Below are 144,179 nucleotides of genomic sequence, written 5' to 3'. Positions count from 1 at the left end.
GGCACTACGGGGAGAGGAGTGAGCCGCCTTTTCATCATCAGGTGCCTGTAAGCACGTCCTACGGTGCCTTATGGTAAATGCGGCCCTGGAAAGGGTTATTCCTTCTGTCAGTTTTTTCTTTTGCTCTATATTGTCTGTATAGAAAAATAAGTTTAATGAATCCTTTTCTCTCACATGCATCACAAAAGTACCAGAAGCATCACCTTTTCAAAGGGTATAAAAGCAGCAATTCAGATTTTTTTTTTTTTTTTTAAAGTAGAGAAAGAATATTTGAAGTCACATGCGTGCTTTAGACATTTCTCATCAGAAACAATGTCTTGGGCGCTTTGGGTGACAGGGGGGGAGAGGGGGGACAAGCTGCAGGTGTTTAAATGCAATTCACCACCTGATAGCAATATGCTGAGGGTTTTCCAATCAGCTCACGGAGGACCAGACGACATCATAGGTGATACGCAATCAATAGGCTGTGGAGTAACGGGATTGCAAATGCTGATTTTAATCTGCAGAAAGCTACTGTCTCTACAGCTGGAATCTCAGGCAGGTTTTATTGCTATAAAGAAGCCTTTGGAAAACATCTCCCAGGGCACCGGGACAAACACTTGAAAGGATTGTTTTTGTCTTATTGGTAGAGGATATTGTAGTCACAAGATTATTTAGACATCTGGGGGCTGATTCTGATATACAGTATTCAGCAGCTGTAGGAATAGAAAGGTACTGAAGCTCAGAGGATAACATTGGGCTAATGTGGTGTAATCGGGTCTAATTATTAAGGTTTCTGTATGCATTTATAAAGGGTAGACATGACAAGACCACATTAATACTGCGCTTTGGACTCAAAGCTTTATTACACTTCCAGCACAATCTGATAATGCTGGCAGGCAATGACAAGATTATCAATTAGCAGCAGCAGAGGTAAAAAGCTTGAGTTTTAACCCTTCCAGTGCCTTGAATAATAGTCAGATGGTTTTAGTTGTTATTTTTATGCTGTGTTTAATGCTTTAGAGTAGATCATGGATTAAATTTGAGAATACCACTTTAACTGTTAGACACAAAAGAAGACTATGGGAATCCAGGAAAGATCTATTAATGAATAGCACTATATATACAATTATTTAGGTGCCATGGCTTGTACTGACATGTCCTCCAGTACTGCTTGTAGCGGTACTTCTGCCTCCTGAACATATTTCTTATGGTCAGTTGGTGGAAAGGACAGATACAATAGTAGGGCATCACTTGTTGCTGTATAGACCGCCAGCCAACCATGAGCGAGTCTCCACAGCTAGAGGTCTGTAATAGTTTACAGACCTCTAGCTGTGGAGATTTACTCATGGTCGGCTGGCTGTTCCTAATTTAAGCACACACTTGTGGACGGAAACATCATGCTGTTGGCTGCTATAGACACTTGTAAGACTTAGGGGACAGGAAAAAAAGAACTATAAACTAATGAAGATATTCACAAACATTTAGTAGCTGTAAATTACAATATGCTCAACGCCCCTGAGTGTCTCAACAGGTGAATGGGTCAATAATTAAAATTCTCATGGAAAAATGCACATTAAAAATTGTCTAGGTGTATCATATCATTTGTGCAATGTAATGATTCAGGAGACAGTTGCAAGCTGTCAGCAGTCACCAGGACCACTGTATAAACACCTGGACCCCAGCAGTTGACAGTTTGGTGAGACCAGATGCAGATGCGAAAACCTGCAAGTTTTCTGCCAAAAATGTATTTTTGTGACATGATTTTGTGTTTGAAACTTTTATTATACTCAAAATGTATACTAGACCCTTGCCTGAGACATTTTGGTAAGTTACAGACAAAAATTTTATGAAAATTACTTGAACGACTTTTTGCACAGAAATCCATCAGAAATTGAACACCAAGGGATAAATTAACCAACAACAAAGAACTACTGCTCAAAACCCTACTCTCACGAATCACAAGTGGGAGGGCAAAAAATGGAAATGGTAAACAATCAATCAGTAAAAAAGTGACCATGCACAGGAGGCTGAATCAAACACAGAGGGAGTGCAACCAGCCAAACAAAGTTTTAAGTCCAGTATGCAGAAAAAGAGGCCTTGCACATCCCTAAATAAAACTTTACATTTATTTGAAAAAAGTTAAAAGGCATACATTACTCATCCCAATACATGGCAGAGAGAGGTACAGGCAGGTGGGGAGGTCGACAGCCGTTTCGCGCCGTCACATACTGTGGCGCATTGTCAGGACAACCACCCCAATGTAAAATCCCCCTTAAAGAGATAAATGCTTACCACTTAGTTAGAGAGCAGCTGTAATCATGGCAACCGGAACGCGCCGATCTGGGTGAACCGCACGCTGAACAGAATGGAGGAGAAGAGGCGGCGGCATCCGTTCAGTGGAACGCAACCCGGAAGCCAAAACGCATCATATCCGGAGTGCGTCCCAACCCGTACGTCAGACAGATGCAGCCAAAAGGCTGCATCAGTCAGTATCAAGTACGCATGACTTGCCACTACTGTCCACACAGGGGCAGCGTGACATCAAGTAATACGCGCTCAACAGGTCCATGAAAAACAACCTCCATTGCTGCCATCTAGTGGCCAAAAACAATATTGCCACAATTAAATATTATTTATGGAAGCAATTGGAATTATATAAACAGCCGCTCACCAACTTACTGTTAAATCAAATTCAATTAACTATAAAGATATAAATGACCTCCATCCATAGTTGGCCTCAGTATCGTCCCGGTGGGGGGGAGGAGATTAATAAAATTTCTGAAAATTACACAAATTACAAAAATAGACATTATTACAGCTACATCACAGCCGTTTTGGGCAATGTTTTGTGTGCTATCCACAATATTTGATGTGATATGTAACTGATAATTTACATTTTTGCTTTTCTAATGTAAATTGTAAAATTATTTGTTTTCTCAATAAACATTTTAGAAACAAGAAAAAATGGAGATGGTTGAAAGGAACCGATGGTGGCAATGATTGGTTCTGCTTTGCGTAAGCCTGGTCTCTTGTCTGTTTCCTTTGTGCTTTGGATTTTGAGTAGTGTGGAACAAGTGGTTGCCTGAAAAGTTTTGACTGTGTTCAACTGAAGTGGTTTCTGATTTATATTGAGACTGTTATTATTATTTAGTCTTTATACAGCGCCAACATCTTCCGCAGCACTGTACAGAGTATATAGTCTTGTTACTTAATTGTCCCTCAGAGGAGCTCACAATCTAATCCCTACCTTAGTCATATGTCTATGTATGTATGATGTAGTGTATGTATTTTAGTCTAGAGATGAATTAGGGGGAAGCCCATCAACCAATCTGCATGTTTTTGGAATATGGGAGGAAACTGGAGTACCCCGAGGAAACCCACACAGACTGTTATTGGCATGCCTTTATCGGGACTCTATAGAGGGTGGTAATATTGTCCCGCATCTTGGTGACAGATATAAAGTACTATTGAATTTAGTAGCCTTCCTCTACAAATATAGGCATCTTATGATGGAAAATATAGACATTATGTATCAGTGATTTTTTTCAAGGGATCAGAACTCTTTTCAAGGGACACCTATTTTTCTATGTTTTTGATATCTCTCAGCCTGTTTTTTTTCTGTCCACGCCAATGTCACGCTAGTGGTGTTATGTTTTTGATCATTTTTTTCTTCATATAGTACTAACGGTACCCTTTGGTCAATTTATATGCTTATGGGAATTTTTTTTATTTTTTTATTTTAAACATGGTATTTAATGGTACATTTTATGTGAACAGAGTGTGCCTGATCCTTTCATAGCTTTAGGGGTTATCATCATATAGCTTTTTGTTGTTCGATTTTGAAGAGGTCTGCACGGCAAACTTGTATATGGATTGGATAGAATGAGATCAGGTGAGCCGAGCAATTTTAGAATTACATTTTTATGAAATACAGTTATAAAAATGAAGGCAAATTAAAGGACCACTATTGTGAAAAATGTAAAATGCACGTGTATGCATATGTATAAGATGTACATTTGTTGCACTATACATTTATTTTTTCCTACGTCGCTGTCACTTGCAGTAGGTTGCAAAAATCTCATAGATCTGAAAGGTTTAGGAAAAGTCCATCTCCTCATGGGGATTCTTTATTTAAATAACACTTACTGAATGGCATTTGTTCAGCCCAATTGCCAGAATAGTGAGCAAATGAGTAGGCAGGTTGGCTGCCATCTTTGTATAGATCCACCCTTTAAGGCACTTATACATGTCCAACAATTTTGCCCAATTGTCATCTGAATTTGGTCTGTTGGATGACAGTCGGGTGTGTGTACAGGTGGCAAACGACTAGACAAGCTACTGATAATAGGCGGTTTGCTCGATCCATCTGGCGCATCGCCTCACATGACTGTTGGGCTGATATCATGCAGTTGGCCACGTGAGTACAAATCATTTTAACAACGTGTTTTGAATGCAGCTATATCTTGCTGTCAGGGCCAGTCCTAGAGAGGGGCCCTGGGGCAAAAGTAACTTGGAGGGCCCCCTAGCACAGCCCTACCTCCACAGCAAATTCTCCATCCTTGGCCCCTGAGCTTGATGGCTGGCCCCATGCCAGCACCCCAGTCACACAATATCATTAGGTGTCCATCATATGTCCCCAAAAGCATTGGTGGGGTCTCCAAGAAGGAGTCTTAACTAATCCAGGCAGGACACAGGAGGCAACATTATACTCTATGCTCTAGACTTCTTCTCTTCCTCATTCCCTGTAGACATGAATAGCTAGAGAGGGGGGGGGGGGGGGCACCTGGTGCAATTGCCCCCTTTGCCTCTATGGAAGCACTGGCCCTGCATGCAGTCCATCATCCCCCTTTTGCACGCAGTATGCAAGTGGGATGCAAGTGAGTTGGTTGTTCAGTTGGTTGGTGAGCAGAAAATACAAGTTGTGTAATCGATTTGGTCATGTGGTCGGTCATGTCATGGAATTGGCCGTGCACCTTGTTGGACGTGTGTACGAGCCTTTAGAGTGTTTTTGTAGAGAATAAGGAAATACTGAGACCCTCCATGAAAAGATGGACTAGTCCATTAAAGCAATGTATACTGCATTTTGTTCTTATAAATATGTGTAAACATATGCTTTACATTTTTTGCGATGGAGGTCCTTTAAATGTTTTTTTTTTGTTCGTTAGAGGTGTTAATGTAAACACAGAGGTGCCTTGTTTGAGGTTCTTGTTGAGTTCTGTATCCCTGTTGGGGGGATTTCAGAACTAGAGCAAGCGGTTGCATGTAAAGTTTTGCTGCGGCGCTCTTGCGCATCTCGGCTGATTCTCTGCCGGATTACTGTCAGTCAGAGAACATACAGTAAATCTCTCCCGTGAGACACCAATCTCCCAGATTGAATACATTCTCCACAAGCGATGTATACGGAATTTATGATAAGCCCTAATGACTTATTAAACAGGTTTGCATCTGCCGCGGTGTCCTGTTTGAATACATTGCACTATTTGTTTTGGTGCTGGAGGTATGTCATGCCTCTTCCATTATTTATGACGAGAGAGTCGGCACTGCTGAAGTGATTATGGTGTATTTCAAGCTCTGCTCTGGCGAGATATCTGCTAAATTCAAGCACAAACGTCTCCTGTATATAAAAAGCATGATCAAGCCCCCTTTAGCAGATCACATATCTATTACAGAATGCTCTCTAGCGTGGTTACATAATAATAAAAATGGGAGCGATACAGGAAAGCCAGCCAGTCAGGCCGCTAATTGGACAGCTGCTTAGGAAGCTGTTAAATCTTCTTTGGCGCAGGTATCTCTGGAATGATTCTCAGGCTGATTAATAAGGAATTAATTTGTCTCAGTGGCGGCTTTGCCCTGACGGATGATTTATGGGGAGGAAAATATGGAGGGAAGATTTGTTTCTGCTGATTCTGAAGGTGATTCTGTGTGGACTGAACGCCGGGAAGGCATGGGAAGAGGAAGCCGGAGATAAATCTCCATAAAACAAGTTTTCAGGCGCTGGCGGTGTGTCCGTCACTAAATAAATCAGAGAGCGGAACTGACTGACAAGCCAGATTAAACTGTAAACTCCGAACTTTATCACAGTGTCTGAGGCCAGCACTGATTCAGGAATAGGGACCTGAATTCTAGGGTCATTCTTTTACTACAGATAGGAATCTGACCGACTACTGTAAAGGTGGCCATACCCAATTCAACCAAAATATTAAATTCTCTTTTTTTTTATTAAATAAAATGATTGATTGTACTGAAAAAGAATGTATTTTTTTTCAATCCCTAAAAAAATCAATTGAATTTCCCAATCGTTTGATTCACTTAACATGGTGGAAAATTCTGATTGATTTTTTGGAAAAGAATAGTGTATGGTGGATTGGTTTGATTTTGTTTATACAATATTGTTTATACTAACTCATTGCATTTAAAGCAAACCTCTACTGGCAGAGGAACAAAAAGTTAGATACACAAGTGAAAGCACCTCGGTGGAGGCACCCAAAAGTATATAATAGCAGTATATAATTGGTAAAGGAGGTCTCTTACCTCCAAAAGAAGACTCTCATGGATGGAACAAAGGAGTCCTGTGAAACGCGTTGTCTACAGTATAACCGTTTTTTAATAAAGACTCCTTTTTGGCGGTAAGAGACCTCCTCCACCAATTATATACTGCTATTATATACTTTTGGGCGCCTCCGACGACGACGTGCTTTCAATTGTGTATCCAACACCTCTCTGAGGTGCCATCCCTACCACTGGACGACACAGTCGACCAGGGTACAGGACCATAGGAGGAGAGCGACCACCCAGACCCAGAGGGTCCGGTCTACCGAGCGGAAATGGTCCTTTTCCGCATGCAATTACGGTGGTTGCAGGATTGCAACCCACCTTTGTGAGTATATATTATTCACATTTCTGTTTTCCCATTTCCTAACGATACTACACATAAGGGCTCTCGGTCTCACCTTCTCTACAGGTCGAGGACAACTCCCCTCGTGTAAGGGGCACCCAAGACCGACACAGATAAAAAAGTTTGATACTTACTTAGGTAGAGGAAAGCCTTTGGATGGTCCAGAGGTTTCCCATGTTGTCCTTGCCCACAATGTTGCCAGGCACGGATCCTCTGAGGACTCTTTCACAGTAGGACGTTGCGTTTTGATGCAACGTTAAAGTCGCAATGCAAATTACAACGCAATGCACCAAAAAAGTCGCAACGGAACTTAATGCCTCATTATGGTCGCATAAAGTAGAGCATACAGGCAATGAAAAGTATGTTTCTAAGTCATTACTGAGCATGTGCAAACAGTCTAACGCAGCTAATAACGTGTATAACGCACAGCATGCAGTACTTTCACTTAACGTGCAGCATTAGACACCAACGCAACGTGTGCACTGTGAACAGGGCATTGATTTTTCATTGCAGTGAGTTATTCTGCGTGAAAAGTTTTTTTTAGCGTGAGACTTTAACGTCGTGTAAAAGAGGCCTGACAGTCCACAGCCATGCTTCCCTTCATGAACTAACACAGGCGCAGTATACCTGCGTGAGTATCCTGATTCAAAACCAAGCTCTAGTCTCCAGCAATGCTTAGCTACTAAGATAATGTATAATACGCACATTATTTCTCTCCCTCCTGCCTCTTACCCCTCCACTTGCTTGTAGAGTTGTGAGACACAGGCTGGGGGCTGAAATGATTTGTCTGTGATCTGTCCACACAGGAGCAGCTTGCTAGCAAGTAAGGATTAAATCATACCAGCAAACTAGCCAAATACATCTGTAGGAAACTTTTCTTCAATAATAGCACCATCGTTTGGACAATCTGCTTTGCTCAAAAGCCCCTGAGTTCTGTTTGGGATATTTACATTTGGTTTCTATCATCGCTGAACTTGGTTAGCCTTTGTTTTATTAACCGAGTTAGGAAAAAAATATCTAAAGCTCTCCATACAAACATCGATTTTTATCAACCAAATGGGCCCAGTAGCCAATGCCCCCCCCCCCACCCCAAAATAAAAATAGGGGAATGATAGCTGAGAGAGTTGTGTGCCCCCTCCTACACTGCACTGTGAGGCTGGAGCCTCTCTTGCCTCTGCCTCGGCCCGACCCTAGATGTTCTGCTAGCATACTTTGTTACTAGGTCAAACACAGGTCTTGTACAAGGAAAAGGGAGTACCAGTTTCTGGCAAAAACCATTTCAGAATTGGAAGCTATATGCTGGATGAACCTGTGAGTGGGGTATTTTGCTTTTTCGGGTTTGTCACCCAGGAAGATAAAAGGGTCAAGTGGAAAGCTGAACTATATGACTGAGCAGATTCTAGACCATATATTGCATAAAGTCGGCACGGGCTTTAGGACATGCCCACCAAGTATGCCATAAAGTACCTCCATATCCTCTAAAGCATGTAGAAGATTTTGTGTTATCTCAGGTGCTATACATGAACGGTGGAGTAATTTAATAGAGGATAATCTGTAATAGTGTGGTCTACGTCCAGCTAGGACATGTACAATTTAAGGTTGATCTGCGTATTTGTTTCGGGTCTGTGACTCTGAAAAAAGTATGATCAAGTGGGCAGAATTATTTTTAAATGGGAATAAAGGTGGCAGTATCCAAATCTTTTTCCAGGGGCCTACCTAAGGGGGAGCGCCCCTGCGACTGCAGAGGGGCCCAGAGGTGAACACCCTCCTAACCTTCCCCTGATACTCCAGATCAGGGTATTTGTGTCTACGCTTGTTATGGGTGTGAAGATCCTGATGGCCACACTTGTTTTATGACTCTTGTAAGATGAAGCTGTGAGGGTTACCAAGAACAGGCAAAGGGAGGGTTATGAACACTAAGTGGCCCCATCAAAGTTTTGCTGGGGGCTCCCATGATATTAAGCCTGTGTCTCTTTCCCTGAAAGTTTCCTTAAAGGACTTACGAGGCCAGATTTGTAAAAAAATACATAAAAAAAGTTAGATACCGGTGTGTGTTTGCAAGGCACGGAGGACGCCGTCCGCGCCCTCCGTGACGTTCCGCCTGGTCCCCGCTGCTTAATATGCCCCCGAACGACCCCCGACCGCACGGCCTGGGTCGGGCTCTCCAGCCTTCACAAAGATGGCCGCCGGAGCTGGCCGCGGCTGCGCAGTCCGCATAGCCGCGAGTGCGGCTGCGCAGCTCTAAGGCCAACTCCCCGATCCACGCTACTGTTACGTGGATCGGGGGGTTGGCCCTAGAGCTGCGCAGCCGCACTCGCGGCTATGCGGACTGCGCAGCCGCGGCCAGCTCCGGTGGCCATCTTGGTACAGGCTGGGGAGCACGACCCGGGCCGCGCGGTCGGGGAACGTTCGGGGGCATATTAAGCAGCGGGGACCAGGCGGAACGGCATGGAGGGCGCGGACGGCGTCCTCCGTGCCTTGCAAACACACACAGGTATCTAACTTTTTTAATGTATTTTTTACAAATCTGGCCTCGTAAGTCCTTTAAACAAGGAAATAGAAGGAGGAATGTCGATTTGTAGCATGAAGCCACCCAGGGAGCAAAAAATGCAGATAGAATTTTGCAGATACATGGCAAGCTCAGCTCTGATGTAAGGCCTTGTTCACATTAGGAATTGTCAGCGCAAGCGCTGGCCGCTTATGAAAGTGCTTTTCCCTGCACTTTCTGAGCAATTAGCGATTTTTAGAAGCACTTTTCTAAGCACTTTTGTTAGGCGATTAGCGGTTTTTTTTTAAAGAAACAATTAGGAAGTGAACTCTTTGACCTGGAACTAAATAACTTTAATGTACTATGTGAGGAAATGTGCTCACGAAATCGCTCATGTGAGAACAATCACATGGGAAATCATTGCATAAGCGCTTTTAAACATCTCCAGTGCTTAAAAATAAACTAAAGCGCTCATAGTGTGAACATGCCATTACTGTGCCCTGTGGCAAACCCAGGATTTTCAAGGGGGGGGGGATCCATGAAAGGTAGGCTCTTGTAGGAAACAAAAAAGGCACACGGAGACTGGGAGCCCGATACTCACAAAGTTAGGTTGCTATCCGTAAGCAACCACTTTACTCGCATGTGAGCAAGTACCGTCCTCACTCGGCCTTGCTTCTGATAATGGGATTGGTCGCAGCTCCAAGAGAAAAATATGCCACTGGACGGACTTCCGAGTGTGCACTCCCCTGTACAGTCCCCTGTATGGCGCTCAGGATAGAGACGTGTACACCCCAGGCACACCCATAGACCTGAGGAAGCGGCTTGGCCGCGAAACGCGTTGTCATTTGTGCCCTAATAAAGTTTGAGAAACTTCAACCACTACTTTACGTGTGAGTTGCACTACTATAAGGTAGGAATATATGTACCTTGTGTGAACTATTACACTCAATTTAAGAGCCACAGATACACGTCCACGGGCGCCTCCTACCTTTTCCCAATCCCTGAAAGGTCTCCTTCAGCCACGAACAATACAGTATAATAATATGGTAGGACATCATGCTAGATACACATAATGCAATTTCCCATCCGACTGACAGGATCTGACACAATTATTTCCTAAAAATGTCCGATCTGCTCCCAATCGACAACGGGATCGATCAGGAGCAGTTTGGATACAGATAATAATGAGGACAGCCGACATTGCTAATGAAGGGGAAAGTAAAGTATTCACCCAGCAGAGCAGTGTTCATATGTGGCTCTGTAAGTTCCCCAGAGCTGATCCATGATCTGTACACACCCTGCTGCTCCATGCTCTGTACACACACTGCTGCTCCATGCTCTGTACACACGCTGCTGCTCCATGCTCTTTACACACTTTACACACGCTGCTGCTCCATGCTCTGTACACACGCTGCTGCTCCATGCTCTGTACACACACTGCTGCTCTATGCTCTGTACACACACTGCTGCTCCATGCTCTGTACACACACTGCTGCTCCATGCTCTGTACACACACTGCTGCTCCATGCTCTGTACACACACTGCTGCTCCATGCTCTGTACACACGCTGCTGCTCCATGCTCTGTACACACACTGCTGCTTTATGCTCTGTACACATGCTGCTGCTCCATGCTCTGTACACACATTGCTGCTCCATGCTCTGTACACACGCTGCTGCTCCATGCTCTGTACACACACTGCTGCTCCATGCTCTGTACACACACTGCTGCTCCATGCTCTGTACACACGCTGCTGCTCCATGCTCTGTACACACACTGCTGCTCCTTGCTCTGTACACACGCTGCTGCTCCATGCTCTGTACACACGCTGCTGCTCCATGCTCTGTACACACGCTGCTGTTCCATGCTCTGTACACACACTGCTGCTCCTTGCTCTGTACTCACGCTGCTGCTCCATGCTCTGTACACACGCTGCTGCTCCATGCTCTGTACACACACTGCTGCTCCATGCTCTGTACACACACTGCTGCTCCATGCTCTGTACACACGCTGCTGCTCTATGTTCTGTACACATGCTGCTGCTCTATGTTCTGTGCACACACTGCTGCTCCATGATCTGTACATACACTGCTGCTACATCCAAAGTCAACTGTATCAGGGAAAGAAAGGGGCGGGGCTGTGAGCTGCAGGATGCCTGCAGATATTCTGGTGTCACAACCTGTGCCTGTCCCCAGACACTGCACTGGCCTTGGTCTGAGAGGGGGATTCTGGGCAGCTGTAATCCTCCCCTGCGTTTGCCTAAGCTGCCCTCTTGTTTTCGGGACACCTTATTCTATGACCTTCCCGAATGCTGCAGCTGCTGAAGAAACGTGAACAGAGTTGCACAGAGTAAGTAATGGCATGCAGTTCAGTCTTCCATAGCCTGCTGCCTGCAGATCAGAAGCTTTCTATGGCTTAGATGAACTGAAGTAAACGTCATCCTGAGAGCCGCTAAGTCCAAACCTATCCAAGTGACGGAATCTTGAAAAGCTGCTTTGAGAAAATTCCCAGAGTTCACAGGGTTTAAGGGGATTCCATAGCCTTGTTAAGGCGGTTTTTAGATTTGCAAGCGACTAAACCTATGCTGTGAATGTGTCAGTGGTAAAATACAACATAAAAAAGATGCCAGGGCTCTAACATCCAAAATCTGCTAACTGCAAGCAGTTCAGACTTACTTACAAAATATTTATTGAATGCGGCTTTTACATTAACCGCAAGCTGATGAAACGGTAATTCTGGGCATGAGACAAAGGTATGAAAGCACACAGTGCACCGCAGCTTGTTCCATATGAAACTCCATAGTCACAGACTAGTTCAAGAGGAACCATGGTGAAAATGACATCATTCATAAAATTGCTTATTTATTACAATATTCATTTATAAATTATTTAGTCAGTGTTTGCCCGTTGTAATCTTTTCTCGCCCTGATTTTCTTTCTGAAATTCATCACTGGTGGTGACATCTTTAGTTCTGCCAGGTGATCTGTGCAGAATGTTTGTTACTGGGAGTTCTATGCACAGAGGGAGATATATTGCTTGCTTGGCAGTTGGAAAAAGTCGCTATTTCCCACAATGCATTGAGGTTAGCAGACAGCAATCTGTCAAAACCTTGGTCATGACATCACCCTGTGGGAGGGGTTTCACCACAAATATCAGCCACACAGACCCCCCTGATGATCTATTTGAGAAAAGGAAAAGATTTCTCGTGGAAAAGGGGTATCGCCTACTGATTAGAATGAAGTTTGATCCTTGGTTAAAGTTCCTCTTTAAAGTACCCACCCGAATGAATGTCTACAATAGACACATATGCCTCGTATTTGGATAACAATGTTTTTATTCTCACTTAATTCCCAGGCCTAAATCAGATTGAGCACCTGTGGAACTCGTCTGATGCGTGGAGGACTCACCATACAACTTACAGAACTGAAATGTCTCTGTGACAAGTACCACAGGTAAGCTTTGGAGGTACAGTAAGGTCCATACCTCAGGGGGTCACAACTGTTTTGGCGGCACACTGGAGGTCTGGGACCCACTAGCAGCTCTTTTCTAAGCGCTTGTGATTTGAAAAGCTCTTGCTAATGTAATGCTATGTGTGTGATCCCAGTTGAGGGATGTGATTTCTAAAGTGTACCTGAAGCAGAGGGGATCCAACGCTGGGACCCCTGAAGATCTACTTGCTGGGAGCCTCGCACAGGCGCAGTATCAGCTTCCCACTCGGGCTCCGGCAGAGAATGTCGTGCACAATTGGGTCCACTCTAATGTACAGCAAGAGCTGCCTGCGCAATAGAGTGGACCCAATCAGACTTCACTATTCCCGCTGGAGCCCGAGTGGGAAGCTGCTAATGCACCTGCGAAAGGCTCACAGATGTAAATATTATTGTCACTGTCTCTCCAGGAAACCCAGCGCTGGATTGGGGGCTGCAGAGGGGGACGGAGGAAACCTCATTAGGATCCAGAGGCTTCCCCTCCTGAAGTATCAGGTAAGTATTTTTTTTTAAATTAAAGTCACAGGTGTCCTTTAAAGAGACTCTGAAGCGAGAATAAATCTCGCTTCAGAGCTCATAGTTAGCAGGGGCACGTGTGCCCCTGCTAAACCGCCGCTATCGCGCCGCTAAACGGGGGTCCCTTCACCCCCAAACCCACCCCCGCAATCGTTGGTCGTAAAATTGGTCGTATATTTAGTCTTCCTGGAGGCAGGGCTAACGGCTGCAGCCCTGCCTCCAGTCGCGTCTATCAGCGGCGCATCGCCGCCTCTCCCCCGCCCCTCTCAGTGAAGGAAGACTGAGAGGGGCGGGGGAGAGGCGGAGATACGCGCTGACAGACGCGCGTGGGGTAGGGCTGCGGCGGTTAGCCCTGCCCCAACCAGGAAGCGCTCCCCCGCTGCACCGAGGGGATTTGGGGGTGAAGGGACCCCCGTTTAGTGGCGGGATAGCGGCATTTTAGCAGGGGCACACATGCCCCTGCTATCTATGAGGTCTGAAGCAAGATTTATTCTCGCTTCAGACTCTCTTATAAAAAAATATACCATAGCATTACATCAGCAAGAGCTTTACAAATCGCAAGCGCTGCTAGTGGGTCCCAGGCCTTAGACAGGTAGATTTAGGCAGGGTTCAAATTTAATAGGAAACTGAAAGTTGTTTCACATTGACATTCACGTTGGTATGCAAATTTTGGCTGTGGTGCAATATTTACCTTCCCCGGCTCCAGTACCGGCGCAGTTGAGGCTCTTGGCTCAGGATCAGCCGGAAATAGCCAATCCCAGTCAGGTCTGGTCTGCCGCGCAGGTGCAAGTCGCCTGTGCCTGTGCAGTAGAGCAGACCCGACTGGGATTGGCTATTTCCGCCTGATCCTGAGCCGAGAGCCGCTACTGCGCTAGAGCCGGAAGGTAAATATTTAAATGCTCGTTGTTCGGAGGGGCCCAGCAAGACTACCGTGGGACGGAGGAGGACGGGGGAAGTCTCGGTAGGATTCAGAGGCTTCCCCCTCCTGAGGTAAGTACCCTCCAGGGGCAACTTTTTTTGTTACAAGTTTTCATTAAGGGCTAATGAACGTTAATGGAAATTCTTATGTTGTGTGTGAATTAATGTTGCAAGAAGTTTTTTTTTCAAGGCATGAGACAACATGAACGTAAAACGTGAATTTTAGAAGACGTTTCAAATCTACATTGACTTTCATTGGGCGTGCGGTGCACATTCGCAAAATACATACAAGAGTGTGAATCTGCCGCAATGTTTTCACTGATCCGTGTATATCATCATCATACAAACCACTATGTAACTGAGTGCCAATAAATATTATATTCAGTCTGCTTCTGCTGCTATAACTTATATGGAAACTTATTGGATACCACACCACAATTTACAGCTGGTTCTGAAGACACACAAATCTGTCCTTTGGATTTTGCTTAAAGAGGAACTGTAACATGAAAAGATCCCCTGGGGGTTACTCACCTCGGGTGGGGGAAGCCTCCGGATCCTAATGAGGCTTCCCACGCCGTCCTCCATCCGTCAGGGGTCTCGCTGCAGCCCTCCGTGGAGTCCGTGCAGCGGTGACGTCAATATTTACCTTCCTGGCTCCTGCGCAGGCGCTCTGACGGCTGTCGGCTCCGAACTACACGGAAATACCCGATCGCCGTCGGATCTGCTCTACTGCGCAGGAGCAAGTTTCCTGCGCCTGCGCAGTAGAGCGGACCCGAATGAGATCGGGTATTTCCGTGTAGTTCGGAACGGAAAGCCGCCACAGCGCCCCCGCTGGAGCCAGCAAAGGTAAATATTGAACTGACAGTCGGCACAGTCGCCGGCTGTTCGGAGGGCTGCGGCGAGACCCCCGTGGGACAGAGGACGGCGTGGGAAGCCTCATTAGGATCCGGAGGCTTCCCCCACCCGAGGTGAGTACCCCCCAGGGGATCTTTTTAATGTTACAGAGTCTCTTTAAAGGTTTACGTGAAGCATCTATTAGATACTTGCCTTGTATAGACCAGAGGCTTCCCCGATCCTCTTCAAACCCTCCATTCCAGCTCTGGGTTCCTCTGAACATATTCGACAAGAGCTTGTTAAATATGCTTCTCGTCATCACACTTTCATCCAAGCCTCTCTATACGGGGAACGCACGAGAACAGCCTGCACATGTCCAACAGAACGAAGCCACTCGGCCACTGCTTTTTCATCTATGCAAAAGTGCCTTGTTTCTACTATTGGACATGTGTGGACTATACTTGTGTATGCCGAGTGTAGAGAGGCTTGTACTCAGACAGAAGCATGGCCACAAAGAGGGTCCTGTGTAGCAGTGGTGGGCTCGAGTAAGATATGGAAAGCCTCTGGACCACCCAGAGGCTTCCCACTGCATTGGTGAGTGACACTTTTCTTCTACCCAGGCTGCATTGAACAGGAAGTGACCATAAAAACTAAAAAGCTGTCTTAAAATTTTGGATTGGTGTATAATCTGAGTGTTATCTCTTCTGAAGACTGCTTTTGCAGTGAACCTTAATAAACAATCACAGCATAAATGTGAATATGTGTTTCTCCAGAGCCCCGCCTGTATATGTAGCTGAAGCAGGTGCCTCTCTGCCTGCCCCACATTAGAGCAGAAGCTTTGTGCTCTCTCCTGCTCACAGAGACTCAAGATATCCAGCATGCTCCAGGAAGATGCAATTCCAGATAGCGGAGGAAGAAGGAGCAGACAAAGTCCCTGCATTGCCTTCTCTCTCAGAAGCCGGTCACACTTTCACTGATGAGTAAAAAATGACTGAAAAGCTGGAAGCTCGGGGACTCCTGCCTGCCATAAATATTCATGTGACTCCATCTGCCGCTCTGAGCCCCCCCCCCCCCCCACACACACACACACATGCCGGGAATAAGTAGCTTTCTAGATTGGGTTCTGTCTCTGGCTGACTTTACGCAGGCTTCCCCTCCTCATTGTAAAGTCACACTCAATCTGCAATTTCTTTATCAAATGTATAAAGCCTGAATAATGGATACTCAATCCATTACATTATTCCATTTTTAAAAAAAATGGCCTTTCCACTTCATTTCATCCATGACTGTCACTGCCAAATAATTCACATCTCTTGCGTGTTTCCTCATAACAATAGTGCTCTATTTGTGGATATCAAATCTCTCAGAATCCAGAGATGCTTGATATTCACTCTGTCTCATAAGTAATCCAGATCTCCCTGACATGGTTTATCTGGCTTAACACTGCATCACTCAGTAAAAAGCAAAAACTGTACAAACATGCAGTAAAAGCTCATGTTTTCTCTCTGGCCCCATGTATTGCGAGTGCCAATTCAAATCTCCTTACAGCAGGATTTCTTCATTTTATGAGCATTTAAAATACAAGGAAGGAACTGAGAGCCCACTATAACGTGGTAAATTAATACTCAAAGAATCTTTGAAATGTGAATAATGGAATGAAGTGTGAGTCACCACAAAGGCAACCACTGTATGAACAGGTTGGGAGACCCCACTTGGGTTAAGAAGTTGCTCTCTATAGTGCTGGAAACACAGGGTGACACCATGTTACCAAGGGTGGTCAACACATGTTGATATAATTGATAAACAAATATATAATATGCTAAAAACAGTTTAAAAGGAGGTAGCAGTGAACTTACCGCCAAAGAAGAACAAAAACTTTATTTGGACAAACTCCACTATCAGACGCGTTTCACAGGAAAAAACCTGCTTCCCTGGGCAAAATAAATTGGAGTGCCTGAGAACCGGTCACTGTGAGGTTAGAGGCTCAGTGCACCAAGCGCCGAAACTGGGCACTGTCATAGCAGCAATGCTATGATGTGCACCCCGCATAGCGGTAATTCGGGGCTCTGGCGGCTTCCAGACCCCGAATTACACCTCCCTCCGAGTTGCGACAACTCGGAGGGGGAATAGTATTTAACGCCGCCTCGGAGTTTAGCGGCAGCAGGGAGAGTCGTCATTCGGTTCTCACCGCGCCAATATGACATGCACCCGTGATACAATGAGAGCGGCCATATTCTGTTTGTCATCATTACACAGGTAATCTGCAACTGCATCTCCACCCCTCAGCCTGTGAAACATTCACTCCCCCCTCCCCTCTGCCTCTGAAATCTCTAGCTAGTAACCTCCTCCTCCTGCCCAGACTGAGCTCCCATAAGCCCCTGCTACATGGGTTTGAGTGCCTTGGCGTTTTGGAGAAGCTGTGGGCGAGGCTTGTTTAGTTTATAGGGAATTAGAGTATTAAAAAAAAAAAAGTATTTGGCTTGAGGAATGCCCTATAAACTATATGTAAGGAACCCAATTATGCAATGAATAAAAGTTCATCTCGGATCCACTTTATGCCCCTAGGTGGACATGGAACCACAAACACAGGTGACGCTACAGGCAGCATCTCAAAAAACTCAATTGACCACGGCACGGACACCAGTAAACACATTGAGATGAATGTTGCCATTCATCTCAATGCAGGACAAAGTGGTTTCCGGCAGTAAACACAGTGCATAGGTGCTGGCAGGTGCCCATCTGAACCGACCCCATTAGCACAAAAAACATGTTGTAGCTTGCTCATTTTTTTTTTAAATGTGGTTTGTATGTGGTTCTAATAGATCCATAGAAGACGCCATCAATATCATTCTGGCATTCATCATGGAACACCTCCACAGACCTGACTCCTATTTCAGGATCCTGTTCCTGGACTTAAACTCTGTTTTAGATACCATTTGGAAGGTCAAGGGTTAACGTTAGGCGTAGGTAGGTGGAAGGTTAGTGTTAGGTATGGATGGTGTGAGGTTAGTGTTAGGCATAGATGGTGTGAATTCAGTGTTTGGTGTAGGTAGGTGGTAGGCTAGTGTCAGGCAGGCCTAGATGGTGTGAGATTAGTGTTAGGCATAGGATGGTGGTAGGTTTGTGTTAGGCATAGATGGTGGAAGGTTAGCGTTAGGTGTAGGTAGAGGGAAGGTTAGGGCCTGTATCTACTGTACCCTCAAAAACACACACCACCACTTGCTGTGATGCGAGATCGCATTTGAAACCCATGTCCGGCTACATTGATAAGCATGCAAGACCTGTTTTGCATACTGTCTGAATTTTTTCCATGCATGCGAGTCGGACAGCAGCCTATTGACTTCTTTAAGTAGGTGCCCATGGAGAAATTCGATTGGCTGCTGTGACTAATGCCCCATCTTCATTGCTGTTTAAGTGAGGTTTATCCCAGCAATGAGATGCTAAACAGACTGCTACAAATTCCCCTCCCGACAGTGGATAAAAGAGCTCCTACAAAAGAAATGTCAGCATGCATTTAAATTAGCCTAAAGCCTCGCATTATGCAGGCTAACACATGCACCAGATGGGTACCAATCTCCCTGTGATTCTCTCTTGCTAACTTACAGAATGCAAAATGGCATGGCAAAACAGAAAGTTACCGATCCCCGAGATTTATCTCTCCAAGCTTCATCTTGTTAGCAATGCCCTTGGCGTCACTTTGTGTCACCTGGATGAGGTGTGAGCGATAGCGCCGTGTCGCCTATAACTTTTCTTTGTTTCCTAGCTGACACATAAGAGGGACAATTTGCTAACAATGCCGTTAAATCATGGTTTCTTTCTTGCCCCGTTGCTTGAAATTAAAAAGAGAAGGACTTTTTTTTCTTACACACTCGCCTCTCTGATTTCTGATGCAACTGAATGATGATGTCTCTGAAAATCTAATTAAAGGAAGACGCTCTCTGGGCATAAAGCAGGCCAGAGGGACAAAATGAATGTATTCAATTTACCTGATAGAGCTGCTTCTCATAATGAAGGCTTAGTTTCCTAAACACTCCTTTTTTAAAGACAAAATCTGATTATTTTACCTCTCTTATTGTCATTATCCCAAGCCGCCACATGTAAAATAGTCTCACAATTAAAAGGCAAAATTACACAGGGGAATTCTGTGTGATTACAATCTGGCACTGTCTTTTCTGTGCTAGTCACATCGGCAGCATGGGCAGTGCCTTTGCTGGCAATACTTAAAGGACAACTGAAGTGAGAGGGACATGGAGGCTTCCATATTTGTTTCATTTTAAACAATATCATTTGCCTGGCAGCCATGCTGGTCTATTTGGCTTCAGTAGTGTATGAAACAAGCATGCAGCCAATCCTGTCAGACCGGACAATAATGTCAGAAACACCTGATCAGCTGCATGCTTGTTCAGGGTCTGTGGCTAAAAGTATTAGAGTCAGAGGATCAACAGGATAGCCAGGCAACTAGTATTTGCTTAAAAGGAAATAAATAAGGCAGCCTACATATCACTCTTGCTACAGTTGTCCAGCTGTACAGCCATTGATCTGCTGCTCACATAAGCATTTCTGGGGAAACATTGAAGAATGCAGCTAGAGAAGAAAAAGCACACCTAATAACACATTCATTGTGAATGGAGTGATACCGTGCTTGTGCTGCCAATGTCCTTTTCACCTCCCCCAGCAGGAGGATCTACATCCCTGTATTTACACAAATATAAACAAATACAAACACTTCCTTCTGTTTCTATTTTTAGAACACACTAACTCTGTATCTCCATCTTGTGGCCAAAAAGTAAAACCACATCCAAATACCCTATTATACACCTTTCCATAGAAAAATTAAATACATTTTCATTATTTTAAAAAACCCTTCGAGGTGAAATGGTTAATGCACTGCACATGGTGTCAGATCGACATAGATACAGTATATGATAGACCTTCATATTATTATTCACGCATGTGCAGTGTGTTGCTGTGCAAAAGATGATCACTCACCTATGTGTGCTTTTACTGCACATAGTGAAAGTATAATAACACTGAGGTCACAGCTGATTCCTTTCCTGGAGTGAAGGATGAGTAGAATTTTTCGTTCTTACAGGCACTATACAAAGGAGTCCTGAATGAAAGAGGATACAAATCTATCAAAGTGGAAATTTACAGTAAACTGGCCCTATATATCATTTCAAAAGTCCATAAGAATAGGTTTCCCCTCCCCCTCCCCCCCTTACCTGAGGGTAGACTGATAGTGTCAGCTATTATCGGCCCATGTTAGGCGGCTGGTTGATTCTTAGATAAGAAATTAAACCATCTAGTTGAATAATGAACATATTATGTAAGAGATACAACACAGGTGCTGAATATGAGTTGATGCGTTTTGAGATGACGGATGGCTGGTACCTGGCCAGAATGGGCATCATGTCATTATACACCTTTATCCAAATCTGCATCTGGGTAGTCAGGAAGGCCCTAGAAGGGAAGTACCCATTTCATGGTGTCTATGACATTTTCCTGAATTCCTGTCATTCATTCTTGAAAACAACTATTTCATGAAGGATGGCAATTATTATTTGCAGACGCAGGGGACCAGCATGGGTGTGGCTTCCTCATCTGCATGTGTCCCAAAGCGCTAGGGCCGGTTTCACACTGCAAACTAACGGCAGCGATGCGGTGTGCCATGCCCTCCACACCTCATCGCCAGAAAAAGGCCTTCAGGGTACACAGCCTTAGTACGCGGTGTTCCCTGTCTAGCCACCAGCCAAGCAGGAAGTGATGCATGTTTGCCCTTCCGGCTTCGGGTCATACGGAAGTGCACGGAAGCGTATTATAAAAAATATACTTCCGCACATGCGCGCAAAGTCAAAAAAAACAACAACACGTCTTCAAAGACTAACATGACTTCTGGGCCGATGCAGATCGCCACGGATCCCGCTCAATAACGTAGTTCTGCTCTAGAGTTAGATTCGGGACTTTCAGCGCATCATACCGCAACGTGGGAAGTATGAACTTCCCCATAGGGTTGCATTAGGCTGCGGTAGCAGTGTGGCAATTTGACGCTCCGCACTGCCCCAATGTGCCCCAGGCATATGGAAGGGGTCTGATGTCTATGCAAGTGAATTGCTCTGTCGGGGATAGTTCTCTGGCTGAGGTACACTAATAAGGTGCTGGTCGTATGGAGGAAATCTGTCAGGGGGTTCCGAGAAATGTGTCGAACCAGAAGTCAAAAAAAATTCAACTACTGACACAACAAAAATAACCTTTCTGGATCTGGAAATATGCATCCATGAAGAACCCTTTAAAACCAGTACTTGAAGAAAGCGTACTGCGGGCAACACTATCCTCCATGCTGCGAGGCATCATCCTATGTCCCTCTTCCGATGCATCCCATCCAGGAAATTCTTATGTGTCCGACAGAATTATTCCAAATGACCAGAATTTCCGACGAGAGTGGAAGCAAATGTATGACCTCTTTTAGGCATGTAGGTACCCACTGAATGCTCCACAATATTTAATGAAGGGGAGGAAGAAGAGGGAAAAAAGGTGTTTGAGTCCAACCAAACTTTTCACGAAGAATAGCCAAGTGGTATAATAGGCTCACTTTATTTGTATCAAACATCTATAAATGACATCTACAAATGTGGTCACTGAGTTTTGATTAAAAAAAAAAATCAAAACTGATCTTTACAGCGCTACAGCTATTGTACAGGGTTTTTTGCAGTGATCAGAAAAAAAAAATTCTGTCACTGCGGTAGGGCAGGCTTAGTGCAAGTGCAGGCGAACGATCAGGCCTGATCGGTCAAACACTGTGTTTTTAGTGTATCCTAGTGACCCTAATATAGATCTGACTGTGATCAGTAATGATCACTTACAGAGACTATATAGTAGCAATGCTGACTAGCGACAGTGATGATGCTAATCAGCAACTAATTAGTGACTGCAGTGTGGTGGGCTGGGTGCTAACCGACGCCATCTACCCAGCGAAGGGCCCTAGTTAAAAACTTGGCCTAACTGTTAACACGGTCCTGGGGGAGCCACCTTGCCGACGCCCATAGGTAGTGGGCGGTCGGCAAGTGGTTAATTACAGAGTTAACTCACCTAATCTCCATGGCTACAGCGGCATCATGTGACACACCATCAGTACATGCCAACGTGGCACATGACGCCCCTGTGGCCATGGAGATTGGCACTAGAAGCGGTTTAACCTGTAATTACCACATCGCTCGCAACTCTGCAGGGAAGGAGGATGGAGGGAAGAGGAATGTGGCCCGTAGACCACGGCCTGCAGTGCTTACAGTTTCCCCACCTCTGGGCTCGCCTATGCCCTGCAGTTAGAGAGCCACTGTGGTGGCCATCCTGGAGTTGTTAGGCCTCATTCACATCATTTAGCGCAGATGGCTGTGCAATCGGAACGCAACGCGTCCAATCGCACGCCATCTGCACTCCTATGCGCTGCGCTGCAGATCCCATTCACATTGCAACAGGATCTGGATAGGATGGCTATATGGGCACATACATGGCAGATGAAATTCAATGTTGACAAATGTAAGGTCATGCATTTTGGATGTACTAATGGTCTAGCACCATACAAAATAAATGGGATACAGTTGGGGACATCAAACTTGGAGAAGGACTTAGGAGTACTCATTGACAACAAGTTAAATAATCGTACTCAATGCCAAGCAGCTGCAGCTAAAGCTAACAAAATTTTGGGATGCATTAAAAGGGAAATAAAAACTCGAGATGCTAGCATAATATTGCCCCTGTTTAACTCTCTAGTAAGGCCACATCTGGAATATGGAATTCAGTTCTGGGCACCACATTACAAAAAAGATATTGCAGTTTTAGAGCAGGTGCAGAGACGAGCAACAAAATTGATGCGTGGGATGGAAGGTCTCACTTATCGAGAAAGGTTAGATAAACTGGGTTTATTTAGTCTAGAGAAAAGACGCCTTAGAGGGGATCTAATTAACATGTATAAATACATCAGAGGGCAATATAATACCTTGGCGGATGAGCTTTTTGTCCCTAGGCCTTCTCAAAGGACTAGAGGACATGATCTGCGCATGGAGGAAAAACGTTTTAACCATTTATTTAGGAAAGGGTTCTTTACAGTAAGAGTGATTAAGATGTGGAATGCATTGCCACAGGAAGTCGTTATGGCAAACTCTATACCTGCATTTAAAGGGGGCTTAGATGCTTTCCTTGCGTTGAAAGACATCCATGGCTACAATTACTAGGTAATGCCTAATGATGTTGATCCAGGGATTTTATCTGATTGCCATCTGGAGTCGGGAAGGAATTTTTCCCTTTAGGGGCTAATTGGACCATGCCTTGTAAGGGTTTTTTTCGCCTTCCTCTGGATCAACAGGGATATGTGAGGGAGCAGGCTGGTGTTGTACTTTATACTGGTTGAACTCGATGGACGTATGTCTTTTTTCAACCAAAATAACTATGTAACTATGTAACAATGAATGGGATCTGCGCTGCGATTCCCAAAAATGCGTGCAGTGCGCGATAGCGCAATCGCGCTGCCACGCAGCGCATATAATGGGATCGGTAGAAGGGCTGTCTATGCCCTTCTACCGTTCTTGCGTGTCGCACACTATACGCACTGCCAAAATGCACACGGCAGCGCGTATAGTCTGAACGAGGCCTTAAAGGGAATCTTAAGAAGAAAAAAAAAAGATTTCAACTTACCTAGGGCTTCTTTTATCCCCCTGGACTCCTACTGTGCCAATGACATCCTCCCGAGCCCCTCCGAGCAGCGGCCACAACCCCCGTGAAGCTGGGGTTGCCACCGCAAAGTTAGTGGCTACTGCGCACACGCTGCCCTGAACAGCACCCTGGTCACGCTCCCGTCGCAGGGAGCCTTCTAGGCATGCGCAGTAGCGAATTAATTGTACTGCGCACGCGCAGAACGCTCTTGGCTCTTGGTGTAGCAATAGGGGGTGCAGAAGTTGCGACCGCATCAGGGCCCTTGGGCCAGAGGGGCCCCAATGGGCCTACCCTCAACTTCACTATTAGCACTTTATTGGTCTTGGGCTCATAATAATCACTTCTATAGATAATTTGAATAGTGGTAATCATTAACAAAGTCCCCTTCTTGCACTTCTGACTCTGCAGTTGCCATTAGCAGGTTTTGGTGCACCTAATTAATAGTTATGTATGGAGTGCTTGGGGGGCCCCAATGTAAAACTTGCATTGGGGCCCACAGCTCCTTAGCTCTGCCACTGCACAGGAGCATGACCAGGGTGCATGCACACACAGCCCAGCTTTGCAGGGGTCGCTGCCACTGCCCAGAGGGGATCGGGAGGATGTCGTGGGCACAGTAAGAATCCAGGGGGCTGGAAGAAGCCCCAGGTAATTTTTTTTTTCACTTAAAGGGACTCCGAGCAGTGCAAAAACTATGTAAAGATGCATATCATTTTAAAGCTCGCGTTCTCCTCTTTCCAATGATATATAAACAGTCTCCCTACGCCTTTTAGTTTTCACTATGTTCGTGATTGAAATTGCCGTGGCCACGATATAGATCGCAAAAAATAGAGAAAACTAAAAGGCGTAGGGCGGCGGTTTATGTGTCATCAGAAAGAGGAGAAAGAGAGCTTTAAAATGATATGCATCTTTCCATAGTTTTTGCACTGTTCGGAGTCCCTTTAATTCCCAAGCAAATAATCTGTGTTTCGGACAGAAGCAGCAAGGAGGTGGTGAGTGTAATCAAACCCCGGCTGTGTCACAGATATTTTACAGACAAGAAAAAGAAAATCTGTGTGGCACTTCCCACGAGCTAGTGTTAGTGAGCCAAGGGTATACACAGGAAATTCATCTTCCGCTCCCCTATAACTCCGCTGTCTGTTCAATGACGGTCACTGAGACATGTGCTCCGCTCAAAGCACACAAGAAAAGCACCAATAGGCCAGAAACACACTGGGAGCGCTTTGTAAGCGTGAGTGATTTGAAAAAGCTCTTGGTAATGCAATGCTATGGGGGATTTTTATAAAATCACATCACTCAAGTGGGATCACACCAGGGCCAGGCCGAGGCATAGGCTGGAGAGGCTCCAGCCTCAGGGCGCAATGCAGGAGGGGGCGCACAATTCATTCAGCTGTCATTCCTAATTGTGTATGAAGCAGAAAGAAATAAGAAAAGGGGATACATAGCAGTGACTGCAAGCCAGATAACTAGAGATTAAGGTGTTGGGGAGGTTGTGGGCCCTGTGGCCCTCTTAGTCTAATAGCAATCAGTGTGTGACGGCTGGGGTGGCAGAGATGGAGGGGCGCACTTTAGTGTCTCAGCCTTGGGTGCTGGAGGACCTTGTCCCTGCTCTGGATCACACCCATAGCATTACATTAGCTAGAGCTTTTCAAATCATAAAGCGCTCAGAAAAGCTCTCCTAGTGGGTTTCTAGACACACAGTCTTCCGGAAGGGGCGGAGCTTACCTCCGCTTTTAGACCGGCTGATTCACTTCCTCACTTTAGTGGTACGCAGCGTGACCAATCATCATACCGACGCGAAACGGTCGTCACTCCTCCGCCATGTGCCCGACACCCACCTCCAACACCGCTCACCCTATTCATGCTGGACATGTAAGCGATGCTAAGCATCATACCCACATTACTCTGCATTGTTTTACCAAATGCCTTGGACAGTGCAGTTTCTAGGCTAAAATGCACCCAGGGCGAGTGTGTAAAAATTGCGCGCCCCCCCCAAGCAAGGTATGGGTGCCTGCAGTATAGGTTAGCCAGGTCTAGTTGCACTTAGTATAGGTCCCCCCAGTATAGGTAGCCAAGAATAGGTATCCCAGTATAGGTAGCCAGGCATAGGTGAGCCAGTATAGTTGCCTCCGCTATAGGTTAGCCAGGTAGGTGCCTCCAGTATAGGTAGCCAGTATAGTTGCCCCCAGTATAGGTTAGATAGGCAGGCGCCCCCGGTATAAGTTAGTTAGGTAGGTGCCCCAGTACAGGTTAGCTAGGTGGGTGCCTCTAATATAGGTAGCCAGAATAGTTGCCCCCAGTATAGGTTAGATAGGTAGGTTCCCCCCAGTATAGGTTAGATGGGTAGCTGCCCTCCAGTATAGGTTAGATTAGGTAGGTGCCCCCCAGTATAGGTTAGATTAGGTAGCTGCTCCCCAGTATAGGTTAGATTAGGTAGCTGCCCCCCAGCGTAGGTTAGATTAAGTAGGTGCCTCCCAGTGTAGGTTAGATTAAGTAGGTGCCCCCCAGTGTAGGTTAGATTAAGTAGGTGCCCCCCAGTGTAGGTTAGATTAGGTAGGTGCCCCCCAGTGTAGGTTAGATTAGGTAGGTTCCCCCCAGTATAGGTTAGATAGGTAGGTGCCCCCCAGCGTAGGTGAGATTAGGTAGCTGCCCCCCAGTATAGGTTAGATTAGGTAGCTGCCCCCCAGCATACGTTAGATTAGGTAGCTGCCCCCCAGTATAGGTTAGATTAGGTAGCTGCCCCCCAGCGTAGGTTAGATTAAGTAGGTGCCCCCAGTGTAGGTTAGATTAGGTAGGTGCCCCCCAGTGTAGGTTAGATTAGGTAGCTGCCCCCCAGTATAGGTTAGATTAGGTAGCTGCCCCCCAGCGTAGGTTAGATTAAGTAGGTGCCCCCCAGTGTAGGTTAGATTAGGTAGGTGCCCCCCAGTGTAGGTTAGATTAGGTAGGTGCCCCCCAGTGTAGGTTAGATAGGTAGGTGCCCCCCAGCGTAGGTTAGATTAGGTAGCTGCCCCCCAGTATAGGTTAGATTAGGTTGGTGCCCCCCAGGGTAGGTTACATTAGGTAGGTGCCCCCCAGGGTAGGTTAGATTAGGTAGGTGCCCCCCAGCGTAGGTTAGATAGGTAGCTGTCCCCCATAATGGAGGGGGGAGCCGGAGCCGCGGGGAGGGCAACCCGACCTCTCCCTCCCTCTCCCCGGGCCGCCCTCCGTGCTCCCCCCTCAGATGTAGAGCGCAGCAGCAGCAGCCAGGGAGGAAGCGCTGTAAACAACATACCTCCCTGCGTTCCAAGCGCTGCTCTTTTGCCGCCGGTCTCTTCCTCTCTGCCGCCTATACGATGATGCACACGCTGGTTCCTGTTAGCCGGAACTAGTGTGTGCATCATCGTATAGGCGGCAGAGAGGAAGAGACCGGCGGCGAGAGAGCAGCGCTTGGAACGCAGGGAGGTATGTTGTTTACAGCGCTTCCTCCCTGGCTGCTGCTGCTGCGCTCTGCATCTGAGGGGGGAGCACGGAGGGCGGCCCAGGAGAGGGAGGGAGAGGGAGGGAGAGGTCGGGCTGCCCTCCCAGCGGCTCCGGCTCCCCCCTCCATTTCAGCGCCCACCTCCCAACAGCGCCCCGGGCGGCGGCACGGGCCGCACGGCGCTAAAAACGGGCCTGCTCTTGGATGTTTGTATATGAAACTGGATTGTCACTATTTGCAAGTAAACTTGTGAGACGGAAGGTGCACGCCTACTGCTTTTTCTTGTACAAAGACTGTGTCACGGATATTGCCTTTTGCTAAAAAGTTACTACAATTGTAAGAATTGTAGTGTGTATGAGGCCTGGGTGTCCTGAAGAAAGTTACATATTACAGAGATATACTATATGTGAGGTATCAGGAATGGAACACAGATTGAAAAATTAATTCTGTATGATCAGAGGAAATTGTCTGGTGGAACTGATAGAAAGTGAAAGTACGAGGAGTGTCCTCAGCAGAATTACCACATGGCGGAATTAAAGAGCAATTTCCTCAGAATCCCTCCCTGGGCAGAGCTGAAGATTGTGCCGCAGAATCAATTCCCGCTAAATTGTGTCGCTCATCCCTAATCAGCACTAGACTCCATCACAAGCTGTTCTCCTGTGTAACCCTGAATGCTGCAGTCACAAGCCGGGGCCAAGATGACCAGCACCAAATCAGAGCGGCTCTGCTTACATGCATACAATCCATAGCCTGGACATAAATCTCAGACGCTGACAGAACGGCTCTGCCAATGTATGCATGTGAAAATGTGTTCACTTATTTCATTAATTCAACTTAAAAGGTGAAACTAATACCGGTATATGAAATGGGATTATTACACACAAAGCGAGATAATTTAAGCTTTTATTTGTTATAATTTTGATGACTATGGCTTACAGCTTATGAGAACCTTAAAATCAATATCTCAGACCTTCAGGCCTCTTTCACACTTGGACGTTGCATTTTAGGGGACGTTATGGTCGCATAAGGTGCCCCTAACGCAACGCATGGTGGTGATGAAGTTGGACGTCAGATTGAGCCGCGTTATGCAGCTCTTGGTGCGCGGTTTTCCTTCTATCTATACTGATAGAACAGCCGCATCAGGATAGTGATGGGAAGTCCGGATCTTTTCAAGAATTCGGATGATTCGAATCGGATCATTGAAAAGATTCGGATCTTTGAACCGAATCATTTGAATCATTTTACTAGGGAAGCAGACTGGGTGAAATGACTAGCAGGACAGGACTTTCCCTGCACTGTACATTCTGTATGTTCTTGTTTCTTCCAGACAGATATCCACTGTGAACCGAATCGTTCATTGTGATGATCCAGATGATTCGACTCACAAAAAAGATCCGGATCAAATGAACGATTGATTCATGATCCGGACAACACTACCAGTCCAGGTTACGTCACCACAGTGAATATTAATTAGCCATGTGGCTAGTCACTGAGCATGGGCAAGCAGTCTAACGCAGCTAAAGCCCAGTATAACGCACAGCATGCTGCACTTTCATTCAACGTGTAGCGTTACAATGTAACGCAACGTGGGCACTCTGAACAGCACATTGATTTTTCATTACTGTGATTTGGGCTGCGTTACAGGCCGCTCTAACGTGGGACTTTAACGTCCCAAAGTGAAAGCAGCCTTAAAATAGTGTTTCTCAAACCTGTCCTCGTGACTCCCCAGCAGTGCATTTTCTGCAGGTAACCTCACCTCTGCACAGGTGGGGTAATCAGTGTCTCAGTTACATGGAATCCACATACCTGAGACACTAATTACCCCACCTGTGCATAGATCAGGTTTGAGAAACACTGCATTAGAATATTGTGCAAATGATAAATATTCTAGGCTCAAAGTGTCAGACTATCAGCTAATTAACCTAAAATATTATTTTTCATATATTTCATATATTACTTTCACCTTTTAAGTTGAGTTATTGAAATAAATGGACTTTTGCACATTATTCTAATTTTTTGAGTTTCACCTGTAGTTAGACTTGATTCGCATTAGATATGAGCACTCCATTTTAACCTCTCTAGCGGTAACCCTGAGTCAGGCTCGGGGTTGGAAATCCTTAGCTCAGAGCGGTAACCCCGAGCGAGACTCATGGTGAGCGCTGCAGGGCTAATGCAGAGCAATGGCACAGCTTATAGACCCTCATATCTGGAAATAATCATACCACCAGGGAGGTTAAAGCGGACCTGAACTCAGAACTGCCTCTCTGCTCTAAAAGATATGCAACAGCATAATAACATTTAAGGCCGCATTCACAGTGCTACGGTGCGTTTTAATTAGGGGTGGGACGACGAAACCTGCGAATCCACGAATCCCTCGAATATTAGGAAATATTCGAGATTCGTGGATTCGAATCCCGATGCCATTTTCCACTATACGAATCCGCCGAATCCCGACGCCGCATCGCCGCGCATCCGCCGCTCGCATTCGTCCTCCTCCGACCCCCCCCCCCCCCCGCGCCTCCTCCGCTCGCCCCCCCCTGCCCGCATAGTTTCCATCCATTCAACTATCGCGGAGCGCAGAGCGGCAGACCTCTCGCCGACTTCCTGGTTCCCCCTAGTGACCGGCTCTTACAATGACGTCATCAGTAAGAGCCGGTCCGGCCACTAGAGGGAACAAAGAAGTAACGAAGAGGTCTGCCGCTCTGCGCTCCACGGGAAAGGTGAGTAGATTCTTGCAGGGGTGAGCGGAGGAGGCACGGGGGACGGAGGGGGCCGTGGGGGGGTTGGCGGGAGGGCGAGGGATTTCTACCTACCGACCTACCTATCTACCTACCTACCACTATCCCTACCTACCTACAGGCCGCTATACCTACCTACCTACCTACAGGCCGCTATACCTACCTACCTACAGGCCCCTATACCTACCTACAGGCCCCTATACCTACCTAAAGGCCCCTATACCTACCTACCTACAGGCCCCTATACCTACCTACAGGCCCCTATACCTACCTAAAGGCCCCTATACCTACCTACCTAAAGGCCCCTATACCTACCTACCTAAAGGCCCCTATACCTACCTACCTAAAGGCCCCTATACCTACCTACCTACCTACAGGCCACGATACCTACCTACAGGCCTCAATACCTACCTACCCACCTACCTACAGGCCCCCTATACATACCTACCTACCTAAAGGCACCTATACCTACCTACCTAAAGGCACCTATACCTACCTACAGTCAACTATACCTACCTACAGGCCACTATACCTACCTACCTACCGGCCACTATCCTTACCTACCTACCTACAGGCCACTATACCTACCTACAGGCCGCTATACCCACCTACCTAAAGGCCCCTATACGTACCTACCTACCTACCTAAAGGCCCCTATACCTACCTACCTACCTAAAGGCCCCTATACCTACCTACCTACCTACAGGCCACTATACCTACCTACAGGCCTCAATACCTACCTACCTACAGGCCCCCTATACGTACCTACCTACCTAAAGGCACCTATACCTGCCTACCTACATACCTACCTATACTTAAGGCCCTATACCCTGCTACCTATACTGAAGGTCCCTTTACCTACCTACCTACCTAAAGGCCCCTATACCTACCTACCTATACTTAAGGCCCTATACCCTGCTACCTATACTGAAGGTCCCTTTACCTACCTACCTACCTACACTGAAGGCACATGTACCTTACTACCTATACTGAAGGCCCCTATACCTAGCTACCTACCTATACTGAAGGCACATATACCCTGCTACCTATACTGAAGGCACATATACCCTGCTACCTATACTGAAGGCCCATATTCCCTGACACCTATACTGAAGGCACATATACCCTGCTACCTATACTGAAGGCCCATATACCCTGCTACCTATACTGAAGGCCCATATACCCTGCTACCTATTAGAGTTGGGCCGAACGGTTCGCCGGCGAACCTGGTTCGCGCGAACCTGGTTCGCGCGAACCTAGGTGGTTCGCGTGCGGGTACCGCACGCGAACTTTATTGCGGAAAAGTTCGCCCCATTGCGGTTCGCCCCATAATGCACTGAGGGTCAACTTTGACCCTCTACATCACAGTCAGCAGGCCCAGTGTAGCCAATTAGGCTACACTAGCCCCTGGAGCCCCACCCCCCCTTATATAGGCAGGCAGCGGCGGCCGTGGCCACTCGTGTGCCTGCATTAGTTAGAGTAGGGCGAGCTACTGCAGTCTCTCATAGGGAAAGATTAGTTAGCCTTAGCTTGTCCCTGGCTGCATACCTGTTCATTGATCCTGCCACTGCATACCTGTTCATTGATCCTGCCACTGCATACCTGTTCATTGATCCTGCCACTGCATACCTGTTCATTGATCCTGCCACTGCATACCTGTTCAGTGATCCTGCCACTGCATACCTGTTCATTGATCCTGCCACTGCATACCTGTTCATTGATCCTGCCACTGCATACCTGTTCATTGATCCTGCCACTGCATACCTGTTCTGTGAACCCACCACTGCATACCTGTTCTGTTCAGTGGACCCGCCACTGTATACCTGTTTAGTGAACCCGCCACTGCATACCTGTTCTGTTCAGTGGACCCGCCACTGTATACCTGTTCAGTGGACCCGCCACTGCATACCTGTTCTGTTCAGTGAACCCGCCACTGCATACCTGTTCTGTTCAGTGGAGTTTGGTGTGTCAGTGTGAAGCAGTACCTTAATTACACTCCCTGATTGATGTATACACATGCAAGATGTTTTAAAGCACTTTAGGCCTGTCATTTAGCATTCAATGTGATTTCTGCCCTTAAAACGCTGCTTTGCGTCAAATCCAGATTTTTCCCGGTGACTTTTGGCGTGTATCCCACTCCGCCATGCCCCCCTCCAGGTGTTAGACCCCTTGAAACATCTTTTCCATCACTTTTGTGGCCAGCATAATTTTTTTTTTTTTCAAAGTTCGCATCCCCATTGAAGTCTATTGCGGTTCGCGAACTTTAACGCGAACCGAACCTTCCGCGAAAGTTCGCGAACCCGGTTCGCGAACCTAAAATCGGAGGTTCGGCCCAACTCTACTACCTATACTGAAGGCCCATATACCCTGCTACCTATACTGAAGGCCCATATACCTTGCTACCTATACTGAAGGCCCATATACCCTGCTACCTATACTGAAGGCCCATATACCCTGCTACCTATACTGAAGGCCCATATACCCTGCTACCTATACTGAAGGCCCATATACCTTGCTACCTATACTGCAAGCCCCTATATCTTGCTACCTATACTGAAAGCTACCAATATTGAAGGCACCCATACCTAGCTAGCTATACTGAAGGCACCTTTACCTCGCTACCTATGCCTGGGTACCTATACTGCGGGCAACTATACCACGGATCGCACAATTTTTATGTGCAGGATTCGTTAGATTCGGGATTCGAAAGGTTCGAGATATTCTAGAACCTTTTTAGATTCGGATCCGGATTCAGATTCGAAGAAATTGTGGATTCGTCCCATCCCTAGTTTTAATGCAGCGTTAAAGTCGCAACTAGTCTGCGTTGAGAGGTAATGCACTGCAAGCAGTGAGTTACCACAACGCAACATTTTTCAACGCGACCTTAACGTTGCCCTGTGAACGGCCCATAAGATTAGCATTGCAGCGCGGTAATCTGCGTTCTAAGACTTTATAATGCAGCTCCACAACAGGGCACTGTGAATGCGACCTAAAGAAAAACATTTGTTACAGCCAATACGAATCCTGCAATAAATCTGTAGTGTGTCTAATTCCTGCTTTCAGACATTTTTAACATTCTGTGTTTACAATTTTGCTGTTCTGCCATGGCAGAGGAGATTCCTGAGATGGCACAGCTGAGAGATTACAGTTGTGATTAGTCACAGATGAGGGGGAATTAAACAGGCTAAACTCTCTAAATACATACAGGGTGCACTTCTCTATGTTTTGCTTTGTCCTGTGCAAGAGGTCAGGTCCAACCACTTAACGATCACGGTCAGCCGATCGGCGGACCTAGGTGTTAAGTGGTTTTACATAGAAACGGCCGCTCGTGTCAGTTCATGGAGGGTGTCTCCGTGAACAACCTGCGAGCCGCTAATGGCGGCTCGCAGGCGAAATGTAAGCACGCGGGGAAGAAATCCCTGCTGTTTGCATCATACGCCATAAAGGAGATCGGCGATCCCCGGCCTCTGATTGGCCAGGGATCGCCGCATTCTGTAGGCTGAAGCCTATTAGAGGCGGCGCAGGACGAATCTCCGCCCTGCACTGCCCAGGGGGAAGAGGAGAGGTAGAGAAGGGGAAGGAGGCGGAAAATCGCTGCGGAGGGGGACTTTGAGGCGCCCCCCCGCGCTGATCGAAAATAGCCGGCGGCAGCAGGACATCCCCCTAGTGGGGAAAAAAGGGGGGAAGTCTGGTCGCCCTGGCTGTCTGCTGATCTGTGCTGTGGGCCGGAGAGCCCACGCTGCACAGATCAGCGCAAACAAGCCTGATCCTTAAGGGCTCGTTTCCACTGTAGCGGTGCAGAATCGCCTGGATTCCACCGCTGAAGAAATCGCATGCGGCTGCGTTTCCCCATGCGGATTTACCCGCGATTTCGCATGGCAAGGACCTAGGCGAATTTAACCATGTCACTGCCTGTGTAAAATTCCATTGCCTTTCATGCGAAATCGCATGCGAAATCGCGGGGAAATCCGCATGACAAAGCCGCATGCGATTTCCCTATTGAATGCATTAGCGGCGATTCGCCCGCATTCCTGCCGCACGCGAAATCTGACGACCCTGTCGTGCAGATTTTTCCCGCACCGAAAAACGCCGCCGCCTCCGCTCACGTGGAAACAGCCCCATCCACTAACAATGAGTATGCGAATACGCATGCAGTGCCCGCATGCGGATTCGCTATAGTGGAAACGAGCCCTAAGTGGTTAACACAACACTCATGTAATATATTGTATGCATGTAAGCAGAGCCGGTCTGATTTGGTGCTGGTCATCTTGGCCCCAGCTTGAGACTGCAGCATTCCAGAGTTAGGCCTGGTGCACACCAACACCCGCTAGCAGATCCGCAAAATGCTAGCAGATTTTTAAACGCTTTTTCTTATTTTTCTGTAGCTTTTCACCTAGCATTTTGCGGTTTTGTGAAGCGTTTTTGGTGTAGTAGATTTCATATATTGTTACAGTAAAGTGAACAGCTTCTGTAACAAAATCGCCTGCAAAACCGCTCTGAACTGCCGTTTTTCCGAGCGGTTTGCGTTTTTCCTATACTTTACATTGGAGGCAGAAACGCCTCCGCAATCCAAAAAATACCTCACCCCGGGAGTATGCGTTTCAGCAAAACGCCTCCCGCTCTGGTGTGAACCACCCCATTGAGATACATTGACCAAGCGTATCCGCAAGCGGCTGCAAAAACGCCGAAAAACCCGCTCGGTGTGCACCAGCCCTTACACAGGAGAACCGCTTGTAATGGAGTCTAGTGCTGATTAGGGATGAGCGACACAATTTAGCGGGAATTGATTCTGCGGCACAATCTTCAGCTGCTCTGCCCAGGGAGGGATTCTGAGGAAATTGCTCTTTAATTCCGCCATGTGGTAATTCTGCTGAGGACACTCCTCGTACTTTCACTTTCTATCAGTTCCACCAGACAATTTCCTCTGATCATACAGAATTAATTTTCCAATCTGTGTTCCGTTCCTGTTACCTCACATATAGTATATCTCTGTAATATGTAACTTTCCTCAGGACACCCAGGCCTCATACACACTACAATTCTTACAAGGAATGTAAAAATACATGCATGTTTACATGCCTTTTCAAACATTTTACATGCGCTGCAGTCATGGCTAGCTCTAGCTAGCTAGCAAAGGTTAACATGGGGCCTCCCTGACCCCCACCCATTTTGCGGTATTAAGGTGGACCTCAACTCTTGCACAAGGACAGAAGGAAAACAGAGAAAAGCACCCTGTATGTACAGTGGGATGCGAAAGTTTGGGCAACCTTGTTAATCGTCATGATTTTCCTGTATAAATCATTGGTTGAAACTGGAAGTGGATGACTGCCGACACTCCGGGATTCTTAGCCGTATCACTGGAAGTGAGAGTCGACAGATTCACAAAAACGCCAACTTGACAATATTACAGACACTGCGTGCTCATGATTAATTAGCGAAATAAAGTGTTAAGGATCAGCATCAAAAAGAGAAAAGACGTGGTTGACGAGTACGTCTTTACGCATGTGGCCGGAAATGCGTACGTCATAGCGTACCCGCCCCCAATAGACGACACAGGAAATAAAAACCTGTGTTTTCTTGTGTAATGACGTGGATCAGCCTTAGAAAGAAGCACTGCCATGCGAAACGGCCGTCAGGCTATCGTTTTTGCCCTGCACCCACCACTGCCACCCTCTGATATGATAGGACATCCTCTTCATGCAGATTTTTGAATGCACAAGTTGTTTGCACATGATTTTTTGTACCTACCTCTTTGAATGCAAGAATTTTTCATACATCTGGTGATTTCATTCACACTGAAAACACTATGAACCACCTGAGCGGTCTGGACGAGCTCAGCTCGTCCAACACCGCCGGAGGCTGCCGCTCAGGCCCTGCTGGGCCGATTTTAATGAAATAAAAAGCAGCACACGCAGCCGGCACTTTGCCAGCCGCATGTGCTACCTGATCGCCGCCGCAGCGCGGCGATCCGGCGCGTGCAGCGGCGAAAGAGGGTCCCCCCAGCCGCCCGAGCCCAGTGTAGCCGGAACAAACAGTTCCGGCCAGCGCTAAGGGCTGGATCGGAGGCGGCTGACGTCAGGACGTCGGCTGACGTCCATGACGTTACTCCACTCGTCGCCATGGCGACGAGGTAAGCGAAACACGGAAGGCCGCTCATTGCGGCCTTCCGTGTTACTTCTGGCCGCCGGAGGCGATCAGAAGAACGCATCCGGAGTGCCCTCTAGTGGGCTTTCATGCAGCCAACTTTCAGTTGGCTGCATGGAATAGTTTTTTTTTATTTAAAAAAAACCCTCTCGCAGGCGCCCTGGCGATCTTATCAGAACGCCAGGGTGGTTAAAACAGAATTAACTGCAGTGCCTGGTTCAACAGTCTTTTCTCTTTTTGATGCTGATAAATCATTGGTTGTTGCGATAAAAAACGTCAGTTAAAGTGGACCCAAATTAAAAATACAAGATTTCAGAAATAAAACATATTTTCTAAATTATAATAATAAATAGCAGCCTTTTTTCAGCTGCATGATGACAAACATAAAATATTTTACATTTATTGGAGGAAACCCTCCCTTCCTTTCATATTGCCGGTATTTTTCCAGCAAACTGGTGGAGGAGATAAAAAACAAAAACAAAACACAGGCTGGTACTGATGATGTCACAGGGGAGGTGATCTCAGCTTGTGTGAGATTTCATATAGATGACGCCCCTGTGAGGGAGGGTAGCTGATGACCAACACACCCATGATCTAAAACCTCCTACTAAGCTCAAAAGTAATGGCTGCCACCTGTATAACCCTAGTTATGAAAAGAGAAGGGTGAACAGCATACACTGAAATGCTCATAGGCTTAAAGGAGTGTTTATTTATCTTTGTATGTGTCAGAGTGGTGCAGCTAAATATTTTGAATTAAAAAATGTTTGGTTTGGGTCCGCTTTAAATATATCATACAGGAGACACACACACAGTGATATTTGAGAAATGAAATGAAGTTTATTGGATTTACAGAAAGTGTGTAATAATTGTTTAAACAAAATTAGGTAGGTGCATAAATTTGGGCATTACAAAAAAGAAATTAAATCAATATTTAGTAGATCCTCCTTTTGCAGAAATTACAGCCTCTAAGCGCTTCCTGTAGGTTCCAATGAGGGTATGGATTCTGGTTGTAGGTATTTTGGACCATTCCTCTTCACAAAACATCTGTAGTTCATTCAGGTTTGATGGCTTCCGAGCATGGACATCTCTCTTTAACTCACACCACAGATTTTCAATTTTATTCAGGTCTGGGGACTGAGATGGCCATTCCAGAACTTTGTACTTGTTCCTCTGCATAAATGCCTTAGTGGATTTTGAGCAGTGTTTAGGATCGTTGCCTTGTTGATAGATCCAGTCCCGCGCAGCTTCAGCTTTGTCACAGATTCCTGGACACTGGTCTCCAGAATCTGCTGATACTGAGTGGAATCCATGCATTCCTCAACTTTGACAAGATTCCTAGTCCCTGCACTGGCCATACAGCCCCACAGCATGATGGAACCACCACCATATTTAACTGTAGGTAGCAGGTGTTTTTCTTGTAATGCTGTGTTCTTTTTCCTCCATGCATAACGCTCCTTGCTATGCCCAAATAACTCAATGTTAGTTTCATCAGTCCATATCACCTTATTCCAAAATGAAGCTGGCTTGTCCAAATGTGCTTTAGCATACCTCAAGCGGCTTTGTTTGTGCTGTGGGCGGAGAAAATGCTTCCTCTGCATCACTCTCGCATACAGCATCTCCTTGTGTAAAGTGTGCCGAATGGTTGAACGATGCACAGTGACTCCATCTGCAGCAAGATGATGTTGTAGGTCTTTGGTGCTGGTCTGTGGGTTGACTCTGACTGTTCTCACCAATCATTGCTTCTGTCCATCTGAGATTTTTCTTTGTCTGCCACTTCGAGCCTTAACTTGAACTGAGCCTGTGGTCTTCCATTTCCTCAATATGTTCCTAACTGTGGAAACAGACATCTGAAATCTCTGAGACAGCGTTCTGTATCCTTCCCCTAAACCATGATGGTGAACAATTTTTGTCTTCATAGGGTACTGGGAAAAAACACAAAGACAACGGGAGCCCAAATTGTGCAGTATATCACAGGTAGATAGATAAATAACGAATTTGAAAAGGGAATACTCACAAAGGTGGGTTGCACACAGGGCAACCGACCACTTCAAGCAGGTGGAGTGTCTTATGCCTGACTCCACTCAGGTAAGTCAGTGATCCTGGAGGCGGTCACTCTCTTGGTAAAGAACCTCATGCACTCTAAAACTATGATGTGGTGTGGATTCCACCTCAAGTATGGTGCATGGGACTCCCCTCACTGGAACGTGGGGGGGAGTAGGACACAGAAGGGAGTGAAGAGGCGCCCAATGAAGTATAAAAAAGTTAAAAACACTAAAAACTAAAAGGTTGAGGTGGCTTACCTCATAGACGACAACTCACTTTGAGCAGAAATATTTATTAATAAGCACAGGCCTGTGCTTATTAATAAATATTTCTGCTCAAAGTTGTAACGACCGGTGAAGCGCAGAGAGGATCTGATTACCGGTGATCTGCAGTATCACTGGGAATACAGATGTATACCAGATTATTAGTGATCTGCAGTATCACCGATAATTCGATATACCAGCTAACCTCTGTTCACCTGAGTAGAGTGTAGTGTTTGGTGTAACGGTAACACTAGAGGACTAAGCCTCAGCGCAGTAAGGCGTACTGCACGGATTCCTTCCGAAGACCTGGGCTCTCCAAGACGGGAGGAGTCAGGCTGAGAGTAGGAAGGATTGTCTGAAAGTAACACTCTAGAGGAAGTGTCACTAACAGAACGGGGAACCGCCTCTAACAATAAGGTCGGTTCTCAAGGTCGGACAAGGCAGGTCGTACACACACGGACAGATAAAGTACAGTATCAGGAGGCAAAGGCGGAGTCTGGGTACAGGCAGGGTTCGGCAACGGGGTATCAGATATATCGAGGTACAAGATCAGAGTTCAGGAGGATAGTCAGGCAGGCAAAGAGTCATAACAGATAATCACAATCAAACTAGTACTTTAAGCTATCAACAGAATCTAGCTAAGTGTAGGATTACAGCTCCAGCTGGTCCCGGCACACTTGCGGATCTGACTACGGATCTGGGTGCTTCCACATATGTGATCGCAACGCCAGACACCGGAGAAATGACCAGCCAGCCGTATATATACACAACCCTCTTCCCAGCACCTCCCTAAGTGCTGAACCAATGAGGAGAGGGAAAAGGGTCAGCTGACCAACCTGGTCAGCTGACTCACTTCTGGCAGCTATATCTATTCTGCCTTTCCGCGCACACGCGCGTCCTCCTGAAACTGAAGGGACTACGAGTCCCAGCCACAGCAGCCCCGCTCTGCGGTGTCTCCGCAGCGGGGACATGCGCGCTAACCACCGCGTCCGACGCGGCGGTTATTCCGCGCTCCGCGATGCTCTGCACGGGGACAGCCGCCTCAGCCTGAGTGGAGGCGGCTGCCTCCCCGTGCTTGGCCCCATCGAGTGCGGAAAGAGCCGCCTGCCGCTGACTCATGGCGGCGGCTCTTCCGCGATCTCTGACAAAAGTAAGTTGTCGTCTATGAGGTAAGCCACCTCAACCTTTTAGTTTTTAGTGTTTTTAACTTTTTTATACTTTATTGGGCGCCTCTTCACTCCTTTCAATTTTTGTCTTCAGGTCATTTGAGAGTTGTTTTGAGACCCCCATATTGCTACTCTTCAGAGAAAATTGAAAGAGGAGGGAAACTTACAATTGGCTCCCTTAACCACTTCCGGATTCTCGGTGCGTATATGTACGCCCCTGAATCCTGAAGTTTATTCCATGGAAACGGCCGCTCGTATGAGCGGCCGTTCCATGTCAGTTCACGGAGGGTGTCTCCGTGAACACCCTGCGAGCCGATCGGCGGCTCGCAGGGTAAATGTAAACACACGGGGAAGACCTTCCCCGGTGTTTACATGTATACGGCGCTGCTGCGCAGCAGCGCCCTAGAGGAGATCGGCGATCCCCGGCCTCTGATTGGCCGGGGATCACCGGCATCTGATAGGCTAAAGCCTATCCCATCAGGCGCAGGACGGAAATCCGTCCTGCGCCGCTCACAGGGGGAGGGAGAGGGAGGGAAGGGGAAGGAGGCCAGGAAGCGCTGCGGAGTGGGGCTTTGAAGAGCCCCCCCCACAAGCGCAAGCAGCCGGCGGCGATCAGACCCCCCCAGCAGGACATCCCCATAGTGGGGAAAAAAGGGGGGAAGTCTGATCGGCCTGGCTGCTATCTGATCTGTGCTGTGGGCTGGAGAGCCCACGCAGCACAGATCAGCACAAAATGTCATGGTATAGAAGTGGTTAAATACGCTTTCTCATAATTTGATTCACCTGTGTATGTAGGTCAGGGGTCACTGAGCTTACCAAGCCAATTTGAGTTCCAATAATTAGTTCTAAAGGTTTTGGAATCAATAAAATGACAATAGTGCCCAAATTTATGCACCTGCCTAATTTTATTTAAACACTTATTGCCCACTTTCTGTAAATCCAATAAACTTCATTTCACTTCTCAAATATCACTGTGAGTGTCTCCTATATGATATATTTAACTGACATTTTCTATCGAAACAACCAACGATTTATACAGGAAAATCATGACGAAAAACAAGGTTGTCCAAACTTTCGCATCCCATTGTATTTAGAGAGTTTAGCCTGTCCAATCCCCCCTCATTTGTGACTAATCACAAGTGTAATTTGATCTCTCAGCTATATAAGTTGGCTTCGTCCGCACAGCAGCAAATTTGTAAAAACCGAATCTTAACCCTAGGGCTGCTTCCATGAAAGCAGGAAGTAGACACTGCAGATTTATTGCAGGATTTGTATCAGCTGTAACAAAAATGTTTTTCTTCAAAAGGTCATTATGCTGTTGCTTATCTTTTAGAGTAGAGAGGAAGTTCAGGTCGGTTTTTAATGGCCATTCCTTCCCCTCAACCGAGATAGCAGTTCCGCACATCCCCTGCACACTTCCATTTTACAGCCACAAAGTTTATTTGCATGGATAAAGGGAGTTAATCTCAAATGGGATGGTGAGGTATATTAACAGCACACGTATTGCTGTGATCACTTATTAGCACAACCTTTCAGGAAGTTACTAGGATGGTTTGTTCCACCAACTCCAGATTGGGAAGTGTGTGCAGTAAATCTTGCTAAAATCCTTGCAATGAATAGGATTCATCTGGTGTAGGCTGTACCCTTCTTATTAAGTAAGGAGCCAAGGTTTAAATGAAAGCCAGCTGTTCAGAGACTGCATCAATGTATCTGTATTCCGCTGTAGTCAGCAGTGCAGCCATCACTGTCACCGAGCGTTCTGTCCCATGGATGTCTAGAGAGTCAGCAATGGATGTACCATCAATACAGCACATCAGTCATTTGGGCGGTATTCTCATACTCGCCAGTCGCCAGTACAAACATCACAGATCAGCAGACCAGAAAGTTCAAGAACTGATTAAAGGGGCCCATACACCTAACGATTTTCCCGGCGATATACAGCAGATTCAATCACTGTGATCGAATCTGCTGTGAAATCGTTACGCAAACGATTGATTTCCGTCCGATTTTGTTCGATCACCGACAGGTCGGGAGTGCGTCGATAGCGGCGTTCGAATGCCCGACAACCGACGCAATACAGCGACAATACATTACTTGCTCCGGCCGGCGCGGGTCCTCCCGGTCACCGCTGTCTCTTCTCCGTCGGGCTCCAGCTTCACTGAACTTCCTGTCCCGGCAGGAAGTTTAAACAGTAAAGTTCTACTGTTTAAACTTTCCCGGACAGAAAGAAGTGAAGCCTGCCGGTCCGGAACCCTGCGGAGAAGAGACATCGGTGACCAGGGGGAACTCGCGCCGGCCGGAGCAGGTATGTATGGGGGGGGGGGGGGGCAGCAGCAGCACCACAACAGATTGTGATCGGTTTCATGCTGAAATCGATTCACAATCTGTTTGCAGTAAAGGCAGCCATACGATCAGGCAGCCAGATTCGATCAGAGAGGGATCTATCTGTCGGTCGAATCTGATGGCAAATCGACCAGTGTATGGCCATCCTTAAGTGAGAGGCAGCAACTGAAGCCTGGGTCTGCTGTGGCTTACATAGAATCCTGGGTCTGCTGTGGCCTACATAGAAGTCTGGGTCTGCTGCGATTTGCACAGAAGCCTGGGTCTGCTGCTGCTCACATAGAAGCCTGGGTCTGCTGCTGCTCACATAGAAGCCTGGGTCTGCTGTGGCTTGCATAGAAGGCGGGCCTGTGCCAAAATGACTAATAAGGTAATCATGGCTATTAACATAGGCGCCTATGGAGATGCCCTTTTTACCCGCTTCATACCTTGAGACCACTGACATTCTCTTCAGCTCTCCATTTATCCTAACTTGCACCATGTAATACCCAATTAAATAGCACTTCATGCAATGCTTATTTAAAGGTAAGGTCTACCTGAAGGTGATGGAAATGGAGTAGCAAAAAGACAAAACAAAAAACTCTGAATTTAATTTAATGTATTAATCAATTCTCAATACATTTCATGGTGGTGCCTAACCCTTTAACCCCCCTCCCCCCCCCCCCACACACATACACACAAAGCCACGATTAGTGCCCTTTTTAACCACCTGCTGTATCCGTACTTTTTACTTCCTTTGCTAGTAATTTTCAGTAATTGTTTTTTATTTTCCTTGTGCTTGCACAGTAATCGCTATTATCTTATTCACTGGAAGATGCCCTAAGATGAACAAGGAAACCTTGGGCATAATGCAGTTACAAGCAGAGCAATGCCATAGCACTGGCGGCACTGCGTCAATGTTAGTGAGAAACTTCTGTGACGCACTCCAGTGATCACAAGTGGGGCTGGCTCCTTCGGCTGTCAAGAAAGGAGAGCGGGTACAGTCAAAGCTATAAATTAGTGGGAAAAAATATTTTTTAATTGTAAATATTAACCCCCCCCCCCCTTTTTGTAAAACATTAACTGTGCTGGCATAACATACGTTCATGAACGCTGCAATTGAACTTTGGCACAGGCTTTGCCGGTAATTCAAATATTAGTAACAAGCCGTTACTGATATTCTACTACAGGTACCAGCAGTTCTTTGTCTTTGTGGGTTGAATCCTCCCTCTAACCTTCCCCTACAGCTGCATAGTGTACTGGTAAGGCTGTTGCCTTTGCTGTGAAATTTGGACATTTGACCAGGGTTGGAATCCCAGCTCAAGCCAGTGCATAATCTTGTCTACCCTATGCCCAACCTACCAATACACCGAACACTAACTTTCCTACCAAACCTGCCGCTACATACTGATCATTCACCACCACTTGCCGAACACTTACGCCATATCCTGAACACTTACTGTTGCCTAAGCCAAACACTTCTATGTCCCTTACTACCGCCAAATATGCACTACGTTTGCTAATCCTCGCACCAAACTCAACTGGAGCCCTATTGCCAAAATGTAAAATTGCAGTCTACGGTACCATTGTAACACACCGCTAGATGCGGTGCCAAAATGACATGTTATGGCTGTGTTATATAAACCATCTTACTTCAATGCCACTTTTAGGGGCATAAAGTGATGCCTTGCCTATTCACAAGTAATGCATTATGGGAGATCTTTCTTGCTCACACAAAGATGAGTTATTGCAAACATGAATATTAAATTTACCAGTGTTCTCAAACTCAGCAAGTAAATTTCTTGGATGTTACTGGGAGGGAGGAGGCGCCTCAAGATGTGATAAGTGGAAGGGATAATGTCAGTGGGATAAAAACATAAATAAATAAGCTTACCTCTAAAAGAAGGCGGTAGCCCAAATGTACTAACATTTTTAATTAAAACCAGACACTTGAATGATAAAGCGTTTCGTGGATTGCAGTCCACTTCCTCAGATCAAATAACAAATGTTTCTCAATACTAGCGATTTGCAAGCAGGGAGCGATGGAATGACTCTCTTTTGGAAAGCAGTCACCCTGTCCATTCTATTCTAATGTCCCTCTTTTTAGCTTGATAGCCCGGTCTGTGTAAATAAATGATTGCCTTCCCATCTCCAAATTCTAATGTAAAAGGAGATTAGTAATGTTAGGTGATAGAACAGTGTAACTTGGAAAATACAGTAAATAAGCTTTTCGCTTGTGAATTCTTCATAGTACCAGACTGGAAGTCTGACAAAAGGCATGAATGGGCGTGCGGTGAGGACAGGTCTTTTGCCCAAATAGGTTTGCGTTAAATAGTGTTCCTAATTCCCATCTCAGAAAGTTTAGAGATACGTCATAGTAGCAGATACGATTATGAAACCCTCTCCGTTGTGGTGGAAAGTATTCCAGGCTGTCACTCCATCTCTGGATAGATCTTAACGTTTCCATGTTCTCATCCTCCTGAGTGCTGTTGAGGCATGTTTCTAATACTGCTAGAAGGTAATATCAAGTGAGGCAGAGATGATGGAAATGTCAGAGCTGACACACAGAAATCGCCACCAAATTCAACTCTTATTCAAGATGAAATGATATGGATACAGATAAAGGATAAAAGTAGCCCATAATCATAAGTCACTAGTGTTCCCCAAACTTTGAGAGCTTCCTCAGTCATTTGAAGTTACTGCTGAATTCAATGGGTCAATTTTCAAACTGCATACATTTGCATAGCTAGCATCAGATTGACTATCCCTAGTGCCAGATAACACAAAGTTATCCTACAAAAAGTAAGTAAATCTAGAGGTAGAGTAACTTCACTATGCAGCTAACCAGGATTGAAGACGGTAACTTGGAATACACACCAGATAAATTTGGCACCGCTACATGTGTCAGTGTATCTTTATTTTAATACCGGCTATAGCCGGTAATTTGGGCACCGGAGTTTGATTATAGTTTAGTTGACCACCAGCTTTAGACCAAGCATGTCCAAAGTCTGGCCCGGGGGCCAAATGCGGCCCATTGAGCCATTTCTGGTGACCTCTAAAGCTCTCTAAAGTTGTTAATTCCATGCGGCCCCCAGGCCGTTGTCAGATTTAATGTTCTATGCAAAATTTCATTGTAAACTGTAAAGTTAGAGTACTTCTTTAAAATATTGCTCTGGCACATCTCAGCATATTCCAGGCAGTGAAACTCATAATTATTTTATTATTTTAGTTAGGAGCTAAAACATTTTTGTTTATATTACAAGCATCTTTCAAATGTCAAGGTTAGACAGCGCAGTATGTGAAGAAAAGAAAGAAGTTTAACAACTTGAGGAACACAGTGCTAAACCCCCCTAAAGACAGGCCTTTGTTTTTACTAAAAAGGCCAAGCTGTAGGGCCACACAACTCAGCACACAAGTGATTCCCCCCTTTTCCCCCCACCAACGGAGCTCTCTATTGGTGGGGTCTGATCGCCCCCCTCCCCAGTTTATTTATTTTTTAATACATATTTATTGTCTTTTTTGTAAATAAATAAATGTTTTGTTTTTTCCCCCACCCTCCCCTGGCCAGCCTATCACAGCGATCGCTCTTTTGTGCCCCAGGGGGACAGCCGTGTTACACCGCTGTCCCCAGTACAGCGCTGCTGCAGATCGCAGCGCTGTACTATGTAAATAGACGGCGGTTACGCCGTCTAACAGTCTCCTGTTCGCCGCTCGGAGACTGAAGGCGGGGCGGAGCTCTGCCCCCCAAGCAGGAGATGCGCGCGCAGCCTGCGAGCAATCTCCTGCAGTGGCCAGCCCCAGGACTTGATGCCAATTGGCGTTAGGCGGTCCTGGGGCTGCCAGCGCGGCCATGCGCATTGCTGTGAGGCGATCGTTAGGTAGTGACTTTCGTTAGGTAGTTAAAAGTCACATTACTGCAGTAATTATATATATATACAGTATATATATATATATATATATATATATATATATATATATATATATATATATATATATATATATATATATATATATATATATATATACACACATATATATATATATATATACACATATATACACATATATATATATATATATATATATATATATATATATATATATATATATATATATATATATATATATATATATATATATACACACACACACATTTGCTCAGTTATTACATATAAATATTAATAATCAATACAGTCCTTTTAAAGAAAGAAAGAATTGTTAAACCATATAATTACGCATAATAGAATTTATTACTTTGAATTACATTGTAAATGCTGGATTCTGTCAGTGATGGTGTGAGACAGTTAAACTTTCATAAGATTATTTTGAAATTCCAGATTAGGCAGCCATATTGCATCCAATCACTATAAAAGTAGGAGCTGAAAGCTCATAGTTTGCACTAGCCTACCAATCTCCTGAGAAGACACACGAGGCAGAAGCTACCTTCCCACACGTGGTTCTAGATGCTGTAGAGATGACAGTTAAGGGGTAATATGCTTAATATTCTGGTGATTTACTTTATTAATTTTTCAGCATTAAGTTCTGTTAACGGCCACTATGGTGAAAAATTGTAACATTTAAAATATGTGCAAACATATACAAATAAGAAGTATGTTTTTGCCAGAGTAAAATGAGCCATAAATTACTTTTCTCCTATGTTGATGTCACTTACAGTAAGTAGTAGAAATCTGACTGAAGTGACAGGTTTTGAACTAGTCCATCTCTTCATAAGGGATTATCAGGGATTTATTTATTCTCAAAAGCACTTAGTGAATGGTAGTTGCTCTGTCCAACTGACAAAAAACTGTGTAGGGAGCAGGGAAGCTGGCCAGCATCATTATTTAAATCCTTTTGAGGGAATATCTTTATAAAGAATAAAAGCCTTGCTAAAAATCCCCTATGAAGAGATGGACTTGTCCAGTGATGGCTAACCTTGGCACTCCCAACTATGACAACACTACAAATCCCATCATGCCTCTGCCTACCCAAATTATGCTTAGAGCTGTCAGACTATTGCAATGCCTCATGGAACTTGTAGTTCCACCACAACTGGAGTGCCACGGTTAGCCATCATTGGACTAGTCCAAAACCTGTCACTTCTGTCAGATTTCTACTACCTACTGTAAGTGACAGCAACATAGAAGAAATATAATTTATGGCTCATCTTACTCTGGAAAAATGTACTTCTTATTTGTCTATGTTTGCACATATTTTACATTTTACAATTTTTTGCCATAGTGCCCCTTTAAGATGTTAGCAAGAAGTTTTTTTAGAAGCTATTTTTATGCCATTTCTTTAAGAAGATTACTACAAGTTTTACACAGCTACTACATACACAGCTATTGATACAGATGAGACTAATTTTGATCCTATTCTACATAACACAACTGTTATATACTTTTTTGTGCTTAGGAGATTGAGGACTGCTTGGCTCTAAAGCCTTGATGAGATGGAATACTGTTAGAAGGAAACACTACTTGGAACTGTCCATATTTGGTATATATGCTGTATGATAAGCAAATACAAATTTTTATATAAAATCATATACTGAGTGCTCTGATTCATTTCAAGGTATTCCGTCAATCTATAATTACTGTTAGAGGGTTCAGACCACGCTATGCCGGATTTATATGATAGCAACACTTTAAAGGCTGGTCCTTTACCGAGTTAGCAGTCATGAAAAAGGCAAGAACCGCACAGGTTTTTTAGATTGTAGCATGCAGGGGCCAGCAGCAATAATACCCACTAATTAGTAGCTGCCACTGTGCTAACTGCACACACTATTTGTGTTATTTCCAGTGGAAATGCTTTATTTGACAAAATGTCACAGGCATAATGTACTAAACGGCAATAAGCAAAAAATGTGCTTAATTTAGTTAGTTCGGCACCCAAGCACTCTCAGGAACGGCGATATAGCCCTTGGCTTAAAAAGTTTGGACACCCCTGCTTTAGACGAACTCCTGATTCAGGAGGTTGCACAAAGATTGGCTACATTGTAGCAGTAAATATGGTAACAGAGTTTGGTTATTCTGTAGCTGATCTCCAGGTCGGGAGGGGATAGCGGCGGTATTTGTGTTGGGCATAGATGGGGGAAAGGTCAGTGTTAGGTATAGATAGGAGTAAGGTAGTGTTAGTTGTGCATAAGGGGGGAGGAAGGAAGGATAGTGTGAGTATAGGATAAGGTCACAGTAGAATATTGCTAAAATTGGTATTAGTAAAATTACCGATACTCTACTTTGAACAAGATCTTGCACCAAAATTAACTAGTAGCCTTTTTAAATATTGCAACTAAGATTCATCTTTTAAAAGAAACAATGGTTCTGACTGTGTGCTCTGTGAAACACGTTTGTTCCAGTCTTCTAAACGTAGGTGGGGTACAGCGCACTCCAAGGGGAAGTTGTTGTGGAATGCTGTGCAAATTGCTAATGTGGTCCTCTATTTCCTACCTCACCCCAGAAGCTGAAGGGACATCACAGATGCACTACAATGCTGCCCTTCAATGCATATCCGACTAATATTATAAACGGGAACGTTCGGATGTTTGGAGGTTTTGACGTTTGGATGTTTGTTACTCGATCACGCAAAAATGGCTGAACGGATTTGAATGAAATTTGGCACACACATAGTACATTACCTGGAATAACATATAGGATACTTTTTATTCCCATAACCAAAAAGTGGACGGATACAAATACAAATTTTACTGGGAAAATGTAAACTGCAGCCATTCTTACACTGTTGATGGCAGGGTTCTCAAACTTTGCACAGTGGGTCACTGGGTGACTAATTAATATTCAGAAAAGTGGGTGGAGCCTACAAAAGCCAATCAAATACACCTATTGATTTTCAAGGGGAATATGTAACTGCTGCCATTCTTGCACTGTTAATGGTACAAGCCTCAAACCTGGTACAGTTGGTCATTGAGTGACTGGGGTTCAAATTCAGAAAAAGAGGTGGAGCCACAAACAGCCAATCAGATTTGTTTCATTTCAATGCAAATTATTGATGCCAAAGGCCACAAAGCTCACACATTTGGTCATTGATTAATTGTTTGTTAGGGTTAGAAAAAGCGGCCGCAGCCAACACCAGCCAAATACATAACCAGGAAACGCCCAGTCATCAGTGGGTGGAGAACAAATAAAAATTTTACTGGGAAAATGTAAACTGCAGCCATTCTTACATTGTTAATGGTACAGTTCTCAAACTTTGCACAGTTGGTCATTGGGTGACTGACAATATTCAGAAAAGTGGGTGGAGCCTACAAAAGTCAATCAAAATTCACCTATTGATTTTCAAGGGGAATATTTAATTGCTGCCATTCTTGCACTATTAATGGCACAAGCTTCAAACCTGGTACCATTCGCCATTGGGTGACTGGGGTTCAAATTCAGAAAAGGGGGTGGAGCCACAGCCAATCAAATATGTTTCATTTCAATGCAAAATATTGATGCCAAAGACTGCAAAGGTCAGAAACTAAGTCATTGAGTAATTGAGTAATTATGTGTTAGGGTTAGAAAAAGTGGGCGGAGCCAACACCAGCCAAATACATACCTGGGCAACGCCGGGCCATCAGCTAGTGCCTAATATAAATACTGCTCTTATTTGGGAGGGGACAGCTCTGTGTCCCCAGTGTGTCCCCTGTGTTCCATGCATGTGCATATTTAATTACATCAACCCACAATTTATGCTGGGAAATGGCTGGAAGTGATGGTTTGCCAATTCAACTGACAAAGTGGCAGAGCTGCAGAGAGGGGCCAGCTACTCCTGTGGCACCAAAAACATCAAGGGGCAGAGCAAAAGAGAAAAATCTATTTTGCCAAAGTATGTACTTTAAATAATCATACCCCCTACCCCTCCCCACATACACATACGATCATTATTATGATAGAATTTTTGAAGTTTCAGAATGAAGATGGTATAGTACATCCATTGCAATGGCAGCTCCAATCTCTGCCTCACTCTATGCTGAAAAGGATGTGCGACTTTGACACAGATCACATTACTTTTAGACAAAAGCAAATAGGATTACTGTGCAATAAAGTAATACTAACACATTTTTGTTGAAAGCTATACCAGACTATAATTCTGCTTTAGTTGGGCAATTGTCCAGGGCCACAAGCCCCAAAAGGGTTCCCCCCAAGTTAGTACCATACTGTCAACTTTATTGTCAGTATGGTGCTAAAGATAAAAAGGCTACCACACTTATTTTTTTCCAAAGACCCTAATTAACCTAAATTTAGAGAGCAATAAAGGGTTCAAACATAAATCAATCTAACTCAAGCTGAAAAAAGGATTTGGCTGGAACTCCACTTTAAAATAAGATTATAGATTCCCTTTTAAGCCAAACTAAGTGAATAAATGAAGAGCTTACTTGCAGTAAGTATGGCACAGTCCTATCATAAAATATTAATTGTGATGTTCGTTTGATGCAGAGGGTTTATCTCATTGCTATTCCTGGGATGCAGGACACGGTTCCGGTCTTGGATAGGGTACCAGCTCAGCAAAAAGTTCTGCTATAGCAGGGGTGATTGACTCACGAGCCCAATTTCAGCCTCAGAGCTCATTCCTTCCAATTATACAGACATGAGGAGGCTTCAAGGCTGGGCTGTGCAGGGAAGGCCTCCACAGTGGGAGCTTCCATCACTGACATCCTGCCGGCTGCTTGTGCAGTCTCCTCGTGTCTCTGCTAAACACGGAGAAGAATTCATAATTACAGCCCAGCTGAACTCTGTGCAACTCTAGTATCCAGCAGCCTTGGCTGATAATTAAAGCAGCTGTAGCTGGAGGCTGCAGATGAGTGGCTGCAGACAGACTACAAAAATCAGAGATCTTAAAGGGTCAGACCAACCAGAGATGTGTTTGCTGATGGTGGTGGGTCAAAACACGTAATGGTTTCTTCTTTTGTCTCTCGGGGGTTCTAAAGGCGAGATCTCTACACTGTGGAGGTCCCAGGTTTGGAAAACACGTAACAACAACTACAAATGGGATTCTATCAGGCTGGATCACACATTGACTTGGCGCTCAAAGTTGGGTTTGACATTTCCAAGACATTTTGTAGTGACCTGAAAAAGCAGTTTGTGTGTTAATACTGACACTCTCTTTCTTGAGGTAAGTTCATCTTTGTCAGGTTTTTATTCTTTTAATTACCTAACCAGAAACAATCCCCAGGACAATCATTCCAGGCCTGTACAAGGACCAGGCGGCTGTGACACATGGTCTACATGCTCTACCATTTACGCTGGTGGTCAGTCTACCCACAATAATAAGGGTTGGTACACACTGATGCGCTTGCGCTGCGTTTCATGCAAATAGAAAAAATGCATCACACCAGTGTGTACAGGTTTTCAGGTTTTTTCAAAAGACCTTGCGATTAAAAAACGCATGCGATTTTAAAAGCGCAGCGCAGCAGTGTGTACGGGCCCTAAAAGCCCACAATAGTAGTAATTAAAATCCCTTTGGAATGCAAATAAACATTTAAACGAGGGTGTAAAGCCTTGTACATATCATGCTAGGTTAAACCTTAGATGAGTACAGCAACCCCTGACACTGGAAAAGAAAAACTAAATTGTACCTGAAGGGAAGTACAAAATAATAAACTGAAAAAGTCTCATGTACATATGTGACAGCACTAAATGTGGGATTAAACTCCCAAAAACAAAATGAAGGCACCTATTCTTAGGTACAAAAAACTTTTAAAACCATTCCGTGTGTAAAAAAAAAAAAAGACTTTCAATGCAGAGCAGCAAAAGTTTGTACTGCTCTGCTAATCGGCAAATGTAATAATTGCCGGCCAGCTGCTCTCTACCCGCTGCTCTCCACTCCTGAAGTGACACAAAAACGTGTCTATTTAGCAGAGGGGGAGTGAAGAGACCAGGCAAAGAGCTTATCCTGGCTTACAATTATTACATTTTAGGGAGTTTAATACCATTCTAAAGTTGGCTTTACCCTGCCTCAGTTACTTCTTAGTATTGTGCTGTAATCTTCTGGTGCGAAAAGTCTGTTTAAAGGGGAACTTCAGCCTAAACAAACATACTGTCATCAAGGTACATTAGTTATGTCAATTAGAATAGATAGATAATATAATCTCTTACCCACCCTGTTTTAAAAGAACAGGCAAATGTTTGTGATTCATGGGGGCTGCCATCTTTGTCATGGGGGCAGCCATCTTTTTGGTTGAAAGGAGGTGACAAGGAGCAGGAGACACAGTTCCAACTATCCTGTGTCCTGATTACTCCTCCCAGCAGGCTTCAAATGTCAAGATCAAAATGTAAAAAAAAAAAAAAATTGCACCAAAACCGCAGAACGAGAACAACATCAGAAATTCCATCATGCTTTGCACAGCATCAGGGGAAAAAAGCCCGGGCAGTTTTCTTCTGTGCAGCTAAATATGAGGCTTGTATAAGAGAAACAAAGTTCTGATGCTGTGAAACTGTTAAATAAACACCAGGCCTTTTCAGTGCTGCTGAGTTGATTTTTAGTCCGGAGGTTCACTTTAATCCCAACTGTTAAATGCAGTCATATGGACCATGTCCCATATAGCAGTAGGAGAACAGAGGCGCCAGCAGGATAAAAGCGGATAAAAACGTTAAAATTTGCTGGGAAGAAGTGGTGAACTTACCTCCATAAAGCAGACACAAAAGACTGTCTGAATAGTAGCAATCACATTTATTAAATAGTACCCCAAAAAAGTGCGACGCATTTCGCAGTCCCAGCCTGCTTCATCAGGCAATAAATATGGAGACAAAACAGAATTTCGGCAATAGCAGGTGTAGCACCTCACTGAAGCGACTTCTTATCCCTGAGTGAGGACAGGTCTATTCTCCCCACCTGCCTATACAGTGGTTGCCTTTGTGGTAACTAACATTTGTGAGTATAATTTTCTCACGATAACCTTTACTTCATTTATGCTGAACATACTACACTATATTGCGCTCTCGGTTTTTCTACACTTTATGTCCCATATGGTGAGCCCTCATCCTCCTCTTATCCCAAATATGCCCAAGGTAGGCTCAGCTTACTCTCTCTTCCACTTCTCTATGCTTCAGCTGCATAAGGACACAACTGAGTAAAGCTATACATTCTTTTTTTTTTATTGCTGCAGGCCAAAAAGTCATTTTACTCTGTTCCAGCCATGAATTAGTTTGCATTGACCTTTTGTGATGTTCTTGTATTTGTGGAAAATGTTGCACATCATCTGCAGAGCTGGTCACCGGAGAGATTCACCTTTTATTAGAACACATCTGAGGTGTCCCGTATTTCACACCTGTAAAACCGTCTACAGCTCCGCCAAAGTAATCGCTTCTCTGCCATTTATGACCACCCTGAGGCCAGACACACTCCCGCGTCCTTAGCAGGAAAGCGCACAGCACTGTACTCAGCAAGCGCACAGAACATTATTTTGTATATCGCTTATATTAACAGCTGCCACTGATGTGAAAATCTACACCAGCCAAAGACAACGAAAAAAGGATGCCAAAAGGCTGGAGCACCTCAAAGCATATTTAAAAGGTTTTTTTTCGTTCCACCTTTAAAGCCTCAGACGTGTGATCGGCATACTTCTCTAGCTTTGTATCTAAAGATATACAAAAGGGATAACGGTACTAACCACCTGCAATCCTGCTTGCTACCTTATTCACCAACCTGTCAGGCAGACTGATAGACCATCATGTTGAGCAAAGTGGCTGTAGAAACGGCTGCATGATATTGCAAAGAAAAGAACCTGTACAATAGGAGACAGCTGCATTGTTCAAGCGGCTGCTATGTTGCAAGAAGCAGTTGTCGAGCAACAGATTTTAGAATAATAAAAAAGAATGTCATGTCACAAACTGGCCCGGTTCAAGTAACAGTTGGGCCCTAGGGCAAAATTAGCCTGGGGGCCCCCCAACAGACACCCCATAACCAAAAAGCGTCATTAGAGGCCCTTTGTTGCAGCCAAACTTCCCTCCTGGGCCCCTGAGCTGGCTGCTGACCCTCCCCCAATCACCTCCCAACTTAACGGACTCTGCAAAGACCCTGGGGAGCAACAGTTAAAATGGGGAGGGACAACTTGGGGGCCGCCACAGGCTCTGGGGCCCTGGGGCAGTTGCCTATTTTTTCCTATGGTAGCTCCGGCCCTGGTCACAAAAAGCAGCTGTTGTGCAACTTTTTGAAACTATGGGAAACTGCTGCATGTTGGTACACTTCAGCAGATGTTTGTGTGCTACAAGAGACTGTCATGTTAAAAGAAGCAAAAAGGATGCTACCACTGATTGCTGGATGGTAGAAGAATCTGTCATAATACAAGAGGCAACTCTGATGATATAGCAGATTGCTGTAAGATATGAGAAAATATCTTGTTACAAGAGATAACCACAACACTGCGGTACATTTCTGCATGATACGAGAGACTTATGTCAGAGAGAGATGCATGCTATGCCACATCGGAATTCTCAGTGGTTAACGAGATTTGGAGCTTCAACAGATTGCTGCATGGTGCAAATGATTGAAGAGTTACAAAAGACAATCTAACATCAGACTGTAAGGTCTGGGACCCATAGAAAGAAACAATTGCGATTTGTGTAGGTTGTGTAGATGCGATTTGTGGCGTTTTCTGCTGTGATTTTGGGCGATTTAAAATTGCCTGTTAATGTAATTGACAGCGCTTTGTACATGGCGACTAGCATTCTTTTTTCATTGTGGGTAGTAAAATCAGTGGTGTAGCTAAGGAGCTGGGGGCCCCAGTGAGAATTTTACATGGGGCCCCAAGCATTCTATTGATATGAAGTGCCAAAACTTACCAAGAACAGTGTCAGTGTCAGAGAGGTGTAATCAAAGTTAAGGAAACAGATACGGATTACTACTATTCAATGCACAGAGTTACAGACTACCGAGCAAACTCATGATGAACCAGAACTCACTGGAGTGTGTGAGGGGCTACAAAGGACCAAAAAGCCCTCTTACTAAAATGCTAGTAAAAACAAAAGTTTGCCTTCTTAAAACAGAAGGAAATTACGATAATTCAGGTTGGAGTGAGCATATGTCTCCCACGATGCATCACTGCTGAATATGCAAATTATTCCTTGTCCCTGTAAGCTAGCCACACCTCCAGAACAGCTGGAATGCAATGATTTTTGATTTTTTTTTTACTATTCAATGCACATATAGAGGTGTTCTTTGCCGGCATAGCACCATTTAAAAGCTAATAACATGAATGAAGAAGGAGGGCCCCTAGTGGTCCAGGACCCTGGTGTGGTCGCAACCTCTGCATCCCCTATTGCTACACCACTAAGTCAAATCAATGCAAAATCGCTTTTGTACAGCAATTACAAAGCCCTTTTGCAGCAATCCTATACTTTGTATTGAAAAGCAAACATTCCGTAAATGCTGCAGGACCCACACCTGTGATTTGGGTTAATCACAATTATTCCTGTGGGCTCACTACCATCCACTATTAGCGTGGCTGAAAACACTCCTGTAGGTCCCAGGAATCATGGTAGAGGGAGATGTGTGCTATAATACAACACCGTGTTCTATCATGATACAAGAAACTGCTGTTACACTGCTGCTGCATGGTACACAAGACTGTTGTGTTAGGTGCGTACACACCTTTGACAGATATCAGGACCTGATCCCCTTGAGCAACATCAGTGGGCTGCATACATGCGTCAGCTGTGTTGCTATGCGGAAGGGCGGGGATGACAGAGGAACGACAAACAGCTCATGGGTGAAGTTTCCAGGCGGATTGGTGCGAACAATGGGATTGGTGGGTGACCAGTGTTGCTGAGGGTGAGTAGATCCGCCCGGCGGATCACTAGCGGGTTGGGGGGTCACCAGCTGCAGTACACAAGCCTGATTATCAGCTAAGGCAGTAGTTATCGGCCCTCTCAGCTGAATTAAGTCAGACGTATGTACTGCCTTTAACCTCTTCAGGACCACAGGCTTTACCCCCCCCCTAAAGACCACAAAAATGGCCATTGTCGCTGCAGGGCCGCACAACTCAGCACACATGTGATTCCCCCACCCCCCTCTTTTCTCCCCACCAACAGAGATCTCTGTTGGTGGGGTCTGATCACTCCCCCAATGTTTGTTTTTTTTGTCAATATTTATTCCTTTATTTTTGTAATATTTTTTACAATTTTTTTCCCCTCTTCCCCCCTCCCTTCGCCAGCCAATCAGCGTGATCGGCTGTGATAGGCTTCAGCCTATCACAGCGGATCGCTTTTGTCCCTCTGGAGGGGACAGCCGAGTGACACGGCTGTCCCCTGTACAGAGCTGCCTTAGATTGCAGCGCTCTACGTACTAAATAGATGGCAGTAGGGAGACTGAAGGCTACCAAGCGGAGATGCACGCAGTCTCCTGCAAAAGCCAGCCCCAGGACTTTGGCGTTGGGCGGTCCTGAGGCTGCCACGCCCTTCGGCATAACGTGGTCCTGTAGGGGTTAAAGCGAGGTGCATGCTTGTTGGGCTAATCTCGGTGGTGTAGCAATAGGGGGTGCAGAGGAAGCGACCGCATCAGGGCCCCTGGACCACAATGGCCAAAGTAGGGTCAATCAAATAGAAAAGATGACCATGCACAGGAGGCTGAATCAAACACAGAGGGAGTGCAATCAGCCAAATAAAGTAAAGTCCAGTGTACAAAAAAGAAGAAAAAGAGGCCTTGCACATCCCTAGATAAAACTTTTAGGTTTATTTGAAAAAGTTTAAAAGGCATACAGTACTCATCCCGGTTGTATGGCAGAGAGAGGTACAGGCAGGTGGGGAGGTCGACAGCCGTTTCGCACCGTCACATACAGTGGCGCATCGTCAGGACAACTACCCCAGAATAAAATCCCCCTTATATAAAGATGCTTACCGCCTAGTTAGTGAGCAGCTGCAGTCAATGGCACCCTGAAGCTCGCCGATGCAGTTGGAACGCACGCCAGACGCGGTGGACAGGAAGGGGAGGCAACATCCGCCCAATGGAGCGCAACCTGGAAGCCAGACCCGTATCACATCCGGAAAGCGAAATCAGCCCGAGCATCGGACAGACGCGGCCGCGTCACTCCCCGCTACGTACGCATGGCCTGCCATCACCGTCCACAAAGGGGCAGCATGGCATGGAACGTGCGCGCACAACAAGGTCCATATGTCAGACCTCCACTGCTGCCATCTAGTGGTCAAAATTGATATTGCCACCATTAGAGTAGTTTATGGAAACAGTGGTTTTAGAAACACAGCCACTCACCAGCTAGCTGCCCAGTTAGATTCAACTAGCCTAGGTAAAGGTCCCCAACTTAAAAGATAAACTATCACATAGTGAATTTGTCAGTTCTCAGTCTCAAACCTGGTTGGGTTCAAATCGACCTACAGGTAATTTTAAATGTCAGAGGTGCTCCTGTTGCAACTTCATTGAACTGGGTAGTACCTTCACTCATTGTGGACAGATGTGCAGAATTAAACAATTTATTAACTGCAGAACTAAGGGGCTGGTGTATGCTTTGATATGTCCTTGTCAGCGTATTTATGTGGGTGAAACCACCAATATGCTCAAGGATCGCTACCAGGCCCACTGCAGGTCCGTTCACAGTGGTATGCCTTTTAAACTTTTTCAAGTAAACCTAAAAGTTTTATCTAGGGATGTGCAAGGCCTCCTTTTCTTCTTTTTTGTACAATGGCCCAAGTAGGGGCCCTCCTTCAGCCACTTTATTAGTGCTAAGCTGGTAATGATCATCTCAATATGTGCTTTGATTAATTGCAACCATTATAAGCCTGTTCTCCTCCCCAGCCTACACCTCTCTCTGCATAGAAATGATAAATTGTTATGCATAGAGTGCTTGAGGGAACCCAATGTAAAACTTGCAGCGGGCCCAGAGCTCCTAAGCTATGCTAATGGTTAATCTCATCCTGAGCAAAAAACATTCACACTTTTTACATCTTCTGTTTTTTTTTTCCATTTGTGAATGTGCTGTTGTATAGGATATAGCAGCCATTTTGTTTATCTTGTATCTTGTGGGAGCCTCCTTTTCTGTATGGCATCCATTTTGTGTAGTTCATTTGGAGAGAGGGCAGACTCTCCGTCTCCAATGCAAAGGGGTAAGCATTTGCATACCCTCCTGAAGTCTACACATAATGACATGTAAATATGGCACCCAGCCACCATCTGACATTCAGGGGCACACGTTTGAAAAAAAAAACTTGGCCCATAGGCATTGTTAAAGAGAAACTTAAGCCTAAACAAGGATACTGTCATTAAGTTACATTAGTTAGGTTAATTAAAATAGATAGGTGATATAATCTCTTACGCACATTGTTTTAAAAGAACAGGCAAATGTTTGATTTCATGATGGCAGCCATCTTTTTGGTTGAAAGGAGGTGAAAGCGAGCATGAGACACAGTTCCAACTGTCCTGTGTGCTGATCACAACTCCCAGTTGCTAGGCAACGTGAATAACAACATATGAAATCCCATCATGCTTTGCACAGCATCAGGGAAAAAAGCCCAGGCAGTTTTCTTTGATGGGGCGGAGCTTAAGCTTTTGTGCAGCTAAAAATAAGGCTTATGTAAGAAAAACAAAGTTCTGATGCTGTGAAACTGTTAAAGAAACACCAAGCCTTTTCAGTGCTGCTGAGTAGATTTTTAGTCTGGAGGTTCACTTTAAGCTAAGGTCAATGCAAACACCTTATTGTCACATGCAAATACCTTGTTTTGGGTGTCTCACAGACTACAGAAAGAGGATGTCGGCAAACTCTTCCAGGTTTGCATAATCTATCTTGTAAAGTTAGATCTATTGGTAGATGGGGAAATGTAAGCAGAATATAAATTTAAAACCATTTTTCTCTAACGTACTTATACCCTCAAGGGTTAGGTCCAAGCATAAAAGCCCAGTGCTGAGGCACAGAAAGGGTCTTCTCTTGAAGGTAGCGCTTGAGCTAGAGTTGTCTCTGATTTCCGATCAGAACCCCTGTGTCCTTCCACAAAAGTTTGGACCTTTGCACTGGTAAAATCCAATTTCTGCTTTATTCCTTTTTATTTTTGATAAGCAAAATGTCTGGTCGTGTACCTTCGTACTTTTTACTTTGTTTTTGCAAATATTTTTGTATATATTTCTTTCTGCACTGTTTCACTTTTTTGGAATATTAAATCTTTATTTAATAAGCTAGTCTTATGGAAACTAAGCAGAGCTTTACATCACCTAGAGAGAGACTGCAGTGTAATTGTGTTACAGGTTCAGTGCCCGATTGTTTGCTCGGATTGTTCATTGCTACGTGTGAGGTTGCGTTGTGTGTGTGGCATTCTCGTGCTCTGGCCTAAAGCCTGGGGCTGACCCAAAGTACGTTAAATGCCAGTCTGAGTGCAAGCAGCTCGACAACAGAGTATGAGATACTCGGAGTATCTAGCAGTATCGTCCCGGACGACTGCTAGTGGTGGCAGAGTGTGGTTGAGGGGTGACAGTCTTGTGTTAGCTTGAATAAGGCAGCTCTCCCTCTAGATTTTGGGTCAAAACCCCCGTCAGGAACTGTCTCTGCAGGCTTGCCGTTGGGCCAGTTCCTGACAGTGAGTGGCTGAAATCAGGGCCGGTTTAAGCAACAATGGGTTCCCAGGGCAAAATAAACCTGGGGGGCCCCCCCAACATATACCCCGGAACAAAAATCGGCATTAGGGGACCTTTTTTGCAGCTGGTATAGTCAGGGTGTGAAGTCCAATTCGGTCGGAGCTACACATTCTGGCTACCCCAGCCTGCATGGGGGACAAGGGGTTAAAAAGTTTCAGGAGGGGGGACCCCACATAATTTTTTTTTGTTTAAAATTACCACACTCTAAACATAAAAAAAATAGGTAAAATAGGAAAAAATGCCAGGGATCTTCAAACAGCCATATTGCGGCTGTATAGCGATCCCTGGCCAAAGCGCTGAGGCTGCGTATGGACCCCCTGGAAACCCCGTCAGGAAATTTATTGCGCTTTCGTTTGATGCACGTAAAATTACACTACCGTTAGGTTTGCTACTAAAAGTGACATTTACCGCATTTAAAAGCATACTTTTTTCCTTCGAAACTTTAAAATCAATTTTCTCAAAAACTATAAGGTCTTTTTGAAAAAAAAAATTTCGTCTTATTCCTAATGATCTCCTTAACATATCCTGCAAATGTAGGGTTTCTAGCATTTAAGGTGGATTTGCTATTAACCATTAAAGTCGGCAGGTTTTTAAATGTGTATTTTTTTTCCTTTGAAACTTTAAAATTGATTTTCTCAAAAACTATAAGGCCGATTTGAATTTTTTTTTCCTCTTGTAGCCACTAGGGGCCCCTACAAGCTCTGGGGCCCTGGGGCAGCTGCCTCCTTTGCCTCTATGGTAGCGCCGGCCCTGGCTGAAATTTATCATTAAAGAAAAGCTGAACTGTAGATACCTTTATTTAACCATCTGTTGAATTAGCCACATTTCCCTGCATTAGCAAGAACATAGCACAGCATTCACGGACAAGCACTGCTGAAGCACATGGATTCCTGCAGTGGGGACTACCATTTTCCTTCACAGGAAGCCCACCCATATCCTGCATTTGTAAATTAAATGTGTGTACCCATGCACAGTTACTGATGTCTGCAGGGATCAGGCTCAATCCCCTGGGTGACAGTTCCGGGGCAAGTTTCTGTTGCTATAAAGGGGGGCGGAGTAACAACGTAGCGGAGTGCCACAGAATGGGAGGGGTAAGGAGGGAGAACAAGAGACTAGGGCAGCGCTAAGACAAGGATGATCTGCTAGTCAAATCTCTCGCTGACGCAACAATGGATATTGGAGGCTGCCATATATACCCTAGATCTTGCATATGCACAAGGCTTTAGTCTGTCCTCAGCTCCAATATCTAAAAGAAGAGATTCCCTCCCCATTTGTTCACGCAGCTCCTGCAATCAGTGGATTTCAGGAAAGGCCCGGGCTTTGGGTGGCTGGTCATGAATGTGGGACAGCTTGACATGGAGAGAAGGTTACAAACTTAAAAAGGAATAACACATGGAAGAAGGGTACTGCTGCCCTAGAGTGAAGTAAATGAAAGAGGGGCTGCTGAAAAATAGGAAGGCTGCACATGGCAAAGGGTACACTGCTGCACAAAGCAGGGGAGGAACAAGGAGGTTGGCCTAGGGGCACTAAAAGTATAAATCTGGATTGGGGTATACTGTGTGGTAGTTAACTCTGCCTTTGCACACTCCGTTGCAGTGGACATTATGTTTGACACCTTGCCTGCCTTGCCAAGAAGAATGATTTACAATCTTTGTAATTACACAGAAGAGAGGGACAGCTACTGTTGTTGACCTGCAGCAAATGGACAAGCAGGAAATGGGAATATCTGAGGAATTGGACCTCACTGAGACAAAGTAAAAGCTAAACAGGTAACCAGGTTTCAAAAAAAGACGATACAAACACCTTTTATTTGAATAAAAAAAAAGCCATCTGGAGTTTAGCTAAACATTACGACTTCCTGCCGTACTTGAAAATGTCAGCGAGCGTCATTTATTTCTGAATCTGCAAAGCAGGTCAGGCAGCTCCATAAGCAGCAGAAACACAAAACTAAACACACAAGAAGACAGCTGTACAGTAAACAGGCGCGAGCCAAATACTGCTGGTGTCAGGATTCGCTCATTATTTGTTCGGCGGCTTCTGCATCACTCAAGAAATCAAACGAGGAAATCTCAGCGTGAGGTTTTGGTGGTATTTACTCATCTTGCTGTGTTATGCTGAGAACGTTAAGTATACACATTTCAGAGATCTGCAGAAGAAGAAGAAAGTGAAGGATAAACAACTCCGACTCACTGAACGTCCCCAGGAAAGTGCCAGACAAGCAGCTCGGGTGGAATGTGGAGAGCCGTGTCTGTACAGTGATGGAGCGTCTTACAAAGGGACGCTAGAAAAGGTCCACCAATCACATCCTTCCCAGCAGGTGTGTTAATATGGAAAGAATCCCACTTCAAAGAATCATGGTGAATGTATTATTTTTTAAGGTAAAAAGCCCAGATGAGTCCACAGAATCACAGTTCATAAATTCTTTTAATGACCTGATTTACTTCCAGTGACATTCTTCTATACCAGGCATGGGCAAACTCAGCGCTCCAGCTGTTACGGAACTACAAGTCCCACAATGCATTTGCCTTTACGAGTCATGACTGTGGCTGTCAGACTCCTGCAATGCATTGTGGGACTTGTAGTTCCTTAACAGCTGGAGGGCCAAGTTTGCCCATGCCTGTTCTATACCAATAAGCATTTAAAAACAGGGTCACACAATGATACTCTGCAAAGCATGGTGGGATTTCTAATATCAGAAAAAAAAGTCAGCATTGGCCAAGAGTCTGACTGCAAATACGAGTAAACAGGAAATAATGCAGTCTCATTTTTTTTGACTGAGAGTGTGGGGTAAGAGTGTGTCTCTCCTGTGTGAGTCAGCCTGCAGGGTGGTGGTATCAAACAGCATGCTCTTTACAGAGTTTGAGTATTCTCTGTCTTTTGTGCACAACACATACCTGTCTTTTGTGCGGAACACTGGCTGCAAATGGTCAGTATTAAATATGGACATCATTTTTCATATTGGCCCAACACACTAATTGAGCTCATTGTTAGGACCACCAAGGCCAGGTAGGGCATCCGTTTGTGCTCAGAGCAGTCTCAGTTCTTCATGTCATGGATTTCACTAAAGATAATAAACACTGCTTCGGATTCTTCTCCATATTGTAATGTCTACTACAGATCTGTCAGCTGTGCAGTCATGTTACCTATATCTCTTCTTCTACTTCCTCCCAAACCAGTGCCAACACAAGGCCGGGCTACTGACACAAGGCTGGCCGGATCGACATACCCTCAATGTTACCAAATTCTGTCCCCGCCATCTGTTTGCCTCAGTATTCATTGGGCCGGGTTATATTTTTCCAGCCCTCGGCTCAGTTTTCGTGGACAAGTGCCCACTGCAGCTTCAGCTTTCTGTCCTTGGCTGACAGGAGAGGAATCTGATGTGGTTTGATGTGTTGTGTATTCTAAGACCCTTTCCTGCCCAATACAGTCAGAGATTGGTTATGTGATTTATCACAGCCTTTCCATCAGCTTGACCTTCTCCCTGATATCTGTAATATAGGGATAGGTGTAGGAACCACACCAAAAATATAAAAAGACTAAAAACAGCTTAAAATAATCTTACCTCATATGAGGTATGGGCTTTCAAAATAACATTTATTGGACACTAAAAGGACAACACATTTCATGGGTCTTGCCAGCTTCCTCAGGTAAAAATCAGAGGGTCTTTCAGGCACCTATTTTTTAGGGTGCCAAGTACCTGGAGTTCTCTGGTTGCGGTTCATCAATCGGACACACCCACTACTCTCTTATCAACAAGGCATTTCCATCCACAAAACATCACGTCATTGGAAGTTTTTAATTTTTCTCTGCATTCTGAGTAAAATCTAGAGAATGTTGTATGTGGGAATCCCAGGAAGTCATACAGAAATACATTTGGCACCAACAACCATGCCACAATAAAAATCACAGAGGTCACATGTTTCCTCTATTCTGATATTTGAGGTAACGATTTAAGTGTACCCAAGCTGAAGCTCGGGTACAAAACCACATACAGTACTTACCTAAGAAAAAGTAAGCCTCTGGATCCTATGGTGGACGAAGCCCGGGTACAAAATCACATACTTACCTAAGAAGAAGGAAGCCTCTGGATCCTACAGAAGCTTCCAGCGGCGTTCTCCAGCCCCCATTGCTGCAGATTTTCCAAAGAATACTGACAAGGGCTTGTCGGTAATCTAATCATGGTATCGCTCCTTTTCAAGCTTAAGTGGCCGTACTGCGCCTGTGCAAGTAAGCCGAACCCACTCTTGAACATGCCAGAAAAGAAGCATGCCCCGATTAGCTGGAGGGTCTTGGGGAGCAGCAGAGGACAGTGTGGGAAACCTCTATAGCAGTGATGGCTAACCTTGGCACTCCAGCTGTGACAAAACCACAAATCTCATCATGCCTCTGCCTCCCCGAGTTATGCTTAGAGCTGTCAGAGTATTGCAATGAATCATGGGACTGGTAGTTCCACCACAGCTGGAGTGCCAAGGTTAGCCATCACTGCTCTATAGGATCCAGAGGCTTCCCTCTCTTAGGTATGATAAAACACGGAAAAGCAGCCGCATGTACTGACAGCTAGGCGGCTGATTCCGCGTCCAGCGCGGCGGTTTGCACGCAGTGTGCATCTGGTGTGGCTGGGTCTGTTAGTTCACACAGATTGAGGAATACGCGCGCGCGCTGAGAGGCAGAACCTTTATGACAACCAAGGAGGGATCAGCTGACCAGGTTGGTCAGCTGACCTCAGAGCAAGTGACTATTGGTTGATCACTGATGGGTGGCGCCGGAGAGCGCCACTCTATATATAGTTACTGCTGGTCAGTCTCAGGTTGTCTGCCGTTGCGAACACTTTCGTGGAAGCACTCAGACCTTAGTCAGATCCTACAGTGTGTTAGAACCAGGAGGACCTGGGAATTCACACTGAGCCAGATTACTTCTGTTATCATTGTGTTATACTTCAGACTAGTTCCAGGGTGTCGAGACCACGGACCTCTCACCCAAGATTAGGGACTCTGTGTTATCATTGTGTTATACTTCAGACTATTTCCAGGGTGTCGAGACCACGGACCTCACACCCAATGTAACAATGGGTGTCAGCACGCAGAGAGAATCTGATTATTGGCGATCTGCAGTATCACCAAGAATACAGATATATACCTGATTATTGATGATCTGCAGAATCACCGATAATAGATATATCGCTAACCTCTGGGCACCTGAAGCGTGTAAGTGTTTGGTGTAAGTGTTTGGTGTAACGGTATGGATCGGACCACCGGGGTAGCAGGTGGTCCAATAAGTAGAAACAGACTCTACTGCAGTCAAGGGCTCCAGGAGGGAGCAGACCTTGACTGGTTTGCAGCAGTGCCCCCTCTGAGAAGCAGGGGACCCCTGCAGGAGGACTGAGCACCCAAGGGGTGGGTGACAGTCAGACAGGTCAGGCAGACCGGGTCGACAACACACAGACAGATAAAGTACAAAGACAGAAGGCTGATTCGGTATCCAAGGCAAGCAGGGTTTGGCAACAGAATATCAGAAGTCCAAGGTACCGAATCAGAGATCAGAGGAATAGTCAGGAAAGCAAAGTCATAACAGATATCAAACAATGCCTAGTCTGGGTGTGAGGTCTGTGGTCTCTACACCCTGGAACTAGTCTAATGAATAACACAGATGATACACAGTATTCCTAGTCTGGGGTGTGAGGTCCGTGGTCTCTACACCCTGGAACTGGTCTAATGAATAACACAGATGATACACAGTACTCCTAGTCTGGGGTGTGAGGTCCGTGGTCTCTACACCCTGGAACTGGTCTAATGAATAACAAAGATGATACACAGTAAACTGGCTAAGTGTGGATTCCCAGGTCCTCCTGGTTCCACCACACTGAAGGATCTGACTAAGGTCTGAGTGCTAACACATAGGTATTCGCAACGCCAGACAACCAGCAACTGAACAGCAAGAGATATATATAGTGAAGCGCTCCTCAACGCCGCCCAGCTCCCATCAACCAATCATCTGCTGAGCTGGGGTCAGTTGACCGTCCCGATCAGCTGACCCTTCTCCTATTGGCATAAAGAGCCTGTCTTGCTGCGCGCACTACTAGGTCCAGATAACCCAGACGCATGTTGCTGTGAGGAAACCGCCGCCTCACTGTCAGCACAAGCGGCGGCTTCTCTGCAATCCTTCACACCCAAGACTAGGGATACTGTTTTTCATCATATTATACTCCAGACTAGTTCCAGGGTGTTGAGACCATGGACCTCACATCCAAGACTAGGCATTGTTTTGATATCTGTTATGACCTATTGCATTTCTGACTATCCCTCTGCTTTCTGATTCGGTACCTACACATCTGATTATCTGTTGCCAACCCTGCCTGCCTTTGGATACCAAATCAGCCTTCTGTCTCTGTACCTTGTCTGTCCGTGTGTTGCCGACCCGGCTTGCCCGACCTTGAGAGCTATCTCTCTCCATTAGAGATGGTCTCCAGACCTGCTAGTGACATCCACCTTTCAGGTGTCACTCACTCACAGGTCCTTCCTACTTTTAGCCTGAGGCTCCACCTCTTTGGAGGTCCCAGGCTGTTGAAAGGTTTTTGCACTTCTCAGAGGGCAGTATCGCCCATACTGCCAAAGACCACCTGCTCTTTGGGTGGTCCAACTCAAAGTCATTACTGTTGCACCAAAACACTCACACTATATAGGTGTCCAGAGGTTAGTTATACTTGGATTATCGGTGATTCGGCAGATCATCAATAATCAGGTATATATCTGTATTCTTGGTGATACTGCAGATCACCAATAATCAGATTCTCTCTGTGTGCTGACACCGATCGTTACATTAGGTAAGTATGTTTCTGAACAAAAGCTTTGGCACGGTTTCTCTTAACCAATCAATTCAAGACCAATGTAGTTGGAATCTACATCCCGCTGGTGGCTGTGCGGCACTGACAGGACATCAATTTCAACCATTCACTGCTGCACACTCACGCTGTCCTCGCTATTCGCCCCACTGTTCTGTCACTGCACCCGCCTGCTCTGCTGTCTCAGAGACAGCAGAGCTTCTGCATCTGCAATTTTATTGGCTCCTGACCCGTGATTACTGTGAGGTAATCACAGGGCACAACAGGGAAAGGACAGCTTTCGGGCCACAGCCATCCAGTCCCGAAATGTTTAACTGAAGTTTCGGACCTGTATGGGCTCCCCCCAAAAGAAGCTGACCCAAGATTTTAGTAAGAGAAGCAGACGGTCTTGAATACATCTACATAGTACGTAGACACACACACGCTAGTTTATTATTCATGCCCTAAGTAACTGCAACTCTCCATTGCTGCCTATGTGCTTTGAGTCCTGCAGCAGAAAAATACTCTAAAAGTTTAGTGTAGAAAAGAAAAAAAAATGTATGCATGGTTGTGCTGCCACATGATTAGCCTGCATGAATAGGCAGGGGCACAGCTGTTTCTAATAAAGTACTGAGTGAGTATATATATAATATTTGGATGCCTAGAGTTCCTTTTTTATGATGCTCTGCATGCCACTTACTAACACTGGCATTTTGTATTGAGTACAGTTCCCGACAAGTAAAATAACTCTCGCTCTGCCAGAAATAGCAGACTTACCATTATTATTTTTTGGTTGGGAAAAGGAAGTAGGCTGATAAATAATTCAGCTGCCTGAATGTGTAAAAATAAAAATTCAATAGTCTACAAAACTAAGGCGGAACAGAGTTGGTGAGTTACCAGCACACAGTGTTCAGCCTTGCAGACCGGCTCGTGTTGAGGTCTTACCCCTCACACTGAGCACTGCAGATAGCCTGGCAAATAATCCTTTATTGATCAGAGCTTGATTTTAGGCAAACACCCCAGGAAAAAATAGCAAAGGATTATCCAAAGTTTATTTAATGCCCACCTTCACAAAGAACTTTTGGATTAGTAAGACAGGATTAGAGCATATGGCTTTCATTCATAAAGCATCACCGTATTCGGTAATGCAGAAAACAGCTGACTTTACCGAGCACTTAGGAAAATGTCAATTCATAAAGGCCGTTACCGCATGAGAAGTTGAAATTACCGAGCAGTGAGGTAAATTACCAACTTGTGCAGTAAATACCTCTACACATGCCAGTAAATGTTAATTCATAAAAACTAGAATATGCGGTAAAGCCCAGGAAAATGACCAGCAGCTTTGATGTGGCGTAAACAGTGCGAGTCTGTGCGAGGAGACTGTGCTGAGAGCCTAACTCTAAAGCAGAGACAGCTATGACTGACAGGAACAGGGAGCCAATAGAAACAGCCCCTGTCTCTTGCATGTCCCGCTGATTGGATGTTGATAAGACCTGCAGGCTTCTCGGGAGGGTCAAACTTTTCTACCCCCCAGGCAGCAAGCAGAGAGAACAGAACAAAACAGGTTTCCCCTGAGGGCCTTCAGCCGTTTAACCCATTAGGTTCCTGTTTAAAGATGAGGAGAAACTAGTGGAGAAATCACCTAAGCACGGCATATGTAATGTCTCCTGGAACTTCTAAGCTGTGGTAATTAAATTAAATGTTAAGACTAATGGAGACTAATGGAAAGATTCAGAGTGAGCAGAGACAGTACTAAAAACATGTACATTTTAAAGGGATGTAGGGATGCCTCTTACTATTGTAAAGCCTTCACTGCATGGAATAGCTTGTAACAACACAGACACAATTCTGCTGTTACCACACAAGTTTTGGTCAATGGGCTTCGCTATATTACCGATCTTTTACCGCACCTGTGAAAATTTGTATGAATTAGTACACAAAAGTCTAAAACAACGAATGAGGTATTTTAAAGAACAGATGTTCTTTTAATCGCACAGCCCTATATGAATCGAGGCCACCGTCAGTTTTTTCAAATGGTCTGCATCCCGACTTAGGAGACTTGGAAGGTACCTTGCAATCTCAATTCTCTTTGCCAAGGACAGCTGCATTACCACAGCAGGATGCACTGGATATTACGCACCGTCTCAACAGCATCATCCACCAGGCAACCTAGGAAGGTGCCTGGGGCCCCCTAGGGGTTGTCAAGGGGCCCACTAGTCACCATCTCTGATCTCTCTCCAGTTCAGCTTACCAAAGAGACCACAAGGGCCCCCAAATCTACTACCTTGCCTAGAGCCCAATTACATGTTAATCCTTCTCTGCCCACTGTTGCCTGTTCATTGTTAGGCGCTGCATTGGCTAGTGGGCAGGATGTTCACACCACTTATAAAATATATAAATAAATAATTGGCAGCCTTGTAAGGAATTGTTTAGCAATGTTTTTGTGCATACACTTGCCCACGGATATGTACAGCAGGGATGCTCGGGTAGTACTTTTTAAAATCCGAATTGATTCGGATCCTGATTTTCAGATATCCGGATCCGGTTTGGATATCTGAATCCAAACTTTTAGATATCCGCATGAACGTGGATATCCGATCGCATTATCCGCGGATATCCGACCTATTCGGACATCCGAATAGAAAAACCGGAAGTGCCTTTTAAAATGCTTTAAAAGAATTACTAACCTTTAAAAACACCTTCTATCCTCTTACCTTGCTCCTTCCTCCCTCCTCATATCCGGAGGAGGAGGATCTTGTCTTCCAGAGATTTGTAGGCAGTCAATAGCACGCTCACATACATTGGCCTGGCCAGGGAATCAAACCCAGGTCCACTGCTTAGAAGGCAGCTCTCCTCACCGCTTTACCACCACTGGCCAGGAATCAAACCCAGGTCAACTAACATTACAGGCTGAAGCCAGCCATTTCACTCATCTCTTCAACTACAGGAAAGGCCCAGGAGTAGTCTTAGCTACCGTAATATCTATGTTAGGGCAGGGCCCTTATTACACTTTCTCTTACAGGGCTATGGAAACCGTTTTGCCCATGCGATAAAGCGAGGTGCAAAAATGAAATCATGCTTACCAGAGGTTGGTTTCAAACCATCAACCTCGAGGTTGTGGACCCAGCACACTTCTGCTGCGCCACTCTACAGTCTGCTTACATTTGTATACAATCTTCAAGTTTAAGAAGGGTACATTAGTTCCCTTCACAAAACACAAGGTCATCCCTGGGTGGGCTTGAACCTCCAACCTTTCGGTTAACAGCCAAATGCACTAACCAATTGAGCCACAGGCACTGTGCACACAAGTGATGCTAAATGGCTATCTGGGGTTCTCTTCGGACAACTGTTGGAACACAAAAGGCAAAGCTGTCCCTGGATGGGCTTGAACCACCAACCTTTCGGTTAACAGCCAAATGCACTAACCAATTGAACCACAGACACTGTGCACACAAGTGCTGCTAAATGGCTATCTGGGGTTCTCTTCGGACAACTGTTGAACACAAAAGGCAAAGCCATCCCTGGGTGGGCTTGAACCACCAACCTTTCAGTTAACAGCCAAATGCACTAACCAATTGAGCCACAGACACTGTGCACACAAGTGCTGCTAAATGGCTATCTGGGGTTATCTTCGGACAACTGTTGAACACAAACGGCAAAGCCATCCCTAGCAGGAAGGGTTGCATGGCCACCTAGCTTTTCATTCTTCCCACCCTTGCCCTGGAATCTTCCAGACTACAAATTGCTGTCCTTTGCTGTGTGTGTTAAACCAGCATCATCCAGGGGGGCAAATGATCTCTCTGATTCTGAAGTCTTGAATTGAATCTTGTAAGCAGTTTCACCATGTGTCCCACTGCTTTCATCTAGCAAATTAGGCAAATAAGCAAGCTCATTTTTCTCTTGGGTATATCACAATGGTACATGCTAGGCTGGCTTCAGCATGTAGTGCTGTCGGTAGTATAGTGGTGAGCATAGCTGCCTTCAAAGCAGTGGACCTGGTTTCAATTCCTGGCCAATGTATGTGAGCTTGCTATTGACAGCCTACAAATCCCTGGAAGGCAAGATGAGAGAGGAGGAGGAGGAGTGTGTGTGGTGTTGGGCCTTTTTTTCACTGAAGCTGATATCCGGATTCGGATATCTGGCAAATCCGCGGATATCCGGATCATGGGTAAAAATATCTGTAGATTGCTATCCGGATTTTAAAAAACATCCGGAATCCGAATCAGATAGCTGAAAAAAGTTCGGATATCCGGGTTACCCGGATATCCGAATGAGCATCCCTGATGTACAGTTTGTGAAATGTGGGACCTTTTTCCACCCATGCAGACTGGTATTGGCCAGGAAGACACAGCTAGAAAGCACTGGGCTGCACCTTTTGAGGAAAACTAGACCACAAGTTTGTTTTTGTTTTTTTTTAAACAGCGGGAGGGCAATTATCTTCCCAAAAAACATGCCTTGATTTAAAATACTTCAGTCTAATATTCGAATCTTTGTCGCAATAATCAGGGTCAATTTTACCAATTCCTCATCTATATTTCATCTTTCTTCACCTGTACTCTTCTTTTCTTATGCTGTGCTTCTAGCTTACTTGTTGACCACTGCCCCACTGTGCATACTCACACATCAAACTGCTACAGTGACAAAAAGCCTTGGCAGTTGCAAATTTAAGGGGGAACTTAAACTCAGGACCGAACATCATCCCAATCAGAAGCTGATATCCCCTTTCTCATGAGAAGTTTTTACCTTTTCTCAAACAGATCATCAGGGATATCTGTATGGCTATTATTATTATTTAGTATTTATATAGCGCCGACATTTTTCGCAGTGCTGTACAAAAGTATGGTGTCTTGTCACTTAACTCCTTAGCGGTAACCCCAAGTCAGGCTCAGGCCGTAAATCCGTAGCGCAGTGTGGTAACCCCGAGCTGGGTCCATGGAAGGTGTGTAATGTACAAGTCTGCCCCAAATCTATCTAGCCGTATGATTTTTAGGGTCTAAAAGCTCGTGAAAAAATTGCACCGCTATTACACAATAAAATCTGCAAGTAATTATACCGCCAGGGAGGTTGGATGTCTCTCAGACGGGCTCACAATCGGATACATACCATAGTCATTTATCTATGTATGTATCATGAAGTGTATGTATCGAAGTCAAGGGCTACTTTTAAGGGGAAGCCAATTGACTTATCTGTATGTTTTTGGGATGTGAGAAGAAACCAGAGTGCCCGAAGGAAACCCATGCAGACACGGGGAGAACATGCAAACTCCGTGCAGATAGTGCCCTGGCTGGGATTGAAACTGGGGACCCAGCGATGCAAGGCAAGAGTGCTATTCACTACACTTCTATAACCTCCTTGGGACTCAGTAAGGCTCACCTAGTTAGGTAGCCCTTGCCGGTGCACTTTTCCTGCAGGTTCACCACTCCTGCAACATGATAACTCCAACTCGGTAGAAAAAGGCACTCCACAGGCTTCAAGCTTGCGTTTGTAGTTTGCAGTTTAAACTACAAATGCAAGTTTGAAGCCTGTGAAGTGCCTTTTTTCTATTGAGTTGGTGCTATTCACTACACCACCGATATTGTGGTGAAACCTCTCCCACAGTGTGATGTCAGGGCCATGGCAGATTCCTGTCTGTGAACCTCATTGCATTGTGTGAAATAACGGCTGTTATTACATCATCCTCTGTGTCAACTCTGTTCCCCCAAGCCTTCTGCGTTCCCCTCAGTGCCACCTCTGCTGCCTCCACTGTGTCACCTCTGTCCCCTCATGCCCTCAGGGTTCAATGTAAAATGCCATTTTACCAGTTTATAAAACCATTTTTTCTTTGAATTTTTAAAAATCGTTTAGCCCATCACATTGTTATTGGGTGCATTCATGCCCCTTTCATAGAGTGTTTTAATTGCGTTGCATTACCCTATTTTAGAGCGGGGTGGCGCTAAAGCAATGAAAACCTATGGGACATTTCATACCTGCCGCAGTGCAATGCGTTGCACTTGATGCAAAAGCAACATCGCGTTATTTATGGATTTTGTTCCAGCGACCAAAATCCATAAAAGTGAATAGCGCCGCAGATATTTGAAACGGTTTCGCGTTCGCGTTGCACATGCGCAGAAGTGTATTTTTTTCAATATACTTCTGTGCAATTTGTTTTTTGGACACAGGAAGTGAGCGCTAGAGAGCCTCACTTATAGCATGGCTTTTAGCCAGAACTGAGATTACCACGCATTGCCGTGGTAATCTCCAAAGGTTATTTTTTCACGTTACGGTGCGATGCAATCATGCGACCAACCAAAACACTGGTTTTTAATGTGAAACCGGCCTTATAGATAAGACAGTTGGTGCGGTCTCTTTTTCCTGTCTGCCAGCATTAAAGATAATGACCTGCAGGGTCACGGTGGATCAAACAACATCAATCATTTCCTGATCTCTCGTCTATTTTTTAACTTCTCACTTTGCACTGTATTCCGATTTGTCCTTGCATATTCTAGACTATTGGAAATCATTGGTTGGAACATTTAATTTATAAACCCTAAGCAGGAAATTCAGTTCACCCCCAGTGGAGATTATTTAATTTTCCCCCCAATCAGTTCTGTTGGTCAACTCTTCTCCTAACCTGTTATTCACAGTATTTATCTGGGAGGAGGCAAACATCTGGAGCCATCCTTAAAGAGAGTCTGAAGCGAGAATAAATCTCGCTTCAGACCTCATAGATAGCAGGGGCATGTGTGCCCCTGCTAAACCGCCGCTATCCCACGGCTTAACGGGGGTCCCTTCACCCCCAAATCCCCCTCCGTGCAACGCATCCCCTCTTCCGCATAGAGGCAGGGCTAACCGCCGCAGCCCTGCCCCACGTGCGTCTGTCAGCGCGTATCTCCGCCTCTCCCCCGCCCCTCTCAGTCTTCCTTCACTGAGAGGGGCGGGGGAGAGGCGGCGATGCGCCGCTGATAGACGCAACTGGAGGCAGGGCTGCGGCCGTTAGCCCTGCCTCCAGGAAGAAATAAATCACGACCAAGTCTTGCGGGGGTGGGTTTGGGGGTGAAGGGACCCCCGTTTAGCCGCGGGATAGCGGCGTTTTAGCAGGGGCACACATGCCCCTGCTAACTATGAGCTCTGAAGCGAGATTTATTCTCGCTTCAGAGTCTCTTTAATGGACATCCGAGGTGAAAATAACCTGATGAGAAAAAAAAAATTGCATCTATCCTCCTCCTAAAAATAAATTTATTTTTTTTTAGAGATCGCAGTTTTATTTTATATTTAAATCTAGTTTTTAAGTTTTTACTGTTTCATTGTATCTGCTCAATGACACCTTCATTGAAGTATACTAGAGCTCAAATCTATGAATTATTGACACTTTTTATCTCTTTCCTGCTCCAGGAAGCCATTCACTGACAGGAAAGTATTTTATGGCTGTAATTGCTTATCAGTGAAGGTTATGATATAGTCTGACCCAGTCCCGATCGGGGCAGAAACTGTCACTTGCATACCTGATGTTTAACTCTTTCAGGCAGAGAAAAAAAAAAGGAACACAGCATAGTTATTTGTGTGCTAGGCACTGTACATACACCTGTCTGTCTCATCATGTCACCTTGGTTGTCCTTAAAAGAAAGGTTCAAGATTTCACATAATTCATACCCTTTACCCTTACTTCGTCCTGCAAACCCTAATGGCATGTTTCCACTACGCGCAGATTGGATGCAGAAAAACTCCAATGATTACCTATGGGAAAATCTGCATCAGAAAAATTGCGTTTAGTCAAAACAGACCCATAGGCATTCATTGGAGTCAGTTTTTCTACATACATTCTGCATCCAATCTACGTGTAGTGGAAACAGGCCCTTAGTTTGACTCAATTTCTTCTGGGTACTCTGGGATTTTTTTCCTACATCCCCCAAAAAACCCATATTATTACAGTAACCAGGTTCCCCTAAAAAATAGCCCATTATTGGGATAAATAGAGTTAGTGCTATAAATTGTTTAATGTCTCTAAACTACTGCTCACAAATATTTGGCACCATATAAATACACGTAAATAATGCTAAAAAACAGTATAAACACCCTATCGTATCAAACAGAAATTAAAAAGGAACAGAGAGCTTTATAGATAATGATAAGACACTACCTCTTCTTTTAATTTTGGACAGAACAGGGAAAGGTTACAGCTTTGTCATTTTTATTATTTTTCTATTTGTTCCCACAGAGGAACTTTCCTTTTGCTACCTGTCTTAGTAATTGGGGTTAACCGGATAATAAATCAGGAGAACAAATTTTCCGAAAGGCACACAGACTGCTGGAGAAAAACCTCTGTTTTAGAAAGCGAGGGAAGATTTAGAACTTCTGTCTAGTGTTTATTGCAGTCTGTGTCCCGGTGGCGGTGATATTTTTCTGTGCTGTGGAATTCATCTTAAAAACATATTCGTTCATTAAGTGAGATTTGTGGGTGCAAACAGCAACCTAACAAAAGTTTATTAAGATAAGCCATAGATGGTTAGACAAATCAGGAAAAGGACGTGCAATCTTGCGCTGCTAGGACGGTATCCAGGGGTTGCTAATGGTGGTCACACTTTAGCTGCTCCTTAGTAGCCCGGCTGTTAGAAAGGCTTGATTAAAGGACAAAAGTGGAGAAAAAAAGAGCACTCCATAGTGTAACACAGCTTTATTAAAACAAATTGCGCAAATTAAAATTCACTTACTAGATGTAAGATCAATATAGACATGTAGTTAGGCTTGCAGCCTTAAAATCCTTCCTAGGTGGGTACACCTTCAAACTGCCGTGGCCATCGGGGTTGAGTGGATCCGGTGGTAACTGACCCTGGAATACCCACCAAGGAGTAAACATGTGCTGGTGGAGTTATTACGCGGTTTGGTGTTCCACGCCTTCATCAGATAATCTGATGAATACGTGAAACGCGTAATAACGCCACCAACACACGTTTACTCCTTGGTGGGGATTCCAGGGTCAGTTACCACCGGATCCACTCAACCCCTCGGAGCTTGTTCACAAGTATACACCAGGTCGCCCCCTCCGTTCCTCCAACGACCTTCGCCTCACCACCCCGCGCATTTCACACTCCCATGCCCGCCTGCAGGATTTCTCAAGAGCTGCCCCCACCCTCTGGAATGCCCTTCCACCACCCATCAGACTTGCTCCCTCTTTCAACACATTCAAGCAAGCCCTCAAAACCCACCTCTTTATGATGGCCTACCCACCTCCTACCACACAGTAACTCTCTAAGGAATATTTAACAGCCCCCCTAGTGTTTCCACCCCTCCCTTTAGATTGTAAGCCTCTGGCAGGGTCCTCCACTCCCTAGTGTAATCTACAGGATCATGTGCTCCTGTCCTATGACAGCCTGTACTTGTATTACTGGGCCTACCTAACCAGCCCATATTGCATGATCATGTATTTTGTACAATTTGTATGTAAAACTTTGTTCTATGTGTATAACCCTATGTATGTCATCCTTGTATCATTGTATATATTTATTGTTCAGCGCTGCGTAATATGTTGGCGCTTTATAAATACAATAAATAATAATAATAATAATAACCCCGACGGCCACGGCAGTTTGAGGGTATACCCACCTAGGAAGGATTTTAAGGCTGCAAGCCTAACTACATGTCTATATTCATCTTACATCTAGTAAGTGAATTTTAATTTGCGCAATTTGTTTTAATAAAGCGGTGTTACACTATGGAGCGCTCTTTTTTTCTCCACTTTTGATGGTTAGACAAATACCCAGTGTAAACAGTGCAAGCTCTCGCCAAATATTACCTCCATGCAATATGATAAAAACCAATGAAAACCTGACAGCCCCAACTTGAGAGGGAAAAGATGGCTGCCAATAATCTGCAAATACACAGTTCTGGTGGCCATGCACTGATCGATTTTGGTGTTCGATTGACCAATAAAACTTTTTTTTTCTTTTTACTAAATCCAAATTTTGCAGGCTTTCAGTTATATTTTGATTAATTCAATGTTTCTGAACATGAGTTTCATAAGTTTGGTGGAGGAAGGAAGCAGATTGGCAATTCTGACTGACTTACTGAGCAGTTTGACAGTACAAATTATCAGATATTGATTCCATTGTGTCGAGCACTGATGGACAATTTCTCCACCGGCAACAAACAACCGCTTACAGACATTGCTCTCTCATCCAGGTCCATCTCTAGAATACGCCACTATTTGCATAGTCAATTATAGAGGCTTGAGAGACATGCTGGAGTATCAGGCATTATGAAGAAAGGTATCACGTATACATAAAATGGTGCCATTAAAAGTGGGATTACACTCAAAATTAAACTTCTGCCCAAATGCATAAGCGTATGAAACACTATAACGCTACTCTAATGTCATTTCAATGCATATTTACACCCCATGATGCTATTGGATATCTTAATGGATATCGTTGCTGGATGCAGGACAAATTATCAGATAAACTGCTAATTAATTATTTAGCAAACGAAGAGCGAGTTCTCCGCTTCCCCCTGGATACAACAGAAACCTCTCTACCTTGTTTGCAAGGTTTAAATCTGAGAAGTCAAAAACGCTCAAACCCCCTACCAGTTCAACCAATGGGTGCAGGATCTGGGAAGCCAGGCCAATCCATAGATATGTACAGAAGGATCCGCAAGTCAAGCAGTGGTAGAAAAACGCTGGTATTCTTTATTCAAAAATTCCACATAGCAAAATGCAGTAAAATCACAGGGTTCAACTGACGCGTGTCGGGCTTACAATCTGCCCTTAGTCGTAGTTTACTGCACTTCCAACATAGGGGTCAATTCATAAAGCATTACTGCATTCGGTAATGCTGAAAACAGCTGACTTTATATAGCACTTAGGAAAATGTCAATTCATAAAGGCTGTTACCGCATGAAAAGCTGAAATTACCAGGCAGTGAGGTAAATTACCGACTTATGCGGTAAATACCTCAACAAACGTCAATAAATGTAAATTCATGAAGATTAGAACATGCGGTAAAGGCACAAAACAATACCGTCTGCTTTGAAGTGGTGATAAGAGTGCGAAGTCTATGCAGAACTGTGCTGGGAGCCTTGACTCACAAGCAGAACCAGTGAGATCTCCCCCCCCAGGCAGCAGCAGAGCGATAGGAACAGAACAGGCTTCTCCAGAATTCCTCTGGCTGTTTAACCTCTTGAGTTCCTGTGTGGATGATAGGTAGGAGCTGGAGGTGAAAATCAACTAAGCATGGCATGTGTAAAGTTTTTTTCAAGTTCTTCTAAGCTGCGGCAATTTAATACAATACTATGAAAGACTAATAGACCGATTCAGAGCGGATTCAGGGTAAGCAAAGGCGGTATAACAAAACATGCACATCTAAAGGGAAGTTGGGATGCCTCTTATATTGTGTGGCAGGGAACACACTTGACTATTTTCGTATGCGTTTTCGGCACAGAAAAACTGAGAACTCATGTTAATTAATGGGCTAGTTCACACTTCGGGCCCGTTCACACTGCACGCGTTTCCAGCCGCGTTTTGGAAACGCGTGCAGGTGGCCGACATGCAGGACATCAGACATTGCATAGAGTGCAATGTCTGATGTTCACACTGCATGCGTTCTGGACCTGTGCGGTCCGGGAACGCGTGCTGCACGCAGATTTTACAAAAACGCGCGCTGTCCCATTCACTTTTCAGTGTTGGGATCAGCCACGCAACGCATACAAACGCTGATGGCGTGCGTTCGTACGCGTTGCGGTCCGCATGCGTGGCCGTCCGCATTTTGCAGTCTGAACGGGACCTAAATGTGGTTTTAGCACGCAGAAAAAAAAACCTGACATTCTGCATCAGGACTCTGCACATTTTGTCAGTTTTTTGTATCAATTACACTAGCTGCAGTTCAAAAAAACATGCATTTTCCTGCATAGAAACACACTTGGTGTGCAGAAAACGTACGCAGAAAAAAGTGTGCAGAAAACTGAAAGAAAAGTGTGTCCCCTGCCTGATGCTGTCTCTGCATGGAGAACAGCATGTAACAACACAGACAACTACTCTTCTGCTGTTAATGGCAGTTGGGCTTCGGTAATTTACCGCACTTCTATTGCACCTGTGGAAATTTTTATGAACTAGCACACAAAAGTCTAAAATACCAAATGCGCTATTTTCCCGACAAGATATTTTTCTTCACACAGCCTTTTATGTATTGCCCCCATAATCTGATAATTCTGGTCTGAAAAGGCAAGCATATCATTTAACAGCTAATTAAGGTTTTAACCTTGAGTTTTAACCCTTCCAGTACCTTGAAAAACAGTTAGGGCTCAAACCCACTAGCAGCCTTTTTAAAGTCCTAGTGATTTGAAAAAGCTCTTGCTAATGCATTCCTATGGGGGATTTTTATAAAATCACTTTGCTCAAGTGGGATCACACCCATAGCATTACATAAGAGCTTTTCAAATCACAACTGCTTAGTAATGGCTTAGTAACATACTGCTGGTGGGTCCCAGCCTCAGATGGTTTTACAGTAGCTGTTAATTTTATGCTATGTTTAATGCTTTACACCACAGATGCAATTTGTGTATAATACAACTTTAATGAGGAACTTTAACCCAGGATTGATCTTCAATCCAATCAGTAAGTGATACCCCCTTTGCCAGAAGAAATCTTTAACTTTTTTTTCGAAAAGATCATTACAGAAATCTGTATGGCTGATATTGTGGTGAAACCCCTCCCACAGTGTGATGTCAGGACCACGGGTCTGACAGTTTGCTGTGAAACTCGTTGCATTGGGCTCTATTCACAAAGAGCCAAATTTTCCACAAAATTTTACCGCTATATTTCCGCCAGCGGTAAACTCAGCATTTTTTCCACATTCACTAATATTTTCCGCATGTTTTCCGCATGCGGGAAAAAAAGATGCGGAAACAGCTATTATTCATGCGGGAATCATGCGGTAAAAAGGTCGCATGAAAAAGTGTTTAAAAAGTCCACCAAGCACAGTCCTTAAGCCTCCACACTTCATTAAAGTCAATGGGATGCGGAATATATCACCTACTATTTGTAGGTGATAAAAAAAATCGGTAAATAACGACGAAATGATGCGTCTGAACATTTTTGAGAATTGATTTTTTATTGCGGAAAATACCGACTTTTGCGGAAATTTTTCCGCATGACTCCCGCACTTTTATCGCACTTTTTCCGCATGCGGAAAAAACATGCGGGACATTTTAAAAATTTCAACTTGACGGTATTTTGGTTGGAAACTTCCCGCATGTACTTTACCGCATGCGGGAAGTCTTTGAGAATAGAGCCCCTTGTGGGAAATAATGACTTTTTCCAACTACAAATCAAGCAATATCTCCCCACTGTGCAAAGAACTCTCAGTAACGAACATTCCGCAGAAATCACCTGGCAGACTTAAAGATGTCACCAACAGGGAAACATTTTAGAATCTAAATCAGGGAGAGGTAAGGCTTTACAGTGAGCAAAAACGGACTAAAAAATATATAAATTAATATTGTAAAAAATAAGCAATTGTATTAATTATGTAATTTTCACTACAGTTCCTCTTTTAGGGCTGGTGCACACCAGAGCGGTTCTGGAGCGTTTTTAAAAATGCTAGCTGTTTGAAACCAGCTTGGGTAATGTATTTCAATGGGCTGGTGCACACCAGAGCGGTTTGTTTTTTCCACAAACGCAAACTCGGGCTGCAGCATTTTTTAGATTTGTGAGGCGTTTCTGCCTCAATGTTAAAGTGTAGGAAAGTGGAGAACTGCTCTAGAAAACGCTAGATCACAGTGGTTTTCCAGCCGTTTTTGTTACAGTAGCTGTTCAGTAACAGCTTTACTGTAACAATATTTGAAATCTGCTGCACAAAAACGCTCCAAAAAACGCTAGGCATGTTTAGAAAACGTCTCTAAACATGCCAAGAATCGCTCTGAAAATCTGCTTAAAAAACCTCTAGCGTTTTACAGATCTGCTAGAGGTTGTTGGTGTGCACTGGGCCTAAATCAGCAGAGCTTGATTTGGAAACAAACACTCAGGGCCAGTGCACAACAAAAATCTCTAGCAGATCTGAAAAAACGCTAGAGGTGTTTGAAGCAGATTTCAGAGCGATTCTAGGCATGTTTAGAGAGGTTTTGTAAACATGCCTAGCATGTTTTGGAGCGTTTTTGTGTAGCAGATTTTATATTTTGTTACAGTACAGCTGTTACTGAACAGCTTCTGTAACAAAAACGCCTGGAAAACCGCTCTGGTCTAGCGTTTTTACACTTTCCTATACTTTACATTGAGGCAGAAACGCCTCAGAAATCTAAAAAATGCTGCAGCCCCCGAGCTTGTGTTTGTGGAAAAAACGAACCGCTCTGGTGTCCACCAGCCCCATTTGAAATACATTACCCAAGCTGTTTTCAAACAGCTAGTGTTTTTAAAAACGCTCCAGAACCGCTCTGGTGTGCACCAGCCCTTAGGGCTGGAACCCACTAGAGCGATTTTTCTGAGAGTTTAGGGAGCGTGAGAAAGAAAAGATTTACTAGCCCAGTATTTAAAATTTGCTAAGTTCAGGGTTTCAGAGATCAGGCAATGGTTAGAGCTAGGGTTTTTATGTTGGGCACAAGCTTAGTTTAAAGACCAGTTAAAGCGAACCTGAACTCGGAACTTCCTCTCTGCTTGAAAAGATAAGCAACAGCATTATAACGTTTAGAGAAAAACATTTATTTGTAACAGTTATAGAACTTCTGCAATAAATCTGCAGTGTGTCTACTTCCTGCTTTCATGGAAACAGACATAGGGTTAACATCCTGTGTTTACATATTAGCTGTCTGTTGAGGACTGCCGAATTTCTGTGCTGACACAGCTGAGATATCAAATTACACTTGTGATTATTTACAAATGAGGGAGAATTAAACAGGCTATTCTCTTTAAAAGAAAAACACACACACACACACACACACACACACACACACACACACACACACACACACACACACACACACACACACACACAGGCCCAGTGCACACCAAAAAACCTCTAGATCTGCAAAACGCTAGAGGTGTTTGAAGCAGATTTCAGAGCGATTCTAGGCATGTTAGAGAGGTTTTCTAAACATGCCTAGTGTTTTTGGAGCGTTTTTGTGTAGCAGATGTCATATATTGTTACGGTAAAGCTGTTACTGAAAAGCTTCTGTAACAAAAACGATTGGAAAACCGCTCTGATCTAGCGTTTTCCAGAGCGGATTGAGCTTTTCCTATACTTTACATTAAGGCAGAAACGCATCTGCAAACCGCAAAAATGCTGCAGGACCCACGTTTGCGGTTCGCTAAAAACCTCAAACCGCTGGTGTGCACCACCCCATTGAGATACATTAGCCAAGCCTTTTTAGAAGCGGCATTTTTGAAAACGCTACCAAAACCGCTCGGTGCGCACCAGGCCACAGAGTGCATTTCTCTCCGTTTTCCTTGTGTCCTGTGCAAGAGTTCAGGTCCACTTTAAGGTTGGAATGGTGTAGAAAAAGTCATAGGATTAGCAATAGTTTCACACTTAGGTTAAAGGCTAATTACTCAATTTTTTTGTATCTCTGCCCCCTGCCCCATCCCCGCCAAAGAAAAAAATATAGGAGCAATCCCTTCAATATCTTCCATTATGCCCATGCTGACCACCACATTTCCAGTAATGCTGTCACATTGGGCTTCCATCTGAGCACTAGTGTTCCACCTCCAGAAGCGATGGCCTGTCCTCCCACGGTCACTCCTGGGAGCTCAGTCACACCATTCCTGCTCTGTTTGCTGCTGACTAAAAGGAGGTGTGGGTTTTGCAGACATGGATCCCTCACCACTGCCCTGATCATCAGGAGTTTGACTTGAGGTCTGATACAATGGAAGGTACAGTGATGTGGTATTGGCACTGGCAGGGCCGGTTCTAGTAACAATGGGGCCCCAGGGAAAAATTAGCCTAGGGGCCCCCCAACAGACACCTCTCAACCAAAAAGCCGCATTAGGGGTTCTTTGTTGCAGCCAAATTTCCTTCCTGGGCCCCTGAGCTGGCTGTGGACCCTCCCAACTTAACTGTGATCCCTGGGGCCCCTGCAGAGTCTTTGGTAGTGTAGTGTATTGTATTAGCTGCCTGCCCAGCACAGGTGAGACGCTGCTCTGCCAAAGACTCTGCAGAGGTCCTGGGGAGCCACAGTTAAGATGGGGGGACACTTTGGGGGCCCTTACATGCTCTGGGGCAATTGCCCCCTTCGCCTCTATGGTAGCGCTGGCCCTGGGGTTTCCAGGATGGGGTGCAGAGGTTGTGGGCAGGTTTCTGAGATACAGTGCTGACTGTAGGAGGGGGAGTAGTGTGCTAAGAGCCTAAGTAGCTCTGATTGGGTGCCAAGGAAAGCCGAGACCCAAGGCTGAGTTTGGGTATGGAGGGTTTAGGATAGAAAAGGATACTTTTTAGGTTGGGGTTGGTAGAAAGATTTATCATAGACTTGTTCTTTAAGCGGAGAGGTCAGTGGGATCACCAATTATCACGATATGGTGGTTGAGCAACACAATCTCTATATCCTGCTCTCGAGTACACTGTGATTGTGGGGATGAATACACATTAGAAGAGAGGCAATACTTATCCCCTTTAGGCTGCCTGCTTTTAGGCCACAATATTGTTTCTGTTTAGAAATAATATCTGCAGACACGAAGAAGACACAGACCGTTGTTTTCTTGTGTTTTATATAAAAATAAAACCCCTCGCTTTTGCCTCTTGACACCCAGGGCCCCATGGGATGCAGAGGATGTTGTTGTCCTCTGGAGCAGAACCTCTGTCCTGTACATCATGGTCTGTTTATTGTTCAGCATGAAATGAGAATATATAGACAGGAATAGAAGCATGCAGTGTCCAGGAGAGTGACAGCTCTGCTAGTGCCTATTCAAGCAGAATCAGTGCAACTTACCCACAATCCCTTGCCAAGGACTCATTGCAAAACTTGATCCACGTTAAAGTAAGTGAAACTAGGGCACAGTTGGCTTATCAACAGAGACCGTTTTCCATACACAGCATTTTGGCGATTTGTAATATTGTAAAGGATGGTTTAGTTGCCTGTAACAACTGATCATATAACTAGTTTCATCATTATGGATTTATATAGAGCCATCATCTTCTGTGGTGCAGTACAAATCAAGCGACAAACAAGGGGGCATAATACAGATGTGTTAAACAATATAAATGTGACAGTGACACAGAGATGTATGCACACAATGAACAGAGCAGAAGGCAATACATTATATGCAATGCATTATGCTCTACTCATCAAGTGTTATGCTGGCCAGTAATGATCCAATCTTTTTCATGCAATCTTACCATTTCTATGTAATATAAGGGAACGGCCTATCCATTCAACATATTCACTCAATTTAACCTTAGACTACATAGCTTTGGTAAAATTGGATGAAAAAGACTGGATCATTAGTGGGCATCTTTAGACTTTAGCCTGTAAATCCGCTGAACACAGTGCAGCACCCCAAAGTGTCTAACAAAACGCAAAGCATTTACAAAAATCAAGTATAAAAAAAAGGCTGCTGTTCCAATCTAAAGACAGAGGAGAAATAAGAAGCAAGGCAAAGAGTATCATGTATATTTGTGAGTTTCTGTGTCAGATTCTGCAAGCAGCAAAGCCTGGTCAGTTGCTGAAGGGATTGTATTAGGCTAGATGATAGGTTTGCCTGTAAATGTGAATTTTAAGGGTACACCTAAGACAGGATTCCCACTTAGATGCGTTGAGTTGCGTCACAGCATGTTTTTCAAATGGGATGCAACTCGACAAGTCAATGCAATGCATTAAGTGTAAATAGGGCCTAAAGGTTTCAAGAGCTGCAGACCGATGAATATGCTTTAGTAGGTAATTCCAGAGAGGGGGAGACACCTGTGAGGAGTCTTGTAGGGGCAAATTTAAGGAGGTTATTCTGGAGGACAGAAGAAAGTTGTATGCAGAGAAAATGTTGCAGTTAGGCACTTCGGGGTGTTATCTGGAAATTACTGAGATGTACGGAGAAGACAGATTGTGGAGAGCTTTACACGTTACAGTTCAGAGAACTGCTTACTCTGGGTAACTGGCAGCCATTGAAGTCATAGGCAACAAGGTGCACCAGTTCAGCAAAAAGAGAGAGATGGATAAGCCGAGTAACACAGTTCCATACTGACATAAATTGTTCATCTGTAAGTTGGTGGACCTCAAAGACGTGCCAGGACCGACCGTGTAATTAGGCACTGTCATAGACCGCAATGTAAACTGTGGCTATGGCAAGTCACGTGATTAAATTGGGTGTCAGAGTTTGGCTATCACATGGCCGAACTCCAGATTGTCTGTGGCACACATGTAGCCAAGTAACGTATCGGCTATGGATGTGGTCCAGTACTGTTATCACCTGCGATGGAGTGTTATTATACGTAAGCCCACCTATGTTAGACATAGGTGGGCTTACGTATAATATTGCCTGGTCAGCTGGATGCTAAAATTCCAGGTGGCTTGGTTACATCAGACTCCAAAAGGCATTGAAATGAGTAAGTCTGAATGGCGCAGTGACCAGCCTCCCTGTAACCCCCCTCCCCCCGCCCCCCCCAGTGTACCACCTCTGATGATGAAAGTATAACTCAAAAAACAGCTTTGAAGTGGGGGAGCGTCTCAAAAATGGAGACCTCCTCTACATGCATCTGACACAAAATCAATGCAAGCTGGTATTTTAGCCTGTGCCCGTCTTCTACTTTATTTACATGATACAAATGTTCTGGCTTCAGATGGTAACAAGGCTATATACATTACTAAAAAAAAAAATAAGAGAACACACAAATAAGACATCCTAGATCTGAATGAATGAAATGTTCTTACTAAATACTTTGTTCTTTAAATAGTTGAATGTGCTGATAACAAAATTATCAATGGAAATCAAATTTATCAATCCATGGGGGTTTGGATTTGGAGTCACACTCAAAATTAAAGTGGAAAAAACACTACAGGCTGATTCAACTTTGATGTAATGTCCTTAACCTTCCTGGCGGAAGCCACGCAGGAGGTTTTCTCAGGCCCTGCTGGGCCGATTTGCATAATTTTTTTTTTGCTGCACGCAGCTAGCACTTTGCTAGCAGCGTGAGCACACCGATCACCGCCGCTCCGCGCTCGATCGTCGCTATCCGTTGCGCCCCCCCAAGACCCCGTGCGCTGCCTGGCCAATCAGTGCCAGGCAGCACTGAGGGGTGGATCGGGACGCCCAATGACGTCACGACGTAGATGACGTCATGCCACCCGTCGCCATGGCGATGGGGGAAGCCCTCCAGGAAATCCCGTTCTTTGAACGGGATTTCCTAATCAGAGAAGCGGGCGGGGGATGCCGCTGCACAGCGGCTATCATGTAGCGAGCCCTGGGCTCGCTACATGATTTAAAAAAAAAACATTTAAAAAGACTGCTGCGCTGCCCCCTGGCGGATTTTAATAGACCGCCAGGAGGGTTAAAGGGGAACTGAAGAGAGAGGTATATGGAGGTTGTCATGTTTATTTCCTTTTAAGCAATGCCAGTTGCCTGTATATCAAGAGGTGGCGCTCACGGTGTGCAGAAAAAGATTTTGTTGCTGTTCATCAAAAACATGCACCACACATAAGTTGACAGTAAATGTAGTACTTAACTAACCATAACCAAGAACACTTCCCCTACACTTATATATGTACTCAGACAATTGATGGAAAGTTATTACACAATTCACATATCCCTCCAAGGTCCCTGTGCAAACACAAAGGTAAAATAGTACATGTACATATGCCCTAAAGTCCTAAAATCAATTTTATAGGGAATCTTTCTTCTCCATGAAGCTGTGCAATGCTGTTTCTCCTAACAGGATAGTAAAGTGGAGCCTCCACCAACACCCTTTGTGTTCCACTCACCGCTGTCCTTGACCAACCAATGGTCTATATACGCCTTGGGACCGTTCTCGGGTCGTCCCCCACCTCTCCAGCAGTGTGTTGCGTCACAGATCCCAGCCAGACCTCTTCATGTAAAGGCAGCTTTCTTACTCAAAACCTCAATGAGTAAAAACCCCATATAGCGTAATACTGCTAAAAACAATTTATTGATAAAAAAGCAATTGCACTCACATGTGAAGTGATAAAATCAGCGCATAGAGTAATTTATGATGGGCTCTCCCCCCGTTTAGGTGGCCAGGCTGGCAGGCTCGTCCAAGTGTGTCACGGAACCGGTGATGCCACACATTGCCTCTCCTCGCCGCTGCTCACCCAAGCGTGTACGATTCCACTTCCGCATCAGACTCCGCCCTATCGATTTCGTCAGGGCCAGATTACTGACCAGGCAACAAAAGCAGTCGCTTGGGGCCCCATTCAGAGTCAAATGGGCACCATCAGCACATAAACCAGCCCTCGCCATCCTGTCAGCGGTGGCTGGATGGTATACTGGTTAAAAGGACTCTGAGCAGTGCAGTAACTATGGAAAGATGGATATCATTTTAAAGCTCCCTTTCTCCTCTTTACAATAATATATGAACCGCCGCCCTACGCCTTTTAGTTTTTGCTATTTTTGCAATGGAAATCGCGGCCACAGCAATATCGCGAAAATAGCGAAAACTAAAAGGCGTAGGGTGGCAGTTTAACTATCATTGGAAAGAGGAGAAAGAGAGCTTCAAAATGATATGCATCTTTCCATAGTTACATTGTATTACACAGGACGACTTTTCTCCAAAGTCGGCAGCTCGATTCAGCACAATGCAATGAAATATAAGGAACCCAGGGGGATATAATTACAAACATTATGCTGGTAGGTGTGCGGATATAATTAATTAGTTGTGGGTATGCTTTAAGGCATACCCACAGGCACTGCTCAGAGTCCCTTTAAGGGCTCTGCCTCTGACACAGGAGACCAGGGTTCGAATCTCGGTTCTGCCTGTTCCGTAAGCCAGCACCTATTCAGTAGGAGACCTTAGGCAAGTCTCTCTGACTCTACTACTGCCTATAGGGCGCGCCCTAGTGGCTGCAGCTCTGGCACTTTGAGTCCGCCAGGAGAAAAGGGCGATATAAATGTGATTTGTCTTGTCTTGTCAAATGATGCCGTGCGCTGCTGATTGTCTTCAGAGCCAGGCTCTCCTCCTAGGTCTCCCTCCTGCTACTGTGCGCTCTGCCGCTGCCCACTCCTTCCTCCCTTCCCACAGAGAACCACAGCTGCAGCAAGAATGATAGCAGCAGATGGCAAACGCTCACTCACCTATCCATGATCCAAGCGACAGAGATCCCGTCATCTGAAACCCATCTGTCTCTTCTACAGTGCAGCCGCTCGCTCTGAACTTTCTGATTTTCAGATCAGGCAGGAAGTAGAAAGTAGTAATAGTAGTAGTAACAGAGCGGCAGCACTCTAGAGGAGACAGATGGGCTCCGGAAGACGAGATCTCTATTGCTTGGATCGCAATAGGTGAATGTGAGTCATCTGGTGCTGTCATTCTCCCCCGCTGCGGCTGCCTTCTCTGCTGGACTATCGTATTCACTGGGATGGAGGCTGCATGGTGGCTGTCTAGTTTGGTAGGAAATCGGTTGTTTGGTGGTGGGGGTGGTTATGTAATTCTGTCTGGGTACCGGCTTCTGGTTTGGCAGTGTCCAGAGCTTTCTGCTATTGCCAGGCTGGAGATGCAGGGGGAAAGTGCTGCTGCTGTTGTGTTGAGTGAACCCACCTCACTGCATCTAAGTACCTTTAATGTTCAGTGAACCCAGCTCACTGCATCTAACTACCTTTACTGTTCAGTGAACCCACCTCACTGCATATAACTACCTGTTGTGTTGAGAGAACCAAGCTCACTGCATATACCTAGCATCCCCCCGAGATGAACAAAATGGACAAACCAGGTAGAGGAAGAGGTAGAGGCAGACCCAGTGGAAGGCCACCAGGCACCGGCAGGTCTGTGCGAGGTGGTGTTGCTGTGATTTCATGCGGACCTGTCCCAAAATGCAGTGCTCAGAAGAAGGCACGTGCCATCACTTCCCAAAATTGTGAGGACGTGGTTGAGTATTTAACACAGAAGTCCTCATCTCCCGCAGCCAGTGCCACCAGCGCTAGTACAAGCACCACATCCGCTGCATTTGACACTTCGCAGGAGTTATTTGGTGGTAGTGAAATCACTGATTCACAGCCACTACTGCAACAACAAGAAGAAGGCGCAGGTACACCACCTCATACGTCTGAGTTAGGTGGCGATAGTATGGACGTAACGTGTGAGGAGGGGGATGATGAACCACCTGAAGTTGGTGCAGTTGAGGAGGTGTCTGAGGAAAGCGAAGCTGGGCAAGAGGATTATGACGACGATTATACGGATGCCACGTATGTTCCCGGTAGAGGAGATGACCAGGGGGACAGTTCAGAGGGGGAGTCAGAGAGGAGTAGAAGGAGACGACTCCATGATAGAAGCAGAGGGAGCTCGTCCTCAGAAACAGCTGGGGGCAGTGTCCGGCGCCATGTATCGCCAGCTATGGACAGCCAGCCAACATGCCCTTCAACGTCAGCTGCTGATGCCACCGTAGCGCCATCACCCCAGGGGGGCACAGCGGTTTGGAAATTTTTTAACATGTGTGCCTCAGATCGGAGTAAAGCCATCTGTTAGTCTCTGCCAGCAAAAATTGAGCCGTGGAAAGGCCAACTCTCACGTAGGGATAAGTACATTACGAAGTCACCTGGAGAGAAGGCACAAACAGCGATGGCAAGAACACCTGAGGAAAAGCAGCACCCAAAAGACAAGCCACCCTCCTTCTCCTCTTCCTCCTTCAGGTGCATCGTCTTCATCCACTTTCTCCCTTGTACCTTCACAGCCACCCTCCTCCACACCGCCTCTTCCCTCGAGCGGTTCCTTCTCCTCTGCCCACAGCAGTACCCAGCTGTCCGTGAAGGACGTATTTGAGCATAAGAAGCGTCTGCCAGTCACCCTCTTGCCTGGCGTCTGACAGCTGGCATTGCGGAACTATTAGCTCGCCAGCTATTACCATACAAGCTGGTGGAGGCTTTCCGTAAGTTTGTGGCCATTGGTACACCGCAGTGGAAGAAACCAGGCCGGAATTATTTTTCACAAAAGGCCATACCCAAACTGTACCGTGCAGTTGAGAGGCAAGTGGTGTCATCTATTGCGAAGAGCTTTGGGTCAAGTGTCCACCTGACCACAGATGCCTGGTCTGCCAAGCACAGGCAGGGCCGCTACATTACGTACACAGCCTATTGGGTCAACCTGGTGACCGAAGGCAGCAAGCAGGGAGTACGTGGCTGCACAGCGGACCGACTTGTCACACCTCCACGGCTTGCAGGCAGGCCTCCAGCCACCTCCTCTCCGCCTGCTACCACCTCTGCGCTGTCGTCATCCTCCTCCTCCTTGGCTGGTGCTGCAATCTCCTCTCCAGCTACACAGCCCCCGCACCCCAGGGCCTATGCTGCATGCCAGGAACGACGGTGTAACGCAGTGTTAGACATGTCTTTCCTGAAAGTGGAGAGTCACACTGGAGCAGCTCTCCTGGCTGCTCTTAAACAGGTGGAGCAATGGCTGACCCCGCACAAGCTTGAGATCGGCAACATGGTGTGTGACAACGGCAGCAATCTCATTTCTGCGTTGAATTTGGGAAAGCTGACACATGTACCCTGCATGGCACATGTGCTGAATCTGGTCGTGCAAAGATTTGTGTCCAAGTACCCAGGCTTAGAGGACGTCCTGAAGCAGGCCAGGAAGTTGTGTGGGCATTTCAGGCGCTCTTACAAGGCCATGGCACGCTTTGCGGACATTCATCGTAAAAACAAATTGCCGGTGAGACGCCTCATTTGCGATAGCCCGACTCGCTGGAATTCCACCCTGCTGAGGTTCTCTCGCCTGCTAGACCAGGAGAAAGCAGTCACCCAGTACCTGTATCATTACAGTACAAGCACACAATCTGGGAGGATGGGGATGTTGTGGCCCAACAACTGGACACTGATGCGAAATGCATGCAGGGTCATGGAGCCCTTTGAGGAGCTGACCAAACTGGTGAGTCGCGCTGAGGGCACCATCAGCGACTTGATCCCCTATGCCTACTTCCTGGAGCGTGCCGTGCGTAGAGTGGTGGATACAGCTGTGGAGGAGCGTGAACGAGAACAGTTACGGCAGCAGGAGTCGTGGGAGTGATTTACATCCGAACCCGATGTTTCCACAACACCTGCGGCAGCACAGAGGGGGGAGGAGGAGGAGGAAGAAGAGGAGTCGTGTGGGGAAGGAGAGGAGTCAGACTCTGATGATGGTGATGAGGAAGGTGTTTCTGTGGAGGAGGAAGAGGCGGCGGAAGAAGAACAACCGCGGCAGCCGTCACAGGGGGCTTCTGCTGCTCCACGTTCCCGTGGTATTGTTCGTGGCTGGGGGGAGGAAGAGGAGTTGCGTCCCGTCACTGAGGAAGACCAAGAGGAGATGGAGAGTACGTCTGCATCCAGCTTTGTGCAGATGGCCTCTTTCATGTTGTCCAGCCTGTTGAGGGACCCCCGTATCAAAAAACTCAAGGCGAATGACCTGTACTGGGTAGCCACGCTACTAGACCCTCGGTACAGGCACAAAGTGGCGGACCTGTTACCAACTCAACAGAATGCGGAAAGGATGCAGCACTTGCAGAACAAGCTGTCGATGATGCTTTACAATGCATTTAAGGGTGATGTGGCTGCACAATGCAATCAAGGTACCACTGGCAGTAACCCTCCTCCTCCCAAGTCCACGCAGGCAAGAACAGGACGCTCCAGCGATCTCAGGGTGATGTCGGACATGCGGACATTCTTTAGTCCAACTCCTTGCCATAGTCCTTCCGGATCCACCCTCCACCAACGCCTGGACCAGCAGGTAGCCGACAACCTGGCCTTGAGTGTGAATGCAGACACTGCGAAAAGCGACGATGAACCCTTGGACTACTGGTTGCGCAGGCTTGACCTGTAGCCAGAGCTGTCCCAATTTGCCATACAACTTCTCTCTTGCCCTGCCGCAAGCGTCCTGTCAGAAAGGACCTTCAGTGCAGCTGGAGGCATAGTCACTGAGAAGAGAAGTCGCCTAAGTCACGACAGTGTTCAGTACCTGACCTTTATCAAAATGAATGAGGAATGGATCCCGGAGGGCTACTGCATGACCGAAGACTAAGTCAGTCCCCACACACAGCATCTCTGCCTGCAGGCCACTTGCCTTCTCCGCCACCACCAACAGGGTCCAGGACTCTAGGCGGATTCCTGAATTTTTAAGGCCGCTGCTAGCAGCGGCCGCTACACTGATTTTTCTGGTGCGTGTACATGCCTGCCTAATTTTGCTGGCTGCACTGCGGGCGGCTGCAACAAAAAACCAAAAAGGCATGTACATGTGCCCATCCCCCTTCATGATCATTACCTTGCCGCGGTGAAGGGGCTTGCGTATCACAATGAAGCAATGACCGCCGGCTATTTGAGTGTCTCGGGTGGGGGTGGGACACAAAAGATAATAAGGTCGTTGCTTCATTGTGGTCAGACCAAATTTGATCAGCTGGACAGTCACTGTTGTTCTATCATTGAGCTACCACAGCCCGGCCACCATATGGGCTTGAAAACCGCCACGGCCTACTCTCGCCACGGTGCGCACCAGTCCAGTACGGCCGTCACTACGCAAACAGCTGTTTGCGGTGCGTTACACAGTGAGTTTGGTGTGTCAGTGTGAAGCAGAACTCTAATTACACTCCCTGATTGATGTATACACATGCAAGATGTTTTAAAGCACTTTAGACCTGCAATTTAGCATTCAATGTGATTTCTGTCCTTAAAATGATGCTTTGCGTCACATCCAGATTTTTCCCCGGGACTTTGGGCATGTATCCCACTCCGCCATGCCCCCCTCCAGGTGTTAGACCCCTTGAAACATCTTTTCCATCACTTTTGTGGCCAGCATAATTTTTTCTATTTTTCAAAGTTCGCATCCCCATTGAAGTCTATTGCGGTTCGCGAACTTTTTCGCGAACCGAACCTTCCGCGAAGGTTCACGAACGGGGTTCGCGAACCGAAAATCGGAGGTTCGCGACATCTCTACATATCAGTGGCGAGTCTACCTGATCCTTGGTGAATCCAGGGCTGTGGAGTCGGGAGTTGGAGTCAGGGCAATTTTGGGCACCCGGAGTCGGAGTTGGAGTCTGTGGTTTTATAAACTGAGGAGTCGGAGACGGGAGTCAGAGTCAGGTGATTTTTGTACAAAATCCACAGCCCTGTTAAATATCAGACTAAGGAGTCGGAGTCGGGGCCATTTTGGTTACCCCTGGAGTCGGAGTTGGAGTCGCGGTTTCATAAACTGAGGAGCCGGAAGATTTTTGTACCGACTCCACAGCCCTGGGTAAATCTACTATTTTAGGCATTGGAGGCCAAGCAGGAGAGAGACCAGTTGCAGGCCCATATACTCCATCTACACGGATCGACTCTTCCGCATCCCCGCACGTACCCGCTCGTCCGCCGGATTCGATACTTGCTCGTCCCCGCACCAGCGACTCGATTGATAAGATACATCGGCACGTGTAGACCCAGCATAAGTCATATATAGACCCTGTAATTAAGGTCTATGGATTTCTGGTAAGCGTATTTTTGATTTTATTGGTGATGGATTTCAAGAAATAGCACTGAAGTGTTTTTGATTGACGTTATGAGGAGGATTGCTGGAATACAGGACTTTTTGCAGTTGTTTTGTGCTTGAACTTTGAATTTGTTATTTATTAGAGCGCTGATATATTTTAGATTTTGTTCACCCCACACCATTACTGACAACCCACTGCCAAACCGGTCATGCTGGAGGATGTTGCAGGCAGCATAACGTTATCTGTCACGTGTTCACTGTGAACCTGCTTTCATCTGTGAAGAGCGCCAGTCTTGGTGTTCTCTGGCAAATGCCAAACATACTGCACGGTGTTTGGCTGTAAGCACAAACCCCACCTATGGACGTCGGGCCCTCATACTACCCTTATGGAATCTGTTTCTGACCATTGGAGCAGACAAATGCACATTTGTGACCCGCAAGAGGTCATTTTGCAGGACTCTGGCAGCACTCCTTATGTTCCTCCTTGCACAAAGGCAGAGGTAGTGGTCCTGGTGGTGAGTTGTTGCTATCCTACTGCCTCCTCCACATCTTCTGATGTACTGGCCTGTCTCCTTGTAGCGCCTCCATGCTCTGGACACTACACTGACAGACACAGCAAACCTTCTTGCCACAACTCGTGTTAAAGTGCTATCCTGGATGAGCTGCACTACTCGAGCCACTTGTGTGGTTGTAGAATCCGTCTCATGCCACCAGCCCACCACTAGAGTGAAAGCACCGCCAGCGTTCAAAGTGACTAAAACATTAGCCAGAAAAAAGCATAGGAACTGAGAAGTGGTCTGTGGTCACCACCTGCAGAACCTTTCCCTGTGAATGTCTTGATAATTGTCTATAATTTCACCTGTTGTCTATTCTATTTGCACAACAGCATGTGAAATTGATTGTCAATCAGTGTTGTGGACAGTTTGATTTCACAGAAGCGTGATTGACTTGGAGTTACATTGGGTTGTTTAAGTGTTCCCTTTATTTTTTTTAGTGTTCAAAACAATCTTTATTAGGAGCATAGCAATGGTAATAACAATGCATGTTCTTAACCACTTCACCACTGAGGGGTTTTACCCCTTGAGCACCAGAGCAATTTTCACCTTTCAGCGCTCCTTCCATTCATTAGTCTATAACTTTATCATTACTTATCACAATTAAATGAACTATATCTTGTTTTTTCCGCCACCAATTAGGCTTTCTTTAGGTGGGAGTTTTCGGTCATTATAGTTTTTAAATAATGCATGCTACTGTAATTAAAACCCATGAAATGTATTTGCCCATTTGTCCCGGTTATAAAACTTGACAGGGGAGCCTGTATGATTGTCCAAACACAGTAAGATTATATCGTGATCCGACCAGCAGACAGGCACAAATCTTGTGTAGAGTAGTGAGGGGATAAGGGAAAATGATACTCGTATGTGATCAATTTTGGTGTAGACATTGTGAGGGGCTGAGTAAAAAGTGTACCCACATTTTTGGCCTTGCAGTTCCCTCCAGGAATCTACCAATGTAAAATCCTGTAATGTTTTGAGGAATTGTTCCTTTTTTTTTTTAGCAGTGTAGTGTACCAGGCATATTTACATTAACGATCATTTGGCTGTGTTGTGTACTGGCCGCTTCTGCTCTGTTATGTACAGTGTGCCTGCAAGCATGCTTAGATAACCCATTAAAATGAGTAAAATGAGGGGAGGAGGGGGGGGGGGGAACGGTCACTCCATGCTAAGGGGAAATACGTACAGGATATGTCATGCTCAATTTTGTTGTATGCACCAAGGAGGCTCTGATATGAAGTGGAAAAGATACAAGCACATTACTGTCAAATATTATAAACGGCTTATAGATGACACTTAAAATCGTATCGTGGAACGTGAAGGGCCTGCGGTCTCCCTCAAAGAGATCACAGGTCCTGCGTCATTTGAAAAAATTACGGGCGGATGTGGCGCTGTTACAGGAAACCCACCTTAGGAAAGGGGAAGCAAAATTCCTGCGTAAAAGTTGGGTCTCCGAAGCGTTCGAGTCACCGGCCCCGCTCCGCAAGGCGGGGGTCTTGACGCTAGTGAGCAAGACACTTCATGCTAAATCAGAGCCTCTCTGGTCAGATGATGGGGGTAGATGCCTGGGGATTAAAGTTACTATGCCTGGAGAAACTTTAATTATATACAATGTGTATGGCCCAAATGGAGGCGTAGATCGATTCTTAAACACTGTTCAGTGGCAAATCACGAAGGAAGCTTCAGAGAATCTTATCATAGGAGGGGACTGGAATGAGGTAGCGCACACGCTAGAAGATAGATCGGGAGGGAGGACAACCCAACAGTTAGACGACGGGAAAGGAACTGCATTATCCAAATTTCATAAGACACTGCAGCTCACAGACACATTGAGATTCATGCACCCCTACGATAGGGAATACTCCTTTCATTCAGCAACGCATGGAACATTTTCACGGCTAGACTACATCTTTATAAATTATCGTATGGTCAATAGGCTCCATTCTGCAGACATAGAGGATCTAGTGATCTCGGATCACGCTCCCGTGTCGGTGACTATACACGAACAGATCCAGAGAGGGTTAGATATAATTTGGAGGCTTCCCCCTTTTTTATACGGAGATGAGGCTTTCCATGCGTTGCTGAAGGGTTGGTGGTTCGAGTACAAGGAGGGTAATATTAGGCACAAGACAGATCCCCATCTCTTTTGGGACACGGCTAAGGCAGTACTGAGAGGCCATATTATAGCATATACAGCAACAAAGAAGAAGGTTACAGCTAATAAATATGCGGAGGCAGTTGCGCGTGTCAGAGGGGCTTATGGAAAATACAAGGCCGACCCAAACGAGTGCACGAGAGCGGAGTGGATGACAGCAAAGGCTAGCTCGGACCGCTGGTTCAGGGACAGGGAGGCACTATCCAGATCTTATCAGGACTTGAAATACCACAAACATGGTAGTAAAGCCGGGCGCCTACTGGCCTGTATGGCTAGGGGACACTTTGCTCCTCCTGGAATACATGCCATAAGAAAGGGAGGGGGAGAACTGGTGAACCACCCTAAACAGATTAATGATGTATTTTCCCAATTTTATGAGTCCTTGTACGCGGATCCTGAGAGGATTAACCCGGAGGGAATAAGAGACGTGCTGCAGAAAGTCCACCTGCCCCGCTTAACCCAGGATGAGTTAGAAGGGTTAAACGCAGAAATTACAGAACAGGAAGTCAGGGCGACTATTAAAAACCTGGCCAACCATAAAGCCCCGGGGCCTGATGGCCTTCCAGGGGAATTTTACAAGATCCTAAAAAATGAAATTACCCCAACACTTCAATCAGCCTACAACAAAACTCTAAAAGGGGAAGGCATCCTGGGTACCGGGAAGCAAGCATACATTAAACTCCTCTTAAAAGCAGGAAAAGACCCACAGGACCCGGGATCTTATCGCCCGGTATCGCTAATAAACCTCGACGCAAAACTATTATCTAAAATAATGGCTGACAGATTGGCAGAATTTCTACCGAAATTGATACATGGGGAACAAGTCGGGTTCATAAGAGGCAGAGCGGCGGCCACTAACATCAGGAAAGTACTTTCAGTTCTAGAACAGGTAAAAGCCTACCCGAAAACCTATAAAAACTGTGCTCTAGTTACCTTCGATGCCGAAAAGGCTTTCGATGCGGTTAGATGGACATGGTTGGAAGCAGTTCTAGCTAAAATGGGATTTGAGGGGGCATTCATAAATGTTTTTAGGCTAATGTATAACTCCCCCCAGGCCCGGGTCTACACACCAGGTTTTCTCTCTCAACCTTTTATCTTGCACAGAGGCACGCGACAGGGCTGCCCTCTGTCGCCTCTCTTATTTAACATAGCATTGGAGCCAATGGCAAGACTTTTACATGAACACTTAGAAGGTCTAAAATTTGGACAGATAAAAATAGTGCAAACTCTTTTTGCAGATGATCTCCTATTGTTCCTTTCCGATCCGGTCCATCAGCTGCCGAAAGCCCTGGAAATTATTCAGGAAGTAGGTCAGCATTCAGGATTCAAAATTAATGCACTAAAGTCTGAGATATTGATGATATCTAAACTAGCAGACCAGGGGTTAGCCAGAGGGTTGGGGGTACAGGTGGCGAAAGAAAAAATCCGATACCTAGGAGTAGAAATAGGTAAGGATCCGAGCTCCCTCTACACGCGCAACTTTACTCCTCTAATTAAAGCTATAACTGAACAATTACAGAGATGGAAGGAGATTCCGCTGGGGGTAGCCGGGAGGGCGGCACTAGCCAAAATGGTGAGCTTTGGAAAACTGCTATACCCACTGCAGGTTATTCCACTACTCTTAAAACACAAAGACGTCCAAACTCTAAACACAGCATTTACAGCATTCCTGTGGAAGGGTAAACGAGCACGTATTAACCTGGCAAGGCTTCAGTTCCCAAAAGAGATGGGGGGGGCTCAATTTCCCGAATGTCAGGAGGTACAACCTAGCATGTATGTTTAGGCATGTTAGGGACTGGATAGCAAACACGTCCCACTTCTCCAATTTACAATTGGAAAAACACATAGCTGAACCATGGGAGCTAACAGGTTTATTGCATGCGGGATGGCCTTCCCCTCCGACCAGACTGAAGCACAATGTGATCTATAGAGACACTCTGTTGACATGGAGAGAAATCCGAAAATTATATCACTTCCCATGGAAGATTTCTAAATACATGCCCCTAGGGGGAAACCCAAACTTCAAACCAGGCTCCTTGCACGAACAATATAACAATTGGGAAGATAAGGGTATCCTAAGGCTGGGAAACCTGCTGGATCTCCGGGATCATAGATTATTAACTTTCAGAGAAATAACGCAAATATACGACATCTCAAAATCTGACTTCCTAATCTACGGTCAAGTCAGGTCTTATGTGCGAGCCAACCTGAGAAATGTGGCGGCTATAGCTAAAATTACACCATTTGATACATTCTTAAAACCCAGAGGAGAAAGATTGTCCCTGTCGGAGATCCAGCGGGCTATAGCAGCTGTGGGAGTGGAAGCTAAAGCAAAACTTAACATGGGTAGCTGGGCAAGAACCTTCCCGATCCCCCAGATAGAAGAGAAAATACTGGAAGGAAATAACACAGTTAGGCGAGTACTGATTAGTGAAAAATGGAGAGAATCCCATCTATTGATGATCTACAGGATCTTCTCAAAAAATTAGCATATTGTGATAAAGTTCATTATTTTTTGTAATGTACTGATAAACATTAGACTTTCAAATATTTTAGATTCATTACACACAAGTGAAGTAGGTCAAAGCCTTTTATTGTTTTAATATTGATGATTTTGGCATACAGCTCATGAAAACCTAAAATTCCTATCTCAAAAAATTAGCATATCACGAAAAGGTTCTCTAAACGAGCTATTAACCTACTCATCTGAATCAACTAATTAACTCTAAACACCTGCAAAAGATTCCTGAGGCTTTTAAAACTCCCAGCCTGGTTCATTACTCAAAACCGCAATCATGGGTAAGACTGCCGACCTGACTGCTGTCCAGAAGGCCATCATTGACACTCTCAAGCAAGAGGGTAAGACACAGAAAGAAATTTCTGAATGAATAGGCTGTTCCCAGAGTGCTGTATCAAGGCACCTCAGTGGGAAGTCTGTGGGAAGGAAAAATTGTGGCAGAAAATGCTGCACAACGAGAAGAGGTGACCGGATCCTGAGGAAGATTGTGGAGAAGGACCGATTCCAGACCTTGGTGGACCTGCGGAAGCAGTGGACTGAGTCTGGAGTAGAAACATCCAGAGCCACCGTATACAGGTGTGTGCAGGAAATGGGCTACAGGTGCCACATTCCCCAGGTCAAGCCACTTTTGAACCAGAAACAGCGGCAGAAGCGCCTGACCTGGGCTACAGAGAAGCAGCACTGGACTGTTGCTCAGTGGTCCAAAGTACTTTTTTCAGATGAAAGCAACATTTGCACGTCATTCGGAAATCAAGGTGCCAGAGTCTGGATGAAGACTGGGGAGAGGGAAATGCCAAAATGCCTGAAGTCCAGTGTCAAGTACAGGTCAGGCGTTTCTGCCGCTGTTTCTGGTTCAAAAGTGGCTTTATCTGGGGAATGCAGCACCTGTAGCCCATTTCCTGCACACGCCTGTACATGGTGGCTCTGGATGTTTCTACTCCAGACTCAGTCCACTGCTTCCACAGGTCCCCAAAGTCTGGAATCGGTCCATCTCTACAATCTTCCTCAGAGTCAGGTCAACTTTTCTCGTTGTGCAGCGTTTTCTGCCACACTTTTCCCTTCCCACAGACTTCCCACTGAGGTGCCTTGATACAGCACTCTGGGAACAGCCTATTCGTTCAGAAATTTCTTTCTGTGTCTTGCCCTCTTGCTTGAGGGTGTCAATGATGGCCTTCTGGACAGCAGTCAGGTCGGCAGTCTTACCCATGATTGCGGTTTTGAGTAATGAACCAGGCTGGGAGTTTTTAAAAGCCTCAGGAATCTTTTGCAGGTGTTTAGAGTTAATTAGTTGATTCAGATGATTAGGTTAATAGCTCGTTTAGAGAACCTTTTCATGATATGCTAATTTTTTGAGATAGGAATTTTGGGTTTTCATGAGCTGTATGCCAAAATCATCAATATTAAAACAATAAAATGCTTTGAACTACTTCAGTTGTGTGTAATGAATCTAAAATATATGAAAGTGTAAAGTTTATCAGTACATTAGAGAAAATAATGAACTTTATTACAATATGCTAATTTTTGAGAAGATCCTGTATAAGGCGAAATACGCATTTAACATAAGATACAAACATCCGAGGCCAGGGTACTTAGACCATTGCCCGAAATGCAACCATCCCCATGCTAATATGGTACATTGCATTTGGGATTGCACAGCAATACAGACATTCTGGGATTCAGTATGTGAATTTGCGGGTAGAGTGAGTAACTGTACAATAGCGAAAGAACCTCTGATGCTTTTATTCAATGCGACCCCCACAGATAGCAAAGCAGATAAATACAGAAAATTGTCGGACATTACACATATAATAATGATTGCTGCAAGGAAAACAATATTTAATAAATGGATATACCATACCCCGCCCTCTCTGTGGGACGTACAGGAGGAAATGAGGCATCTCATGCAGCTGGAAAAGTTGGACGCTACCATAAATATGGAAAAAGGCACAAAAAAGTTTTTCCACAGATGGAAACCTTTCCTTTTGCACACCTTGTCGGACCCGGACTTACAACAGCTGGTACAACCATTTAAATATACCACATGGTATGCAAATGCGGACCTATCTGGGTCACTTGGAAGACTAAAATTAAGAACCGAAGCAACCTGACCTGATACGGATCTTTCATATTCCCCTGGACATGTTCTTATGGAGCCACATATAAGGGGAAAGACTTCCTTTATTGCAGGAGTGACCGTTAGGGGTGGGGGGATGGAGGGGGGGGGGATTAGGGGGGGTGGGATAGGGGAGAACCTGTTAAAGTTGCCTTTGTTGACAAACACCTTCCGTAGAGGGACATGTAAGCTTCAGATGTTTAGATGAAAATGTTTAATAAAACATTTATGAAAAAAAATGAGTAAAATGGCTTCTCGTTGTATTCTAACTATGATAATGAAGGTTTTTGTAACACAACCAATTAAACAATGGCCATGACATCCACAAATGTTAAAAGCAACAGAATGGCATAACACAGCCTCTGCAGTTGGGTTTGTCTGCAGCTCTGAAGAGAGTCGAAAGGAAAATAACAGATTTTTCAGACACAGTATAATAACCACAAAGCAGTGTGAGACCTAAACCGCTCACTTACGTGCGACCTCACACAACACACTCATTTTCTGTGCTGCTCCCTTATAATTTCCCCATCACCGTGAGCCTGCCCTGTGCTCACCTCTTCCTATTACAACAGGCTGTGGACTGATGATTGCATATTACGCACCCTGCGCTGGCAGATGTGAGGGGAGGCTGGTAATGAATTAGTGGCTGTAAATGAATTGTCTTCTATAATATCTGGTGAATGCTCAGTGGGGGGACGCGGTCTGGATCAAGCTTCTATACTCCATCTTCATGCAAAATGATTCTGTTTATAGAGAGATGAGAAAACAGGGAGGGGATTCCATAATACAACCAGAGAAACTAGAGAGAGGGTCCCAGCTGCTGCTGCTGCTCTCAGTTATCGTATCAAACAGTGACAAATGATAGCTCTGTTGTTTCTAGATTTCAATTTGCAAAAACAAAATGTAGTCTTAAATGTGATGTTCCAGTCTTAGGTTGTTGCTGAGTTTCACACTGACATCTTATATCTATGAGGGACCCCAGTGGTGATTTCCTCACTAGAGTTAGTTCCAATCAATTGCTGCTACTTTACAAGTCAACTGATCATCTCCATAATGTACAAAAAGTGAATACTGTATTATATCTGCGGATCAGCCCTCCCGTGCACATGTCAACACCACACATGTGGCCTAAAAACTACAGATTGGCAAACCCCACAGTGTGCCGCTGTTGCCCCCACCCCATGCACAGCACCCATTTGAAGTGTGCCGACGGGTTCAGTGTGCACGTACAAGCGTGTTTAAAGGGGTTCTGTTGTAGTTTTTAAAAACAAAAAGTGTCACTTACCTGGGGCCTCTACCGGCCCCCTGCAGACATCCTGTCCCTTGCCGTCACTCAAGGATCCTCATGTCTCCCTCTGCGGGTAACTTTCCAATTATTTGTTTGACTAGACGAATGCCACTGAGCCTGCGCGGCCGTGGCCACGCACGTCCTTGCTCCCGCTCACGTCTCCGGGAGCTGCCTGCGCAGGTGCAGTATGAGAAAACTTCATACTGCGTCTGCGCAGGAAGCTCCGAGAGACGCAGCGGCATTCGTTTAGTTAGGGCCTGTACACACTGCTGCGCTTTTAAAATTGCTAATGCGATTTTTAAATCACAAGCCTTCATGAGAATAGAAAAAGTGCATCACACCATTGTATAGAGTTTAAAGGTATAGCGCTCAACAGCCCGCAATAGCAGTTACAAGCATAAACACACCAACATTTTAAAATACAACAATTACACCCAGAATGAACTCCTTGTACATATACACAGAAAGTCCCTTCTCAGAGCAAAATAGACAGTTCCATATATAGTCCCTTCTTAGAATCTTCACATGCGATATCTTCATTAAAATTCCATAAAACTATATACACTCACCAGATCCTGTGGCCAACCAATTTCTAATGGCAGAAGAGTTTGTGACACTTTCAGTGTGATCCTAAGATTACTGGACTCTCCCCGATCTCTTCAATGCTCGAAATTGGCAAATAAATGCACAAACATAAGGGGCCTGATTCACAAAGCGGTGCTAACAGTTAGCACGCTGGTGAAAAGCCCTTTATCACGCCTAAACTCAGTTTAGGCATGATAATTTTAGGTGTATTAAGTTTAGGCATGATAAGTTTAGGTGTGATAAGTTTAGGTGTGATAAGTTTAGGCGTGATAAGTTTAAGCACCAACTGTGTTAGCACCGCAGTGCACAGCTGATCAAAAGTCTGGTGCACTTTGCATAGAGTTTAATGGCGCTGCTTTGCGTGCGGAACTTTGCACGCTATCTACACTTATCTAAACCTAGCATGCCTAAACTTATCACACCTAAACTTATCACGCCTAAACTGGCTTTTCACCAGCGTGGTGCAATGGTTATCACGCCTAAAGTCTCTAACTGGGTTAGCACCGCTTTGTGAATCGAGCCCAGTGTGATTCTGTTTCACAAAGATTGTATCCACACCACCAACTAGCCTCCACCAGCACCAGTGAGAGCCTATTGTTAGCTACACACCCAGTGTGCTTACAAACGACTTCCAACCAAGCCTCTCACCTGATGTTAGTGCTGACCCTTCTACAGACCAGCTTCAGCGTTTTTATATATGTATTCACCGGCGGCGTCTTTGTTCAAATTATGGCTACCTAACAACTAAACAGGCCTCGACAGTGTAATTCCATCTTATTTATTAATAAAAAAGTGTTAATTGTGCAGTCACAAGTTGCAAATTAATATGCACATATAAAAAATCTCTCCTCCTGGATTAGCGTCTCATTCGCTCTGTAGGACTCGCCCTACTAGTTTCGTCATTCGACTCATCAGGGGCACAAACGCTTCTGCCGATCGAAATTGGTTGGCCATAGGATCTGGTGAGCGTATATAGTTTTATGGAATTTTAATGAAGATATCGCATGTGAAGATTATAAGAAGGGACTATACATGGAACTGTCTATTTTGCTCTGAGACGGGACTTTCTGTGTATATGTACAAGGAGTTCATTCTGGGTGTAATTGTTGTATTTTAAAATGTTGGTGTGTTTATGCTAGTAACTGCTATTGCGGGCTATTGAGCGCTATACCTTTAACCTCTATACAATCATCGACTGAGATACACACTCTGTCTGGTAGTTAGCGACCCAGTCATCTTTTAGTATAATCTGTGGCACATTTTGTTGACATCGTTTTGGCATTTCTTTTTCTAGGAATTTTATTTGGTTTATGTAGGTAAGAAAATTTTATGGGACAGAGAAGAGCACGGTAAAATAATCTTTTTGCATCACACCTTTGTGTACAGGTCTTCACGATTTTCATTATTTTTCAAAAGACTTTGCGATTAAAAAGCACATGCGATTTGAAAAGCGCAGCAGTGTGTACAGGCCCTTAGACGAATAATTGGGAAATGAGCCATGGCTCGGGGACCAGAGGATCGTGGAGGACCGGTGCGTAACAAGATGTCAGCAGGAGGCCAGTAGAAGCCCCAGGTAAGTGGCACTTTGTGTTTTTAATAACCACTATGTAACCCCTTTAATAACTTAAGGACCGCCGTAGTTGAAATCTACGCCGTTTGATGGCTATCTGGCTGCCAGGGCGTAGATTTCAACTCACCGCCACTGCGCACATCCGCCGTTTTTGACGCTCCCGCCAATGAATTCCCACCGTAGCTCACTTGCTCTGCCTGTCTCTATGACGACAGAGCCCTGTGAGCAGGTCAGGAGCCGATTTCACTGTCTTTCAATGTAAGCAACTCCCACTGGCTTACATTTTAAGACAGGGTCAGGAGCAAATGAAAGCAGCCACTGACCGACTCACAGGAACTCTACTGTCATAGAGATGACAGAGTGGGTGGCCCAGGTTCCCAATGTGTGGCGGTGACGCGGTTGCTGTAATTCTTCGAGATTCCGTTTCTGTACCTGTGTGTAAAAAAAAGAAAACAAAGCAGTTTAACCATTCCTACCGCCTGGACATGAGTGTCACGTCCAGGCGGCTGCTGCCTTGCTGTTGTGTGCATGCACGCTCCCGCGCGAGCCTGTGTCGCCCCAAAATCAATAAATGGGAACACGATTCCCTTTCATTGTTCTAAGTCCCCGGCAAAAAAATGACGGCTTATTATCAGAGGCCGCGGTTTTTTTGATAAAGAAAAAAAAAGTTCAACTTTTTTAATTTCAATTAAGATTATCCTTTAAGCATGTACTGCTACCTGTCCTTGCACTGGCTTGCTTCCTATAGTGTCCTGTGTAGTTTCTGAACAAGCCTCTAGCGTTCCAGGTTCACAGTCTTCAAGTGAACGCCAGTGAGCCTGGAGCTCTAGTGGCCAGTTCAGAAAGCTGCAGGTAACACCAGAGGATGCAAGCCGTAGCGAGGACAGGTAGCTATAGATGCTAAAGCACACTCCACAGTGCATTCAGCACACCGAGACCCCCACACATATCACCAGTGTATATTCTCTGCGGATAGGCTGACTTCCCACACTATACACCTAAAATTTGGGTGTGAAAAAGTCGGCCCATCTGTGGTGATATACGGTATGTGGGGAGGCCAGTATTAAAGTAAAATTCCAACTTTGTTCCGAAATAAGCTACTCTTTCACATCAGCTTTTCATATTTTTAGGATTAATGGCACATATGACTCCAGTTTGCTCACTTTGTATAAATTAACTCAAAGGCTCAACAACTTCACTCAAATTGTAACAGATTCAGCTAAGGATGAGAGCGAAAGTCCTTCCTGATAGTCACTCAGTTTTTGCAGGTATGTAAACTAAGCTATAACTGTTCAATATTCCTGCAGCTAATACTCATGCAGGCAGAAGTTACCCCGAGCTCTTTGCAGTGAAAACTATTGCTACAATACGGAGTACAGGGGGGACCAGACAGAAACCACTGTATGAGATTATTACTATTCTGCCAGGGACCAAACATTAGCTTTTGCATAAGATTCTCATCTTTGTGTGAGGAACAAAGACATAACCTATTACAGAGGAATCAAATCCTGTTGTGATGGGAGAAGAGGCTAATTAAGATGGAACGTAGCCTTAGAGAGGGGACAACCTACTGAGATGGGAGAAGAAAAGCTAATGCTACGGTATCTCACCTATGTGATGGGAAAGAAACACACACACTTCTGTAAAAACAATCTTAGGGCTAGGCACCACCAGGTGGGGTCTTAGGGCTAGGCACCACCAGGGGAGTTCTTAGGATTAGGCACCACCAGGGGAGTTCTTAGGATTAGGCACCACCAGGGGAGTTCTTCGGGTTAGGCACCACCAGGGGAGTTCTTCGGGTTAGGCACCACCAGGGGGTCCCAGGGTTAGGTACCACCAGGGGAGTTACATAGCCAGCCATACTCCAGCCCGTCCCCCACATACCCCTGTTGATCCAGAGGAAGGCGAAAAAAACCCCACAAGGCATGGTCCAATTAGCCCCAAAAGGGAAAAATTCCTTCCCGACTCCAGATGGCAATCAGATAAAATCCCTGGATCAACATCATTAGGCATAACCTAGTAATTGTAGCCATGGATGTCTTTCAACGCAAGGAAAGCATCTAAACCCCCTTTAAATGCAGGTATAGAGTTTGCCATAACGACTTCCTGTGGCAATGCATTCCACATCTTAATCACTCTTACTGTAAAGAACCCTTTCCTAAATAAATGGCTAAAACGTTTTTCCTCCATGCGCAGCTCATGTCCTCTAGTCCTTTGAGAAGGCCTAGGGACAAAAAGCTCATCCGCCAAGCTATTATATTGCCCTCTGATGTATTTATACATGTTAATTAGATCTCCTCTAAGGCGTCTTTTCTCTAGACTAAATAAACCCAGTTTATCTAACCTTTCTTGGTAAGCGAGACCTTCCATCCCACGTATCAATTTTGTAGCTCGTCTCTGCACCTGCTCTAAAACTGCAATATCTTTTTTGTAATGTGGTGCCCAGAACTGAATTCCATATTCCAGATGTGGCCTTACTAGAGAGTTAAACAGGGGCAATATTATGCTAGCATCTCGAGTTTTTATTTCCCTTTTAATGCATCCCAAAATTTTGTTCGCTTTAGCTGCAGCGGCTTGGCATTGAGTACGATTATTTAACTTGTTGTCGATGAGTACTCCTAAGTCCTTCTCCAAGTTTGATGTTCCCAACTGTATCCCATTTATTTTGTATGGTGCTAGACCATTGGTACGACCAAAATGCATGACTTTACATTTGTCAACATTGAATTTCATCTGCCATGTATGTGCCCATATAGCCATCCTATCCAGATCCTGTTGCAATATGACACTATCTTCCTGAGAGTTGATGATTCTGCACAATTTTGTATCATCTGCAAAAATAGCAACATTACTCACTACTGCATCTACTAGGTCATTAATAAATAAATTGAAGAGCACTGGACCCAGTACAGACCCCTGTGGGACCCCACTGCTAACAGTCTCCCATTTTTAGTACGATCCATTGACCACAACTCTTTGTTTTCTGTCCATTAGCCAGTTCCCTATCCATGCACACAAACTCTTCCCCAGTCCTTGCATCCTCAACTTTTGCACCAGACTTCTGTGGGGAACAGTGTCGAAGGCCTTTGCAAAGTCCAAGTATATCACATCTACAGCATTCCCAATATCCATATTAGCATTCACTACCTCATAAAAGCTGAGCATGTTAGTCAAACAGGACCTGTCTTTAGTAAACCCATGTTGATGCTGAGAAATAAGATTATTTTCTACTATGAAGTCATGTATAGTATCTCTTAGTAACCCCTCAAATAGTTTGCATACAACTGATGTTAAGCTTACAGGTCTATAATTTTCTGGATCAGATTTTTTTGCCCTTCTTAAATAATGGGAAAACGTGGGCTGTACGCCAATCCACTGGGACTCTGCTAGTTGCAAGAGAGTCACAAAAGATAAGATAAAGGGGCTTAGCTATAACTGAACTTAATTCTCTTAGGACCCGAGGATGCATGCCATCCGGGCCAGGTGCCTTGTCTATTTTTAATTTATTTAGTCTTGCCTTTACTTCTTCCTGCGTTAAGTATTTAATATTACAGTTAGAAGATTGAGACTCTTCTGCCTCTGTAATTTGCAACAGTGCTGTTTCCTTTGTGAAGACAGAAGCAAAGAAAGCATTTAATAACTCTGCCTTACCTTGGTCATCCACCATTGAGTTCCCACCCTCATCCTTTAGGATTCCTATACAGTCAACCTTTCTTTTTTTAGAGTTGATGTACTTGTAAAACTTTTTTGGGTTAGATTTGATATCCCTAGCGATTTGATTTTCAGCTTCGATCTTTGCCAGCCTAATTTCTTTTTTACAATTTTTATTGCACTCCTTATAATTGCTTAGTGCAGCCTCAGTCCCCTCCTGTTTTAGGACCTTATAGGCATTCTTTTTCCTATTCATTTTATCCCTAACCTTTCTATTCATCCATAGAGGGCTTTTTTTATTCCTAGACATTTTGTTTCCATATGGGATATACATACTACAATATTGATTGAGAATACGTTTAAAAGCTTGCCATTTCCCTTCAGTGTCCTTCCCTTGTAGCAGGGATGCTCAAATTCGGCTTCGGGAGATATCCGGATTTTTGCTATCCGGATATCTCCCAGTAATGCTGTGCGGACTGGGCGGGGGGGTCAAGCTTACCTCTCTGACGTCTTCTTCGGTCGTCCCTCGGCGCCTCCCATGATGCGCTCCACGCGCGTCACGTGATTACATACACTTCCTCCTTCAACCCGGAAGGAGGAAGTGTTTGTAATCAGGTGGCCGCCGCTTGGAGCGCATCGTGGGAGGCGCCGAGGGACGACCGAAGAAGACGTCAGAAAGGTAAGCTTGACCCCCCCGCCCAGCCCGCACAGCATTACTGGGAGATATCCGGATAGCAAAAATCCGGATATCTCCCGAAGCCGAATTTGAGCATCCCTGCCTTGTAGTACATTATTCCAGTTCACCAAACTTAGTGCCTGCCTAATTTGATTGAACTTTGCTTTTCTAAAATTCATAGTTTTAGTGGTCCCGCTGCCCCGTGGCCTATCAGTCACCAGATCAAACGTTATCATGTTGTGATCACTATTTCCCAAATGTTCTTGAACCTGCACATTTGATACATTATCTGGTCTATTAGAAATGATCAGATCCAGTAACGCATTCCCCCTAGTTGGTTCCGTTACCATTTGAGTCAAGTAATTGTCCTGTAGTGCTGCCAGAAATCTACTGCTTTTACCAGAATGGGCAACCTCAATACCCCAGTCAATGTCTGGAAAGTTGAAGTCGCCCATAATTATGACCTCATTTTTACTTGCAGCTTTTTCAATCTGCTGTAGTAATCACAGTTCTGCAGCTTCATTAATAAGAGGTGGTCTGTAGCATACCCCAATAAGCAATTGGCAACTTTTATTTCCACCATGAATATTTACCCAAACGGACTCCACATCTTCGCAATCTTCCTCCATCTCATCGTTGAGGACAGCTGTAAAAGAATTCTTAACAAAGAGACAAACCCCTCCACCTTTTTTCCCTGTTCTATCCCTCCTAAACACATTGTATCCTTTTAAATTAGCTATCCAGTCATGGCTTTCATCCATCCATGTCTCGGTTATTCCCACAATGTCATAGCCTTTGTCATTCAGAATGAACTCTAGTTCGTCTATTTTATTTGCAAGGCTCCGAGCATTGGTTACCATGCACTTTATATTTTTACCATCACATTTACCAATTTTGTTTACACGAAATGGGCTACTTGAAGTTTTACCAACCTCCTTAATCTTTACACTGTCCCCACCCCCCTCTCCACCCCCCATAATGTTAGGCTCCCACTGTCTTTTTACCTTATCTTGTCTACATATTGAGACTTTATCCTCCCACCTCCCCCCAGATCCTAGTTCTTAGGGTTAGGCACCACCGGGGGGGGGGGTCTTAGGGTTAGGCACCACCAGGGGAGTTCTTTGGGTTAGGCACCATCAGGGGGGGTCTTAGGGTTAGGCACCACCAGGGGGGTCTTAGGGTTAGGCACCACCAGAGGGGTTCTTAGGATTAGGCACCACCAGATGGGTTCATAGGGTTAGGCACCACCAGAGGGGTTCTTAGGGTTAGGCACAAACATGGGAGGGCCCTGTGTGAGAGTAGGATTAGGTTTAGTTGAAGTAAAGTCTGGAAGGAATTTTTTCCCTTTTGGGGCTAATTGGACCATGCCTTGTAAGAGTTTTTCGCCTTCCTCTGGATCAACAGGGATATGTGAGGGCAGAGCCGTCACAAGGTTCTCCAGCACCCAAGGCTGAGACTCCAACCCCTCCCACCCACCCCAGCCATCACACACTTATTGCTATTAGACTAAGAGCCCAACCCCCCTCCCCTTTCACCACAACACCTTAATCTCTAGTTATCTGGCTTGCAGTCACTGCCATGTGTCCCCTTCTCTTATTTCTCGCTGCTTCAAACACAATAGGGGAATGATAGCTGAGTGAGTTGTGCGCCCCTCCTACACTGCGCCCTGAGGCTGGAGCATCTCTCGCCTTTGCCTCGGCCCGGCCCTGTGTGAGGGTGCAGGCTGATGTTGTACTTTGTTCTCTCGTTGAACACGATGGACGTATGTCGGTATCGGTAAATTTTACCAATGTTTTGCTATGCTCAGTGTTCTCCCCAGAATTTTTTTCCAGCCGGGTGGCATGAAAAAGTAGCTGGGTGGGTTGAGATGAAAATGCAGGGCAACTCTGCTTACAGAATAGGAGGTGGTGAGGAGGTGAGCTGATGACAGCCGGGTGGTCACCAAATCTAGCCGAGTGGAGCACCCAGCTAAAAGAGCCTGGGGAGAACACTGTATGCTGATTACGATTGTAAATATATTTTTGTTTTCATTCTCATAGATGATATTTTGCCGTTTTTATTACCGTTATTTTACCATATTTATTATTCTATCTCAGATAAAAAACTATAAAATTATTTTATAGACAATATCTTAAAATTGCGCCTATACCCGGCTATGCCCTTTTTTCCTTGCGCCCTTATTTCATGTATGCCCGCCAATGTATGTCTGGATTACATGTGGGAATAAATAAAATGTGTCTGCAGCCTTTTCCTGGAGATTGCATACAAGCAGGGTCGGGTTTACCATAAGGCACTGTAGGACATGCCTACAGGCTCCTGATGATGGAAAGGCAGCTCCCTTTTCTCCCCTAGTGTCACCCTCCCTGCCTTCCCTAAACAGTCCCAAGCAGAGTGTAAATGAGAGGTTACTCAGCCAGCTCTTGGAATTCCACTGACTAGATTTTCCTTCAGTTGGGGGCACCTCTAGCTACTTAATACTGAGGGTTCCTCTGGCTACGTAATGCTAGCAGCCTATGACGAGAAAGGGAAGTAAGGGAGAAGTGACAGCTGGGCCAGCCAGGATACTAGCGGTGCGGTTCGGCAGGGGTTTGTAGGTTCATGGAGGTTGAAGCCTAGGATGCCAGGACATCTGTGCCTATAGGCTGCTGTGATGTAAATCCAGGCCTGGCTGCAAGTCCCCTTTGAAGTTGACATGGCAGAAGCTGAATCTAAATTTTCTACAGTATCCCAACTTCTTTGGAAAGTTCTGCTGTTTTTCGAGGTTTTATTTTATAAGCACCGCTGAAATCCTCCAGGAAGCAATGCATAATGGCCTCAATTCATAAAGCATTACTGCATGCGGTAATGCTGAAAACAGCAGACTTTCCCGACCACTTAGCAATGTGTCAATTCATAAAGGCTGTCATCGCATGAAAAGCTGACATTACCGACCAGGGAGAGAAATTACCGACTTGGCTGTAGTTACCTCCAACACATGTCAGTAAATTGTCAGCAAATATCAATTCATAAAGCCTTCAACAAGCGGTAAGCCTGACGATAGTTACCAAATTCTCTGGTGAGGTGTTAAGAAGTTACCGACACCTCTGGTGAGTGCAAAGTGCAGGGAGCCGAAGTCTGTTTGAGTCATCTGTGCAAAGAGCCATCTGTGTGAGTCATTTGAGCGAGTCATTTGCGCAGGCAGGGGAAGTCTGTGCGAGTCATCTGTCTGAATCATTTGTGCGAGTCCTTTGTGCAGGGCAAAAGAGAGAATTGCCACACTGCTCTACTCTACCGCTCAATGGGCTGCGGTAATTTACCGACCTTCAACGGCAGCTGAGGAAATCTTTATGAATTAGCACACAGACCGGGAAAACACCGAGTGCGGTATTTTCCCGACAAGATTTTTTTTATCGCACTGCTTTTTATGAATCGAGGCCATATGTGTTTTGTAATTTGCAAAATGCAAGCGTTGTTTTGGGAGAAGTCCCTCGAACAAAGAGCATTGCTTTACAAGCTTGCAGACAAAATAGATGGTTATATTTTGCCAATGTCCTGTAATGCAGAACTGCTTCTCAGATCCAATCACAAGGAGGGCTGATTTGTCTCTTTTATTGTATGCGTAATGCAGGCAGATCAAAACAGTGATTCATTTTCTGAGAGTAAACATGCGGTTTTCTTTGCAGTCACTGATGTGTAATGTTTGATCCTCTAGATAAGGCTTCTATCTAAAGTGTACTCTGAATGACTGATGGCTCAAAGGGAACGTATAGGTGGGGGCAGAGCCGGGACAAGGTCCTCCAGCACCCAAGGCTGAGACACCAAAGTGCGCCCCTCCATCCCTCCCACCCCAGCCATCACACACTGATTGCTATTAGACTAAGAGGGCCACAGGGCCCACAACCTCCCCAACACCTTAATATGTAGTTATCTGGCTTGCAGTCACTGCTATGTATCCCCTTTTCTTATTTCTTTCTGCTTAAAACACAATTAGGAATGACAGCTGAATGAATTCTGTGCCCCCTCTTACACTGCGCCCTGAGGTTGGAGCCTCTCCAGCCTATGCCTCGGCCCAACCCTGGGTGGGGGTGAAAAACCGTAGTGAAACAGGAGGTTTAGGGCCCTTGGTCAAACAAAGTGCTTTCATAAAAGAGGCCATACATGGAATCAATAACTGAGGATGTCAGATCTACAGTCTTTACTTAGATGCAGAATTATTAAACGGAGGCTATAGTTGTTGTTTTGTTTTTTCAAGTAAACCTGTAGTGCAATTTTAAAGAAAAGTGAGATAATTACCAGAGAGAAGCATCTGGATAGTTCTCAGGCTTCCCCCACTGATCCAGCGCTGGTATTCTCTGGCTGGGTTCACATATGACATAGCGTGAAAGTCTGCGTTTTATGTCATGTTTTATGTTAATGTTGTATGTTTTAATTAGCGTTTTTACTGCGTTTGCAATGTGTTTTTCATGCGTTTTGCGTGCGTTTTCCTGCGTTTGCGGTTCGCATATACAATTTGCATACATTTTCCATGCGTTTTTATATTTCCATTTATGCAAATCACTTGGAGGACAACAGGAAGTGAAAATACAGTAAAAAATATTTTTTGGGGGAAAACTGCATACAAAAACGCATGGAAAACGCATGAAAACTGCATACCATTGCAATTCCATTCATTATGTGCGTTTTGGCAGAGTTCCTGCATATTATACAACAAAACCAGCGTTTTCAGAACACATACTGTAAATCGCAGGTCTCTGCATTTTTTTTTCTGCTTCCATTGACTAACATTGCTGCATAAAACGCCACGTTTTACATAATGCTAGCGTTTCTGCTATGTGTGCTCCCAGCCTCTAAACAAGTCAGATTTGCTCTCTGGGCCACACTCTCTCCATGTACAATGTGCCTGCACGAGTCCTGCAAGTGCAGTAGCACAGAGTGGCTTGTGCACAGCCTTTTCCTTCATGCATAAGGAGCTTTGTGTTACCGCACCAGCGTAAATAGGACTCACATAGGTGCAGTGCGGCTGCGCTCATACATGGAGAGTAGCACAGCTGCTGATTAGAAGAGGGTCCCAACAAACAGTGGTGGTGTCCAAGATGACACAGGAAACCTCTGGATCATCCAGAGACTTCCATCCACCTTGGTAAGTATGTCACTTTTTTTCTATGCGGTGTTCCTTTTAATCTTTTTCTGCCTGAAACAATTAGCATTCAGGTATGCAAGTGACTTTTCTCAAGTCAAGACCCGGTTGGACTATAGCATGACCTTCACTGATAAGGAATTGCAGCCATAAAACCCTTTCCTGGCAGAGAATGGCTTCCGAGGGCCCAATCACACTTGCTGATCGCAAAACGCTAGCGATTTTGCTAGCATTTTGCGCTGGCTTTTTTTGTCGATTAACGCCCAAAACAATTACCATTCACACCTGGCGATTTTTTAGCGATCGCGTTTTGCGCTTCTATAGCACTAAAACGCGTTCGCCGTGAAATCGCCTGTAATTGTGTTTAGTGTTTTTGGGCGATATGCGGCGATTAGTGAAAATCGCCCAAATGAGAACAGGCCCATAGACTTATTACCCTAGCGCTTTGAAAAGCGCTAGCGTTTGAGCGTTATGCCAAAATCGCCGGCAAAACGCTCAAGTGTGAATGGGCACAGAGCAGGAAAGAGATAAAAGGATCAATAGTTCATAGATTTTAGGCCTGGCATACTTAAATGAATGTGTAATTGAACAGACACAATGAAAAAGTAAAAACTTAAAAATGTAGATTTAAATATAAAAAATAAAACTGTGGGTCATCTAAAAAAGTCATTTTTAGGAGCAGCAGGATAGATACAATTGTTCATCTCATTAGTTTATTTTCACCTTTTGTTTCCTTAAAGGGATACTGTAGGGGGGTCGGGGGAAAAGGAGTTGAACTTACCCGGGGCTTCTAATGGTCCCCTGCAGACATCCTGTGTTGGCGCAGCCACTCACCGATGCTCCGGCCCCGCCTCTGGTTCACTTCTGGAATTTCAGACTTTAAAGTCCGAAAACCACTGCGTCTGCATTGCCGTGTCCTCGATCCCGCTGATGTCATCAAGAGCGCACAGCGCAGGCCCAGTATGGTCTGTGTCTGCGCAGTACACTCCTGGTGACATCAGGGGAAGCGAGGACACGGGCATGCAGGCGCAGTGGTTTTCTGACTTTAAAGTCAGAAATTCCAGAAGTGAACTGGAGGCGGGGCCGGAGCATCGGGGAGTGGCTGCGCCAACACAGGATGTCTGCGGAGAACCATTAGAAGCCCCGGGTAAGTTCAGCTCATTTTCCCCCGACCCCCTACAGTATCCCTTTAAGGTTGTATGCAATTGCTTATCAGTGAGGGTTATGCTATAGTCTGACACGGTCCCGACCCGGACAGAAACTGTCACTTGCATACCTGATTTTTAACTCTTTTGGGCAAAGAAATAAAAAAATGAACACAGCATAGTTACACTAGAGCCCTGCATCCGGTCGGAAACCCGCGGTTACCCAAATTGCGGGTCGGGTTCGAGTACCCGTTCTGATTATCGGGTTGCGGGTGGTGTCCTGCCTGCGGGTGCAGGTCGGGTTGCGGGTAGTGAAAGCAAGCAAGCAAGCATGAGATAATTTAGTCATCATTTAGTCAAAATTAAAAAAAAGAAAAGATCTTAAACACTTCTTTGGCTTTGGTTTGTGTATAAAAATAGGTTTCACTTACTTTAAAGCCTTCCAATGAGACTGCCAATGCACATTTTATAATAAAATGGAAAAAGCGGGTCGTTGGTCGGGTTGCTGGTCTGGAGGATAAAATATGCTAAAATCGTATAAAACGTTCAGGAGGCGGTGGTGGACCAGCCACTCCAAAACAGACACGACACTGTCGATTGAGGTAGTCACAATTTATTCACATACTCCTAGAAACAACTGTCAATGCGTTTCACAGGTATATTCCCGCTTCTTCAGGCAATAACAAATAGGAGTACACACAGTACAGTCTCAAGGTCATGATAATCGCCGCTGTTTGATCTTGGTTTTCTGATCTCTTTTAAGAACTCTTTTCTTGCTCTCTCTGGTAAATTTTCAGTGTGGCACAAAAGATTGTGTCCCAAAGCACAGTGACTACTTTTAACCACTTGAGAACCACGGTCTTAAACCCCCGAAGTGACCAGTCTATTTTTTACAATTGAGGCCACTGCAGCTTTAAGGGCTCGCTGCAGGGCTGCACAATTCAGTACACAAGTGATTCCCCCCCCCCTTTTCTGCCCACCAACAGAGCTTTCTGTTGGTGGGCAAGGATCGCACCCAGGGTGTTTATTTATTTTATTATAAATATTTATTTCTTTTATTTTTCGATAAATGTGTTTTTTGTTTTTTTTTACTACCCTACCTCCCTTCCCCCCGCCGCCAGCCAATCAGCGAGATCGGCTGTCATAGGCATTAGCCTATGACAGCAGATTGCCTTTGTGCATCTGGAGGGGACAGTCGAATGACACGGCTGTCCCCAGTACAGCGCTGCCTTAGATCGCAGCACTCTACAGTGTTAATAGATGCTGGTTTCACCGTCTAACAGTCTCCTAGTGGTGGTCACTCAAGCAGAGATGCGTGCGCAAAAATCACGCTAATCCAGTTATATATACAGTATATGTTAAATTTCAATACTAAAGCTTGTGGCTGGTGGCCACATTCTTGGTAGAATAGTAACTGCAAGTATTCTTTTCCCCTTCCTTCCTTACTACGTCACAGACCCACTGTAGTCCTTCTCCTCCAACTTCCTGTCTCCACCACAGAACCACTGTAGTCATGCTCCACCCCTTCCTATTTCCACTACAGAGCTAGTGTGGTCTTCGTGATGCCTTTGTAAATTATGACTGTCATATTTTGTCTATTTGTATGAAATCTTTGGTGGGGACTTTAAAGAGGAACTGTAGTGAAAATAACATAATGACTAAAATTACTTATTTTTTTAACAATATTTATTTATAAATTATTTATTCATTTTTGCTCTTTTTAAAACCTTTCCTAGCCCCAATATTTCATTCTGAAATGTATTACAGGTGGTGACATATTTAGTCCTGTCAGGTGCAGCTCTCCAGAATTTGTTGTTTCTGCCAGAATGCAATGGGGGAAGGGGGGGTCTTGCATATCTAATAAGCTTAAATCGAACCTGAGCCGAAGCTCAGGTTCAAAATTAATACTTACCCCACAGAGAGGGAAGTCTCAGGATCCTTTTGAGGCTTCTCTTGGTGGTTTGCAGTGCCCCTCTTCGTTGTGGCCACGTGGCTCCCTTTCCGCATTCATGGTGGCGCATTAGAAGTTCGAGCCTGCCTGCGCATGCGCAATAGCACGGAGCCGCAGCCTGGTTCGGTCAGCAATTGCGCGGCCATAAATGTGGAAGAGGAGCTATGGGGGACAGACCACCGAGGGAAGCCTCAATAAAATTTTGAGGCTTGAATCTCTTTAGGTAAGTATCTGATTTTGTACCCGAGCTTTGGCTCAGGTACACTTTAACCTAAGTATCATTGGGAGGACGGGGTAACGTACCAATACACAGCAAATATATAGGAAGCGTTTCTGATGCTAAAACCACCAAAATTACCATAAAAGTGGGTATCCTGAATTATTAACTACATTCTACTATACAGTGGCTTGCAAAAGTTTTCGGCTCCATTGAAGTTTTCCACATTTTGTCACATTACTGCCACAAACATGAATCAATTTTATTGGAATTCCACGTGAAAGACCAATACAAAGTGGTGTACATGTGAGAAGTGGAACGAAAATCATACATCCTCCCAAACATTTTTTACAAATAAATAACTGCAAAGTGGGGTGTGCGTAATTATTCGGCCCCCTGAGTCAATACTTTGAAGAACCACCTTTTGCTGCAATTACAGCTGCCAGTCTTTTAGGGTATGTCTCTACCAGCTTTGCACATCTAGAGACTGAAATCCTTGCCCATTCTTCTTTGCAAAACAGCTCCAGCTCAGTCAGATTAGATGGACAGCGTTTGTGAACAGCAGTTTTCAGATCTTGTCACAGATTCTCGATTGGTTTTAGATCTGGACTTCGACTGGGCCATTCTAACACATAGATATGTTTGTAAACCATTCCATTGTTGCCCTGGCTTTATCTTAAAGGCCCATACACACGTCGGATTTTTTTAAACGACGGGTCGTTTGGACGTCCTATCGTTCAGTCGTCCGGACGTCAAATCGGGCGTGTGTACAGTCCGTCGTTCAGGTGATAAGACTGGTCTTGAGCGATCCGCCAGGTGGATCACTCAAAACCGTTATCAGCTGAACGACAGACTGTACACACGCCCGATTTGACGTCCGGGCGACTGAACGACGGGACGTCCTAACAACCCGTCGTTTAAAAAAATCCGACGTGTGTATGGGCCTTTAGGGTTGTTGTCCTGCTGGAAGGTGAACCTCCGCCCCAGTCTCAAGTCTTTTGCAGACTCCAAGAGGTTTTCTTCCAAGACTGCCCTGTATTTGGCTCCATCCATCTTCCCATCAACTTTGACCAGCTTCCCTGTCTCTGCTGAAGTGAAGCAACCCCAGAGCATGATGCTGCCACCACCATATTTGACAGTGGGGATGGTGTGTTCTGAGTGATGTGCAGTGTTAGTTTTCTGCCAAACATAGCATTTTGCATTTTGGCCAAAAAGTTCCATTTTAGTCTCATCTGACCAGAGCACCTTCTTCCACATGGTTGCTGTGCCCCCCACATGGCTTGTGGCAAACTGAAAACGGGACTTCTTAGGCCCTGTTCACACTGCACGGGTTTCTAGCTGCATTTTGGAAACGCGTGCGGGAGGCCGACACGCACGACATCAGACAGTACATAGAGTGCCGCATGAGCTGGCCGCGGCTGCGCAGTCCGCTTAGCCACAAGTGCGGCTGCGCAGCTCTAGGGCCAACCCCCCGATCCACGCAACAGTAAATGAACCTCCCCACAAGGGAGATTTGTAATGGTGTGTGCTATTGGGGGAGGGGTTTGGGGTTATAGCCTCACTACTCATCTCTGCTCCTCTGCCTCCCAGACTGTAGGGATGCGCCATCTTCTCCACAGACCAGCCACATCTACCTAATTTTGTAGTTTCTGGCAGTGTCTCACCTGCACACGAGCCGCAGGGAGATGTAGTCCGTGAATGAAAAAGGAATAGGATGTAAAGGAAGATATCTATAGTACATAGGCTCCACCCCCTAAATCACATCCACACATACCACATTGTTGTTGTGTGCAACAGTATCTGAAATGTAAATGTCAGACCGTAGGATAAAGTAAAACTTAAACTTTTGTTAAATATTAAAAAACCTATTACATAGTTTGGAATATATCACGTGTTCACAGCAAATTGTGTCACAGTACAAACATATGAAAACAATTGGCTTGTCACAGTTTAAGAAATGATATTCAAAAGAGCCTGACGCTTGTTTCACGGTTCACAGCCGGCTTCATTGGAGGCCAGAAGCATACATAATAGAAATCGCGCTGCGCCTGTATAAACAATCCAACTACAATACTAATACAATTTAACAATAAATATGTATATCATCAAAATGTGCATACAATAAATAATTTGTTTCCCAGAAGTGAAACACTTTGCACAATTTACTACACAGGGAATACATCCTAAACTATTTAACTTTGTACTTTAGAACACTTAAAAGTTTTACTTTATTATACAGTCTGATCTGACTCTACAAAGCCCTGGTTATTGTTATGTTACAACAAAGCAGTGGTATGGTTATTTGTACCCTTGCTGCATTGTGGGAAATAGCTGTTTCCAACTGCCAAAAAAGCATGCAGCAGCTTCATCACCTGCCAACAGTAAAAATGTCACCATGTAATAAATGTTAGAATGTAAATCAGGGATTTAAAAGATTTTACAATGGGCAAACACTGACTAAATCAATTTTTATTACATTATTTTCACTGGAGTTCCTCTTTAAGGTCTTTTTTGGGGGATATGGGGGGAAACCCACACAAACATGGTAAGAACATGCAAACTCCATACCGGTAGGGTCCTGGCCTAGAGTTGAGACAGGGATGTTAGGGCTGCAAGACGATAGTGCTAGCCACTGCACCATTGTGCTGGAAATACTATACACAGTTCACTTGATGCTGTATTATACGTACTGCTACCAGGACCAGATTTACCTCACAGGAGCCTATAGGCACAGATGTCCTGGCACTGTAGACTTCGCTCTCCATGAAGCTACAACCCTCCACCAAACTGCTTTGCAAGTGTGCTGGCTGTCCTTCCTTACATCCCTTGCCTGTTACAGGTAGTCACACAGGTGTCCCTTAGTATTAGGTAGCTAGAAGTACCCAAATCAATATAAAGATTAGATAATTTAGTTTGATTATTCCGTTAGATTGAATATAAAGATTTTTCCAGCATGTCCAATCAGATTTTTCGGGAAAAAAAACGGGATAATCGTTCAAATTTCTTGATCGAAAAAAAAAATATTTTCAACTTTTATTAGATTCGATCATTTAGCTCGAATAAACGGGAAGATTGAACGTTTTTATTGTATCGTGTATGGGCACCATTAAATAGACTCAGAGATGAGTGATGAAGCCATTTTTTTACTTACCCGGGCCTTCCCCATAAGCATGGATGCGTCCTTCGCCGTCCTCGTGCAGATATCACAGAATTCTCCATTCAGCTGCAATTAACACTCGTTACACGGCTCAGTCTGACTGAGTGACGTCAGCTGGGATCTCCCGCGCTTGCGCAGAAGGTCCGCGCATGCGCAGAAGACCCCCCGCTGACGTCACTGAGCCGAATACCGGAGAAGATTGCGGCTTAACGGAGGCACTAAGGAGGACAGTAAGGGACACATCCATGCTAATGACGCTGGAGGAAGCCCCGGCTAAGTAAAAAAAAAAGGCCGCATGACTCATCTCTGAGTCTCTTTATGTAGCTAGTGGTGCCCCCAAGTATTAGGTAGCTACAGGAACCTCAGCATTAAGAAGCTAGAGGTTATCTTGACTGAAGGGAGATCTCGTCAGTGGAATGCCAAGGGTAGGGTGAGTAACCTCTGCTTTATACTCATCAGAACTCTGCATAGTGAGGGAGGCAGGCACTCTGGGTGGGGCAGGAGCCGCCTTTCTATCATCAGGCGACTATAAGCACGTGCCTACAGTGCCTTGTGGTAAATCCGGCTTTGAATGCTCCCAGTTCATAGTTCCCCATTCACTGTGTATTTCTTTACTTTTCTATTGGAAGGATAAAAAGGCTGTGGTCAGTATGTGTTTATAAGCTTCCAGAGGCGCTCCATGAGTTTTTTGCATTGTTGTAGCCACCCTGGCGTTCAATTTCCCCAGGATTTCTGTGCAAAAAGTGGTTCAATTAATATCAAATAATTTTCAAGCTTTTTTTTTGTGTAATCATTTTTGTAATATTTAAATTAATATAGGTTATTGTATTGAATTCAATGAAAAAAAAAAAAGTGTTTGCATTGAGATGTTGACGCTGTGTGACCCTGGTGTCCTCAACGCCGATCAGCGGGGGACATGTCATTGCCGAGGGAGAAGAAAAACCTGCCAAGGGACATGGTAGAAGGCACTAGGGAAGCTATCAGAGATACACGACGAGGGATCAGCATGCCAATGGTGAGTATAAGACCCAGATGTATAGCCAGGTATACAGGGAGCCAGATGTATAGCCAGGTATATAGGTTGCCAGATGTATAGGTAGCCAGATGTTTAGTGAGCCAGATGTTTAGTGAGCCAGATGCATAGTGAGCCAGATGCATAGTGAGCCAGATGCATAGTGAGCCAGATGCATAGTGAGCCAGATGCATAGTGAGCCAGATGCATAGTGAGCCAGATGCATAGTGAGCCAGATGTATAGGTAGGCAGATGAATAGGTAGGCAGATGTATAGTGAGCCAGGTTTGTGGGTGGGGGATCCCCCTTCTATGTGTGCTGATGGCCGAGTGGGGGCTCCCCCTTCTAAGCGGGGAGGAATACCCCTTCTATGCGGGCGGATGTCTGGGTGGGGGATCCCCCTACTTTGGGGGATGCCCTTTCTATCCGGCATGCTGTGGGTGTCCCCCTCCTCCCATCTCCTCCCTCACAATCCCCCCCTGCCCCCTGATCCTGCCTCTCCCCCCCCCCCTCTCCTTGTCTGAAGCACTGAAGCACCTTGAGGTGGGATCTACTCACCCGAGGGCTCTCTCCTGCTGCGGCTGGGGCACTTCCTCCTCCATTGCCGAAGTCTCATTCTCTGTGTAGTTACAGTACGAGGCTTGGTGACGTCACCAAGCCTCGTACTGTAACTACACAGACCGGGACTTCGGCAATGGAGGAGGAAGTGCTGCTGCCGCCGCAAGGGGGGGGGGAGGGGGATCGTGAGGGCGGAGATGGGAGGAGGGGGACACACAGCACGCCGCATAGAAAGGGGATCCCCAAAGTAGGGGATCCCTCACCCAGACATCCGCCCGCATAGAAGGAGTAATTCCCCCCCCCCCCCCGCTTAGAAGGGGGTGCCCCCACTTGGGCATCCGCACACATAGAAGGGGGATCTCCCACCCGCCCGCATAGCCAGCACATACTCTGCCCCGCTGGCTGCACAGGGATTCCCCAGGATGGCTGGATGCTAGTTCTGCACGCTGGGGGTAGCACAGATCGCTACCCACAGCGTGCAGACAGGCATCCAGCCATCCTGGGGAATCCCTCTGATGAGGGAAAAGTGGAGTGGGCGGTGCAGAGAAACTCCCTGGCAGTATTGACGAGCCTAACTCGTCATCACCACTTTCAGCAGCCAGGCTCGTCATTACCGACAGGGTGGTTAAAGGACAACCGAGAAGACTAGGGGCTAGATTCACTAAAGCGTGCTAAGTGTTAGCACGGCAGTGAAAAGCTGCTCTGCACGTGCGAACTACTTAGCACCCTTGTTTGCACGTGCAAAGCTTTTAGGCGTGATAACCGAGTTATCACGCTTTTGTGAATCAAGCCCTATAGAAGCTGCCATGTTTATTTCCTTTTAAACAATACCAGTTACCTGGCAGCACTGCTGGTCTGTTTTCCTGCAGAAGTATCTGAATAACACCAGAAACAAGCATGCAGCTAATCTGTCAGATCTGACAATAATGCTTGTTTGGGGTCTATGGCTGAAAGTATTAGAGGCAGAGGATTAGCAGGGCTGCCAAGCAGCTGGTATTGCTTAAAAGGAAATAAAAATGGCAGCCTCCATATACCTCTGTTTTCAGTTGATGAAGTAGGTTTTTGTTTTTTTAATAGACCATGAACTTTTTATCTTACTAATAGAAGATAATGTTACCTTCCATTTCAAATTTCCATCCAATATACCAATCATTAAGTGCTACTTGAATGGTAGTACACCAGTTCTTTTATGGTCCTCCTTTCAAAGTGCGGTGGCTTTTGTGTGCCCCCACGCATGCACAGCCTCTTTCATGGTTATCCCATGATAATTTATTTGCCAGGAAAAAGTGATTTTAATTTGATTTAATAAATACAAAACAAAGCACTATTAACCGCTTCTATGCGTTACCTGTTGCTGCATTCCCAATGCCGCTGTCCTCCAAGAGCGTTCATGGCACGCTGGCGCAGGGCTTTTTGGAGCAGGTGTTTGTATCCAGCATGCTTTCTGATGAACTGTTCAGGAAGGAAAATTGTTCATTAGTGATTTCACATAATTGTAATATTGCATTGTAATATGAGATTTCAGAAAAAAATGTAATTAAAAGGGACACTGAACAGGTTATAAAAACAAAATTTACACTTACCTGGAGCTTCCTCCAGCCCACCGTAAGCTGCGAGGTCCCCCGGCGTCCTCCTGGCTCCTTCCCTGGTCCCGGCTCCGATTACACGACGACTTCGGCCTGAAGTTGTCAGGTCTGCTTCCCGCTGCGGACGATCACGTCATCAAGGCGGCTGGCATGAGAGTCCTGCACATGTGCGGTTCTGTAAGATTGAACCACACATGAGCAGGACTCTCACGCTGGCCGGCATGATGACCCATAGCCGGATAACGCAATGCCGCAATCGTCCACAGCGGGAAGCATACCTGACGACTTCAGGCCGAAGTCATCGTGTAACTGGAGCCGGGACCAGGACATGGGGCCAGGATGATGCCAGGGGACCTTGCAGCCTACGATGGGCTGGAGGAAGCCCCAGGTAAGAGTACATTTTATTTTTTAACCTGTTCTGGATCCCCTTTAATTTTGTTCGTAACCATAATCAGGATCTGTAATTTTCCCAATTTCACGATTCTGGTCATTTCACAATTTTGCGTAATTTAAAGTTTGCAGCTTTCAGATGGGCACAGCAGCTGAAGGGAGAAGGGCGGAAGACAGCAAGGTACTGTACCAGGACGACTACAGGTGGCTGGAAGAAGCCCCAGGTAAGTTAAACTGGGGACCTTAGTGTCACTTTAGGTTCCCTTTAACCACTTCTCCACTGAGAGTTTTCCCCCTTATGGACCAGAGCAATTTTCACCTTTCAGCGCTCCTCCCTTTCATTCGCCAATAACTTTCATCACTACTTATCACAACGAAATGAAAAAAATCTTGGTTTTTTTCGCCACTGATTAGGCTTCCTTTGGGTGCTACATTTTGCTAAGTATTATGTTATTCTAAATGCATTTCAAGAGGAAAAATAAGAAAAACTGGAAAAAAAAAAAAGAATTGTGTTCCTATTCATTGACCTGTCTACTAACAGGCTATGACAAGAGCGCAAGCGGGAGCACACACAGCAGCGATCGCAGCGGGAGGCGTATATCTATGTCCCTGGAGAGAAATAGTCCTCCTGCAAGGCGTAGATGTTCCGCTGCCAGAGTGGTAAGTGGTTAAAATATAGCACAGCACAATATAATTTTAAAGAGTTTAAAAACATTTTTTCTCTGAATTTTTAAATCAATTTTCTCAAAAACTACCAAGGTCTTATGATTTTTTTTTTTACTTGTTCCCACTATTCTCCTTAACGTCGCATGCGGGCTTTGTTATTAATCGCTAAATTTGGCATGAAATTATGCAAGATGACACATAATTACGTGAAATTACAAATGGATAACAAAATCGAAAATTGAATTTACATATTATTACGCGTGGCCGTAGGTGCTAAATTTTACGTGAAATTTTGCGTACTGTATTTTTTTGGGACTATAAGACTCACTGCATCTTATAGTCCAAATGCAGGGAGTTCCTGACTTGTGAACGCCTACCAATACAAACCTCCAACCCGCCGCAATGTCGGGGTCTCCCTGTACTGTGCCCATTCAGAGGAGGACACAAGGGGACAAACGGATGACACAGGGAGACACAAGGTACAAGGGGGCGTGAGGCACAAAGGGGGCATAATCCACAAGATGCCCCTTCACCGTGGATGCACCAGGTTTAGTATATATTTTTTCCCCTGGTTCTTATGCTCTAAATCTAGGTGCGTCTTATGGTCAGGAGTCTTAAAGTCTGAAAAATACGGTAATCGTAATTAGCAGATTACGATAATCCCTGTTGTTTATGCATATACAAAATGTATGCAGCGCTTCCTACAGTGAGACTTTCCCATAGACTGATCACTCACAATTTCACAAATAATATATGCACTGCTGTTCCATTAGCCCACATTTCTCTAGTGAAAGTCCTTTCACCCAAGGGATATCTTTTCTCCATATCCACCTTTCACTCCCTGGACTCCTCCTCCGTCACTAATGTTTCCTCAAAAGGGCATGATAAATCAAAGGTTTTTTTGCATCAAGAGTGAAAAAGGCAAGTATCCTAAAACCAAGCAGCACCTGGATTGCATATGGCTTCTTAGCCAATGTAGGGTCACACATTGGGCTCTATTCACAAAGAGCCAAATTTTCAGCGAAATTTTACTGCTATATTCCCGCCAGCGGTAAACTCCGCATTTTTTCCACATTCACTAATATTTTCAGCATGTTTTCCGCATGCGGGAAAAAAGAGGTGGAAACAGCCATTATTCATGCGGGAATCATGCGGTAAAAAGGTCGCATGAAAAAATGTTTAAAAAAAAAAAAAAATTAAAGTCCACCAAGCACAGCCCTTAAGCCTCCACACTTCATTAAAGTCAATGGGATGCGGAATATATCACCTACTATTTGTAGGTGATAAAAAAAAAAAAAAAAAATCGGTAAAGAACGATGAAATGATGCGCCTGAACATTTTTGAGAATTGATTTTTATTGCGGAAAATACCGAGTTTTGCGGAAATTTTTCCGCATGAATCCCGCATTTTTACCGCACTTTTTCCGCATGTGGAAAAAACATGCGGAACATTTTGAGAATTTCAACTTAACGGTAATTTTGGTCGTAAACTTCCCGCATGTACTTTACCGCATGCGGGAAGTCTTTGAGAATAGAGCCCATTGTGCAATTACTTCTGCAGGACACACAGGAGCTGACAACACGTTAGCAGAGAGGCTGCCTCATCTTATTGTTATTATTTAGTACTTCTATAGCACCGACATCTTCCACAGTGCTGTACAGAGTACAGTCTTGTTTCTTAACTGTCCCTCAGAGGGGCTCACAATCTAATCCCTACCATAGTCATATCTCTGTATTAGTTTATGGATCATACTCTAGGGCCAGTTTAAGGGTGATGCAGTTACATTTTCTGTATGTTTTTTGGATATTGGAGGAAACTAGAGTGCTCGGAGGAAACCCGCACAGACATGGAGAGAACATAAAAACTTTGTGCAGATAGTGCTGTGTCTGGGATTCAAACTGGATATCCAGCACTGAAAGGTGAGCATGCTAACCACCATGCCTGCTCACACTCATATCCCCACCCTATCTCAATGGTGTGTTACCCAACATTTTAGGAACATGCATGCAGTGTGAATTAGGAGCCTGTTTGCCTGTAGAGTTGGGAAAAAAAGTCACATGATCCAGGGGCGTAGGGAGGGGCCACGGTCGCAGTAGTCATCTGTGTGACTGGGCCCGTGGCCTCTGAGGGGCTGAGGGACTCGTCTTCCCCACGTGCTGCCGCTGAAGGGTCATCAAATACTCACTTTGCCACGATCCACGCGCTGCACCTACAAACTTCTTCCTGTCCTGCGTTACAGCTTACAGTAAGAGTGCCCCCTAGGGGCCCTGACAATGCTTTTGACAGAGACGCTAGGCTTGATACCAGACTTGCACAAGTTACTGTATATGCTCTGTTTATAGCCTAAGGAAGCGGGATATGCCTGCAAAACGCATTGCACTTTCTGGAGTAAATACTATGTATATACTGTATATTCTGGCATATAAGACTACTTTTTAACCTTTGAAAATCTTCTGAAAAGTCAGGGGTCGTCTCATACGCTGGGTGTCATTGATGCTGGGTGATACTCCCTATCCTGTTACCGCCTCTCACATCTCGCTGCTGAGGACTGTAGTGAAGCGGCGCAGGGGCACATGTGCAAGGTCTGAGAGGCAGAGAAGGAGGTAAATAGGATACAAGGGTGGGCCAGAGGGGTGAAAGAGGCGTGTTTTATGGGCACAGCGCAATCTATTTTTCCATACTGCTCTGATAAACAGGTAGACAAGGAGAGCTGACCAATCCACTTAGGGAGAGGGAGAGTTGACCAATCCAACCAGTCAGTATTCTGTATACTGTTATATATTGGGTACCACATACAGTACAGCACCAATATCTGTTCATACATAGCACCACTATATGAATTTTTTTAATTTGGTGTGCGTTGGAAAAAGGGTAGTCTTATACGGCGAGTATATGCCAAACTCTATATTCTAACTGGTAAAGTTGGGGGGTCGTCTTATATGCCCAGTCGTTTTATATGCCGGAATATACGGTAAATATTTTTGTTGCATAATATCAACAGTATCTTGTGTCTGAGTGCTGTGATTAGGCTAAAATTACAGAGTCGCGGTAATACACGCCCAAGCACCCCCTCTTTAAATTCCCATAAAAAGGCCCCTTTAGCTGTAAAAATTAAGCTCCGCCTCTGGCTGTGATAGCACCACCCATTCCTGCTGTAAGCCCCACCCACACCCACAGGAAGCTCCACCCCATCTGGGACACTTTGGAGTCAAGAGGTCATACAGGAATCCTAGTATAACCATCCCCACAGCTGTGTGGGAGCAAGTAAGATGGTGTCTCTCTGAGAGCAGTGACCTCTCCCTCCCCCAACATCCAGTGTCCTCTCCCTCAACCTTGCACCCACAGGAACCTTTCCCTCCACCTAGGACCCATACTGAACTCTCCCTCCCCAGCATTAGCACTGCAGTGATCCTGTCTCCCCCAGCACCCACACTGACCCCTCCCTCCCCCAGCACCTACATTGGCTTTTCCCTCCCCCAGCAGCACCCTTCCTGTCCCCACTAGTACCCTTCCTGTCCCCAGCAGCACTTATTATTATTGAAAGTGCCCACTTCCCCCATCCATCCCAACTCACTCCCCCTCCGCTCTGTCACCAAATCGCCGCTCCCATCGCTACTCCAGCTAGCATGTCACGCTAGCTTTATACTGGAGCGCACACGCTGGGAGAGGAGGAGGCGGGGGAGTGTCCGTACTTCTGCCGTCATGATGTGAAGGCAGAAGCGAAGAGTATAGGGATGTCCGGGTGAAAGGTCAAGAGAGTCGGGCCGGTACCGGCAGCTGTAGGAGACGAGCGGGTCCCGACGGCAGGGAACGAGGGCAGCGGTAAGTATGTGTATTTCTTTCCCAACACATTGCAGCTTCTATTACACCACACCCTGTTGGCTGTGGTATCCTGTAAGCCCGTTTCCACCACAGTAAATCTGCATGCATTTTCTGCATGCAGATTGGCATAACCCATTATAGTTATTGGGCCTGTTTCCACTAAGCTAAAAATCTGCGCGGTTTGCTGTGCAGAAAAAATCTGCACAGCAGAACCATCAGAATTTACCTGCCGCACACACGCGCGCGATTCGCTGGTAATGTAATTAATAGGAAAATCGCAAGCATTTTCGTTTAAAAACCCATGTTAGTGCATACCGGCATCGACAGGGTTAAAATCGCTTACTGCAAACCGCGTGAAAATCCGCATACAAACATGAACGAATCCGCAACCGCATGTGGATTCGTTGACATGTTTTCCGCACCTGCTCAAGTGGAAACGTAGCCTGATGGATTGCATACTCAGATCCTTAATCATTCTGTTTACGCACTTCATTGCTGAAGGTCATTTGCCTTGTTTTGAGACCCTAATGGTCCCTCACTATTTTTGTTGTTTTGGTTTCATGTTATACAGTTTCCAATTACTAAGTGCATCAAGTATTTGCAATAGCACTTATATGTTTGCTGGTTTATATAAATGGTTTAGGAGGTGCAGCAGCTAAACCACCCTACCCCACCTGGACTTAATCTATCTAAGCCCTACCTTCAGAACTACTTATGGCCTCATTTAAAATATTATCTCATAACCCTAAGGGCCTTAACTCGCCTATAAAGAGACAGAAAGCCTTCATCGACTACCAAAAATGTTCTCCAGACATTATTTGCCTCTGGGAGACACATTTCTCCAAAAATTCCACCCCACCCCAAGATATTTTCATAGGAACTTCCAACGCTGCTACACCCCCTCAGCCTCTAGAAAGCAAGGAGGTACTTCCGGTTCCGGCGCCTGGATGTGAGGAGGAAGAGAACAGAGCTCTGCGATCCGTGCCCGCTCTTACCGGCCTAACGCGCAGCTAAAGTGCCCCCACAGCTGCAAATCCCAGCCCGGAGGCAAAAGGAAACCCTCACTCACCACCCAGCCTTTTATGGACCGCTATATAGCGCGATCCACCCACAGACGCCATAACGAGGAAGGCGAGGAGGGGGGAGACAAGATGGCGCCCGGGATGCAGCATGTTAGCCCATATAGAGAATGTAGCACGTAAGCCCATATAAAAAACGCAGTCCATATATAAAATGCAGCACGTTAGACCGTACGGAAAATGCAGCACATTAGCCTATATAGAAAATAAATAGGTAAGCCCAAAAATAAAATGAGCACGTTAGCCCATATAGAAAATGCAGCATCTTAAACCATATATAAAATGCAGCACATTAGCCCATACAGAAAATGCAGCATGTTAGCCCATATACAAAATGCAGCACGTTAGCCCATATACAAAATGCAGCATGTTAGCCCATATACAAAATGCAGCACATTAGCCCATATACAAAATGCAGCACGTTAGCCCATATACAAAATGCAGCACATTAGCCCATATACATAATGCAGCACGTTAGACCATATACAAAATGCAGCAGGTTAGCCCATATACAAAATGCAGCACGTTAGCCCATATACAAAATGCAGCACGTTAGCCCGTATACATAATGCAGCACATTAGCCCATATACAAAATGTAGCACATTAGCCCATAAACAAAATGCAGCACGTTAGCCCATATACATAATGCAGCACGTTAGCCCATATACATAATGCAGCACGTTAGCCTATATACAAAATGCAGCACGTTAGCCCATATACAAAATGCAGCATGTTAGCCCATATACAAAATGCAGCACGTTAGCCCATATACATAATGCAGCACATTAGCCCATATACAAAATGCAGCATGTTAGCCCATATACAAAATGCAGCATGTTAGCCCATATACAAAATGCAGTACGTTAGCCCATATACATAATGCAGCACATTAGCCCATATACAAAATGCAGCATGTTTGCCCATATACAAAATGTAGCACGTTAGCCCGTATACAAAATGCAGCACGTTAGCCCGTATACAAAATGCAGCACGTTAGCCCGTATACAAAATGCAGCACGTTAGCCCGTATACAAAATGAAGCACGTTTGCCCGTATACAAAATGCAGCACGTTTGTCCGTATAAAAAAATGCAGCACGTTAGCCCATGTACAAAATGCAGCACGTTTGTCCGTATAAAAAATGCAGCACGTTAGCCCATGTACAAAATGCAGCACGTTAGCCCGTATAAAAAAATGCAGCACGTTAGCCCATATATAAAATTAGCCCTGATATAAAATGCAGCATTTTAGCCACTATACAAAATGCAGCATCTTCGCCAATATACAAAATGCAGCATCTTCGCCAATATACAAAATGCAGCATATTGGTCCATATATAAAATGCAGCACGTTAGCCAATATACAAAATGCAGCACATTGCATATGGAAAAGCAGCATTTTAGACCATATACAAAATGCAGCAATGTTAGCCCTAAAATAAAATGCAGCATCTTAGCCAATAAACAAAATGCAGCATATTGACATATATATAAAATTCAGCATGTTAGCCAATAAACAAAATGCAGCATGTTAGTTCATATATAAAATGCAGCATATTGGCCCATATATAAAATGCAGCACGTTAGCCAATATATAAAATGCAGCACTATAGCCAATATATAAAATGCAGCACGTTAGCCAATATATAAAATGCAGCACATTAGACCATATGGAAAACGCAGCACTTTAGCCCATAGGGAAAATACAGCAATGTTACATGTGGCACTTGCGCCACGGTTTCCAGATTGAAAGTTCCAGGACGGAGGGGCAGAGCACAGCACCACAGCAGCAAATAGCAGGAGCATGACAGGAGCATCACATCCCTGGCACCCAACACAGAAAGCAGTAAGCATGACAGCCAGGTGGACTGGTACAGAGGTAGGGGCGGAGCTAATTGAGTGGTCGCAGTGTTACAGCTGTATTTTCTATTGCATCGGTGAAGCCGGCCCAGGGTGAAATGTCCCCCCTTTGCTAGCTGTACACTTCAGGGGGACCGCCACGGGTCTCCATGAGGCTCGCAGCAGACCCCCCTATCGCCAGAAAAGAGAATAGGGCCCTTGGCTAAGGCCGCCATAGCAGCTACTATGGCTCCTATGGTAATTGCTATGCCACTTGTGCTGGAGGAGGAAGAACTCCGTGTAGGTGCTGGGAGGAGGGAGAGGTCAGGATGGGTGCTGGCAGGGGGTCTGTGTGGGTGTCGGGGGAGGGACAGGTCAGTGTGGTTGTTGGGGAAGGGAGAAGTTAGTGTAGGGGGTGGGGGAAGGGAGAGGTCAGTGTGGTTGTCGGGTAAGGGAGAGGTCAGTGTGGGTTGTGGGGGGTGGGAGAGGTTAGTGTGAGTGGTAGGGGAAGGGAGAGGTCAGTGTGGCATGAACGAATCCGCAACCGCATGTGGATTCGTTGACATGTTTTCCGCACCTGCTCAAGTGGAAACGTAGCCTGATGGATTGCATACTCAGATCCTTAATCATTCTGTTTACGCACTTCATTGCTGAAGGTCATTTGCCTTGTTTTGAGACCCTAATGGTCCCTCACTATTTTTGTTGTTTTGGTTTCATGTTATACAGTTTCCAATTACTAAGTGCATCAAGTATTTGCAATAGCACTTATATGTTTGCTGGTTTATATAAATGGTTTAGGAGGTGCAGCAGCTAAACCACCCTACCCCACCTGGACTTAATCTATCTAAGCCCTACCTTCAGAACTACTTATGGCCTCATTTAAAATATTATCTCATAACCCTAAGGGCCTTAACTCGCCTATAAAGAGACAGAAAGCCTTCATCGACTACCAAAAATGTTCTCCAGACATTATTTGCCTCTGGGAGACACATTTCTCCAAAAATTCCACCCCACCCCAAGATATTTTCATAGGAACTTCCAACGCTGCTACACCCCCTCAGCCTCTAGAAAGCAAGGAGGTACTTCCGGTTCCGGCGCCTGGATGTGAGGAGGAAGAGAACAGAGCTCTGCGATCCGTGCCCGCTCTTACCGGCCTAACGCGCAGCTAAAGTGCCCCCACAGCTGCAAATCCCAGCCCGGAGGCAAAAGGAAACCCTCACTCACCACCCAGCCTTTTATGGACCGCTATATAGCGCGATCCACCCACAGACGCCATAACGAGGAAGGTGAGGAGGGGGGAGACAAGATGGCGCCCGGGATGCAGCATGTTAGCCCATATAGAGAATGTAGCACGTAAGCCCATATAAAAAATGCAGTCCATATATAAAATGCAGCACGTTAGACCGTACGGAAAATGCAGCACATTAGCCTATATAGAAAATAAATAGGTAAGCCCAAAAATAAAATGAGCACGTTAGCCCATATAGAAAATGCAGCATCTTAAACCATATACAAAATGCAGCACATTAGCCCATACAGAAAATGCAGCATGTTAGCCCATATACAAAATGCAGCACGTTAGCCCATATACAAAATGCAGCACGTTAGCCCATATACAAAATGCAGCACGTTAGCCCATATACAAAATGCAGCACGTTAGACCATATACAAAATGCAGCACGTTAGCCCATATACAAAATGCAGCACGTTAGCCCATATACAAAATGCAGCACGTTAGCCCATATACAAAATGCAGCACGTTAGCCCGTATACATAATGCAGCACATTAGCCCATATACAAAATGTAGCACATTAGCCCATAAACAAAATGCAGCACGTTAGCCCATATACATAATGCAGCACGTTAGCCCATATACATAATGCAGCACGTTAGCCCATATACAAAATGCAGCACGTTAGCCCATATACAAAATGCAGCATGTTAGCCCATATACAAAATGCAGCACGTTAGCCCATATACATAATGCAGCACATTAGCCCATATACAAAATGCAGCATGTTAGCCCATATACAAAATGCAGCATGTTAGCCCATATACAAAATGCAGTACGTTAGCCCATATACATAATGCAGCACATTAGCCCATATACAAAATGCAGCATGTTTGCCCATATACAAAATGTAGCACGTTAGCCCGTATACAAAATGCAGCACGTTAGCCCGTATACAAAATGCAGCACGTTAGCCCGTATACAAAATGAAGCACGTTTGCCCGTATACAAAATGCAGCACGTTTGTCCGTATAAAAAATGCAGCACGTTAGCCCATGTACAAAATGCAGCACGTTTGTCCGTATAAAAAATGCAGCACGTTAGCCCATGTACAAAATGCAGCACGTTAGCCCGTATAAAAAAATGCAGCACGTTAGCCCATATATAAAATTAGCCCTGATATAAAATGCAGCATTTTAGCCACTATACAAAATGCAGCATCTTCGCCAATATACAAAATGCAGCATCTTCGCCAATATACAAAATGCAGCATATTGGTCCATATATAAAATGCAGCACGTTAGCCAATATACAAAATGCAGCACATTGCATATGGAAAAGCAGCATTTTAGACCATATACAAAATGCAGCAATGTTAGCCCTAAAATAAAATGCAGCATCTTAGCCAATAAACAAAATGCAGCATATTGACATATATATAAAATTCAGCATGTTAGCCAATAAACAAAATGCAGCATGTTAGTCCATATATAAAATGCAGCATATTGGCCCATATATAAAATGCAGCACGTTAGCCAATATATAAAATGCAGCACTATAGCCAATATATAAAATGCAGCACGTTAGCCAATATATAAAATGCAGCACATTAGACCATATGGAAAACGCAGCACTTTAGCCCATAGGGAAAATACAGCAATGTTACATGTGGCACTTGCGCCACGGTTTCCAGATTGAAAGTTCCAGGACGGAGGGGCAGAGCACAGCACCACAGCAGCAAATAGCAGGAGCATGACAGGAGCATCACATCCCTGGCACCCAACACAGAAAGCAGTAAGCATGACAGCCAGGTGGACTGGTACAGAGGTAGGGGCGGAGCTAATTGAGTGGTCGCAGTGTTACAGCTGTATTTTCTATTGCATCGGTGAAGCCGGCCCAGGGTGAAATGTCCCCCCTTTGCTAGCTGTACACTTCAGGGGGACCGCCACGGGTCTCCATGAGGCTCGCAGCAGACCCCCCTATCGCCAGAAAAGAGAATAGGGCCCTTGGCTAAGGCCGCCATAGCAGCTACTATGGCTCCTATGGTAATTGCTATGCCACTTGTGCTGGAGGAGGGAGAACTCCGTGTAGGTGCTGGGAGGAGGGAGAGGTCAGGATGGGTGCTGGCAGGGGGTCTGTGTGGGTGTCGGGGGAGGGACAGGTCAGTGTGGTTGTTGGGGAAGGGAGAAGTTAGTGTAGGGGGTGGGGGAAGGGAGAGGTCAGTGTGGTTGTCGGGTAAGGGAGAGGTCAGTGTGGGTTCTGGGGGGTGGGAGAGGTTAGTGTGAGTGGTAGGGGAAGGGAGAGGTCAGTGTGGTTGTCAGGGAAGGGAGAGGTCAGTGTGGATTGTGGGGGGTGAGAGAGGTTAGTGTGGGGGGTGGGGGAGGGAGAGGTCAGTGTGGGTGCTGGTGGGAGGGAAAGGTCAGTGTGGGTGATGGAGAGGATAGTGTGGGTGGAGGGAGAGGTCAGTGTGTGTGTGTGTGTGTGAGGGGGGTGGATGAGGGAGAAGTTACTGTGGGTGCTGGGGGGGGAGGGGTCAGTGTGGGTGATAGGGGAAGAGGTCAGTGTGGGTGTATTAATGAAGGATAAGTTACTATGGGTGCTGGGGGGAGGAGGGGTCACTGAGGGTGAAGGGGGGGGGAGATCAATGTGGGTGCTGCTATCAGGGATGCACATTCTCACCTGCTCCCAAATTCCTGTCAGGGCTGCCTCTCCAAAGTGTCCTGGATTGGGGGCGGAGCTTATCGCGGCCGGGGGCGGAGCTTATCGGAGCCACCTTTGTTGTATGTAGAAAAAAGGCATGTGGGGGTCGGGGGGATGTGCCAGAGCCCCTCCCCTCTGCACGTGATCCTCTATGGTGACAGAGCCACATCTGAGCTTCCAGTGCCGACAGCTCCGGGGTCACGTGACAGGCTCTGTGCTTTTCCAATCACACAACACTGCTCACAGCTCCCCATCACCGCCCCCTGGAGGCCCCAATTAGCAATACAGTGTCTGCCGGAGAGCCCTCCTCCATCCCCAGCAGCTATCTCCCCTCTCTGCCTCCTCTCACCCCCGCAATCTGCCCTTGAACAGCCGTATCCCCGCCGCTAGTGCTGTGACCGCCAGGGGGCGCCCATGGATCGGGGGATTCCCACATGAAAGCGGCGACATTCCTCCGGGATTCCTATTCGGGTCTTCGGGGGGAGTCCGGAGATGGAGATATGCGGGTGGTCCCGGGTTTGGGGGGTCACCGATCGCCTGAAAACCCCGCGAAGAGGCAGGAGAAGAAGCACAAGTGTGGCACAGCTGCGTGCAGGGGCTGTGTCTGTTCTCAACGTGGTCCGCTCTGTGGCTTTTTAAAAGAGGTCCGCTGCGGGAGCGAGGCATTCGCCTAGGGACAGCTGAGCTGAGCCGAGCGGGGCGCCTCTGCCGCTGATCGCAACTCCGATGTCAAAACGGAAGGAATGTTTTAGTAATTATTCTTTTTTTTTATTATTTAAACAACAATCATAGAGCGTCACATAAGGATTTCAATACAGCAATTATGGTAATAAAAGCGATATATATATATATATAGTAGCCAGAGAAATAGTAATGTAAGCAGATGTACCAAATGATATCAGAAATGATGGCTATATATACCTGACAAATAACTAATAAAAAATCATATATGTATTTTTTTTTGTTTTATTGAAAAGGTAAAGCAAAGTCGTTATATACAAAAAAAGCCAACAAACCTCACTCAGTAATCATTACATCAGTGTGAATTATGAATAGAAGACAATTTAATCAATTCCCTGGTACAGAATACATTATCAATTACATGCAAACAGTACTGGCATGCTGTAAATTGTCTTTCCAGATGAAAACTTGACTGATCAGTGACAGCTGTTTTTTTCCCACCTGATGACCTCACAATACTCAGCTGGGTATAGAGGATGCTGGGTTGACCTCACAATACTCAGCTGGGTATAGAGGATGCTGGGATTAACTGATGACCTCACAATACTCAAATGGGTATAGATAGAGGATGCTGGGATTACTTGATGACCTCACAATACTCAGCTGGGTATAGAGGATGCTGGGATTACCTGATGACCTCACAATACTTAGCTGGGTATAGTGGATGCTGGGATTACCTGATGACCTCACAATACTCAGATGGGTATAAATAGAGGTTGCTGGGATTACCTGATGACCTCACAATACTCAAATGGGTATAAATAGAGGATGCTGGGATTACCTGATGACCTCACAATACTCAAATGGGTATAGAGGATGCTGGGATGACCTCACAATACTCAGCTGGGTATAGAGGATGCTGGGATTACCTGATGACCTCACAATACTCAGATGGGTATAGATAGAGGATGCTGGGATTACCTGATAACCTCACCATACTCAGCTGGGTATAGAGGATGCTGGGATTACCTGATGACCTCACAATACTCAGCTGGGTATAGAGGATGCTGGGATTACCTGATGACCTCACAATACTCAGCTCGGTATAGAGGATGCTGGGATGACCTCACAATATTCAGCTGGGTATAGAGGATGCTGGGATTACCTGATGACCTCACAATACTCAGATGGGTATAGATAGAGGATGCTGGGATTACTTGATGACCTCACAATACTCAGCTGACTATAGAGGATGCTGGGATGACCTCACAATTAGGGCTGCACGATTTTAGGAAAAAAATGAAATTGCGATTTTTCTCTCAAAAATTGCGATTTCGATTTTTTTCACGATTTTCTTCAAATCGAGCTTTAGCACTAAATTCACAATGCCCCCAGTATAGTTTAGCCAGCTATAGGTTTCCCAGTAAAGGTTAGCTAACTATAGGTGCCCCAGTATAGATAAGCCAGCTATAGGTACCGCAGTGCAGGTTAGCCTGTTTAGGTACCGCAGTGCAGGTTAGCCTGTTTAGGTACCGCAGTACAGGTTAGCCAGTGTTGGTATTGCAGTACAGGGTAGCCAGTGTATGGTGCCGCAGTTCAGGGTAGCCATCCTGATCCCCTTTAGTGTAACCAGATCCCCCCGCCTCCCCCCACACATACACAGTCACACACACCTTTAGTGTATATAGGCTGATCCCCCTTAAGTGTATATTGCTAGATTCCCCCTTTAGTGTACATATAGCCAGATCCCCCCCCCCCCCCCCCTTAGGCCACATACACACATCAGACTATAGTCTTTTGAAAATGAAGGATCACAGACCAATCTTACCACCCTTCATGTAGTATGAGAGCCATACCTTCACAGTCTATTCTATGGAGCTGAACTCCACATCAGAAAAAAATCTTTGCAAGATGCTGCACACACAGATGCTGTACAGACACAAAAGATCAGTATCTGCAAAAGATCTGTTCCTGCCAAAAATCTATTCCTGCAAACTGCAATGATAGTCTATGAGATCTGCAGATCATCATACACACATGATTTAACTGACATTCATCTGCAGATCAGATCCACCAGGATGGATTTTCAGATCTGCAGATGATTGCTTGATCTGCAGATGAATGTCAGTTAAATCATGTGTGTATGATGATCTGCAGATCTCATAGACTATCATTGCAATTTGCAGGAATAGATTTTTGGCAGGAACAGATCTTTTGCAGATACTGATCTTTTGTGTCTGTACAGCATCTGTGTGTGCAGCATCTTGCAAAGATTTTTTTTCTGATGTGGAGTTCAGCTCCATAGAATAGACTGTGTAGAGTATGGCTCTCATACTACATGAAGGGTGGGAAGATTGGTCTGTGATCTTTCATTTTCCAAAGACTATGGTCTGATGTGTGTATGAGCCTTTAGTGTATATAGGCAGATTCTTTACCCTCCCTTTAGCCAGACCACCCCTTTAGTGTACATAGGCAGTCCGTCCCCCCTTAATGTATATAGCTAGATCCCCCTTTAGTATAGGCAGATCCCCCACTTTAGCTTATATTGCCATATCTCCCCTTTAGTATAGGCAGACACACTTCCCCACTTCCCATTAGTGTAGATCCCCTTTAGTGTGTATATAGGCAGTCCCCCCCCCTTCCCCGGCTTAATGTATATAGCCTAATCCCCCTCTTTAGCATATATAGCCAGATCCCCCCCCTTTAGTATAGGCAGATACACTCCTCCCCCCCCCCCCCCCTTCCTGTTCGTGTATATAGGCAGATCCCCCTCACGATGGTACCTGCTTCTCTCCCGGCCCCCTCCTTCTCTCCCGGCCCCCTCCTCCAGCAAGTTCTGATTCCATGCGGCTTCACCGCATTAGAGTGTCGCGCGGTGAGCCGCGGTGAACAGGCAGCGAGTGTTGCTTGGTAACGGTGGGCGCCAGGAAGTGATGTCACACTTCCTGATTCAGGCCCCGCAATACTCGGCAACACTCGCTGCTTGTTCACCACTGCTTACCGCGCAGCAGTTTAATGCAGTGAAGCCAAACGGGATAAGAACTTGCTGGAGGAGGGGGCCAGGAGAGAAGGAGGGGGCTGGGAGAGGAGTAGGTACCAGTGTCTCCAAAAATCGCAGCAAAACCGACACTTTGACGATCTGAAGATCGTCAACCCCCTCATCGCGATTTTCGGTTTTAAACCGAAAATCGTTCAGCCCTACTCACAATACTCAGCTGGGTATAGAGGATGCAGGGATTACCTGATGACCTCACAATACTCAGCTGGGTATAGAGGATGCTGGGATTAACTGATGACCTCACAATACTCAGCTGGGTATAGAGGATGCTGGGATTACCTGATGACCTCACAATACTCAGCTGGGTATAGAGGATGCTGGGATTACCTGATGACCTCACAATACTCAGCTGGGTATAGAGGATGCTGGGATTACTTGATGACCTCACAATACTTAGCTGGGTATAGAGGATGCTGGGATTACCTGATGACCTCACAATACTCAGCTGGGTATAGAGGATGCTGGCTGGGATTACTTGATGACCTCACAATACTTAGCTGGGTATAGAGGATGCTGGGATTACCTGATGACCTCACAATACTCAGCTGGGTATAGAGGATGCTGGGATTACCTGATGACTTCACAATACTCAGCTGGGTATAGAGGATGCTGGGATTACCTGATGACCTCACAATACTCAGCTGGTTATACATAGAGGATGCATGTAGGAAGAATAAGTATATAGAATAGAGAACATACAGGTTAGGTGCACACTTAGCAGAAACGCTAACGTTGCAGAACTAACGCTGCATTTTTGTCGCTAATGGAAGTCGATGGGCCGCAGGAAAAAATGCATATAAAAACGCATATGCGTTTTTAAAATTCAGATTTTGTTGCATAATATTAAAAAACGCACATAATGAAAGTCAATGGGAACGCAATGGTATGCGTTTTTTATGTTTGCGTTTTACATGTGTTTTTATATGCGTTTTTTTATTTAAAAAAAATTCTGATGTTTTTCCACTTCCTGTTTTCCTCCTAGGGATTAGCATAAAACGCAATTGAAAAGCGCATACAAACCGCATATGGGTTTTGTATATGCGAAACACAAATGCATAAAAACGCACACAAACGCTTGAAAAACCGCAAACGTACTTAAAACACACACACAAAAACCCCCACACATGACAGAAAACGCAACCTTTCACACTCTGTTATGTGTGCACCCAGCCTCAGTCAGTTTTAGGCACTGAGTATGGGCTGGTGCACACCGAGCGGCTTTTTCAGCGTTTCTGCAGCCGCTTGCGGCTGCGGATCCGCTTGGTCAATGTATCTCAATGGGGTGGTGCACACCAGAGCGGGAGGCGTTTTGCAGAAACGAAAAATGCCGGGGTGAGGCATTTTTTTTGATTTCGGATGCGTTTCTGCCTCAATGTTAAGTATAGGAAAAACGCAAACCGCTCTGAAAAACGCCTGTTCAGAGCGGTTTTGCCGGCGTTTTTGTTACAGAAGCTGTTCAGTAACAGCTTTACTGTAACAATATATGAAATGTACTATACTGAAATCTGCTGCAGCAATCCGCAAAACGCCATAGAAAAATAAGAAAAAGCGTTTCAAAATCTGCTAGCGGTTTTTGGTGTGCACCAGGCCTATGAGCTGAGTGTAAAGGTGGCCATACACTTATAGATTTGCAGCAGATTTGACCATCAGATAGCTTTCTGGCAGATGCCTGTCAAGTCCAATATGACAGGAATCTATCTGATGTGTGCCACACAATAGGAACAGGTTTCCAATAAAATTCAAAATTAAATCTATTGGAAATCGATCTAAAAGTGGCCATACACTTATAGATTTGCAGCAGATTTGACCATCAGATAGCTTTCTGGCAGATGCCTGTCAAGTCCAATCTAACAGGAATCTATCTGATGTGTGCCACACACTAGGAACAGATTTCCAATAGATTTCAGAATGAAATCTATTGAAAATCGATCTAAATGCATTAAATCAAATGCAACTCTATCGATCTGCTACCAGCAGCAGATCGACCTAGATTTTCCATCCTGTAAGATAGATCAAATCGATCAAAAACGGCTGCAAATCGATCGAATGATGACTTTGATAGAATTGATTTCTGATCGATCAATTCTATAGAATCGATCGATGGCTGAAATCGACCAGTTTATGGGCCCCTTAAATGCATTATTGGACCATTAGAGCCAATGCAACTCTATGGGCCATCGATCAGAAATCGATTCTATCAAATTCCCCATTCGATCGATTTGCGGCCGATTTCGATCGATTTGATCTATCTGACAGGTTGGAAAATTTAGGTAGATCTGCTGCAGATCGACCTAAATTTTCCATCCTGTCAGATAGATCAAGTCGATCGAAATCGGCTGCAAATTGATCAAATGGGGAATTTGGTAGAATCGATTTCTGATCGCGCTGAAATCGACCAGTGTATGGGCCCCTTAAGTGCATTAGTAACCATAACTGTGGATTCATGATTGGCCAGCTTGATGTTAGTAGTTTTCAGATCATCAAATCATATTTGTGATCTGTACATAGAAACTATGGTAATTAGTAGCCAAATAGAAAGTTATATAAACAGATCACAAATCTAATGATTTCATGATCTGAAAACTACTAACACCAAGCAGGCCAATCATCACTCTAGTAGCCTGGTACACACTTTCAATTATGATTGGCCAATAACTGACCAATTATACCACCTATGGCTAGGTCCACACTTGTCCGTTCAGGTTCAAATCCGTTTCAAATGGATCCTTTTTTTTTTTCACCTAAACAAAACGGAGGCTAGGGTAAAGCCACAGAGGACGTTTCCAGTCCATGGAAACGGCAGCAGGGAGGGGAGGGGAGTCGTCCCCCCCCCCCTCACCTGGGTAACCCATCCCCGCTCTCCCTCCAGCTAGTGGGGGTCCTTGAAAATGTTGCAAATCCGGACCGCCCGTTCAGGTTTTAAAACCGGGTCCCCTGAACGCAGTCGGATCAGTTTTTTGTTTTTCTTTAATGGGTGAAGAGAACTGCTATCTTTAACACTGGTATCCGTGGCTCCAGTTTTGATCCGGCCTGAAAAACAGAGCCACAGATATGTTAACGGACCAAGTGTGAACCTGCTCATTAAATCCAATATCTGTTGGATCCCATAGTGCATGTTGGTAAGGTTAGTTAGTGATTGGCCAATCATAATTGAAAGTGTGTGCCAGGATTTACTCACTGGGAAGACTACATCCTACAGGCGTTATGCCTGAGTCACACCATGCAATTTCCTTCAGATAGACGGATCAAATTGATAATTTCGAACAGATCCGATCTGATTTCAGATCGTTTTTCCAATTAAACTTTCCAAAAACTTCTACAAAAAATGCATCAGAAACATGATCAGAAATCAGATCAGATAGGACCTGTCAGAAATCATCGTTTGGACCCGTCTATCTGATGGGAAATTGCATGGTGTGTATGTACCAGGCATAACAACTAGCTGGAAGCATCTGAGTCATTATCTGATCAAGTATGATATGTGTGAAAGTGGAGATTCCATTCTACAATGGGGCACAGTTCCATCTTATATCTGCTTACTAATGTTACTTTTTCTTTATAGTTATGATTGTCTCACAAGGTTATATTCTCTACCTCAGGCTTATTATCTCCTTCCATAGAGTCAGGATCAGGCCCGTTTTGTAGGGCCGTGCGGCCGCCCTGAGGGGGGGGGCGCAGTGATGGAGGGGGAGCTGCAGCTGTGGGGAGAGCGGCCCGACCTCTCCCCCCCTTCCTCTCCCGGGCCGCCCTCCATGCTCCCCCTCCGATGCAGAGTAAAGCGCAGCAGCAAGCAATGTAGAGAGCAACAGAAAACAATGTAGAGAGCAAATCCAATCAATTAGTCGCGCCAATGGTCCACACACGCCCAATTTAGATTATGAGACCTTAAAAATAAAAACACAGACAAGCGGGTCTCCTCATAGTGAGTATTGCCTCAATACAGTACACCCTAGTGCTAACACACACTGCGTGAGGGTAATAGCTATCACCAAATGGCAGAGGATCACACAACCCCCTCTCAATCCCCGCTCACCGGATGGCTTCTTTCAATAATTACACATCAAACATTTCATTCCGGCTGCACATAAAATACTCTTGTATGTTTGCGTATCACAATACCCGTTCGCCGACACCGGTCACCTCTCACATGCCCAGGCCGCGTCTTGTTCAGTATTCAGTTTGCGTGCATGACGAAACGTGTAGGGCGGAGCTTGGAGGACGCACGCAAACTGAATACTGAACCAGACGCGGCCTTGGCATGTGAGAGGTGACCGGTGTCGGTGGACGGGTATTGTGATACGCAAACATACAAGAGTATTTTTATGTGCAGCCGGAATGAAATGTTTGATGTGTAATTATTGAAAGAAGCCATCCGGTGAGTGGGGATTGAGAGGGGGTTGTGTGATCCCCTGCCATTTGGTGATAGCCATTACCCTCACGCAGTGTGTGTTGGCACTAGGGTGTACTGTATTGAGGCAATACTCACTATGAGGAGACCGGCTTGTCTGTGTTTTTATTTTTAAGGTCTCACAATCTGAATTGGGCGTGTGTGGACCATTATAAACACAGTTATGACCCTGTTTTGAGACAATATTAAAAAGTAACTTTTAATTCATAATAGTATAAAATATAAATTTTATTTTTTGATTTATTTTTCCTTTAGTTTGTTTTACAAATATCCGGTTAGGCAGTAAAAATTGCGTATCTCACCCATGGAGACCCTATATACAGCTAGGTCACCTGGGGTTTCTGCCCATTACCAGATACAAATGCTGATAAGATTCTACATAAATAAAGAAACCTCCACCTAAACCAACATGTTTTGGCTCATAAAAGCTAGAGCCGTCGTCAGGGCATGAATAAGTAAAGTGCTAGGGTGCAAAGTGCATTATAGAAGAATCATATAGCCAATTATAAACATATAGACAAGGAAAACAACAAACGAGAGATGTACTCTCAAGCTAAGTCAGCCATCAAATGAGTGAGGTTCCCCATCTGCCTTATATAGTCATGGAGGTGGGTGGAGCTGAATATGTAATACCACCCATCCATCTCTGGAATCCCCATTGGTTATGCAGGCTGTCATTCATAATCCTTTACTTCCCATTGGATCCTCTATCCATATCCATATAATTGAGAAAACCTATTTCTATGTATCCTAGGTCACCCAAAAGTTCACTATGGAGTTTCCTCTACTACCTTCAAGCAGTAGTTTACCGTCCACCTCTCTAGTGATAATAAATCCTGTAGAACGCCGTGTGTAGTGTGTGGACCATTGGCACGACTAATTGATTGGATTTGTTTCACTGGGACTTGTCTCTGTGCATAGTCAGCAGCCACACAGGAACTTGAGGACTGAGTGCAACATCACGGTGAAATTGAAAATGTAGAGAGTAACTCACCTGCCTGAGTTCCAATCGCCGGTCACTAGCCGCTGGTCTCCTCCTCTGCATAGCCGCTTATACACACTATACTTCCTGTTTGGGGGTACCGGTTTAGCAGGAAGTATAGTGTGTATAAGCGGCTATGCAGAGGAGGAGACCAGCGGATAGTGACCGGCGATTAGAACGCAGGCAGGTGAGTTGCTCTCTACATTGCTTCCTGCTGCGCTTTACTCTACATCGGGGGAGCACGGAAGGTGGCCCGGGAGAGGAAGGGAGGGAGAGGTCGGGTCGCTCTCCCCTCGGCTGACTCCCTCCTCCATGATGGGGGGAGGAGGGTACCTACCTATGTAGCTGATACTGGGGGCACTTACCTATCTAGCCTATACTGGGGGTACCTACCTATCTAGCCTATACTGGGGGTACCTACCTATCTAACCTATACTGGGGGAACCTACCTATCTAACCTATACTGGGGGGAGCTACCTATCTAAACTATATTGCAGGTACTTACCTATCTGAAGAATCCTGAAGCAGGGGGAAACGCGTCACGTGAGGCTGCGATCATGTGACGGATTTCGGTGTATGGCCTCGCTCTCTCCTCCCAGCATCC

The 144,179-nt window shown here is 45.3% G+C and overlaps 1 long non-coding RNA gene across 1 annotated transcript; it reads right to left on the bottom strand.

The window, feature by feature from the left end:
• Positions 1–61,383: 61,383 nt before the first annotated feature.
• LOC137541379 (uncharacterized) lies at positions 61,384–134,677 on the bottom strand. Its single transcript, XR_011025138.1, has 3 exons — positions 134,426–134,677; positions 122,482–122,585; positions 61,384–61,663 (listed from the first exon to the last, which is right to left on the bottom strand). It is a non-coding gene; the product is annotated as an uncharacterized lncRNA (long non-coding RNA).
• Between the last annotated feature and the right edge of the window lie 9,502 nt (positions 134,678–144,179).

This window comes from Hyperolius riggenbachi, chromosome 12 (assembly GCF_040937935.1).
Source record: "Hyperolius riggenbachi isolate aHypRig1 chromosome 12, aHypRig1.pri, whole genome shotgun sequence".
NCBI lineage: Eukaryota > Metazoa > Chordata > Amphibia > Anura > Hyperoliidae > Hyperolius > Hyperolius riggenbachi.
The sequence above is the reverse complement of the archived record's forward strand: the minus strand, read 5'-3'. Positions and strand labels throughout refer to the sequence as shown.